At 48.6% G+C, this 144,179-nt stretch overlaps 2 pseudogenes; both read left to right on the top strand.

Moving 5' to 3' along the window:
* Window positions 1-20,587: 20,587 nt before the first annotated feature.
* LOC137344314 (large ribosomal subunit protein eL31-like) lies at window positions 20,588-20,984 on the top strand (annotated as a pseudogene).
* Window positions 20,985-62,601: 41,617 nt separating this feature from the next.
* Window positions 62,602-139,529, top strand: LOC137344661 (cryptochrome-1-like; annotated as a pseudogene).
* The last annotated feature ends 4,650 nt before the right edge of the window (window positions 139,530-144,179 follow it).

The following is a 144,179-nucleotide window of genomic DNA, read 5'->3' as shown; positions in this document are numbered from 1 at the left end:
AAGTGTAGATTGATTAGGGAAAGCCAGTGCAGATTTGTTAAAGGCAAATCATGTTTAACTAACTTGACAGAGTTTTTTGTTGAGGTAACAGAGAGGGTAGATGAGAGTAATGCGGTTGATGTGGTGTATATGGACTTTCAAAAGGCGTTTGATAAAGTGCCGCACGGTAGGCTTGTCATCAAGATTGAAGCCCATGGAATAAAGGGGGCAGTAGCAGCATAGATACAAAATTGGCTGAGTAACAGGAAACAGAGTAGTGGTGAACGGTTGTTTTTCGGACTGGAGGGAGGTGAACAGTGGTGTTCCCCAGGGGTCAGTGCTGGGACCGCTGCTTTTTTTGATATACATTAATGACTTGGACTTGGGTGTACAGGGCACAATTTCAAAATTTGCAGATGACACAAAACTTGGAAGTGTAGTGAACAGTGAGGAGGATAGTGATAGAGGATATAGACAGGCTGGTGAAATGGGCGGACATGTAGCAGATGAAATTTAACGCAGAAAAATGCGAAGTGATACATTTCGGCAGGAAGAACGAGGAGAGGCAATATAAACTAGAGGGCACAATTCTAAAAGGTGTACAGGAACAAAGAGATCTGGGGTTATATGTGCACAAATCATTGAAGATGTCAGGGCAGGTTGAGAAAGCAGTTAAAAAAGCATAAGCGATCCTGGGCTGTATAAATAGAGGCAGAGAGTACAAAAGTATGGAAGTCATGATGAACCTTCATAAAACATTGGTTCGACCAAAACTGGAGTATTTTGTCCAGTTCTGGGCACCGCACTTTAGGAAAGATGTGAAGGCCTTAGAGAGGGTGCAGAGGAGATATACTAGAATGATTCCAGGGATGAGGGACTTTAGCTACATGGATAGCCTGGAGAAGCTGGGGTTGTTCTCCTTGGAACAGAAAAGGTTGAGAAGAGATTTAATAGAGATGTTCAAAATCATGAAGGGTCTAGACAGAGTAGATAGAGAGAAACTGTTCTCATTGGTGGAAGGATCAAGAACCAGAGGACATAGATTTAAGGTGATTGGCAAAAGAACCAAAGGTGACATGAGGAAAAACATTTTTACACAGCGAGTGGTTAGGATCGGGAATGCACTGCCAGGTGGGATGGTGGAGGTAGATTCAATCGTGGCTTTCAAAAGGGAACTGGATAAGTTATTGAAAGGAAAAATTTGCAGGGCTACGGATATAGGGCAGGGGAGTGGGACTAGCTGGATTGCTCTTGCATTGAGCTGGCACAGATTCGATGGGCTGAAGGGCCTCCTTCCGTGCTGTAACCTTTCAATGATTCTATTCATAGAAGAGTTAACAGTTTTTAAGCAAGTACAGAGCCAGGGAAAGGTGGAGGAGGGGAGGAAAGAACAAAAGGGAAGGTCTGTGATAGGGTACAGGGCAAAAGTGATTAAATGACAAAAGCGATGATGGTGCAAGGCACAGAGGGTGGTACTGGGACAGGTTAAGAAACAACAGATGGATCTGTAAATGGCAACAGCAGAACCATTACCAGCATTGGTTCTGATCTGAAGTTATTGAAATCGGTGTTGAGTCTGGAAGGTTGTAAAGTGCCTAATTGAAAGATGAGGTGTTGTTCCTTGAGCTTACATTGAGCTTTTTTTTTATTCGTTCATGGGATGTGGGCGTCGCTGGCAAGGCCAGCATTTATTGCCCATCCCTAATTGCCCTTGAGAAGGTGGTGGCAAGCCGCCTTCTTGAACCGCTGCAGTCCGTGTGGTGAAGGTTCTCCCACAGTACTGTTAGGAAGGGAGTTCCAGGATTTTGACGCAGCGACGATGAAGGACGGCGATATATTTCCAAGTCGGGATGGTGTGTGACTTGGAGGGGAACGTGCAGGTGGTGTTGTTCCCATGTACCTGCTGCTCTTGTCCTTCTAGGTGGTAGAGGTCGCGGGTTTGGGAGGTGTTGTCGAAGAAGCCTTGGCGAGTTGCTGCAGTGCATCCTGTGAATGGTACACACTGCAGCCACTGTGCGCCGGTGGTGAAGGTAGTGAATGTTTAGGGTGGTGGATGGGGTGCCAATCAAACGGGCTGCTTTGTCCTGGATGGTGTTGAGCTTCTTGAGTGTTGTTGGAGCTGCACTCATCCAGGCAAGTGGAGAGTATTCCATCACACTCCTGACTTGTGCCTTGTAGACGGTGGAAAGGCTTTGGGGAGTCAGGAGATGAGTCACTTGCCGCAGAATACCCAGCCTCTGACCTGCTCTTGTAGCCACAGTATTTATATGGCTGGTCCAGTTAAGTTTCTGGTCAATGGTGACCCCCAGGATGTTGATGGTGGGGGATTCGGCGATGGTAACGCCACTGAATGTCAAGGGGAGGTGGTTAGACTCTCTCTTGTTGGAGATGGTCATTGCCTGGCACTTGTCTGGCGCGAATGTTACTTGCCACTTATCAGCCCAAACCTGGATGTTGTCCAGGTCTTGCTGCACGCGAGCTCGGACTGCTTCATTATTTGAGGGGTTGCGAATGGAACTGAACATCCCCATTTCTGACCTTATGATGGAGGGAAGGTCATTGATGAAGCAGCTGAAGATGGTTGGGCCTAGGACACTGCCCTGAGGAACTCCTGCAGCAATGTCCTGGGGCTGATTGTATCAGTGTAAGAGGCCGAGGACAGAGAGGTCAGAGTGAGAGTGAGATGGGGAATTAAAATGGCAAGCGACCGGCAGGTAAGGGTCACGCTTGCGGACTGAATAGAAGTGTTGAGCAAAGCGATCACCCAGTCTGCGTTTGGTTTCCCCAATGTCGAGGAGACCACATTGTGAGCAGTGAATACAGTATACTAAATTGAAAGAAGTACAAGTAAATCGCTGTTTCACCTGATTTTCTGGACTAGTTTTGATTGCCTAAGGGGGTTGGAGAGAAATTTTGCAAATTTTTTTCACCCCTAATTGGAATGGGTTTTTTAATCTTTTTTTTGCATCTCCCAGGACATCACATTACATGGTTCAGGGTGGGGAGTGTCTGTATTGTGATGCATAAGGCCCCACAACTGTATGGAACAGGCTGGATGGTCCAGTGGGTCTTCACCTGTCCATCATTTTCGTGTTTTTCGCAAACAAGAGAGCAACAGTTTGGAGAAGTAGAGAGGGCAAGAAGTAAAGGAGGAGCAGAGAGGAACAACGACATTTTACTACTTAAAAAGCGCACTATAAATGCAAGATGTTGTTGTTGTTTTCCACGCCCCCCCATGTCACGTAATAATGGGGAATCGCCCCTTCAATCCCACGAGACGCGCAGAAGTGCAAACTTTGGGGAAATCGCGCAAGTTGTCAGGTCTTGCCAGTTTTGTGGGTGAAAATTAGCTCAAGAGCTCCCCCGGTGATTCAGTTGTTTAATGCCCACCAGCCATACAGGCCAGGGAGGGCCCAGGGTTGATCGCTTGGTCTTTGCTGAGTTGGCTGAGCACCAGTAGGAGCTGCTGCTGGGCTGGGCTGACACGAATGGCTAAGGAGGGAAAGAGTGGGTCAGCCAGGATTTCTCATTCCTGCTCCTGATCCGGGAACCTCTGCTGGAAAGTACGAGGGCACCAACAACAGGACTGGGCTCAGCTGTGATGCTTCCAGGCTCAAAATACCTGCCGACCCTCACCGTGTGGGCTTACAATAGGCGCTTGCTGCAGTACCAGAGGGCTGGCAGTGCCCAAAGTTCCGCACCCCAATAGAAGGGGCATGGAGAAAAATGAGGCAATAAGGAAAAGAAAAGACTTACATAGGAACAGGAGGAGGCCATTCAGTCCCTCGAGCCTGTTCCACATTCAATTAGATCATGGCTGATCTGTATCTTAACTCTATTTACCCACCTTAGTTCCGTTATCCTTAATACCCTTACCAACAAAAATCGATCAATCTCAGTTTTGAAATTTTCAATTGACCCCCAGCCTCACAGCTTTTTGGGGAAGAGAGTTCCGGATTTCCGCTACCCTTTGTGTGAAGAAGTGCATTCTGACATCACCCCTGAACGGGTGAGCTCTAATTTTAAGGTTATGCCCCCTTGTTCTAGACTCCCCCACCTGAGGAAAGAGTTTCTCTCTGTCTATCCTATCAAATCCTTTAATCATCTTAAACATCTCAATTAGATCACCCCTTAATCTTCTATACTCAAGGGAATGCAAGCCTAGTTGCAAGCCTATGCAACCTGTTCTCATAATTTAACCCTTTTAGCCCTGGTATCATTCTGGTGAATCTGTGCTGCACCACCTCCAAGGCCAATATATCCTTCCTGAGGTGCGGTGCACAGAACTGACTGCAGTCTCCAGATGGGGGTCTAACCAGAGTTCTGTACAGCTGGAATATAACTTCCACCCCTTTATATTCCAGCCCTCTCAAGATAAAGGCCAACATTCCATTAGCCTTTTTAATTATTTTTTGTACCTGTCCACTAGCTTTAGTGATTTCTGTACTTGGACCCCTAAATCTCTCTGCTCGTCCACAGTTCCGAGCTTCTCACCTTTTAGAAAATACTCTGATCTATCTTTATTAGGTCCAAAGTAGATGACCTCACCCTTCCCCACATTGAACTCTATCTGCTACAGTTTTGCCCACTCACTTAATCCATCAATGTCCCTTTGGAACTTTCTGTTCCCAGCTTCACTATTTACTGTGCCACCTAACTTAGTATCATCAGCAATCTTAGATATATGTCTCTCTGTTCTTTCATCCAAGTCATTTGTAAATATAAATTAGATCCCCCCCTGGGGGACCCCACTAGTCACATCCTGCCAATTTGAGTACATACCCATTATCCCTACTCTCTGTCTCTTACTTTCTAACCAATTCCCTATCCAAGCCAATAGGTTGCCTCCAATTCCACATGCTCTCATTTTTGTTAACAGTCTCTTATGTGGAATCTTGTTGAAAGCCTTCTGGAAGTCCATATAAATAACATCCATAGACACTCCCTTATCTACCACGTTAGTTACCTCCTCAAAATATTCAACTAGGTTCGATAGGCATGAATTACCCTTCACAAATCCATGCTGGCTCTCTCTGATCAGCTCATATTTGTCCAAATGCTCAGTCACTCTGTCCCTAATAACAGATTCTAGTAACTTCCCCACAACTAACATTAGACTAATAGGCCTGTAATTTCCTAATTTATCTCTCTTACCCTTCTTAAATAGTGCCAATTTTCCAACCCAATGGGACAATTCCTGAATCAAGAGTTTTGGAAGCTTAAGACGAGAGCATCTACAATTTCCTCACCTACTTCTTTTAAAACCCTGGGGTAGAAACAATTTGGTCCTGGAGGTTTGTCTATCTTTAGTTTCATTATTTTCTCGATTACCATTTTTTAAACTTGTATTGAAACTAGTTAGTTCCTCCCCCTGATTTTATTTTTCGTTTTCCTTATATCTCTGGTATTTCATCCTCATCCTCTACTGTGAAGATCGATGCAAAGTAGCTAGTTCATGAGTCTGTCATTTCCTGATTTCCAATTACAATATCACCTGCGTCTGTCATGAAGGGGCCCACATTATTCTAAGCCATCCTCTTTCTCATAATATATTTGTAAAAACCTTTAGTGTTGTCCTTGATATTCCTTGCAAGCTTTTTCTCGAATTCCACTTTCTTTGTATCCCTTAGCTGTTCTTTATATCTCTCCCAGTCTGTGGGATCTCTACTGTTCTTTGCCTTTGTGTGAGCCCTTCCTTTTAGTTTTATACTGTCTCTCACTTCACTTGTTGACCAAGGTTGTTTAATTAGAGCTCTTGTCCTTTAGGGGTATGTTCAGGACTTGTATTCTACCAAATACTTTTTTGAACACCTCCCACTGCTCATCTGTAGTTTTATCCGTTAATAGATCTGCCCAGTCTCTTGTGGTCAATCCCTGCCTCATCCCTCCATAGTCAGCCTCACCTAAATTTAAAACCTTAGTCAATGACTCACCTTCTCAAACTAATATCGAATTCGATCATATTATGCCCACTGTTTGCTCGGTGTTCCCTTACCGTTAGATTGTTGACTACTTCAGGCTCATTACTCATTACTAAATCTAAGATGGCCTGTTCTCTTGTTGGTTCAAGAATATATTGTTCCAGAAAACTGTTCCAAATACACAAGAAATTCACTGCCTTTAGGGATCCAGCTGTTCTGCTTCTCCCAGTCTGTGTGAGAATTTAGGTCTCCCATTAGAACTACTCTAATTTTACAACAAGCTTCTCTGATCTCCGCATTTATGTATCCCGCTACTTTATCACTGATATGACTTGCATTTATATAGCGCCTTTCAAGATCTCAGAACATCCCAAACTGTCTTGCAGCCAGTGAAGTACTTTTGAAATGTAGTCACTGTTGTAATGTAGGAAACGCAGCAGCCAATTTATGCACAGCAAGATCCCACAAACAGCAATGAAATAAATGATGTTGTGATGTTGGTTGAGGGATAAATATTGGCCAGGACACAGGACAGAATTCCCCAGCTCTTCTTCAAATGGAGTCATGGGCTCTTATACGTCCTCCTGAGACGGAAGATGGGGCCTCAGTTTAACGTCTCATCCAAAAGACAACACCTCCAACAGTGCAGCATTGGAGTATGGGCTCAAGTCCCTGAAGTGGGATTTGAACCTGCAATCATCTAACTCAAAGGCAAGAGAGCTACCACTGAGCCACAAATGACACACAAGGAAAAGCCATACAAATCGTCTGGGAATCATTTTAAAATGAAGGGCTCAGGGAAAATAAAAAAAACTGAAGGGGAAGAGCCTCATTCTATGGAACAGCATGTAATAAACAAAAATAGAAAACTTAATTAAAAAAAACTTCACACTTGACAGGATTAGTCACCTCCACTCACTGGTCACATGACCATGAGACCAGAAAGTGTGGTCATTAAATTCAATTATGTTACCAGTTGCGGATTGAGGCAGACACATTCTTTGCATTTCGGCATAAAGTGCTTCTGAGTTGTGTTCGCACGAAAGGAATGGGCTGGACCCGCCGTGCTTGAGCTGTGGGCCTGCCTCAGACTGTTCTCACCATTCTGATGTCTGAATCTAGCTTGGAGGTATTTGGTTTCTCTTTCTTTCTGCACCTGGCTATCCAGTACAGTGGGCAATTCAGAACACAGGAACATAGGAACATGGGAACAGGAGAAGGCCATTCAGCCCCTCGTGCCTGTTCCATCATTCAGTTAGATCATGGCTGATCTGTATTTTAACTCCATCTACCCACCTTGGCTCTGTAACCCATAATAACCTTGCTTAACAAAATCTATCAATCTCAGTTTAGAAATTGTCCCTCAGCCTCAACAGCTTTTTGGGGGGAAGAGTGTTCCAGATTTCCACTCCCCTTTGTGTGAAGAAGTGTTTCCTGACATCACCGCTGAACGGCCTAGCTCTAATTTTAATGTTATGCCCCCTTGTTCTGGAAGATTCCCGACCCGCTCAATGCCCCCACGATCACTGCCTCCTGAAGAAATGCATGGCTCAGGTCACGACTGTACTCAACCAGGAGTGCGCAAAGTGGGAGGGGAGGGGGAGAACTGGTTTAGCTATGGTTTTACCTTGCACCAGAGGCTGTCATGGAAATTGGACTGGGTTCTAGGAGTCGTAGCAGCCTGATAGCCTGGGCAGTTTTCAGAGCAACACCTAGCCCAGGCTGGGTCCCTGAAAAGGCTTCATTCTATCGGTGCTCTCAGTTACAGTCTCTTTTCATCTCACATCTCTGCCCACTTTAGATTCTCTCATTTATTTTCTTTTTACTTTATCTTTGTTTGGAATGCTGGTGTTTTGTTTTTGTGCTGATCAAGGTGGAAGATGCCAGTGCCAAGGAGTGCAACAATTTTCATTAGTTGTCAGTGTCTCCATCGAGCATGGCCAATTGGAAAGTCAATGGAGACGAAAATCAGGGGAAGTTTTACACTATCGGCCAGTCAAAATTACCCCCCCCGGGGTGTGATGTTTTGGGTGTGTGCCCTTCATCATGGTGAAGACTTAGAGAAGGTATCGCTCAGGTTAGATGCAGAATGAAGCTCCCTCTGCTGTGCCCCCAACAAGTTTGCTTAAACACCAACCTCAGTTGCAATTGCTCTGCTCATCAGCTAAGCTGGGTACAGTAGTCATGATGTGGAGATGCCGGTGATGGACTGGGGTGGACAAATGTAAGGAGTCGTACAACACCAGGTTATAGTCCAACAGTTTTAAATAAAGCTGTTGGACTATAACCGGGTACAGTAATGTGGAGGCTGTGTTACTGGGCCAGTAATCCGGAGAACGTGGGAATTGTCAAACTTTGGTAGTTGAGAATTTGAAAAAAATCTGGAAACAAAAAGCTGGGATCATTAAAAGTGACCATGAAGTAATGGAACGATTTTCATAAAAAAACAACTGGTTCACTAATATCCTTTAGGGAAGGAAACCTGCCGTCCTTACCCGGTCTGGCCTATATGTGACTTCAGTCCCACATTAATGTCCTTAACTGCCCTCTACGGTGGTCAAGCAAGCCACTCACTTGGCGAAAAGGCTGCATCATGAGAGAATGGATTCCTTACAGGAAGCGGGGTGGGAAGAAGTATCATCCAGATTGTTATGAGAGTCTGTGAGTTTATAACAGATGACGTTGGAAAGCCCGTCCCCAAAGATTGAGAGAAATCTATTAAGGTAAAGTGTAAGAGATGGGCCATGTAAAAGTAAGGGATGGGTGGAAATTTTAAGCATAATTATGAAATTGACTAGATCAGGGCGAGAGCAGGAAGCAGCATTGACACAGACAACAATGTAAAGGAAAAAGAGATCAGGGAGGGGACCTGAGTAAGACTGGAACAAAGAGTGTGCAACATACCTATTAAAAAACAGACATAGCTAGAACCTACATGGGTTCCCATAGCAACACCTTTTACCTGGAGGAAGTGAGTGCAGTTAAAGGAGAAGTTGTGCTGGGTGAGAACAAGTTCGGCCAGGTGTAGAATGGGAGTTGGTTGAGCTGCTGTTCAAAGAAGAAGCAGAGGGCCCTGGTGAGAGATGAAGGTGCAGAAGGATGTATGGTCGAAAGACTTCTACCGTAGCAAGGCTGAACCCCAACTGGCTGCTAACTCCTCCTAACTCCCCTGGACCAAGCCAACATTTCCAAAACATACCCTTGGCCCCTCTGACATTGCAAACTACCACCTCATCTCCAACCTCCCTTTCCTCTCCGAAGACCTTGAACGTGTTGTCACCTCCCAAATCCGTGCCCATCTTTCCCACAACTCCATGTTTGAACCTCTCCAATCAGGTTTCCGCCCCTGCCACAGCACTGTAACAGCCCTTATCAAAGTTACAAATGACATTATCTTTGACTGTGATCATGCTGCATTCTCCCTCCGCATTTTTCTCAACCTGTCTGCAGCCTTTGACATGGCCGACCATACCATCTTCCTCCAACGCCTCTCATTTGTGCAGCTGAGTGGTACTGCCCTCGCCTGTTTCCATTCTTATCTATCCAGTTGTATCCAGAGAATTTCCTGTAATGGCTTCTCTTCCCACCCCTGCACCATTACCTCTGGAGTCCCTCAAGGATCTATTGATGACCGCTCCTATTTCCCATCTACATGCTGCCCCTCAGTGACATCATCCGAAGACATGATTCCACGTGTACGCTGACGACATCCGGCTCTACATCGCCACCACCTCCCTCGACCCCTCCACTGTCTCTGTGTTGTCATGCTGCTTGTCCGATCCAATCCTGGATGAGCAGAAATTTCCTCCAATTAAACGTTGGGAAGACCAAAGCCATTGTCTTCAGCCCCCATCAAAAACTCCATTCCCTAGCCATCGACTCCACCCCTCTCCTCAACTACTGTCTCAAGCTGAACCAGACTGCTCGCAATCTCGATTTGACCCTGAATTAAGCTGACGACCCCATATCCTCTGCATCACAAAGACCGCCTACTTCCACCTACTTCCGCCTACTTCTTCGCCCCTGCCTCAGCCTAACTGCTGCTGAAAGCCTCATCTATGCTTTTGTTACCTTAGACTCAACTATTCCAAAGCTCTCCTGGCCGACCTCCCAATTTTCACACTCCATGAACACATCCAAAACTCTGCTGCCCGTATCCTAACCCGGACCAAGTCCCACTCACCCATCACCCTTGTGCTCGCTGACCTACACTGACTCCTGGTCCACCAACGTCTCAAATTTAAAATTCTTATCCTTGTGTTCAAATCCCTCCATGGCCACACCCCTCTCTATCTCTGTAATTTCCACCAGCCCGACAATCATAGAATGTTAGAAAGGTTACAGCACAGAAGGAGGCCATTCAGCCCATCAAGTCTGCGCCAGATCTGTGCAAGAGCAATCCAGCTAGTCCCACTCCCCTGCCCTATCCCTGTAGCCCTGCAAATTTTTTCCTTTCAAGTACTTATCCAGTTCTCTTTTGAAGGCCATGATTGAATCTGCCTCCACCACCCCCTTGGGCAGTGCATTCCAGATCCTAACCACTCGCTGTGTAAAAAAGTTTTTCCTCATGTCACCTTTGGTTCTTTTGCCAATCACCTTAAATCTATAGCCTCTGGTTCTTGACCCTTCTGCCAACCAGAACAGTTTCTCTCTATCTACTCTGCTTAGACCCTTCATGATTTTGAATACCTCTATCAAATCTCCTCGCAACCATCTCTGTTCCAAGGAGAACAACCCCAACTTCTCCAGTCTATCCAAGTAAATACAGTCCTTCATCCCTGGAATCATTCCAGTAAATCTCTTCTGCACCCCGTCTAAGGCCTTCACATCTTTCCTAAGGTGCGGTGCCCAGAACTGGACACAGTACTCCAGTTGTGGCCGAACCAGTGTTTTATAAAGGTTCATCGTGACTTGCATATTTTTGTACTCTGTGCCTCTATTTATAAAGCCCAGGATCCCGTATGCTTTTTTAACTGCTTTCTCAACCTGCCGTGCCACCTTCAACGATTTGTGCACATATACCCCAGATCTGTTCCTGTACCCTTTTTAGAGTTGTGCCCTCTAGTTTATGTTGTCTCTCCTCGTTGTTCCTACTGAAATGTATCACTTCGCATTTTTCTGCGTTAAATTTCAAATGCCGCATGTCCACCAATGCCACCAGCCTGTCTATATTCTCTTGAAGTCCATCACTATCCTCCCCACTGTTCACTGCACTTCCAAGTTTTGTGTCATCTGCAAATTTTGAAATTGTGCCCTGTACACCCAAGTCCAAGTCATTAATATAAATGAAGAAAAGCAGTGGTCCCAGCACCGACCCCTGGATGAAGATGCTGCCAGAGTTTCAGTAAAGGAAGATACAGTTAAGGTACTGGATGGGCGAAAAATTGATAAAGAGGAGGTACTAGAAAGACTGGCTGTACTTAAAGTAGATAAATCACCCGGTCCGGATGGGATGCATCTTAGGTTGCTGAGGGAAGTAAGGGTGGAAATTGCAGAGGTACTGGCCATAATCTTCCAAACATCTGTGGATACGGGGGTGGTACCAGAGGAGTGGAGAATTGCAAATATTACACCCTTGTTCAAAAAAGGGTGTAAGGATAAACCCAGCAACTACAGGCCAGTCAGTTTAACCTCGGTGGTGCGGAAACTTTTAGAATTGATAATCTGGGACAGAATTAACGGTCACTTGGACGAGGGTGAATTGATTAGGGAAAGCCAGCACGGATTTGTTAAAAGCAAATTGTGTTCAACTAACCTGATCGAGTTTTTTGATAAGAGAGGGTAGATGAGGGCAATGTGTATATGAACTTTCAAAAGGCGTTTGATAAAGTGCCGCATGGTAGGCTTATCATCAAGATTGAGGCCCAAGGAATAAAGGGGGCAGTAGCAACATGGATACTGAATTGGTTAAGTGACAGGAAACAGAGAGTGGTGGTGAACGGTTGTTTTTCGGACTGAAGGGAGGTGTACAGTGGAGTTAAAGGAGAAGTTGCTTCAGGTGAGCACAAGTTCCGCCAGGGGGAAGAGGGTGGGGACTGGTTGGGCCGCTATAAGAGGAAGTAAAGATGATGGTTGGGACGAGAAAACTGGAATTTGTTTAAGTGGCAGCGCGCCAGAAGAGTCACGAACGTACGTAGGTAATGACTGGACAAGTGAACTTAGGGCCTAGACAGCTAAAAGAGGCTGCCAATGGTGGGGCCAGTACCTTAACTGTATCTTCCTTTACTGAAACTCTGGCAGCATCTTCATCCTTGGTAAAGACAGATGCAAAGTACTCATTTAGTACCTCGGCTATCCCCTTTGCCTCCATGAGTAGATCTCCTTTATGGTCCCTAATCGTCCCCACCCCTCCTCTTAGAATCCTCCAAGAACTTTGCGTTCCTTCAACTCCGACCTCTTGCACAACCTCCAGTTCCTTGGCCCCACCATTGGCAGCCTCTTTTAGCTGTCTAGGCCCTAAGTTCACTTGTCCAGTCATTACCTACGTACGTTCGTGACTCTTCTGATGCGCTGCCACTTAAACAAATTCCAGTTTTCTCGTTCCAACCATCATCTTTACTTCCTCTTATAGCGGCCCAACCAGTCCCCATCTGCCACCACCCTCTTCCCCCTGGCGGAACTTGTTCTCACCTGAAGCAACTTCTCCTTTAACTCCACTCACTTCCTGCAGAGAAAAGGGGACACAGAGGGAACCTGATAATATCATCGGTCAGTTAACCATCTCCTGTTTTTCATTCAAGCTCTTTACAGTCATTCTATTCCTTCTTGTGTCAACTGTGGCTCAATGGTAGCACTCTCACCTCTGGGTCAGAAGGTTGTGGCTTCAAGTCCCACCCCAGAGACTTGAGCCCATAATCTCGGCTGATGTTCCAGTGCAGTACTGAGGAAGTGCTGCACTGTCGGAAGTGTCACCTTTTGGTTGAGATGTTAAACCGAGGCCCTGTCTGCCCTCTCGGGTGGATGTAAAAGATCCCATGGCACTATTTCGAAGAAGAGCTGGGGAGTTCTCCCTGATGTCTTCCTGGTCAATATTTATCCCTCAACCAACATCACGAAAAACAGATCATCGGGTCACTTTTTTTTTTTATTCGTTCACGGGATGTGGGCGTCGCTGGCGAGGCCAGCATTTATTGCCCATCCCTAATTGCCCTCGAGAAGGTGGTGGTGAGCCGTCTTCTTGAACCGCTGCAGTCCGTGTGGTGACGGTTCTCCCACAGTGCTGTTAGGAAGGGAGTTCCTGGATTTTGACCCAGCGACAATGAAGGAACGGCGATATATTTCCAAGTCGGGATGGTGTGTGACTTGGAGGGGAACGTGCAGGTGGTGTTGTTCCCATGCGCCTGCTGCTCTCGTCCTTCTAGGTGGTAGAGGTCGCGGGTTTGGGAGGTGCTGTCGAAGAAGCCTTGGCGAGTTGCTGCAGTGCATCCTGTGGATGGTGCACACTGCAGCCACAGTGCGCCGGTGGTGAAGGGAGTGAATGTTTAGGGTGGTGGATGGGGTGCCAATCAAGCGGGCTGCTTTATCTTGGATGGTGTCGAGCTTCTTGAGTGTTGTTGGAGCTGCACTCATCCAGGCAAGTGGAGAGTATTCCATCACACTCCTGACTTGTGCCTTGTAGATGGTGGAAAGGCTTTGGGGAGTCAGGAGGTGAGTCACTCGCCGCAGAATACCCAGCCTCTGACCTGCTCTCGTAGCCACAGTATTTATATGGCTGGTCCAGTTAAGTTTCTGGTCAATGGTGACCCCCAGGATGTTGATGGTGGGGGATTCGGCGATGGTAATGCCGTTGAATGTCAAGGGGAGGTGGTTAGACTCTCTCTTGTTGGAGATGGTCATTGCCTGGCACTTATCTGGCGCGAATGTTACTTGCCACTTATGAGCCCAAGCCTGGATGTTGTCCAGGTCTTGCTGCATGCAGGCTCGGACTGCTTCATTATGTGAGGGGTTGCGAATGGAACTGAACACTGTGCAGTCATCAGCGAACATCCCCATTTCTGACCTTATGATGGAGGGAAGGTCATTGATGAAGCAGCTGAAGATGGTTGGGCCGAGGACACTGTCCTGAGGAACTCCTGCAGCAATGCCCTGGGGCTGAGATGATTGGCCTCCAACAACCACTACCATCTTCCTTTGTGCTAGGTATGACTCCAGCCACTGGAGAGTTTTCCCCCTGATTCCCATTGACTTCAATTTTACTGGGGCTCCTTGGTGCCACACTCGGTCAAATGCTGCCTTGATGTCAAGGGCAGTCACTCTCACCTCACCTCTGGAATTCAGCTCTTTTGTCCATGTTTGGACCAAGGCTGTAATGAGGTCTGGAGCCGAGTGGTCCTGGCGGAACCCAAACTGAGCATCGGTGAGCAGGTTATTGGTGAGTAAGTGCCGCTTGATAGCACTGTCGACGACACCTTCCATCACTTTGCTGATGATTGAGAGTAGACTGATGGGGCGGTAATTGGCCGGATTGGATTTGTCCTGCTTTTTGTGGACAGGACATACCTGGGCAATTTTCCACATTGTCGGGTAGATGCCAGTGTTGTCGCTGTACTGGAACAGCTTGGCTAGAGGCGCAGCTAGTTCTGGAGCACAAGTCTTCAGCACTACAGCTGGGATGTTGTCGGGGCCCATAGCCTTTGCTGTATCCAGTGCACTCAGCCATTTCTTGATATCACGTGGAGTGAATCGAATTGGCCGAGGACTGGCTTCCGTGATGGTGGAGATATCGGGATGAGGCTGAGATGGATCATCCACTCGGCACTTCTGGCTGAAGATGGTTGCAAACGCTTCAGCCTTGTCTTTTGCACTCACGTGCTGGACTCCGCCATCATTGAGAATGGGGATGTTTGCAGAGCCTCCTCCTCCCGTTAGTTGTTTAATCGTCCACCACCATTCACGACTGTATGTGGCAGGACTGCAGAGCTTTGATCTGATTCGTTGGTTGTGGAATCGCTTAGCTCTGTCTATAGCATGTTGCTTCCGCTGTTTAGCATGCATGTAGTCCTGAGTTGTCGCTTCACCAGGTTGGCATCTCATTTTTAGGTACGCCTGGTGCTGCTCCTGGCATGCTCTTCGACACTCCTCATTGAACCAGGGTTGATCCCCTGGCTTGTTGGTAATGGTAGAGTGAGGAATATGCCGGGCCATGAGGTTACAGATTGTGCTGGAATACAATTCTGCTGCTGCTGATGGCCCACAGCGCCTCATGGATGCCCAGTTTTGAGCTGCTAGATCCATTCTGAATCTATCCCATTTAGCACGGTGATAGTGCCACACAACACGTTGGTTGGTGTCCTCAGTGCGAAGACGGGACTTCATCTCCACGAGGACTGTGCGGTGGTCACTCCTACCAATACTGTCATGGACAGATGCATTTGCGACAGGTAGATTGGTGAGGACGAGGTCAAGTAAGTTTTTCCCTCGTGTTGGTTCGCTCAACACCTGTCGCAGGCCCAGTCTGGCAGCTATGTCCTTCAGGACTCGGCCAGCTCGGTCAGTACTGGTGCTACCGAGCCACTCTTGGTGATGGACATTGAAGTCCCCCACCCAGAGTACATTTTGTGCCCTTGCTACCCTCAGTGCTTCCTCCAAGTGGTGTTCAACATGGAGGAGGACTGATTCATCAGCTGAGGGAGGACGGTAGGTGGTAATCAGCAGGAGGTTTCCTTGCCCATGTTTGACCTGATGCCATGAGATTGCATGGGGTCCAGAGTCAATGTTGAGGACTCCCAGGGCCACTCCCTCCTGACTGTATATCACTGTACCGCCACCTCTGGTGGGTCTGTCCTGCCGGTGGGACAGGACATACCCAGGGATGGTGATGGAAGAGTCTGGGAAGTTGGCTGAAAGATATGATTCTGTAAGTATGGCTATGTCAGGCTGTTGCTTGACTAGTCTGTGGGACAGCTCTCCCAATTTTGGCACAAGTCCCCAGATGTTAGTAAGGAGGACCTTGCAGGGTTGACTGGGCTTGGTGTTTTGCCGTTGTCGTGTCCGGTGCCTAGTGGTCCGATGCCGGGTGGTCCGTCCGGTTTTATTCTTATTATGACTTTTCGTAGCGAGATTTTACAACTGAGTGGCTTGCTAGGCCATTTCAGAGGGTAATTAAGAATCAACCACATTGCTGTGGGTCTGGAGTCACATATAGGCCAGACCGGGTAAGGACGGCAGTTTGTGGAAGCTTGCTGTGTGCAAATTGGTTGCCGCGTTTCCCTGCATTACAACAGTAAATATATTTCAAAAGTATTTAATTGGCTGTAAAGCACTTTGAGACGTCCTGAAGTCGTGAAAGACGCTCTGGACGATCTCGCGTGTGTGTGTTTTTTCCCCATGCCCCTCACTTTGTTCTGTTCCTTTATAAATGCTGTTCATCTGTAATAATCTCCCGTTCTGATGAAGGTCCACAGCTATAAGGTTAACTCCTCTGTTCCCTGCCAGTCCTGCTGAGCGTTCTCAGCGTTGTCTGGTTTTGTTCCTATTCCCATAGTGCCCTCTGCAGGCAGCTAGATGTCATGGGGTGATTAGGTATCTGACTTTCCAGTGTGAATGGACATTCTGCGTCAGGTTTCTACGTTTGTTCCTTCCTCTACAGCCTCTCTCAGGAGGGGTCAGGGGGTGAGGCAACTATCACAGTGTACCCAGCCTCTATCCCGCTCTTGCAGTCGATTGCTTGTGGATATGGATGTTCTCGTGAAGTTTCTGGTCAAAGGGTCGCCCCAAGATGATGGTGCCTTTGAAGGTCAGGGGCCCTCCCCAAGTGGCAAAGGTATGCAAATGACAGATTAATGATCTGTCAACAATTACATCATTTAAGCCAGCACGGTAGATGACTTAACTGTATGAAAGCAGACATGAGTTACCTGCATAACTTGCAGGGGATGGATGATTTCACAGCCTCTGACTGCCCTTGAACTTTGTCTGATAACTCAGCTTTGACTGGAGCAATCAGATACATTGGGGTAGAGATTGGCATGCGTTGCGCCTGTTGTTTGGGCGTAAAATTGGGGCAAACCATACCAAGTTAGCGGTGGGGTAGCTGACGCCCAATTTGCTAAATTCGTGGGGCCTTTTTTTAGGCGAATGCATAAAACAGGCTTTAGGCCCTTTACATATTAGGGGCCTAATGACTGTTGAAGGACCCTGTCCAGAAATGAGTCAGGATTCTTTAGTGGCCCCAGCGGCAAGTTCATTCTTTTCTCTTCTTAAACAAACCGTTTTTGTGGAGTCAGGAGTAGAAGTGCTCCCCCCACCACCCCCGCCATCCCCCACCTCCGTAGTCCACTCCATCCCCCCCCCTCCAGAACTTACCCGAGGGCCGCTGTTGGTGAGGCAGGTGATCCGACATTGATAGGATTGATCGGGCAAGCTGTCTGTAGAGGCTCGACCAGCGCCAGCAGCTCGCACCAAATAAGCTAATGAGGTCCAAGGACCGATTCCCTTTGATCCTCGGGCCTCTCGGTTTCGGGCCCGTGCTGCGTCTGGGCTTTAATGGGCCCAAACTAAAATCTACCCCATTTTCTTAGTGCTATCCTGCTAAAAAGAATTCTGCTAATCAGCAGTTTCAGTCAGGGATATCTTTATTTTCCCTAACCTTCTGTCATGGCACTCTTACCTTGTGCATTTATTATGGGCTTATAATGTAGGCACAACAGCAGCGGGAGAAAGAGGGAATGAGGGAGGCACGCAGAATAAGACTGCACGAAAGGAAAAGACCAACCAGGAGGTACCTTCCACCAGAGTCTACAGGTAACACAGCTCCCTCGACAAATGCATCAGAAGATCTCTGCTTCAGGAGGCAATGGTTCAGTGAAGGGCATTGCAGAGGACCCAATTCGCATATCTAAGCCGCATCCTGTCCAAAACAAGCTGGCTTGCTGCTCGCCCATTTACAGATCCACCTGGAAATCGAATCAGATAGCTCCTGGCCCACAAGGAAATAAAAAAAGAATTAAACTTACCTTCTGGGGCCTCTTCTGGCCCCAATCCAATCCCTCACGAGGTTGGCCTGGGGAGGAACTCAATGCTGCTTCCCACTGAGAACTCCTGGTAAGGATTGCAGCTGGGTCCCAATGATGTAATCAGGACCTGATGTGCGTATACTAAAGAGGAATCCTCAGATTTGGATGGGTATTCTTGCCACCTGGTTAGCACATCGACTTAAAATGGTGGCAGGTCAGCTCCCGGTGGCTTCAGGGCGGGCAAGAGATCTGGACGATTTTAACTGCCCACCTGGCCGTTTCCATTGGGCGGTTAGGGTTAAAATCAGTTCCCATCTTCTTAATTACACACCAGATTAAAGGATGAGCAAGCTGCTGTGACAGACCCGTCAAGATTGGGTTGTTCTCCTTACAGCAGAGAAGGTTAATGGGAGATTTAGCAGAGATGTTCAAAATTATGAAGGGTTTTGATAGAGTAAATGAGGAGGGTCGGTAACCAGAGGACACAGATTTAAGATAATTGGTCAAAGAACCAGAGGGGAATTGAGGAGAATTTTTTTTAACGCAGTGAGTTGTTATGATCTGGAATGCACGGCCTGAAAGGGCGGTGGAAGCAGATTCAGAGTAACTTTCAAAAAGGAATTGGATAAATACTTGTAAAGGAGAAATTTGCACGGCTATGGGGAAAGAGCAGGTGAGTGGCACTAATCGGATTGCTCTTTCAAAGAGCCAGCACAGGTACATTGGACCGAATGGCCTCCTTCTGTGCTGTAAGATTCTATGAAGACAATCTCCCATTTCAAAATTGAGACCAGGATCCATTTTAACTGGTTACAAAAGTGTAACGGGTCCAAAAATTCTCCTTTCATCACTGATATATTACGGCGATAAATAAATGCATGATCCACAACTCACATAAAACAACAATGAGGGGGCAACATGCTGTGTTATATTGTTACCCTGCAACACACAGAACTGTGTATAGTGTGGGACGGATGTAACGGGCTAGCAGCTAAATAAAGCCTATGAAACATATTGTAAGAAACATGAGTCAGAAAGGCGAGGCATGCCACTGACACTTCTTGGTTTGACGTACTGAGGCATCAGCTCAACTGGCTAGCTCCAAATACATCACACACTGCAGGAAACAGCATCTTACACAGCATCTTACACAACGTCAACAAGCTAAATTTACAAGCAGTGTGACAGCTAAACTGGTTGTCTGGGATTAATTGATTCTGACCGAAGACAATCGGCAAACTGTTTGAAGAAGAACGGTCAGCAAGGTCAGTTAATGCTGAGCTTGTTCAGAGCTCCCCCTTCAACTGGCTCTGATCCCGAGAGATCCTTGCACTCCCTGTTGGGTAACAGTATGCAACTCTCGGGGGGGGGGGGGAATCTAGGTGCTGCAATCACACCGTCCTTTCACCATTGGTTTCAAGTCCAGCCCAGACCAATAGGATGCAGATATCCATTCTGTGCCAGCTGGAACGTGCTCTTACATTAGAGGAATACAGACATCGCTAGTCACCAGGTCCTCTGCCCTCCATTAGCCTGCACAAGTGTCAGCCATGGCTCAGTGGTATCACTCTTGCCTCGGAGTCAGAAGGTCGTGGGTTCAAGTTCCACTCCAGAGACTTGAGCCCATAATCTAGGCTAACACTCCAGTGCAGTACTGAAGGAATGCTGCACTGTCAGAGGTGCCGTCTTTCGGATGAGATGTTAAATTGAGCCCCTGTCTGCTCTCTCAGGTGGACCCACAACATCCCATGGTACTATTTGAAGAAGAGCAGGGGAATTCTCCTGGTATCCTGTTCAATATTTATCCCTCAACCAACATCACTAAAAAAACAGATTATCTGATCATTTATCTCATTGCTGACCTTGCTGTGCAAATTGGTTGCTGCATTTCCTACATTACAACAGTGACTGTACTTCATTGGCTGTGACATGTTTTGGGACATCCTGAGTTCTTGAAAGGTGCTATATAAATGCCAGCCTTTCTTTATGATAAGACAGCTGCTGGTACTACAACAACAACTACTTGCATTTATATAGCACCTTTAACGTAGTAAAACATCCCAAGGAGCTTCACAGGAGTGTTTGCAAACAAAATTTGACATCGAACCAAAAAAGGTATTAGGACAGGTGGGTCAAAGAGGTAGGTTTTAAGAAGTGTCTTAAAGGAGGAGAGAGAGACAGAGAGGTTTAGGGAGGGAATTCCAAAGCTTAGGGCCTTGGGAGCTGAAGGCATGGCCACCATCGTTGGAGCAATTAAAATCGGGGATGCACAAGAGGCAAGAATTGGAGGAGCGCAGAGATCTAGGAGGGTTGTAGAGCTGGAAGAGGTTACAGAGATAGGGAGGGGTGAGGCCATGGAGGTATTTGAAAACAAGGATGAGAATTTTAAAATCGAGGTGTTCCCGGACCAGGAACCAATGTAGGTCAGCGAGCACAAGGGTGGTGGGAGAATGGGACTTGGTGCGAGTTAGGTTATGGGCAGCAGGGTTTTGGATGAACTCAAGTTTATGGAGGTACAGTAGTTAATTAAAATGGCTGGGCAATTAAGAGGACGTTTTATGAGCTCTGAAGTGTTTTCTAGTTCGTTACCAGCTGAACTTAATAATAAACGCTACTTGTTCCAACTATTTGAAAACAGGACATGAAATCACTACGTATGTAAACTTTCGCCGTGGTCTGATTGATGCGATTATATACTGATTAGCAGTTTATGGGTGAGATTTTCCCTGCAGGATGTCTCCTGTTAAGAAGGGTGGAGAGTAATAGAAGGGCCTTTTCTGCCATCAACGAGGAGGTTTCGAGGGAATATACTATAAATGTGCATAAGCGTACCCCTGGTTTGGCTTTGGAGAGATGTGCTCCTTGGGCTCTTGAGGAGATGCATAAATTTGCAGTGAAGGAGACGGGTACTCCTGATGTCCACATTGATACTCGGCTGAACAAGGCTATTTGGGCTAAAGGTGTAAGGAGTGTCCCATATCCCATTCATGTGCGTTAATCCAGAAAACGCAATGAGGATGAGGACTCTCCTCACAAGCTCTACACTTTGGTAACCCATGTTCCTGCCACATCCTACAGAGGTCTGCAGACAGTCAATGTTGATGAAAGCGGAAATGTTTTGTTAAAATAAACTTCAAAAATCAAAAAAAAATGAACAGAGCATTGAATCGCACCTGACTGTTGAAATCACCAGGATAGACAGACAAAGGCAGAGGTGGAAACAAGAGTGATGATGTAGAAGTTTTTTTCATTTGTTCATGGGATGTGGGCGTCGCTGGCAAGGCCAGCATTTATTGCCCATCCCTAATTGCCCTTGAGAAGGTGGTGGTGAGCCGCCTTCTTGAACCGCTGCGGTCCGTGTGGTGAAGGTTCTCCCACAGTGCTGTTAGGAAGGGAGTTCCAGGATTTTGACCCAGCGACGATGAAGGAATGGCGATATATTTCCAAGTTGGGATGATGTGTGACTTGGAGGGGAATCTGCAGGTGGTGTTGTTCCCATGTGCTCAGTAGAATCAGATATTGCGGCACTAATACCACCTGCCTTGGTATATGCTGGGACTTGTGCTCGCTCACATACACAATTGCCTGCACTGCAAGATCCAAACCTCACCCATGCCTACGAGAAATACCTTCCAGGAAGAAAGAGAGTTAAAACTGTAGGGCTTTCTATCCTCTGTCAGTCTCAAGCACCTTCTGGCATTAGGTTGAATAGAACTTTTTTTTAAATTGAGAAACCGTGAACAGTCAAGATTCAATGCAGATACCACTAAGGTTGAGAAGTATTAGTCAGATCATGAGGTAAATTAAGGAGTAGAAATTAGGTGATGGGTAAGTGTGAGTTTTAAAAGCTTGTAGATTGTAAAAGGAAAGGAAGACTGAGGGAAGCAAGGAGTTGCACAGTTCTGAAGCCCTGCACTACAACTTCCAATCTCAGCCGTAATATTAAGGTACTGAAATAAAATAAAGCACTGGTAAAGCAACACACCAGCTCAGCCCTCTGCCCGCAGAGAGGCAATTTCTTTGCAGTTCTACCAACAACCACTTGGTGGCACAGCAGCATCTGGATGTGTGTTTCTGTCACTGCCCACCATCATCGCTGGTACTGTAGTACATTATTTCCAACAGTAATATTACATCTTTACCTCGCCTATTTTGCAGCCTCCTGTCCTAAATGCATCAACACTTCCCAGCAGCTTGCTCGAGTGGCTATTCTTCATTTATGAGCTTAGACAGTAAGGGCGTAATTTTAACCTAAACAATGGGTGGGTTGGGGGCGGGTGGGAGGTTAAAATGACACCTTTTTGGAGCGGGACCGCATCTCGGCTCCAACTCGCCCACTCCTGGGTTTAACGCAGGCAGGCTTGTCTGCGCGTGGACAGCTGACACCAGGAAATCCCACCCCCACTTAAAGCCGCAATGTACCTCATTGAAATACTTGAGGGACTTAAATTCTTTGTGTATTGGAAAACTTAAATGAATTTAGCCTTATCTGTTCTGGTTTCCCTTCGCTTCTGATTCAAGTCAGTGAAAGCAGGCGGGAAGGGCTGGATCCATGAGGTGAGTGTTTTTATTGCACTGCTTGTGGGCCGGAGAAGCAGGAGTACCTCATCCAGGCCCAACAAACTCATCTGGCCGACAGAACCCCCACGATCGGCTGCCCAACCCCCACCCCCAGAATGGGGGACCCCACCTACCTCTGACTCTTCAGCCTACCTCTAGCATCCTCTGATCTCCTCCCCAGCCCATCTGATGATCTCCCTGGCCCATCCGATCTCCTCCCTGGCCCACGATCGCTCTGTCCCTCCCTCCAATCCCTGGCTGCGGCCTGCTACTTGTCAATCAGGCTGGCTGCCGGGTGCGAAGCCCGGAAGTAAAATTTGTTGACCTCATTAAGGCCGCAATCGACCCAACGTACCTTCTGGGTTTCGCATCTGAAAATCATCCCCCTCGCTCCCTTCCCAGCTTGAGGTCAAAATCATGCCCTAAATGTAGGTAAGTTACTTGATCACAGGCAAACTCACTGCCTTCACTCAACATCTACCACACACATTCCCAGAAGTTACTGCATGGCGATCAGGGGCGGAAGCTCTGGATGATTCTCCATTCCCTAACCTAAGCACAGTACCGGTACTGCCATAGATGTAGCTGCCAACAAGATGATGGTAGGGACACTGCAGGCCCTCTCACATGCATGCCTTCATAGGAACATAGGTATAAGAGTAGGCCATTTAGCCCCTCAAGCCTGTTAAATCAAGGCCTCTTCAAACCAGTTGTAATCCTTGCAATAAATTTCACCAGATGTATATGATTCAGTGGTTCTCAAACTTCAGGGGCTTCAGTGGAACAGTTCTTCAGGAGGAGCATGAGGAGCAGGGGTTCAGGAGGAGCAAGGCTTCTGGAGGAGCAGGGCTTAGTAAAGGGCGGGGGGGGCAGGATTTCAGAAAGAGCAGGGGGACCAGGGCTTCCTAAGAGCAGGGCTTCAGAAAGAACAGGGGTCGTGAGGCTTAATATAGCTGATGAAACACCCTTCCTGCAGGTCAGCCACCCCTATGCCCTATTGCCAGACCTGTGCCAGGGCTACCTGCTGAGGGGGCAAAATCCTCACTGCCAATAAGGACCGATTTGGTGCAGTAAACTGTTGCAGCATTTTATTTCCCCCTGACAAGGCTCAAGTTTTCTGTGACCAAGAATGACACCAGTCCTGTCACAAAGCACTCTCCCCTAAATACAGTAACTGTGTAGCTATGTAATTATCTAACTGTGTGTGACCCTCACCGCATTTAGCTGCAACTATTGTGAAATCTGTACCGTAGTATTTACTCTGTATAAAATCATCCCTCCCGAGAGTGTGGAAACTTCTTAAATCATATTAAAAAAAAGAGATAGGGGAGCAGGGATTTGAAGAGAGAATGGGGAGGGTGAAATTGGCAAGTTAAATATTTGTTGGGACTCCCAACTGACATAGATGGCAATTGTATCAGTGACTATTGCTACCACCTGGTAAGATTAGCTAACTCAAAATCTGAGACTCTCGGTCTGTGCAGCTCAGCTATTCACAGTCTTAACCTGGTGAATCTTCAGGGTAGCCCAATACTGCTGCTTTAAGCATAATTACCAGTGGAGCACATCTTTGGCACAGAATTAAACGTAGCAGTAAAGGATTATTGCACGCGAACTAAAAATAACCAATGATCAGATGGAGGAACTCAATTCTATTAGGTCAGCTGGCTTTCTGCAGCTTTCAAACCTCTAATCCACGTATCTTGTTAAATCCAATCTGGAGTAGGTTTAAATTTAACTTCTAAGATGAATCAATGCAGTTTTTAAAGCTTTAGCACCAGTCTCTCATATTAATGGTGTGTTAGATGGCAAAAGGTGGGAAGTGCTGTTCCACAAGGATCGTTGCTGGGACCATTATTGTTCACCATTTACATAAACCATCTGGACTCAGGAATCGGAAGTACAATTTCAAAATTTGTGGACAACACCAATTTGGGGGGTATACCGAGGAGGACTACGACAAAATACAGGAAGGCATTAATAAACTTGCAGAATGGGCGTGTAATTGGTAAATGAATTTCAATATAGATAATTGTGAGGTATTACATTTTGGTAGGAAGAATAAGGGGGCCACATACTGCTTGGATAATAAGAGTCTAAATGGGGTAGAGGAGCAGAGGGATCTGGGGTTATAGATACACAAATCACTAAAAGTAGCAATGCAGGTTATTAAGGCCATAAAAAAGACAAACCTAGCACTGGGGTTCATTTCTAGAGGGATAGAATTGAAAAGCAGAGAAGTTATGTTAAACTTGAATGGAACCTTGGTTAGACCACACTTGGGGCTCGATTTTTAAAAGTAAAAAACGGGTGGGTTGGGGGTGGGGAGGTGGCATTGAAAATTGTCATCATTTCAAACCCGCCTCCAACCCGCCCATTTCCGGTTTTCACCAGGGCGAGATGAGGGGCGGGCAGCCAATCCACTTCCCGGAGGCGGTTGGGCCTCAAAACCTTTCAAGGAGGGTTCAGGCCTCCATTTTTAACTAATTCCCAATTTCAACCCCGGGAGGCAGGGATTCCCGGGCCTTGTGAAAGGAGGCAAGAAAGCCCGAGCCTGCAGGTAAGTGCCTAGAAAGGCACAGCTTGTTGGCCCGGAGGAACAGGAGTGCTTTCCTCAGGCCCAACAAACCTACCTGCACCGACACCCCCTCCACCCCGATCGCGGACCCCAACCCCCGATCGCAGATCACTCCCCCGATCACTGACCCCGATCCTCCCCCTCTGACCCTGATCCTCCGACCCGATCCTCCGACTCTGAACCCGATCCTCTAACCCCGACCCCGATCCTCCACTCCAAATCCCCCGACCCGACCCCCCGCCCCCAATCCCCCAACCCCGATCCTCTAACCCCGACCCCGATCCTCCACTCCAAATCCCCCGACCCGACCCCCCGCCCCCAATCCCCCGACCCCGATCCTCTAACCCCGACCCCGATCCTCCACTCCAAATCCCCCGACCCGACCCCCCGCCCCCAATCCCCCAACCCCGATCCTCTAACCCCGACCCCGATCCTCCACTCCAAATCCCCCGACCCGACCCCCCGCCCCCAATCCCCCGACCCCGATCCTCTAACCCCGACCCCGATCCTCCACTCCAAATCCCCCGACCCGACCCCCCGCCACCAATCCCCCGACCCCGATCCTCTAACCCCGACCCCGATCCTCCACTCCAAATCCCCCGACCCGACCCCCCGCCACCAATCCCCCGACCCCGATCCTCTAACCCCGACCCCGATCCTCCACTCCAAATCCCCCGACCCGACCCCCCGCCACCAATCCCCCGACCCCGATCCTCTAACCCCGACCCCGATCCTCCACTCCAAATCCCCCGACCGCGACCCCCCGCCCCCAATCCCCCAACCCCGATCCTCTGACCCCGATTCTCCGACCCTCCCTCTCAATGATCGCGGACCCCCGCAATGAACCCCGATCCCACCCACCCCGTGACTGACCCCTGTTCCCATCCCCCATGACTCGTGACCCCGGTGCCCACCTATGCCCACCTGTGCCCCCTAGCCCACCCCCCCTCCCGGCAAACAAAGTCTTACTTGCAGACTTACCTGCAGACCTCCTCCCTCTGGCTGCTCTCCCGTCTGACAGGCTGGTCTCAGTCGATCAGCCGGTCAGTCAAATAGGAAACTGACAAAAAAATAAAAGACATCCTTACGTCAAAATCGTAAGGATGTCCGGGAAACCCGTACGAATGGGTTTCCCGATCTCAAATTGACCCCCTCGCACCCTTCCCGGTTCCGTTTCAAAATTGTGCACTTTTCTGGTCTCCATACTGTAGAAAGATATAGGTCTCTATTTTAGCACCCGCAATCGGGTGCGTTCCTGGCGGGGGGGGGCTCCGAAAATCGGGAAATCTCGGAGCGGGTCGGGAGCCCGGCTCCAACCCGCCCACTTCCAGGTTTCCCACATGTGGTACGCCCGCAGGCAATTAAAGCCACTTAAGAGTATTTGCCTTGCTATTTCAGGTCATTATCAGACCCGATTAAGGGAATATTTCAGGAGGGGTGGGATTTTAGAAACAACTGGGACTGTTTCCCATACTGGGGGAAACACTCCCAGTTGAAATGGATGTGTTGCAGCTATCAGCATGTGGCAGCTGCAAAGGTCCATTTGACAGGTGAGGTGGGGGAGACCCTCACTCATTGCAGGAGGCCACACTGTCACTTGGGACAAAGTTTGGCCTCCACCACCCTCCTCCTGACAATCAAATTCACCAACTTGCACACTTACCCCGGTGTCCAGACACATGTACCTACCTTGCGGACCCCCTCAGATGTACATCTTCCGGATGGGGGCCGCCGTAGCTGCAGTCATGACCTCCTCGGAGGGCGAACAGCATCACAGCCTCGCCGTCCACCTCTGACACGTGGAGCTCCACAACACAGTGCTGTGACACATCCACCTGCACGGCAGGAAGGAGGGCAACTGCAGAGAGAGATGCGTCGCAGGGGGCACTACCCTCGCCACAGGGTCCACAGACCGAGGCTCAGCTTCCTGGACCTCTCTGAGCAGCAGTGCACACGGAGGCTCAGAGTCACTCAACATGCAGTCGTGGACATCTGCAGCTTCCTTCATGCCGAGCTGCTCCCGGCTGGCCCGAGCACCATCTTCTTACCTGTCACTGTCAAAGTCACCACTGCCCTCAACAACTTCTCCTCCGCATCCTTCCAGGGTGCCACCGGGGACATCGCCGACGTTTCTCAGTCATCTGCACACACAAAAGAGCCCTGCAAATACATCTACACCCACTCTGCAGTGACACAATGGGTGGCATCAGGTGTGGGTCTTCATTGTGATCCTCAGGAAAGGGCATTATTGCACAAACCAGACAAGATTCGCAAAGACGTGGCAGTAGTGGTGACAATATAATATGTGATGTGAGTTGGTCAGAAATTAAATATAAGTAAAAAACATGACAAACCCTCAAACACCCTTGTGCATCCCCTTCATGCGCACAACACGTTTGCCTTACGCTGCCTACTCCACATATGTGATGCATGCCCTGTGGCTGCAGCACAGGTAGTGGAAGGTTGAGTGGCTGACCGTGAAAGAGATGCATGAGAGGGTGAGTATGAGATAGAGCCATGAGATTGTATGAGGATTGGGTTGAGTGGTAGTGGCGGGATGAGTACTGGCGAGGTGAGTAAGTGCAGGTCAGATGAGGATGAGGTTTGAGTGGGTGTGAGGGGTGATGTGACAGAGTAGTGTTGGCAGTGCAGAAGGAGATGTGGGGTGGGGGCGGTGATGTGGCAGACGGAGTGCAGGGGAATGAGTAAGTGTACTCACTTTGGCTGACCTACCTAGGGCATTGCAGCGCCTCCTGCATTGTATGCAGGTGGGCGATATGTTGGTGGTGCAGGTGACCTCCTCTGCCACCTCGAGCCAGGCCTTCCTGATGGCAGAGGCAGGCCGCTTCCTCCCGCCCGCCGGGGGGAAGATCTCTGTCCTCCCCCTCCTCCTCACCCCATCCAATGATATCTGGAGTGAGGCAACATTAAACTGGGAGCAGCCTTCCCCCTGGGCTGCTCCATGCTGTAATTTTTCCTATTTCTTGCAGCATCAGTCAGTGGAGGACTGCCCCTTTAAATAGAGCTCCTCCAGCTGACAGACCTTACTGCGCATGCGCAGCCCGCCCGACGCGCAGATCAGCAGTGGGGAACCCGGAAGACCAGGTAAGTGGATCCAATTAGGCTGCGATCGCGCGCGGGGCAGACTGATTTCACCGGGCGCATTACCCACGCGCCCAATAGCCCCCCCGCCGTGAACCCGCAGCCCTGGCAATATTGAGCCCATAGAGGCATTGGTGAAAGTGCAAAAAAGATTTACTGGGATTATAGCAGAACTGAAAGGTTATACCTATCAGGACAGATTGAACAGGCTGGGACCCATTAGAGGTCTTTAAGATTATGAAAGGGTTTGATAGGGTAGACATGTGGGGGACTAGGGGCCATAAATATGATAGTCACTAACAAATGCAATAGGGAATTCAGGAGAAATTCTTTATCCAGAGAGTGGTTGGAATGTGGAACTTGCTATCACAAGGAGTAGTTGAGGTGAATAGTATAGATGCATTTAAGGGGAAGTTAGATAAACACAGGAGGGAGAAAGGAATAGAAGGATATGCTGATAGGGTTAGATGAAGTAGGGAGGGAGGAGGCTCAAGTGGAGCATAAATAGCAGCATCGACCAGTTGGGCTGAATGGCCTGTTTCTGAGCTGTACATTGTATGTAATTCTATCTAAGTACATGCCAGGTCAACACAGGAGAATCAGTTAGAGAGTCTTGACATGTGTTTGTGCTCAGTTCCCACTCCCCAGATTCCAAGCTGTCGATCTTAGTACACTCAGGGCAAACACGAGGTCTAGCCGATGGGAAAAAGCGAGCAGGAAATCCACTTCAGCACACATACTGACCACAAAGTGGAATTAGTGCAGACTGTAAAACTATCCACGTTATTTCTTTCAGCTGGAGCATAGGCTTGGCAGCCCAGGAAACTATGAAAGGAAGAAAATAATACAAGATGCATGAAGTAAAGTGCATGAACTAAGACTGTTCTGTGCTCAGACTTGTATGTAAATTTCTGTCCTGTTAATTTAATTCAGGAGACTATGAAGATTAGAAAATAGAGTAAGATGTAGAAAAGTAAAGCACATTAACAAAACTGTTCCAAGTCCACGCACGTTAAAAAAATCAATTACAGCAAAAAGAGGCATTCCATGTGCCTGGTAAAATATGCTGCTGTTGGCACAAAATGATCTCAGGGTAACAAAAACAATCATCTTCTATAAGAACAGGAAGAAAGTTGAAGAATTACAGGGTGCTTTTTTACCTTTTTTACTCCAATATTTTGGCTTTCACGTTCAGATCTTTCTCACAGGCGACCTCGCTCCCTATGTCTCAGAAAGTGATTTCACCTTCCCTGATAGGAACATAAGAAACAGAGCAGGAGCAGGCCATACGGCCCCTCGAGCCTGCTCCTCCTTCAATAAGATAATGGCTGATCTTCTACCTCAACTCCACTTTCCCGCCCGATCACCATATCCTTAGTGATTCCCTTAGTGTCCAAAAATCTATTGATCTCAGCCTTGAATATACTCAACGAGTGAGCATCCACAGCCCTCTGGGGTTGAGAATTCCAAAGATTCACAACCCTCTGAGTGAAGAAATTTTTCCTCGACTGTCCTAAATGGCCGACCCCTTATCTTGAGACTATGACCTCTAGTTCTAGACTCTCCAGCCAGGGAAAACACCCTATCAGCATCTACCCTGTTAAGCCCTCTAATAATTTTATACGTTTCAATGAAATCACCTCTAATTCTTCTAAACTCCAGACAGTATAGGCCCATTCTAATCAATCTCTCCTCATAGGACAACCCTCATCCCAGGAATCAATCTAGTGAACCTTTGTTGCACCAACTCTAAGGCAAGTAGCCTTAGGTGAGGAGACCAAAACTCCACACAGTACTCCAGGTGTGGTCTCACCTAAGCCCTGTACAATTGCAGCAAGACTTCCTTACTTTAGTACTCCAACCCCCTTGCAATAAAGGCCAACATGCCATTGGCTTCCTAATTGTTTGCTGTATCTGCATGTTAACTTTCTGTGATTCTTGTACAAGAACACCCAAATCCCTCTGAACACCAACAATTCTTAGTCTCTCACCTTTTAAAAAATATTCTGCTTTTCTGTTCTTCCTACCAAAGTGGAACCTTACATTTCCCCACATTATACTCCATCTGCCACCTTCTTGCCCACTCACTTAACCTGTCTATATCCCTTTGCAGCCTCTTTGCATCCTCCTCACAGCTTACTTTCCCACCTAGCTTTGTATTGTCAGCAAACTTGGATACTTTATGCTTGGTCCTCTTCATCTAAGTCATTGATATATAATGTAAACAGCTGAGGCCCAAGCACTGATCCCTGCAGCACCTCACTAGCTACCACCTGCCATCCTGAAAATGGCCCGTTTATTCCTACTCTCTGTTTTCTGTCTGTTAAACAATCCTCTATCCATGCTAATATATTACCCCCAATCCCATGAGCCCTAATTTTGTATAACAACCTCTTGTGTGGCACCTTATCGAATGCCTTTTGAAAATCCAAATATACAACATCCATTGGTTCTCCCTTATTTACCCTACTAGTTACACCCTCAAAAAACTCTAATAGATTTGTCAAACACGGTTTCCCATTCATAAAACCATGTTGATTCTGCCTAATCATATTATGATTTTCTAAGTGCCCTGTTACTACGTCCTTAATAATAGATTCTAGCATTTTCCCTACTGCTGATGTCAGGCTAACTGGTCTGTAGTTCCCCAATTTTTCTCTCCCTCCTTTCTTGAATAGCGGGGTCACATTTGCTACCTTCCAATCCACGGAGACTATTCTAGGGAATGCTGGAAGATCAAAACCAATACATCCACTATATCTGCAGCCACCACTTTTGGAACCCTAAGATGTAGGCCATCAGGTCCAGGGGATTTGTCGGCTTTTAGTCCCATTAATTTCTCCAGTACTTCTTCTTTACTAATCTTAGTTACTCTAAGTTCATCACTCTCATTAGACCCTTGGTTCCCCACTATGTCCGGTATGTATTTTACTTCTATTGTGAAGACAGAAACATAGGAAGTGATTTTAGGAGGCAATTGAGGGTGGGGGGGGAGGCTCTAAAAATCGCAGAAATCTCATTCGGGTTCGGAAGCTGGCTCAAACCCGCCGACTTCCGATTTTCTCAGGGACCCACCAGTGTGCGCGCGAGCGACCCAAAAATGTAAGTCCCGCCGGCAATTAAAGCTGGCAGGATGACAGTTAAAGAGCCAAATGTACCTCACTGAGGTACTTAAGGCACTTTACCTGCGACAGGGTAAGTGATTAGAAAGATTTTTAACTTACCTGGGCGGCTTGCCCACCGCTTCTGATTCACGCCTGGAGAAACCTGACGTGGAGGGCTGGATCAGGGAACAAGAAACCAAATAAATTAAATAAAAAAACATGCAAGGAAGTGAAAACACTAAATACCTTTTGAAACCTGCTCCGATGTCCACCCGATCTTCCCCTCTCTACCCCCCCCCCCCCGATCCTCCCCTCTCTCTCTCCATCCCCCCGTTCTTCCCCTCTCTCTCTCCCCCCAATCTTCCCCTCTCTCCCCACCCGACCTTCTCTCCTCCCTCGGTGGCCTTCTGTTCAAGCGCCGGATGATGTCTCGCTCTCTCTCTTTCTCTCCCCCCCACCTCGCGTTGCAGCTCCTGACGGCAGCCAGCCTGTCAATCAGGCCAGCTGCCGGGCGCGAAACCCGGAGAGGACGTTAACCACTAACAATCAACGTGCAATTGCGTCCAAAACGGTAAGTTTGGTTCATGCGGGTTTGCCACGCGTCCAATCGTCCCCACGCAGCCATCCTGCCTCCCCGCTAATATCGAGGCCATAATATTTGTTTAACGTCTCTGCCATTTCCATATTTACATTATAATTTCTCCTGTCCCTCTAAGGGAACCACATTTACTTTTGCTAATCTCTTCCTTTTTGCATACTTGTAGAAGCTCTTACAATCCGTTTTTATATTTTTTGCTCGTTTACTCTCATATTCAATTTTCTCCCTCTTTATCAATTTCTTGGTCATCCTTTGCTGATTTCTAAATCCCTCCTATTTCTCAGGCTTACTACTCTTTTTGGCAACATTATAATCCTTAGCTTCTCTAGTTAGCCACGGTTGGATCACTTTTCCCATGGAGATTTTACTCCTCAAGGCAATGTATATTTATTGAGAATTATGAATTATTTCTTTAAATGTTCGCCAATACTGATATCCAGCTAAAATTCATAATAATGTGCCTGAATAATGAACGGAGAACCCTTTTCAGATTATTACTGAGACATTCTAAAGTCGTCAAAGGCACTATATAAATGCAAGTTCTTTCTTTTCTTTATTTAAACTACTGGTTCTCTCCTTCACAGGATCCTCCCTGTCTTTCGAAGGCAGCAGAATAACACAACATTAAACTTTGTTTTAGGCTTTAACTGCCAAACAAATTTATTAAACAGTAATAAAACAACTCTGGCAGTAGCACAACATATACTTTTACAGTAGTTACTCTGCTAATTCCTTATATTATAGCAAATAATAAATAGCTCACAACTGCTGTGCTAATATAGGATAGCAACCCCAACTGCCCTATTCTCCTATCTTGCCGACCTTCCCACTCAGCCTTGGGACTAATCTTGCCAACCTCCTTCCCGTCCCACTCACCCCTCCCACAGCTGACCCCGTGGACTCTGTCAGTGGATCAACAAGCCCTGCCATCCATGACTTTATTGTGCATGATTGCATTGACATCGTGGCCTTGACAGAAACTTGGCTCATGGGTGACAGCACCTTGTCCCTTACCAAAGTCTCCATGCCTGGCTATACCTTCCACTACCTGTCCCACCCAAACTGGTGTGGTGTAGTGTGGCCCTTATCACTAAATCTCACCTTAGTCTCCCCTACTCCTCTGGCACCTCACCTTGTTCCACCCCTCTCACCTCTCCTTTAAAGTTTCCGTTCCCTACTGCCCACCCAAGCCCCAGCCGAAGTTCTCACCGATATCCTCACTCCTTTCCACTCTCAGACTCTGCACTGAACGACTCCTCATTCTCAGTGACTTCAACCTCCATCTTAACTCACTTTGTCTTCTCCCCTAAGTTCCCCGCCCACCGTTAACCTCTCCCTCCATATAAACTCTCCTGCCCATATTCACGGCCACTCCCTCGACCTTGCCATCACACATGGCCTCTCTATTCCAGTCATTTCAATCACAGACAAAGCAATCTCTGATCACTTCCTTGTATCCCTCTCCACTTACATCACCCTTCCCTCTTCCAACCCCTTCCGCATCCTATCTTCCCTCATGTCCTCCCTGAGCTCATCTTGCCCATAAGACCCACCTCCTCCTCTCTCGACCCTATTCCCACTAAACTGCTGACCACCCAACTTCCGTTCCTGGTCCCCATGCTAGTTGATATTGTAAATGCTTCGCTCTCCTCAGGTACTGTCCCCCTCCCTTTCAAATCTGCCGTCATCACCCACCTCCTCAATAAACCCACCCTTGATCCCTCTGAACTTGCAAACTACCTATTAAATTCAAAAAGGCTGTCAATCAAACACATATTTGAACAAATCATACAGAAAGTTCTTATTTGAATTGTGTAGCATGACCTCTTCTGGAACCAACCAAACACCAACCAAATAAATGCCGTAACAATGTACCAAGTTTGGCTCAGATATGATTTCTGTGAGTGTTGCTGGTTTTTAACCCTTTATGCACCATGACAGAATTAAAGAAGCCATTATCAAACTAAATCTTGGATAATATTGTCCCTAATTGGTGTGGGAAAAGGAATAAATGTTACACTGATGCAGTAGAAGGTACTCAGGTTTGGGGCTGAGGCACTTGTTGAGCAGAGAAGACAGCTTTATTTTTAACCTGGCTGCACTATACCTGACCCGGGAGCACTTGGTGATGATACTGGCTGTCGGGAATGGGAGGAGATCCATTCCCCAGCAGTAGTTTCCCTCCCCTTGTAGAGCACAATTTTTTAAAACATGTTCATCTTCTAAGAGAAGGAATGACCATTGGCCTCCATAATCTTTGAGCAAAGACAAGGTGATTTACGAATTATCCAGTAATGAGAAAGATATTATGGTTCAGTTTTTTATAAAAGTGATTTTTCTCATGCAAATGGCTTGATGACAGTTGCCATAAGCAGACCAAATCTACCATGAAGTGAAACTTGTATCTCCACCCTCTAATGCACTGAATTAGTGTAGTCTGGGTTTAACAATTAACTTTGGTAAATTTCTTACTGGAGAATATGTTCAGTGCCCACTGTCTCCAGCCAATTCAGACAATGCAAAATATCACACCCATTAAATCATCAAGTTACATCGAAAATACAGCACAGAAGCACACCATTTGGCCCAACTGGTCTATGCCGGCCTTTGTGCTCCACACGAGCCTCCTCCCTCCTTACTTCATCTAACCCTATAAGGATACCCTTCTATTCCTTTCTCCCTCATGTGCTTATCTAGCTTCCCCTTAAATGCACCTATACTATTTGCCTCACCTACTCCTTGTGGTAGCGTGTTCCACATCCTTACTTTGGGTAAAGTGGTTTCTCCTGAATTCCCTATTGGATTTATTAGCAACTATTTTAAATTTATGACCACTGGTTTTGGACTGCCCTCACAAGTGGAAACATTTTCTCTAAGTCGACCCTATCATAGAAAGAAAGAAAATGAAAGACTTGCATTTATATAGCGCCTTTCACGACCTCAGGACATCCCAAAGTGTTTTACAACCAATGAAGTACTTTTTTGAAGTATAGTCACTGTTGTAATGTAGGAAACATAGAAGCCAATTTGCGCACAGCAAGGTCACACAAACAACAACATGATTAATGACCAGATGATCAGTTTTAGTGATGTTGGATGAGGGATAAATATTGGCCAAGACACCAGAGAGAACTCCCCTGCTCTTCTTTGAAATAGTGTCATGGGATCTTTTACGTCCACCTGAGAGAGCAGACGGGGCCTCAGTTTTAACGTCTCACCTGAAATTCGGCACCTCCAAAATTGCAGCAATCCCTCAGTACTGCACTGGTGTATCAGCCTGGATTTTGTGCTCAAGTTCCTGGAGTGGGACTATGAACCCATGGCCTTCTGACTCAAAGGTGAGAGTGCTACCCATTGAGCCACAGCTGATAGACACTGTGATTACTTTTAGTGATTTGTGTATCAAAACCCCTAGCCCATTTAGACTCGCCCTCCAGCCCATTTAGACTCTTAATATCCAAGCAGTATGTGGCCTCCTTATTCTTCCTACCAACATGCTCCACATCACACTTATCTATATTGAAATTCATTTGCCAATCATTATCTTAAAAACCTCTATTAGGTCACCCCTCCTCAACCTCCCCTTATCTAGAGAAAACAGCCCCAGCCTGTTCAGCCTTTCCTGATAAGGATATCCTCTCTGGGATCATCCTTGTGAATCTTTTTTGCTGCCTCTCAAGTCTAAAACTAGAGTCTCAAACTTAAATAAAGCTAATTACATAGGTATGAGGGACGAGTTAGCTAAGGTAGATTGGGAAATTAGATTAAAAGGTATGACAGTAGATAAGCAATGGCAAACATTTAAATAAATATTTCATAATTCTCAACAAACATACATTCCATTGAGAAATAAAAATGCCAGGGGAAAAGTGATCCATCTGTGGCTAACTAAAGAAGTTAAGGATAGTATTAGATTAAAAGAAAAGGCTTACAATGTTGCCAAGAAGAGGAGTAAGCCTGAGGATTAGGAGGGTTTTAGAAACCAGCAAAGGATGACCAAGAAATTGATAAAGGGGGAGAAAATAGAATATGAAAGTAAACTAGCAAGAAATATAAAAACAGATTGTAAGAGCTTCTCCAACTATGTAAAATAGAAGAGAGTAGTGAAAGTAAACAAGGATCCCTTAGAGGCTGTGACAGGAGAAATTATAATGGGAAATAAGGAAATGGCAGAGATGTTAAACCAATATTTTGTATCTGTCTTCACAGTAGAAAAAACAAAAAACATACCAGAAATAGTGGGGAACCAAGGGTCTAATGAGAGTGAGGAACTTAAAGTAATTAAGATTAGTAAAGAAAATGTACTGGAGAAATTAATGGGTCTAAAAGCCGACCAGTCCCCTGGACCTGATGGCCTATATCCTAGGGTTCCAAAAGAGGTGGCTGCAGAGATAGTGAATGCATTGGTTGTGATTTTCCAAAATTCCTTGATTCTAGAATGGTCCCAATGTATTGGAAGGCAGCAAATGTAACCCTGCTATCCAAGAAAGGAGGGAGAGAAAACAGGGAACTACAGGCCAGCTAGCCTGACATCAGTAGTCAGGAAAATGCTGGAATCCATTATTAAGGAAGTGGTAATAGGGCACTTAGAGCACTTAGAGAATCAAAATATGAACAGGCAGAGTCAACATGGTTTCATGAAAGGGAAATTGTGTTTGACAAATTTATTAGAGTTTTCTGAGGATGCAACTAGCAGAGTAGATAAAGGGGAACCAGTGGATCTAGTATATTTGGATTTTCAAAAGACATTCGATAAGGAGCAACACAAAAGGTTGTTACACAAGATAAGGGCTCATGGGATTGGGGGTAATATATTAGCATGGATAGAGGATTGGTTAACGGACAGAAAACAGAGAGTAGGAATAAACGGATCATTCTCAGGTTGGCAGGCTGTAACTAGTGGGGTGCCACAAGGATCAGTGCTTGGGCCTCAGCTATTTACAATCTATATTAATGACTTAGACGAAGGGATCGAACATAACGGGCTCGATTTTACCGTCGGGTTTCCAGTGGGTTTCCAGCGGGGGGGCCCCGAAAATCCCGATATCCAGACACGTGACGGGAACCCGCCACGATCCCGCCCACTTCCGGGTTCCCCGATGACGTGCGGGGGTGCGTGCGTGGCCCCCGCTGGTGGGAATCCCGCAGGCAATTAAAGCCAGCGGGATGCCACTTGAGGTTATTTATTTCGCTTGTTCAGGTCATTAACTGACCTGATTAAGGGACTGTGTGTGATTTTGGGGAAACATGGGACTGTTTCACACACTGGGGGAAACAGTCCTCGTTGAACTGGACGTGTTGCAGCCGTCAGCCTGTGGCAGCTGCAAAGTTCCATTTGACAGGTTGGGGGGGAGACCCTCACCCATTGCAGGAGGCCGCTCTGTCACTTGGGACAAAGTGTGGCCTCCACCACCCCCCTCCGGACGGTCGAAGTCACCAACCTGCACACTCACCCCGGGGTCCGGAGACATGTGCCTACCTTGCGGACCCCCTCAGATGTACATATTGCGGATGGGGGCCGCCGTAGCTGCAGTCATGACCCCCTCGGAGGGCGAACAGCATCACCAGCCTCGCCATCCACGCCGTCCACCTCGGACACGTGGAGCTCCACAACAGGGTGCTGTGACACATCCACCTGTATAGCAGGAGGGAGGGCTACCGCAGATAGAGACGTGTCGCAGAGGGCACTACCCTCGCCACAGGGTCCACAGACCGAGGCGCAGCTCCCCGGACCTCTCCGAGCAGCAGTGCACACGGAGGCGCAGATTCACTCGACATGTTGTCGTGGAGATCTGCAGGCTCTTTCATGCCAAGCTGCTCCTGGCTGGCCCCAGCACCATCTGCTTACCTGTCGCTGCCAAAGTCACCACTGCCCTCCACAACTTCGCCTCCGCATCCTTCCAGGGTGCAGCCGGGTACACCGCCGATGTCTCTCAGTCGTCTGCGCGGAAGAGCCCTGCAAATACACCTGTACCTACTCTGCAGTAACACATTGGGTGGCATCAGTGGTGGGTCCTCATAGTGATACCCAGGAGCGGGCATTATTGGACACAACAGACAGGATTCGCGGAGACATGGCAGTGGTGGTGCCAATATAATGTGTGATGTTTGTTGCTCTGAAATTCAATATAGGTAACACCCATGGCAAACCCTCAGACACCCTTGTGCATCCCCTTCATGCTCACGACACGTTTGCCTTACGCTGCCTACTGCACATATGTGATGCATACCCTGTGGCTGCAGCACAGGTGGTGGCAAGTTGAGTGAGGCAGGCCGTGAGAGAGATGCACGAGAGGGTGAGTATGGGATAGAGCCATGAGATTGTATGAGGATTGGGTTGCGTGTTAGTGGCGGGTGAGTACTGGCGAGGTGAGTATGTGCAGGTAAGATGAGGGTGGGGTTTGAGTGGGTATGAGGGTTGATGTGACAGAGTAGTGTTGGCGGTGCCGAAGGAGATGTGGGGTGGGGGCAGTGTTGTGGCAGGTGGAGTGTAGGGGAAAGACTACGTGTTCTCATTGTGGCTGACCTACTGAGGTCATTGGAGCGCCTCCTGCACTGTATGCAGGTGGGCGATATGTTGGTGGTGCAGGTGACCCCCTCTGCCATCTCAAGCCAGGCCTTCTTGGTGGCAGAGGCAGGCCGCTTCCTCCCGCCCGCCGGGTGGAAGATCTCTGTCCTCCCCCTCCTCCTCACCCCATCTGATGATACCTGGGGTGAGGCATCATTAAACTGGGAGCAGCCTTCCCCCTGGGCTGCTCCATGCTGTAATTTGTTCCATTGGTTGCAGCATCTGTCAGTGGAGGACTGCCCCTTTAACTAGAGAGCCTCCAGCTGACAGATCGTACTGCGCATGCGCAGCCCGCCCGACGCGCAGACTAGCAGCGCGGACCCCGGAAGAGCAGGTAAGTGATTCCAATTAGTGGATTGCCTGCTAGGATCGCGCGGGCAACCCACTAATTTCACCGGGCGCGGAGGCCACGCACCCGAAACCCAACCCGCCGGAAACCCGCAGGCCTGGTAAAATCAGGCCCAACGTATCCAAGTTTGCTGACGATACAAAGCTAGGTGGGAAAGTAAGCTGTGAGGAGGACACAAAGGGGTCGATTTTAGGATGGCCAAGCGGGTGCGTTGGGGGCGGGGAGGCTCCGAAAATCAGGGAATCCCGGAGCGGGTCCGGAGCCCGGCGGGACTCCCACCAGCAATTAAAGCCGGCGGGATGACAATTTACATACTTATTTAGATGATTGAGGTCCTTGACAGACCTCATTGACAGGAGATTTTGGCAGGGGTGGAATTTTCAAGCATTGTCAGCGTGTTTCCCGTGCTGTGGGTAACACTCCCTGTTGAAGCAGACGTGTTTCAGTCTGCAACCAGTGGGAGATACAAAGGTTTATTTGACAGGTGGGGGGAATACCTCATTTATTGCAGCAGGGCACTCTGTCACTTCGGACAAAGTTTTGGCTGCAACACCTTTGTCTTTTCACTCAAAATTATTAATTGATACCCTAAACCTACTTTGCAGACCCCCTCAAACTCACACCGTCAGGATGGGGGGCGCCATAACTGCATTCATCACTTCATCTGAGGACGAGCAACATCACCAGCCTTGCCAGGCATGGCATCCACCTCCGCCACGTGGAGCTCCACAACACAGTGCTGCGCCACACGCATCTGCACAACAGCAGAGAGGGCAACAACAGAGAACGGCATCGCAGGGGGCACTACCCTCGCCACAGGGTCTACAGACCGAGGCTCAGCTTCCTGGACCTCTCTGAGGAGCAGTGCATACGGAGGCTCAGACTCAGTCGCCAGATAGTCGTGGACATCTGCAGCCTCCTTCATGCCGAGCTGCTCTCGGCTGGCCTGAGCAGCATCTTCTTACCTGTCGCTGTCAAAGTCACCATTGCCCTCAACTTCTTCACCTCCGGATCCTTCCAGGGTACCACCGGGGACATCGCCGGGGTCTCTCAGTCGTCTGCACACAAGTGCGTAAGGCAGGTCACCGACAGCTTGTTTTGCAGGGCCTTGCACTATATCAACTTCCCCATTGACGACCTCAACCAGACGGAGAGGGCAGTTGGATTCCACGCTGTGGCTGGCTTCCCATGGGTGCAGGGTGTAATCGATTGCACCCATGTAGCAATACGAGCACCTCCACAGGAGCCAGGACTGTTCATCAACAGGAAGAGCTATCCCTCCATCAACACTCGGCTCATCTGTGACCACAGCAAGAGATTCCTTCATGCCAGATACCCTGGCAGCTGCCACGATTCCTTCATCCTCCGTGAGTCCAACATCCCACCCCTCTTCCACGCACCCAACACCCGCAAGGGCTGGCTCCTTGGGGACAAGGGATACCCCTGCACACGTGACTCATGACACCTCTGAGGAACCCCACCAACGAGCAACATCGTCGCTATAACGACAGCCACATCGCTACCAGGTTTACAATTGAGCATGCTATAGGGCTGCTCAAGATGCGCTGCAGGTGCCTCGATCGTTCTGGGGGAGCGCTTCAATACGCGCCAGACAGAGTGGGACGCAGTATAGTCGTGTGTTGTGCCCTGCACAACATGGCAGAACAGAGAGGGGTGCCGCTGGAAGAGGTCACGTCCACATCTGCCACCCATATTGAGGAGCATGAGGAGGAGGAGGAGGAGGAAGAGGAGGAGGAGGCCGAGGAGGAGGAGCAACCCATGGGCAGAACAGCGGCTCACCTGGCTGCTCTTGAGGCCAGGGAGTCACTGATATGTGAACGGTTCTCCTAACATCAGACAGTGTGAAGTGTCCAGTCCTCACCACCTGGACAGAGTAGCGGCCACACCAGCCCCCACCCCCGCGCCCTGCACAAAATAGTCGTGCAACTACACATACACCCACTGAGTGACCCAATGGGTGGCATCAAGTGTGGGTGTTCAAAGTGAACCTTATGATAGGGAGTTATTGCACAAGCCAGTCAAGAATGGGCAAGACGTGGCAGTAGTGGTGATAATAATAAGATTTATTGTGAGTGGAAAACAAAACAAATATAAATAAAAAACATGACAACCCTTGTGCATCCCCTTTGTGCTCACAAAACCTTTGCCTTACACTTCCTACTATTCCTATGTGGTGCTTCCCCTGTGGCTGCAGCAGAGGTAGTGGCAGGTTACTCTTGTTCATGCCCTGACCGATTAGATGCTTTGGGCCGACGTCCTCTGGGTTTCGGTGCACGTGAAGGTCCCTCCAAAGACTGCTCCACCTGCACCTGTGCAGGGACAGACTCGACCACCTGGAGAAGAGGCAGCATTGCGGGTACTGGTTGAGAGGGGGGCAACGGGTGAGACGTGGGGGTGTTTGAGTAGCGTGCCCACTTCCATGTCCCTTTTCGCCATCATCGCTCTCCTGGGCCAGACCTACATCACTCCTACCACTCTGCTGGACAACAGTTTGGAGGACATGTGTGAAGCCTTTTAAGGCCAGCGCTAGAATATCTGCCTGCCTGTTTAAGGCGGCAGAAAGTTGCTCACCCTGAGTCCGAACGGCCGTTCTCAGGGCCTCAATGGCCTCATTGTTGAGCCGTGCTTGAAGCTTGATGGAGGTTAGCCTTCCCTCCATTGCAGACATTCCTGCACTTACCCGCGACACTATCTCAGAGATGCCTTCACGTCCCTGTGACAGTATTCCACTCATGCAGGAGTTGGACTCCTCCATCCTCTGCGCGATTGTGCAGAGCGCGCGTGGCACCTGTTCCAGCATCTCGCACATGTGCTGCTGCCCCTCGATCATTCTCCTTTTCATGGATGGCCCCCAGGTTTCAGCATCTGTGTCCAGTTGAGCAGAGCCTGGAGAAGAATGCTCCCAACGACGCAGACTCTCCACAGCTGCTACTGCCACCAGTGTCTGCTCGTGCTCACGTGTGTGGTGACTCACCATGTGCAACCCCAACTAAGTGAAAATGGGGACCCACCGAGGTGTGTGTATCTGCGCTGATGGATGGCTCGCTCAGATGTGACGGTGCCCTCTCAGAGGCCGGCAGGTCCTCTGAGGAATCGCCCTCCACCAACATGGCAGTCGCTGAAGGCCCTGTAAGAGAACAGAAGGCAATATTAAGCATGATGACAGATCTTGAGGTGCTGAAGATGGCAAGACATATTAACATCATTTGCTATTGTGAGTGCTGAATGTTAAAGTTCTGTCACCAGCCGTTTGTCGGGTGGCAGTCTCAGCGTCCCCCACGGACAGGCACTTGAGGGTGCGGCTCAATTTGAGAGCCTTCTGCTCCGCGTCCATGAGGACCACCAGATGTTGCGGCCCCCTCCAGACTTTGCCCTCTCCCATGCATTCTGGGCTCTCTTCTCCTATAAGGGGAGAAAGTGGAGAGGTGTGAGTGAGGGATGGTGACATGGCCAACCGCTGAATGCATTGGTTTGGGTGAGGGTGACCGTGAAAGAGATGCATCAGAGGGTGAGTATGAGACACAGCCCCCATGAGATTGCATGAGGATTGGGTTGAGTGGTAGTGGTGGGATGAGTACTGGGGAGGTGAGTAAGTGCGAGTAAGTTGAGGATGAGGTTTGAGTGGGTGTGAGGAGTGATGTGATAGAGTAGTGTTGGCAGTGCCGAAGGAGTTGTGGGGTGGGGGCGGTGATGTGGAAGACGGAGTGTAGAAGAATGAGTAAGGCTGACTTTGGCTGACCTAGTTAGGACATTGAAGTGCTTCCTGCACTGGATCCAGGTGAAAGAGATGTTGTTGCTGCTGCTGCTGCTGCTGCTGCTGCTGCTGACCTCCTCTGCCACCTCAAGCCACTCTTTCTTGGTGGCAGAGGGAGGCCACTTCCTCCCGTTGGCCGGGTAGAATATGTCCCTCCTCCTCCTCACCCCATCCAGTAACACCTGGAGTGAGGCATCACTAAACCTGGGAGCAGCCTTTCCCCTGGTCTGCTCCATGCTGCTGTTTTGGTTGTTTGCTGCAGGAACAGCATTGGAGGACTGCCCCTTTAAATAGGGCTCCTCCACCTGACAGCCTGTGATGCAGGTGCGCAGTCCGCCTGCTGCGCAGGTTTCCGACGGGAAACCCGGAAGCCACGGTAAGTGGCTTCAATTTACCCGCGATCGCATGGGGAAAGGAACGATTTTACTGGGCGGGTTACTCACGCGCCCAGTCGGCCCCCAGCTGCCAACCCCCCTTCCTGGTAATATCGGGGCCAAAGAGTCTGCAGAGGGATATAGACAGGTTAAGTGAGTGGGCAAGAAGGTGGCAGATGGAGTATAATGTGGGGAAATATGAGGTTATTCACTTTGATAGGAAGAATAGAAGAACAGAATATTTTTTAAATGGTGAAAAACTATTAAATGTTGGTGTTCAGACATTTGAGTGTCTTTGTACATGAAACACAGAAAGTTTACATGCAGGTACAGCAAGCAATAGAATCATAGAAAGGTTACAGCACAGAAGGAGGCCATTCGGCCCATCGAGTCCGCGCCGGCTCTATGCAAGAGCAATCCAGCTAGTCCCACGTAGCCCTGCAAATTTTGTTACCTTCACATACTTATCTAGTTCCCTTTTGAAGGCCATGATTGAATCTGCCTCCATCAGCCCCTCGGGCACTGCATTCCAGATCCTAACCACTCACTGTGTAAAAAAGTTTTTCCTCATGCCACCTTTGGTTCTTTTGCCAATAACCTTAAATCTACATCCTCCGGTTCTTGACACTTCCATCAATGAAAATAGTTTCTTTCTATCTACTCTGTCTACCCTTCATGATTTTGAATACCTCTATCAAATCTCCTCACTACTGTCTCGGTTCCAAGGAGAACAACCCCAGCTTCTCCAGTCTATCCATGTAACTAAAGTCCCTCATCCCTGGAATCATTCTAGTAAATCTCTTCTGCACCCTCTCTAAGGATTTCACATCTTTCCTGAAGTGCGGTGCCCAGAACCAGTCACAATGGGCTCGATATTAGCACCCGCTATCGGGTGTGTTCCTGGCGGGGGGGGCTCCGAAAATCGGGGAATCCCGGCACGGGTCAGGAGCCCGGCTCCAACCCGCCCACTTCCAGGTTCCCCACAGACGCGCTGACGTGTGCGCGCAGCCCCCGCATGTGGGACTCCCGCAGGCAATTAAAGCCGGTGGGGTGCCACTTAACAGTATTTATTCTGGTATTTCAGGTCGTTAACAGACCTGATTAAGGAGATATTTCAGGAGGGGTGGGATTTTACAAACAACTGGGACTGTTTCCCATACTGGGGGAAACACTCCCAGTTCAAATGGACGTGTTGCAGCCATCAGCCTGTGGTAGCTGCAAAGGTCCATTTGACAGGTGAGGTGGGGGAGACCCTCACTCATTGCAGGAGGCCACTCTGTCACTTTGGACAAAGTTTGGCCTCCACCACCCTCCTCCTAACAATCAAATTCACCAACTTGCAAACTTACCCCGGGGTCCAGAGACAGGTACCTACCTTGCGGACCCCCTCAGATGTACATCTTCTGGATGGGGGCCACCGTAGCTGCAGTCATGACCTCCTCGGAGGGCGAACAGCATCACCAGCCTCGCCGGCCACCTCTGACACGTGGAGCTCCACAACACAGTGCTGTGACACATCCACCTGCACAGCAGGAGGGAGGGCAACCGCAGAGAGAGAGGCGTCGCAGAGGGCACTACCCTCGCCACAGGGTCCACAGACCGGGGCTCAGCTTCCTGGACCTCTCTGAGCAGCAGTGCACACGGAGACTCAGAGTCACTCGACATAGTCGTGGACATCTGCAGCTTCCTTCATGCCGAGCTGCTCCCGGCTGGCCCGAGCACCATCTTCTTACCTGTTGCTGTCAAAGTCACCACTGCCCTCAACAACTTCTCCTCCGCATCCTTCCAGGGTGCCACCGGGGACATCGCCGACGTCTCTCAGTCGTCTGCACAAAAGAACCCTGCAAATACACCTGCACCCACTCTGCAGTGACACAATGGGTGGCATCAGGTGTGGGTCTTCATTGTGATCCTCAGGAAAGGGCATTATTGCACAAACCAGACAAGAATTGCAAAGACGTGGCAGTAGTGGTGCCAATATAATATGTGATGTGAGTTGGTCAGAAATTAAATATAAGTAAAAACTATGACAAACCCTCAAACACCCTTGTGCATCCCCTTCATGCTCACAACACGTTTGCCTTACGCTGCCTACTCCACATATGTGATGCATGCCCTGTGGCTGCAGCACAGGTAGTGGCAGGTTGAGTGAGGTTGACCGTGAAAGAGATGCATGAGAGGGTGAGTATGAGATAGAGCCATGAGATTGTATGAGGATTGGGTTGAGTGGTAGTGGCGGGATGAGTACTGGCGAGGTGAGTAGGTGCAGGTAAGATGAGGATGAGCTTTGAGTGGGTGTGAGGGGTGATGTGACAGAGTAGTGTTGGCAGTGCAGAAGGAGATGTGAGGTGGGGGCGGTGATGTGGCAGACGGAGTGCAGGGGAAAGAGTAAGTGTACTCACTTTGGCTGACCTACTTAGGTCATTGCAGCGCCTCCTGCACTGTATGCAGGTGGGCGATATGTTGGTGGTGCAGGTGACCTCCTCTGCCACCTCGAGCCAGGCCTTCTCGGTGCCAGAGGCAGGCCGCTTCCTCCTGCCAGCCAGGGGGAAGATCTCTGTCCTCCCCCTCCTCCTCACCCCATCCAATGATACCTGGAGTGAGGCATCATTAAACCTGGGAGCAGCCTTCCCCCTGGGCTGCTTCATGCTGTAATTTTTCCTATTTCTTGCAGCATCAGTCGGTGGAGGACTGCCCCTTTAAATAGAGCTCCTCCAGCTGACAGACCTTACTGCGCATGCGCAGTCCGCCCGCCGCGCAGCTCAGCAGCGGGGAACCCGGAAGACCAGGTAAGTGGATCGAATCAGCCTGCGATCGCGCGGGGGGCAGACTGATTTCACCGGGCGTGTTACCCACGCGCCCAATAGACCCCCCGCCGTGAACCCGCCGCCCTCCTAATACCGAGCCCAATATTTCAGTTGTGGCCAAACCAGTGTTTTATAAAGGTTTATCATGACTTCCATACTTTTGTACTCTATGTCTCTATTTATAAAGCCCAGGATCCCGTATGCTTTATTAACCGCTTACTCAACCTGCCCTGCCACCTTCAACAATTTATGCACATATACCCCCAGATCTCTCTGTTCCTGTACCCCTTTTAGAATTGTGCCCTCTAGTTTATATTGCCTCTCCTCGTTCTTCCAACCGAAATGAATCACTTTGCATTTTTCTGCGTTAAATTTCATCTGCCACATGTCCGCCCATGCCATCAGCCTGTCTATATCCTCTATCACTATCCTCCTCACTGTTCACTACACTTCCAAGTTTTGTGTCATCTGCAAATTTTGAAATTGTGCCCTGTACACCCAAGTCCAAGTCATTAATATATCTCAAGAAAAGCAGTGGTCCCAGTACTGACCCCTGGAGAACACCACTGTACACCTCCCTCCAGTCCGAAAAACAACTGTTCACCACTACACTCTGCTTCCTGTCCCTTCGCCAATTCTGTATCCATGTTACTACTGCCCCCTTTATTCCAGGGGCTTCAATCTTGATGATAAGCCTATTATCAAACGCCTTTTGAAAGTCCATTTACACATCAACTGCACTGCCCTCATCGACCCTCTCTGTTACCTCAACAAAAAACTCTATCAGGTTAGTTCAATATGATTTGCCTTTAACAAATCGGTGCTGGCTTTCCCTAATCAATCCACACTCGCCCAAGTGACTGTTAATTCTGTCCCGGATTATCATTTCTAAAAGTTTCCCTACCAGCGCGGTTAAACTGATTGGCCTATAGTTGCTGGGTTTATCCTTACACCCTTTTTTGAACAAGGGTGTAACATTTGCAATTCTCCAGTCCTCAGGCACCACCCCCGTATCCACGGATGTTTGGAAGATTATGGCCAGTACCTCCGCAATTTCCACCCTTACTTCCCTCAGCAACCTAGGATGCATCCCATCCGGACCGGATGACGTATCTACTTTAAGTGCAGCTAGCCTTTCAAGTACCTCTTTATCAATTTTTAGCCCATCCAGTATCTCAACTATATCTTCCTTTACTGAGACTCTGGCAGCATCTTCTTCCGTGGTAAAGACATATGCAAAGTACTCATTTAGTACCTCAGCCATCCCTTCTGCCTTCATGAGTAGATCTCCTTTATGGTCACTAATCGGACCCACCCCCCTCCCTACCACCCGTTTACTGTTTACATGCCTGTAGAAGACTATTATGAAGGCAAATAGTATGTTGGCCTTTATTGCAAGGGGGTTGGAATACAAGAGTACAATTGTACAGGGCTTTGGTCTCCTGACCTAAGGAAAGATGTACTTGGCTTGGAGGCAGTGCAACGAAGGTTCACTAGATTGATTCCTGGGATGAGAGGATTGTTCAATGAGGAGAGATTGAGTAAAATGGGCCTATATTCTCTGGAGTTGAGAAGAATGAGAGGGGATCTCACTGAAAAGTATAAAATTCTTAGAGGGCTTGACAGGGTAGATGCTGAGAGGCTGTTTCCCCTGTCTGGAAAGTCTAGAACTAGGGGGCATAGTCTACCATTAAGGGTTGGCCATTTAGGAATGAGGTGAGGGTGGTGAATCTTTGGAATCTTTTGCTAATGATTGCACAGTGTTCAGTTCCATTCGCAACCCCTCAGATAATGAAGCAGTCCGAGCCCGCATGCAGCAAGACCTGGACAACATCCAGGCTTGGGCTCATAAGTGGCAAGTAACATTCGCGCCAGACAAGTGCCAGGCAATGACCATCTCCAACAAGAGAGGGTCTAACCACCTCCCCTTGACATTCAACGGCATTACCATCGCCGAGTCCCCCACCATCAACATCCTGGGGGTCACCATTGGCCAGAAACTTAACTGGACCAGCCTTATAAATACTCTGGCTACAAGAGCAGGTCAGAGGCTGGGTATTCTGCGGCGAGTGACTCACCTCCTGACTCCCCAAAGCCTTTCCACCATCTACAAGGCATAAGTCAGGAGTGTGATGGAATACTCTCCACTTCCCTGGATGAGTGCAGCTCCAACAACACTCAAGAAGCTCGATACCATCCAGGACAAAGTAGCCCGCTTGATTGGCACCCCATCCGCTGCCCTAAACATTCACTCCCTTCACCACCGGCGCACTGTGGCTGCAGTGTGTACCATCCACAGGATGCACTGCAGCAACTCGCCAAAGCTTCTTCGACAGCACCTCCCAAACCCGCGACCTCTACCACCTAGAAGGACAAGAGCAGCAGGTACATGGCATCAACACCACCTGCACGTTCCCCTCCAAGTCACACACCATCCCGACTTGGAAATATATCGCCGTTCCTTCATTGTCGCTGGGTCAAAATCCTGGAACTCCCTTCCTAACAGCACTGTGGGAGAACCTTCACCAGCAGACTGCAGCGGTTCAAGAAGGCGGCTCACCACCACCTTCTCAAGGGCAATTAGGGATGGGCAATAAATGCCGGCCTCACCAGCGACGCCCACATCCCATGAACAAATTTTTTAAAAAATTCTATACCCCAGAGTGCTGTGGATGCTCAGTCATTGAGTATATTCAAGGCTGAGATCGCTAGATTTTTGGACTCTAAGGGAATCAAGGGATACGGGGATCGGGCAGGAAAGTGGAGTTGACGTCAAATATCAGCCATGATCTTATTGTATGGGGGAGCAGGCTCGAGAGGCCATATGGCCTATTCCTGCTCCTATGTCTTATATTTCTTATGTTTCTCTCAAATGCTTCTATATCCTTTCCATAATATGGTGACCAGAACTGTGCACAGTACTCCAAGTGTGGTCTAACCAAGGTTCTATACAAGTTTAACATAGCTTCTTTGCTTTTCAATTCCATCCCTCTAGAAATGAACCCGAGTACTTGATTTGCCTTTATATGGCCTTATTAACCTGCATTGCTACCTTTAGTGATTTGTGTATCTGTACCCCTAGGTCCTTCTGCTCCTCGATTCCGTTGGACTCTTAGGGCGCTAAATTATGCCGTGTAGCACCCATTGTTTCGGCGCTACATGGCCTCTCCGACATCCAAGATGGCGACTTGGATGTGCATGCACGTTCCCTGCGTGACATGCGCCAGACGCATCTTGGTATAGGAGTTTGTGCAGGCGCAGATAAGAAACACTGGAATCATGTAAAGTAGGGAGAAAATGGCTTCAATCAGTGTGCAGTGCTGATTTAAAGTGACAGACACCATTTTGGTATTTAACGCTCAACTCAACGCACAGTCTTAACCCCAACCATCTGAACGTGCCTTAGAGTGCCTGGAGGACCCCCCACCGATGCTATTTAAAGGGACCATGCAGGATTTACAGGTTAGTGGCTGGATTATTGCCTCTGGCTGCCGAGACATTTGTAACCGTTTTTGGAGGTCTCCTAGACTTCAATACTAGGAAGCGGGGACATAGCCTAACGTTTAGAGCCAGGACGTGCAGGAGTGAAGTTAGGAAATGCAAAGGGTGGGAAATGTTTGGAACGCTCTTCTACAGAATGCAGTTGATGCTAGCTCACTTGTGAATGTTAAATCTGAGATTGATAGATTTCTGTGAACCAAGGGTATTAAGGCATTTGGGGCTAAGGCAGGTATATGGAGTTAGGTCACAGGTCCACCATGATCTCACTGAATGGCGGAACAGGCTCGAGGGGCTAAATGCCACGGGCACTTGCTGCCTCTTGATATGCACCACCTTCTCCTGCAAGAAAACGAGACGTGTGTCTGGGTGATGTGCCTGTCATGGTTGAATAGCTGCCAGTATGTCTGGCCTGTGAGTTGTGGGTGGGCGGCTTGAAACAGTGGTCATGTGTAAGGGCGGGAGGAAGTATTTGATTGGAAGAGTTGAGTACTGATGGAAAGAGTTTGTTGGTATGTGGGTGATGGGGGGTGTAGTGCATGGTGCAGTTGGTAGGAGACACCACTTGACAGTTGACCTCACTCACTTTGACCACTCATGTCAAAGCATTGAACTTCTTCCTGCACTGCATCCATGTTCATGATGCTGTGCACCTGGCATTGACTTCGTCCCCCACTGCCTCCCACTGTCTTTTGAGTATCTGTCTGGAGGGCCTCTTGCACCCGCCCCCCCCCCCCCCCCCCACAATGCGGATATAGGATGTCTCTCCTTCTGTCCACCTCTTGCACCCAAGGTCTCTAGTGCATCAGCAGAGAACCTTGGTGCATGCGCTCTCAGGTCGGCAGATTGGTGAGGTCTGGTGTGCAGATTGGAGGATGTGGGATTTAGTAATGCGCAACCTTTATTCAATGTTTTAACATAACTCATCAATGTATAAATAGGGATGGGATCTCCATCTGTGTTTTATGTGTGCAATTATCTGATCTCTGTTCAAACTCCATGCAGACAGCAGACTGTTATTTTCAGCAAATAACAGGTACAAGCTACCTTTAAGAGACTTCGAAGAAACATCTTCCCTTTAAGAGATGGAGCTCCCTCTAGTGGTGGAAATGATGATGTGGAGATGCCGGTGATGGACTGGGGTTGACAATTGTAAACAATTTTACAACACCAAGTTATAGTCCAGCAATTTTATTTTAAATTCACAAGCTTTCGGAGACTTCCTCCTTCCTCATTTACCTGAGGAAGGAGGAAGTCTCCGAAAGCTTGTGAATTTAAAATAAAATTGCTGGACTATAACTTGGTGTTGTAAAATTGTTTACAATAGTAGTGGAAAGTACACATTGCATTGATTCCATGTGCAAGGCCTGGAAAGGAACGCTGATTGCAGGTAAGTGCTCTGGTGGGTCCAAACTTGCGTCCTGCCTGCGCAGGGTACATTGGGCGCGGGGTACTTGTGCATCGCGCTGCCCACGTCCAAAAACGGTCCCTATCAAATTTTTCCCCCTTAATATCCAAGCAGTATGTGGCCTCCTTATTTTTCCTACCAACATGCACCACCTCACACTTATCTATATTGAAATTCATTTGCCAATTTCACGCCCATTCTGCAGGTTTATTAATGTCCTCTTGCATTTTGACGCATTCTTCCTTTGTATTAACTACACCCCCCAATTTGGTGTCGTCTGCAAATTTTGAAATTGTACTCCCAATTCCAAATCCAAATTGATGTAAATTGTGAACATCAGTGGTCCCAGCACCGATTCCTGTGGAACACCACTTCCCACCTTTTGCCAGTCTGAGTAGCTACCCTTAACCTCTATTCTCTCTTTTCCGTTTTGTAGCTAACTTGCTATCCATTCTGCTACCTGTCCCCTGACTCCACATGCTCTGACCTTAGCCATGAGTCTACAATGCGGTACCTTATCGAAGGCCTTTTGGAAATCCAAAATATATTACATCTATATTACCCATGTCTACTCTTTCTGTTACTTCTTCAAAGAATTCAACAAGGTCGGTCAAGCATGACTTTCCCTTCTGAAATCCGTGCTGACTATCTTTATTATATTTTTGTTCTCTAGATGTTTTTCTATTACATCTTTGAATAAAGATTCATTATCTTTCCTACCACTAACTGGTCAACAGTTCCCTGGACTTGTTCTATCTCCCTTTTTAAATATAGGAATAACATTAGCTGTCCGCCAGTCCTCTGGCACTATTCCCCGTTCTAGTCATTTTTTATATATATGTAATAGTGCCTCTGTTATCTCCTTCCTAATTTCAATTAATATTCGCGGATGCAATCCATCCGGGCCAGGGGTCTTTTCCTCCCTAAGTTTTATTAGTTTATCAATTATCTCCCCCTTTCTATCTTAAATGTTTTAATATCTTTTTCGATCTCTTCTTCTAATGTCCTGCCCACCTTGTTAGTCTCCCAGGTAAATAAGGAGGCAAAGTAACTATTCAATATTTCTGACATTTTACTTTCATTACCTGTGAGTTTATCCTGTGCATCCCTTAGTGGCCCTGTCCCTATTCTGACTTTCCTTTTGTTATTTATGTGTCAGTAGAATACTTTACTATTTCTTTTTATATTCCTTGACAGTTTAATTTCATAGTTCCTCTTTGCTTTCCTAATTGTTTTTTTCCTTCTTCCCTAACCTCTTTGTATTCCCTTTTGCCATCCTCTCCTTTATTATTTATGTGCTTAGAGTATGCCTTTTTCTTTAGTTCCAATTTTACCCTTATCTCTTTATTCATCCATGTGTTTCATTGGCTAGTTTGTTCTTGCTTTTTAGAGGACATTATTTTTCCTGAACTCTATTGATCACCGTTTTAAATATGACCCACTGCTGTTCTATTTCTTTGCCTGTCAATTTTTTTCCCAGTCTACCTGCCTTAGTTCCATTCTCATCCCCTCAAAATTAGCTTTTTTTCCAATCTATTACTTTGGTCTTTGTATTACTTAGGTCTTTCTCAATCATTATTTTAAACTTTATATTATGATCGCTATTGCCTAGATGTTCCTCTACGCTTACTTCTCTTATCCATTGTGGTTCATTTCCCATTACTAAATCTAGCAGTGATTCCTCTCTTGTTGGGCTTCTCACATACGGGGTAAGAAAGGAGCCCTGTACACAATGTAAAAACTCCATTCTCCTTTCCCCTTTCCCTACCTCTTCTTGCAGTTTATTTGAGGGTAGTTGAAATCTCCCATGATTATTATTCGATGTTTTTTTACTAATTTTATAGATTTGTCTACATATTTCATCCTCCACATCCCTTCCACTATTAGGTGGTCTGTAGAATATACTTATTAGCGTGATCTTTCCCTTCTCATCCTTTGTCTCAATCAATATGGATTCTGTTTCTATCTTAATCTTACTTATGTCCCTTTTTTCTGTTGCCATTACGTTGTCTCTAATTAGTACAGCTACACCACCCCCTTCTTCCTTCCCTGTCCTTTCTAAATACATGATATCCTGCAATATTTAACTGCCAATCCTGATCCTTATGTAGCCATGTTTCAGTTATCCCGACCACATCTGGCTCATCGCTATGAATTATTGCCTCCAGATCCCCCTTTTTGTTTCGGATGCTGTGCACGTTGCTTTACAGGAAACTTAAGTTGTTTTTAGTAATTGTTCCCCTCCCTTTGTTTTTAACAGTCATTTTGTACTTATGTTCGAGAACTGTATTTGTTCCCTGACTATTTATGTTACTCTTATTCCTTAACTTGGTCTGATCTTTACTCTATTTCCTATTTCTTTTTTCTTCAGACTTCTGTTGTCTTCCCCAGATCCCTCCCCCCATCTTACTAGTTTAAAGTCCCAGTGACAGACCTATTTATCCTTTCCGCAAGGACACTGGTCCCATTCCGGTTCAGGTGGAGCCTGTGCCAATGGTACAGCTCCTCCTGTCCCAGTACTGGTACCAGTGTCCCATGAAATGTAACCCCTCCTTCTCACACCAGCCTTTCAGCCACATGTTCACCTTCCTGATCTGTTTATCCCTATGCCAATTAGCACGTGGCTCGGGTGGTAATCCCGAGATTACCATCCATGAGGTCCTGCTTTTTAATTTAGTTCCTAACTTCTGATATTCTCTTAGCAGGATCTCCTCCCTTTTCTTCCCTATATCATTGCTCTGTACAAGCTAAATGGTGGGCAAATTAATTCACAAAACAACAATGATTCAATGGAGCCAAGATATAAAGCAAAAAAATAATCAGGACAATACTTGTATGCTGCCTTAGCGTTTCTTAATTTCTTGGAATTCAAGTTTCTTTATAGAATCATAGATATTTAAGCAGAGCGGGAGGCCATTTTGGTCCGTCATACTTGTGCTCCTGCTCACTCCAGGTCACAGCGATCGACTCCAGTCCCATTTTCCACTAGTGCTGTTGGGGAGGGTTTAAACTAATGTGGCAGGGGGATGGGAACCGATGCAGGAAGTCAGTGGGAAATAAAGTGGTGACAGAAACAAAAGGCAGTAAGGGAGAGTGTACAGAACATGACCGGACAGATGGTCTGAGAAAGCAGGGCAAAGACCAAGGGAAGTCGAGATTAAACTGCATTTATTTCAATGCAAGAAGTCTGATGGGCAAGGCAGATGAACTCAGGGCATGGATGGGTACATGGGACTGGGATGTTATAGCTATTACTGAAACATGGCTAAGGGAGGGGCAGGACTGGCAGCTCAATGTTCCAGGGTACAGATGCTATAGGAAAGATAGAGCAGGAGGTAAGAGAGGAGGGGGAGTTGCGTTCTTGATTAGGGAGAACATCACGGCAGTAGTGAGAGGGGATATATCCGAGGGTTCGCCCACTGAGTCTATATGGGTAGAACTGAAAAATAAGAAGGGAGAGATCACTTTGATAGGATTGTACTACAGACCCCCAAATAGTCAATGGGAAATTGAGGAGCAAATATGTAAGGAGATTACAGACAGCTGCAAGAAAAATAGGGTGGTAATAGTAGGGGACTTTAACTTTCCCAACATTGACTGGGACAGCCATAGCATTAGGGGCTTGGATGGAGAGAAATTTGTTGAGTGTATTCAGGAGGAATTTCTCATTCAGTATGTGGATGGCCCGACTAGAGAGGGGGCAAAACTTGACCTCCTCTTGGGAAATAAGGAAGGGCAGGTGACAGAAGTGTGAGTGAGGGATCACTTTGGGACCAGTGATCATAATTCCATTAGTTTTAAGATAGCTATGGAGAATGATAGGTCTGGCCCAAAAGTTAAAATTCTAAATTGGGGAAAGGCCAATTTTGATGGTATTAGACAGGAACTTTCAGAAGTTGATTGGGAGAGTCTGTTGGCAGGCAAAGGGACGTCTGGTAAGTGGGAGGCTTTCAAAAGTGTGTTAACCAGGGTTCAGGGTAAGCACATTCCTTATAAAGTGAAGGGCAAGGCTGGTAGAAGTAGGGAACCTTGGATGACTCGGGAGATTGAGGCCCCAGTCAAAAAGAAGAAGGAGGCATATGACATGCATAGGCAGCTGGGATCAAGTGGATCCCTTGAAGAGTATAGAGATTGCCGGAGTAGAGTTAAGAGAGAAACCAGGAGGGCAAAAAGGGGACATGAGATTGCTTTGGCAGATAAGGCAAAGGAGAATCCAAAGAGCTTCTACAAATACATAAAGGGCAAAAGAGTAACTAGGGAGAGAGTAGGGCCTCTTAAGGATCAACAAGGTCATCTATGTGCGGAACCACAAGAGATGGGTGAGATCCTGAATGAATATTTCACATCGGTATTTACGGTTGAGAAAGGCATGGATGTTAGGGAACTTGGGGAAATAAATAGTGATGTCTTGAGGAGTGTACGTATTACAGAGAGGGAGGTGCTGGAAGTCTTAACGCGCATCAAGGTAGATAAATCTCTGGGACCTGATGAAATGTATCCCAGGACGTTATGGGAGGTTAGGGAGGAAATTGCGGGTCCCCTAGCAGAGATATTTGAATCATCCACCGCTACAGGTGAGGTGCCTGAAGATTGGAGGGTAGCAAATGTTGTGCCTTTGTTTAAGAAGGGCGGCAGGGAAAAGCCTGGGAACTACAGACCGGTGAGCCTGACATCTGTAGTGGGTAAGTTGTTAGAGGGTATTCTGAGGGACAGGATCTACAGGCATTTGGAGAGGCAGGGACTAATTAGGAACAGTCAGCATGGTTTTGTGAGAGGAAAATCATGTCTCACGAATTTGATTGAGTTTTTTGAAGGGGTAACCAAGAAGATAGATGAGGGCTGTGCAGTAGACGTGGTCTACATGGACTTCAGCAAAGCCTTTGACAAGGTACCGCATGGTAGGTTGTTACATAAGGTTAAATCTCATGGGATCCAAGGTGAGGTAGCCAATTGGATACAAAATTGGCTTGACGACAGAAGACAGAGGGTGGTTGTAGAGGGTTGTTTTTCAAACTGGATGCCTGTGTCCAGCGGTGTGCCTCAGGGATCGGTGCTGGGTCCGCTGTTATTTGTTATTTATATTAATGATTTGGATGAGAATTTAGGAGGCATGGTTAGTAAGTTTGCAGATGACACCAAGATTGGTGGCATTGTGGACAGTGAAGAAGGTTATCTAGGATTGCAATGGGATCTTGATAAATTGGGCCAGTGAGCCGATGAATGGCAGATGGAGTTTAATTTAGATAAATGTGAGGTGATGCATTTTGGTAGATCGAATCGGGCCAGGACCTACTCCGTTAATGGTAGGGCGTTGGGGAGAGTTATAGAACAAAGAGATCAAGGAGTACAGGTTCATAGCTCCTTGAAAGTGGAGTCACAGGTGGATAGGGTGGTGAAGAAGGCATTCGGCATGCTTGGTTTCATTGGTCAGAACATTGAATGCAGGAGTTGGGATGTCTTGTTGAAGTTGTACAGGGCATTGGTGAGGCCACACTTGGAGTACTGTGTCCAGTTCTGGTCACCCTATTATAGAAAGGATATTATTAAACTAGAAAGAGTGCAGAAAAGATTTACTCGGATGCTACCGGGACTTGATGGTTTGACTTATAGGGAGAGGTTAGATAGACTGGGACTTTTTTCCCTGGAGAGTAGGAGGTTAAGGGGTGATCTTATAGAAGTCTATAAAATAATGAGGGGCATAGATAAGGTAGATAGTCAAAATCTTTTCCCAAAGGTAGGGGAGTCTATAACGAGGGGGCATAGATTTAAGGTGAGAGGGGAGAGATACAAAAGGGTCCAGAGGGGCAATTTTTTCACTCAAAGGGTGGTGAGTGTCTGGAACGAGCTGCCAGAGGCAGTAGTAGAGGCGGGTACAATTTTGTCTTTTAAAAAGCATTTGGACAGTTACATGGGTAAGATGGGTATGGAGGGATATGGGCCAAGTGCAGGAAATTGGGACTAGCTTAGTGGTATAAACTGGGCGACATGGACATGTTGGGCCGAAAGGCCTGTTTCCATGTTGTAACTTCTATGATTCTATGATACAAAGGGTTATCTAACTCCCTCTTAAACACTCTAATTGATTTGGCTTCAATAGCTACTTGAGCTAACGTATTCCATATTTTAACAAACCTTTGTGCGAAAACATTTCTTCAAACCTCCTTCACCATTCTAGTGGTAATCCTAAATGTATGCTGTCGTTATTCATTCACTGATCACTGGAAATAATCTTTCACAAGCATCGGTGCTGGGACCACTATTGCTCACCATTTACATAAACAATTTGGACTCGGGAATCGGAAGTACAATTTCAAAATTAAGGGACAACACCAAATTGGGGGGGTATAGTTAATACGGATGAAGACTGCGACAAAATAAGACCATAAGAGATAGGAGCATGGGTAGGCCATTCGGCCCCTCGAGCCTGCTCCGCCATTTAATGAGATCATGGCTGATCTGATTTTTACCTCAACTCCACTTTCCCGCCTTTTCCCCATATCCTTTGGCTCCTTTGCTGATCAAAAATTTGTCTAACTCAGCCTTGAATGTATTCAATGACTCAGCCTCCACAGCTTTTTGGGGTAAAGAATTCCAAAGATTCACGACCCTCTGGGAGAAGAAATTCCTCCTAATTTCCGTCTTAAACGGGCGACTCCTTATTCTGAGACTATGCCCCCTAGTTTTAGATTCCCCCATGAGAGGTAACATCCTCTCAGCATCTACCCTATCGAGTCCCCTCAGAATCTTGTATGTTTCAATAAGATCTCCTCTCATTCTTCTAAACTCCAATGAGTATAGACCCAACCTGTTCAATCTTTCCTCATAAGACAACCCTTCCATACCCGGAATCTACCTAGTGAACCTTCTCTGAACTGCCTCCAATGCAAGTATGTCCTTCCTTAAATAAGGGCACCAGAACTGTATGCAGTACTCTAGGTGTGGTCTCACCAGCACCCTGTACAGTTGTAGCATGACTTCCCTGCTTTTATACTCCATCCCCCTAGAAATAAAGGCCAATATTCCGTTTGCCTTCCGGATTACCTGCTGCACCTGTATGTTGACTTTTTATGTTTCATGTACGAGGACACCCAGATCCCTCTGTACCACAGCATTTTGTAGTATTTCTCCATTCAAATAATGTTTTGCTTTTTTATTTTTCCTCCCAAAGTGGATGACTTCACATTTTCCCACATTATATTCCATCTGCCAAATTTTTGCCCATTCGCTTAACCTGTCAATATCCCTTTGCAGACACTTTGTGTCCTCATCGCAACTTGCTTTTCCAGGAAGAATACTGGAAGACATTCATAAACTTGCAGAATGGGCTTGTAATTGGCAAATTAATTTCAATATAGATAAGTGTGAGGTATTACATTTTGGTAGGAAGAATAAGGGGGCCACATACTGCTTGGATAATAAGAGTCTAAATGGGGTAGAGGAGCAGAGGGATCTGGGGATACAGATATATAAATCAACAAAAGTAGCTTTGCAGGTTAATAAGGCCATAAAAAAGCAAACAAAACACTGGGGTTCATTTCTAGAGGGATAGAATTGAAAAGCAGAGAAGTTATGTTAAACTTGTATAAAACCTTGGTTAGACCACACACTGAGTACTGTGAACAGTTCTGGTCTTCACATTATAAAAAACATATACAGGCACTGGAGAAGGTGCAAAAAAGATTTATTAGGATGATATCGATCAGGAAAGGTTATATCTATCAGGAAAGATTGAACAGGCTGGGGTTCTTCGCTTTAGAAAAGAGAAGACTGAGGGGTGACCTGATCGAGGTCTTCAAGATTATGAAAAGGTTTGATAGGGTAGACGTAGAGAAAATGTTTTCACTTGTAGGGGTATCCAAAACTAGAGGTCATAAATATAAGATAGTCATTAACAAATCCAATAGGGAATTCAGGAGAAATTTCATTACCCAAAGAATAGTAAGAATGTGGAACACGCTACCACAAGGAGTAGTTGAGGCAAATAGAATAGATGCATTTAAGGGGAAGCTGGATAAACAAATGTGGGAGAAAGGAAAACAAAGATATGTTGATGGGTTAGATGGAGAGGTGGGAGGTGGAGCATAAACGCTGGCATAGACAAATTGGGCGTGATGGCCTGTTTCTCTGCTGTTGACTCTATGGGCTCAATTTTGAAATGGTGGCGGGTTGGCAGCGGGGTCGGGGGGGGGTGGGTGGGGGTGAAGATGCACATTGCAAACCTGCATAAACGAAACTTACCGTTTCCGATGCGATCGCATGGTCATTGCTGATGATTAACGTGCTCTCTGGGTTTCGTGCCCAGCAGCCAGCCTGATTGACAGGCTGCCGTCAGGAACTGCAACGCAAGTGGGGGGGGGGGGGGGGGAGGCGGGAAAGAGAGCGAGACGTCATCCGGCGCTAGAACAGAAGATCAGAGGGGGGAGAGTGGAAGATCGGGGGAGGGGAGAGAGTGGAAGATCGGGGGAGGGGGAGAGTGGAAGATCGAGGGGGGAGAGGAAAAGATCGAGGGGGGAGAGGGGAAGATCGGGGGTGAGGGGAAGATCGAGGGGGGGGGAGAGAGGGGAAGATCGGGGGGGGGACATCAGGAGGACATCGGGGGGTGAAGAGGGGGACATCAGGAGGGTGAAGAGGGGGAGATTGGAGAGGGAGGCATTGGACATCGGAGCAGGGTGGAAAGGTAGGTTGATTTTGTGTTTTAACTTCCTTCTATGGTTTTTGATGTACTTTATTTCGTTTCTTTTTCCCTGATCCGGCCCTTCACGCCAGGTTTCACCAGGCGTAAATCAGAAGCAGTGGGCAAACTGCCCAGTTAAGTTAAAAAAAATTATATTCACATAATCTGTCACAAGTAAAGTGCGTTAAGTACCTCAATGAGATACATTTCGCTCTTTAACTGTCATTCCGCCGGCTTTAATTGCTGGCGGGACTTCCGGTTTCCGGTTGCCCACGGTCACACAGGTGCGTCCTTGGGAAACTCGGAAGTCAGCGAGTTGGAGCTGGCTTCCGAACCCGAACGGGATTTCCGCGATTTTTGGAGATCCCCACCCCCAACACACCCGCAATTTCCCCGTAAAATTGGGCCCTGTGTAATTCTATGTCACCTTGAAAATTGAACATGTTGTGACAAAGCTGAATGGAAACATAAGAAATAGAAGCAGGAGTAGGCCATACGGCCCCTCGAGCCTGCTCCGCCATTCAATCAGATCATGGCTGATCTTCGACCTCAACTCTTTCCCGCCCGATCCCCATATCCCTTGATCCCCCTAGAGTTCAAATATCTATCGCTCTCAGCCTTGAATATATTCAATGACTCAGCATCCACAGCCCTCTAGGGTAGAGAATTCCAAAGATTCACAACCCTCTGTATGAAGAAATTCTTCCTCATCTCAGTCTTGAATGTCCAACCCCTTATCCTGTGACTGTGCCCCCTTGTTCTAGACTCTCCAGCCAGGGGAAACTACCTCTCAGCATCTACCCTGTCAGGCCCCCTCATAATCTTACATGTTTCAATGAGATCAACTCTCATTCTTCTAAACTCCAAAGGGTATAGGCCCATTCTATTCAACCTCTCTTCATAGGACAACTCTCCGATCCCAGGAATTAATCTAGTGAACCTTCATTGCACCGCCTCTAAGGCAAGTATATCCTTCCTTTGATAAGGAGAGCAAAACTGTACGCAGTACTCCAGATTGGGACTCTACTCATTGGAGCTCAGAAGAATGAGAGGCGATCTTATTGAAACATATAAGATTGTGAAGGGGCTTGATCGGGTGGATGCGGTAAGGATGTTCCCAAGGATGGGTGAAACTAGAACGAGGGGGCATAATCTTAGAAGGGGCTGCTCTTTCAAAACTGAGATGAGGAGAAACTTCTTCACTCAGAGGGTAGTAGGTCTGTGGAATTTGCTGCCCCAGGAAGCTGTGGAAGCTACATCATTAAATAAATTTAAAACAGAAATAGAGAGTTTCCTAGAAGTAAAGGGAATTAGGGGTTACGGGGAGCGGGCAGGAAATTGGACATGAATTTAGATTTGAGGTTAGGATCAGGTCAGCCAAGATCTTATTGAATGGCGGAGCAGGCTCGAGGGGCCGATTGGCCTACTCCTGCTCCTATTTCTTATGTTCTTATGTGGTCTCACTAAAGCCCTATACAACTGTAGCAAGACTTCCTTACTCTTGTAATAACCCCCTTGCAATAAAAGCCAACATGCCATTTGCTTTCCTAATTGCCTGCTGAACCTGCATGCTAACTTTTTGTATTTCTTGTACGAGGACCCCAAGTCTCTCTGAACACCAACATTTAATAGTTTCTCACCATTTTAAAAAATATTCTGTTTTTCTATTCTTCCTACCAAAGTGAATAACCTCACATTTTACCCACATTATACTCCATCTGCCACCTTCTTGCCCACTCACTCAAAAATGGAAGGTGGCATCATTGAAGTTGATTATGGCTAGCTAATCCCTGGAACACACTGTCCACATGACTCAAGTCAGCATTACCATTTTTAACTTTTCCTTCTTGAGGAAACTGTTCATTGTTCTGAAATCCAGAACGAAACAGATCTTCCTAATTGGTTGGAAAATGCATAATATCATGATTAAAACCCATCCTTTTCTTGATCTGGATGAACTTACTCAATTCCCACAGATAGAAAACTATGGATATTTATCAGCAGTATATCCATCATCAAGGGTCCCTCGGGTGATCCAACTGGACCACATAATAAAATCAGAGGGGTGAAGACTGAAAATGCAGATCTTCACCCAGTTGGGTGCAAGATGCTTTGATTGGCCTCTTACCTAGAGACCCAGTGGCCACGAGAAGTAAAGAGTCATTGGGATGTGGGTAGAGCCAGATCGGCAAAAGGATCTGCGGCGAGAGCCTGGGCCAGGTCCTGGTGAGAGCAATCATCTGAATGTTGGGCCTCCACCTGGTAACCAACATGGTACATGCAGTCCAGTGTCATCTTATATAGAGTGTCATACTGGCTCAGAGGTAGGCTCTTGCCTGAGCCAAAAGTCACAGGACTTGAGCACATAATCCACACGTGAGTGCAGTGCTGAGGCAAAATTAACGAGAAACACTCTATTGTTAGGTAGTGCCATTTACACAGCATAGGATGGGGTTGGGGTGTGGGTAGGTACCATTTAGGTTGAATGCCATGGAATGTTGCAAACTACAAAATGAAATGGGCATGGCTATTGACAATGCACTGGCAATAGTAGTTTCTTACTCTAACCTCAACTCCTAAACCTAACCACAACCTCTAACCCGAACACCCTATCCCTAATTTCTAACCCTAAACGTGGTGTCAGCTGTGCGATGCAGGGCCGGCTGCAGTGTCAATAGTAATTGTAACGCCAGCGATGATGCAGTTCAGTGGTTCAACCCTAAACCGCGCGGTGTCAATAGTTATAGTACAGTCACTCCAAAATGAAATACATCAGGTGGGGCCATCGCCCAGCAGTTGATTATTCTGCTGTATTCCAGCACTGTGTCGTGGAATCGTACCATTACCAAGAATGAGGAAGGCCCTTCCTTGTGTGGGCGTTGGACAGGGGAGCGCCCAGGTCTGGGCATGGATACCATCAGTGTAGGGAGCGTCTTTAAATGGCGCAGGTCGTGTGGACATACGATCATTTTGGGGATGACACATGCTCCCGTTATCAAGACGCTACATGGATGATGTTATAATGTGGAAGTGGGAATTGTCCGCTTGTTCTCTAATTGCGACAGAAACTCACCGAGCCTCTGATGCTGGAGTCGGGGCCGTTCACACTGCCGGACCTGGGTTGGGTTTGAACCGGGGCAGCGCGAGGGGCAATTGTCAACAGGCAGGGCTCGAGCTGCCCAGCCCCCGCGAGGCACTGAATTAAACCTCAACCGCCGGCGCACGCGCGCCAGAGAGTCAGCGCGCACGCGCGCGCGGGGAGCTCGAGCGCCAGAGAGGCGGGAAGGAGCGGGAACATGGTGTTAGTGATGCTGGTGCCACCTCCTCGGAACAGCAGTGCTCGCCGGCCGAGATGGCGACCCAATCCATCCATTGGTTCCGTAAGGGACTCCGGCTCCACAACAACCCGGCGCTGAGGGCGGCTGTGCGGGGAGCCTGCGCCTTCTGCTGCGTCTACATCCTCGACCCCTGGGTTCGCCGGCTCGTCCAACGTCGGTGTCAACCGATGCAGGTAAAGGGGGACCGTATCCATATTACACTGCAAATGAACTGGTTACCGAGGGGGGAGTGTGGATTGGCGTCGGTTAACGCGCAATAAATGGGATTTCTGCACTGGCTAGTAATTGTGCAAAGATCAGCAGCATAATCTGCCCGGAATGGGGATGGTTATCTAATTTCTTGTCAAATGTAAGGAATCTTACAACACCAGGTTATAGTCCAAGTGTCACCAGGTTATAGTCCAACTATAACCTGGTGTTGTTAGATTCCTTACATTTGTCAACCCCAGTCCATCACCGGCATCTCCACATCATAATTTCTTGTCAGCAGGTCAGCTTTGCACGTAGACAGCGACTTGACTCTGCAAAGCAATTCATTCAAGCGGCACATCCCAACATTAACTGGTGGGTTTCTTCCAAAAAATGGAAAGGAAATGCATTAGATTTTTGGGAAGTAAAACAAAAGCCCTTTTGCAATCCACAAAGGATCTGCTATAGCAATGTTTTTTTACTAAAGAATAGCTGTTAAAAAAAAAGTTTGTGCAACGGGTACAAAATACAGGCGACTGATTTAAATGTAATCTTGGACAGCGCTGTGTGCATTCATTGTGCAATGATGGTTCATGATTTGTGCCTCCAAAGAAAACCTTGCTCTCATGAAATATTATAAATAAATGCAAATTATACATAAGAACATAAGAAATAGGAGCAGGATTAGGCTATTCGGCTCTTTGAGCCTGCTCTGCCATTCAGCAAGATCATGACTGATCTTTGACCTCAACTCTTGCCCGCCCAATCCCCATATCCCTTGATTCCCTTAGAGCCCAAAAATCTATTGATGTGTCTTCAATATATTCAATGACTCAGCATCCACAGCCCTCTGGAGTAGAGAATTCCAAAGATTCACAACCCTCTGAATGAAGAATTTCCTCCTCATCTCAGTCCTAAATATTCAACCCCTTATCCTGAGACTATGTCCTCTAGTTTTAGACTCTCCATCAAGGGGGAATAGCCTCTCAGCATCTATCCTGTCAAGCACCCTCAGAATCTTAAATGTTTCAGTGAGATCACCTCGCATTCTTCTAAACTTGAGAATATAAGCCCATTCTAATCAATCTCTCCTCACAGGACAACCCTCTCATCCCAGGAATTAATCTAATGAACCTTTGTTGCATTGCCTGTAAGGCAAGTATATCCTTCCTTAGGTAAGAAGACCAAAATTGTACGCAGTACTCCAGGTGTGTTCTCAGCAAAGCCCTGTACAATTGCAGCAAGACTTCCTTACTTCCTTCCTTCCTTGCAATAAAGGCCAACATACCATTTGCCTTCCTAATTGCTTGCTGTACCTGCATGTTAACTTTCTGTGATTTGTGTACAAGGACAACCAAATCCCTCTGAGAACCAATAATTAATAGTTTCTCACTATTATTTTTCCTTCCAAAGTGAATAATGTCACATTTCCCCACATTATACTCCATCTGCCACCTTCTTGCCCACTCACTTAACCTGTCTATATCCCTTTGCAGACCCTTTGCACCCTCCTCACAGCTAACTTTCCCACCTAGCTTTGTATCGTCAGCAAACTTGGATATGTTACACTTGGTCCCTTCATTTAAGTCATTAATATAGATTGTAAATAGCTTTTTTAAAATTCATGCATGGGATGTGGGCGTCGCTGGCGAGGCCGGCATTTATTGCCCATCCCTAATTGCCCTTGAGAAGGCGGTGGTGAGCCGCTGCCTTGAACCGCTGCAGTCCGTGTGGTGAAGATTCTCCCACAGTGCTGTTAGGAAGGGAGTTCCAGGATTTTGACCCAGCAACGATGAAGGAAGGGCGATATATTTCCAAGTCGGGATGGTGTGTGACTTGGAGGGGAACGTGCAGGTGGTGCTGTTCCCATGTACCTGCTGCTCTTGTCCTTCTAGGTGGTAGAGGTCGCGGGTTTGGGAGGTGCTGTTGAAGAAGCCTTGGTGAGTTGCTGCAGTGCATCCTGTGGATGGTACACCAGCCACTGTGCGCCGGTGGTGAAGGGAGTGAATGTTTAGGGTGGTGGATGGGGTAACAATCAAGCGGGCTGCTTTGTCCTGGATGGTGTTGAGCTTCTTGAGTGTTGTTGGAGCTGCACTCATCCAGGCAAGTGGAGAGTATTCCATCACACTCCTGACTTGTGCCTTGTAGATGGTGGAAAGGCTTTGGGGAGTCAGGAGGTGAGTCACTCGCCACAGAATACCCAGCCTCTGACCTGTTCTTGTAGCCAGAGTATTTATATGGCTGGTCCAGTTAAGTTTCTGGCCAGTGGTGACCCCCAGGATGTTGATGGTGGGGGATTCGGCGATGGAAATGGCGTTGAATGTCAAGGAGAGGTGGTTAGACCCTCTCTTGTTGGAGATGGTCATTGCCTGGCACTTGTCTGGCGCGAATGTTACTTGCCACTTATTAGCCCAAGCTTGGATGTTGTCCGGGTCTTGCTGCATGCCGGCTCGGACTGCTTCATTATCTGAGGGGTTGCGAATGGAACTGAACACTGTGCAATCATCAGCAAACATCCCCATTTCTGACCTTATGATGGAGGGAAGGTCATTGATGAAGCAGCTGAAGATGGTTGGGCCTCGGACACTGCCCTGAGGAACTCCTGCAGCAATGCCCTGGGGCTGAGATGATTGGCCTCCAACAACCACTCCCATCTTCCTTTGTGCTAGGTATGACTCCAGCCACTGGAGAGTTTTCCCCCTGATCCCCATTGACTTCAATTTTACTAGGACTCCTTGGTGTCACACTCGGTCAAATGCTGCCTTGATGTCAAGGGCAGTCACTCTCACCTCACCTCTGGAATTCAGCTCTTTTGTGCATGTTTGGACCAAGGCTATAATGAGGTCTGGAGCCGAGTGGTCCTGGCGGGACCCAAACTGAGCATCGGTGAGCAGGTTATTGGTGAGTAAGTGCCACTTGATAGCACTGTCGATGACACCTTCCATCACTTTGCTGATGATTGAGAATAAACTGATGGGGCGGTAATTGGCCGGATTGGATTTGTCCTGCTTTTTGTGGATAGGACATACCTGGGCAATTTTCCGCATTGTCGGGTAGATGCCAGTGTTGTAGCTGTACTGGAACAGCTTGGCTAGAGGCGCAGCTAGTTCTGGAACACTAGTCTTCAGCACTACAGCCGGGATGTTGTCGGGGCCCATAGCCTTTGCTGTATCCAGTGCACTCAGCCGTTTCTTGATGTCACGTGGAGTGAATCAAATTGGCTGAAGATTGGCTTCTGTGATGGTGGGGATATTGGGAGGAGGCCGAGATGGATCATCCACTCGGCACTTCTGGCTGAAAATGGTTGCAAACGCTTCAGCCTTGTCTTTTGCACTCACGTGCTGGACTCCGCCATCATTGAGGATGAGGATGTTTGCAGAGCCTTCTCCTCCCGTTAGTTGTTTAATTGTCCACCATCATTCACGACTGTATGTGGCAGGACTGCAGAGCTTTGATCTGATCCGTTGGTTGTGGAATCGCTTAGCTCTGTCTATAGCTGAAGCCTAAGCACTGACCCCTGTGGCACCCCTCTTGTTATAACCTGCCAACCCGAAAATGACCCGTTTATTCCTACTCTCTGTTTTCTGTCCGTTAACCAATCCTCAATCCATGCTAAAATAGTAGCCCTAATCTTGTGTAACAACCTCTTATGTAGCATCTTATCGAATGCCTTTTGAAAATCCAAATATACTATATCCATTGATTTCCCCCTTATCTACCCTGCTAGTTACACCCTCAAAAAACTCTAATGGATTTGTCAGATACGATTTCCCTTTCATAAAACCGTGTTAACTCTGCCTAATCATATTATGATTTTCTAAGTGCCTTGTTACTACGTTCTTAATAATAGATTCTAGCATTTTCCCTACTGATGTCAGGCTAACTGGTCTGCAGTTCCACCAAGCACCAATTGCATTTTTAAGTAGGCAGTTGATTGCTACTGTGGACAGTTGGTGTGGAATAAATCTACACAGTTGGATTACACAGGGGAGAATGCAGGGAGGATGAATCATTGGTTTGTTGTACGTGTGTTTGAACTAGAGTGGTAAATACCGAGAGTAACGGCCGGGTAAGTAGTAATTTCTAAAAGGGGTCAATGACTCGAGCTAAGAGGGTAAAGTTCCAGCAGTTTTATAAATGTCTGCACCCTGAGGTGAAATTACTGTACAGAAATCGCTTCTGGGTATCTATCCCTTAATTCATCAATCAGTGCTCCATTGCACATTATGTCCATTGAATGCATGCTTTTCAGTGTATTTTTAAAATAGCTTAGTTTTGCTTAATACTTTTTAATAAAGCTTCTCTTGCTATACAAACTTGTACTCTTTTATTACAATTACAGAAACCTTCAGTGCCTTTATATAAAGATTCTATCATATAGATAGCAACACATTGGGCCACATTTAGTTTTTTAAAAACACTTCCATTACATTATGTTGGAGAAAGTCAGTCCAAATGATTTTTGTAACTAAAACAATCTCATCTTGACCTGATAACCAGGTGCTTTGGGAGTCTGAAACCTCATTTTCCAGGAAAGAAAATCTTGTATTCTTAAAGAAAGAACTTGCCTTTATAGCTCAGGACGTCCCACAGCCAATGAGATACTTTTGAAATGTAGTCACTGTTGAAATGTTGGGAAACGTGGCAGCCAATTTGCAGTGATGGGGTGGAAACCAGGAAGGTGATATTAACTAAATAAGGGGTGGTGGTCAACCAGGTGGGTGTGGGGAAGGGATTCATTGGGGAATGGGTTATTTGGCTGGGTTAGTCAGTGGTATGTTGGGTGAGCAGGGGGAAGGTTTAGTTGGAGGAGTTAGTGGGCAGGGGTTAGTTGGATGGTTTGGGGGAGGAGTTCGCTAGGAAGATGTTAGCTGGGTAGAAGTTAGTTAGATGGTATGGGGGAATGGATTAATTGTATAGGGGAGGAGTTAGTTGGAGCCGGGTTAATTGGATGGGTGATGGGGAGAAGGCGTTAGCTGGAGAGAAGTTGCATGATGTGGATGAGGAGCTAGCTGGACATTATAGGGAAGACCTTCGGAAGGGGGGCTAATCAGGTGGTTACAGGAGAGGGGCTGTGCTCTATGTTTAGTAGTGTGAGTACAGGGGAGTGGCTGGTCTCATGTTGACTCGCCATGAACTAAGCCACAAGAGATTTAATAGTGAATATTAAAAGTCTTGTGCATATAGTGTGCACCTCCTCTGAGTGTCAAACTCAACTTCCTGCAACACTTCCCATTGCACTTTGCTGACAACACCCCTGATTTTATAAAACAGAATATCCTCCAACTCGCTATGAATGATATCACAGGAGACCTGTTTTGTTGACATAGCCATGCACATCCTAATCTTCACACTTCAGATGTCTTTGCAAACTGTCAAATGCAAATTTCTGTGTCCAGCTTTTTTTTGATAATGCATTAAAAAAAACTAAGGCAGCTATTTGCATGCACACAGGAGCACTCCACAAACAATACAAGGAATACAAGAACCCAGTGCTTGCCACTTATTAATTGACCTTTCCGCAAAAATAGCCAGTGTTCCGATCAGCAGCCTCAATAGCAATTAACTCTTGAATAAACTCACTCAATGTTTATTAATATGTATGTATATAAAAACAGACTTTGTAGTGCAAATGAGATCCAGACCTTCATTTAGCAGAAGAATAATACATTGTGTTTCACAAGGTAGGTTCCTGTGGTGCTGCCTCTCATGGTAAATCGGAGGATGCATCCTCCGATTTACCATGAGAGGCAGCACCACAGGGGATTTGTGTCTAGAATAAAATTGGTATATGTACATGCATTTCCTGCCCATCCCACTTCTCGGCCTTGTTTAATTATAAACTAATCTAAGCAAACTTATTCTAATCTAATTTCTTGCAGCTGATTGTTTCATATGCAGATTTTGTCCAAGAATCTTTATATTTAAAAAAAATGCCAGTCATTTGGAATGTATCTGGAGCAGCTATCCACCAACACAAAATACTTAACACAGGATTTATAATATCCAGCCTATTTCCAATCCTGACTAAATAAACTCTGAATGAGCTTTGAGCCTCTGTTTACTTAATATTTAGTCTTTTTGACCTTAAAGGGAATCCACTTTAGCAGAAATATATACAGTATTCTCCATTACATTGTATTAAACTCCAGTGATTTTAAAATTACTGATCATCTGACTTACTGTGAGCAATAACACAGGAGACCTGCTAGTACGTGTTGAGATACACATGCAGATTTTCACGTCATGCACCCCTTTGGGCAAAGATTCAAAATACTAGATGCTTTACAGTGTAAAGCTGGGGGAGGGAGAGGAAACGAGAATGGGGTGGCGTTCTGAGATTGTAAACTGTGCTTGCAATGCCTTTAATTCAGTTGGTTATGTCGAGTGCTTTGTGGGTCAGGAGGAGTCAGTCTTGAAAATAATTCAGTTTAGGTGATGTAGCCCACCTAAGTGTCTGAAGTGAAGCTGGGACACAAATCCGTCTAAATGATGACCTGTGGTACTGGTTGCGTCAGTCGCACAGTGGTGAATAATATTGTACGATGTAATTCATTTGTACATTTTCGCTCGAAAGAAGCATTTGGCAGATAATTTAGCTATTTCCCTGAACGGTCTCTTCAAAAAAAAAAATTACAATCTTGCGGAATCGCCACAAAAGTTCAATATACCATAACTTTCAGATACTTCATTTAATTTTTTTTAAAATCAGTGTTCATTCACTTAAGCTGCAAAAATATTTTAAGTTAATAACTATACATGGCCATAGTAGAACCATTTTAGACGTACTGGCCAAGAAGTTCGGGTACACCAATCTTTGGACGTAGGGATCCATTGGTGGGCCTCATTCCATTGAGTGGGTGAGCTGCGGAGAGCAACACTGCAGCTCGCCGGCGAAGCAGGATTGGGGATCGGGCCACTGCTGACGTCGCAGTGACCCTCCAGTAAAAGAGGGGATGGGGGTGAGGGGGGCCCGGAGGGTGGGGTATTAATGCTCTTGGTGGATGCACTTGAGCTGTGCTTTGCTTTGAATCTGCTTTTATCTCTCCACACAGCAAGCTGCACACCAAAGATACAGAAGTCACCAAGGCAGCCTCCTGCATGCCTATGTTCCCACCTCACTTAAATCTGCCCACTTAAATCCCATCCTATACTAAGTCTTGAACACCTATCACCCCTCCACACTGACTCCCTCTGCCTCCCTGGCCTCCAGCTTGTCCATTTTCAAATTGTTCTATAATTTTCTTCACTCCATCTGTACCATGATGTGCTTCCCACTCTTCAGACTTCAGTCTTTTCCTCCTCTCCCCCCCCCCCCTCCCTCACTTACCTCCATAGTCATCTGAACTTTTAGCCACTGTGCCCCTGCCCTCAAGAACTCTCTTCCTAAATAACTTTGCCTGGCTCCCTTCAAAAGTCTCCTCAGTCACCTCCCTTAATTTTTCTCCCACTTCCTGCTTTGTTTCCTCCGATTCCCTTGTAACATGCCTTGTTAGCATGTCTTGTTACGTGAAAGCACAGTATAAGCACAAATTGTTTTTTTTTAGCTAAAACACTCGACAAATCTAACTGACCGCCATCGCTGACCACGTGTTCGACTGGCCATCGCTGACCACGTGTTCGACTGGCCATCGCTGACCACGTGTTCGACTGGCCATCGCTGACCACGTGGAATCAGTTCATGTTAAACTGGGACTATTGCATAATAAATCTGTTTGGAAAATTTGATTGTTTAGCTTACTCAGGATTAGAGGAGGAATTATACAAACATACAAAAATGATGGACAGGAAGAGACTTGCTGGTCCATCCAGCCTGACCCATTATCCTTATCTGTATGTTGTAACATCATCAAAAGTATTGCAACATCATCCATTAATTTGTAGAACAGCTCACAATTAATTTCGTAGTGATTAACAATGAGGGACCCTTAACCATCAGTATATATCTATCAAAGCATGAACGTGCATTTATTTGTTCTCGGAATGTGGACCGCATTCAATGTTCATCCCTAGTTCCCTTGAGGAGATGCTGCTTTTCAGATGGCATAAAGAGTCAACTGCGTGGTGTGACTGGAGTCACTTGTAGGTCAGACTAGTTAAAGACGCTGTTCCCTCCCCTTAAAAACATTAGTGAACCATTTGTGCGCTTACATCAGTCTTGCAGCTTTTATGGTCACTTTTCTGGTGCCAGCCCACGAATTACTGGATTTATTGAATTCAATTTCATAACTTCATAACCGCCGGATTGCTAGTCCAGAACTCAAACCACTACACCAGTGTACACATTTCCTACTTTTGGGGAAACTTTGACAGGAAAAAGAAACAAAGAGCTTGTATTTTTATGATGACTTTCACCTCCTCAGGATGTCCCAAAGCGCTTCACAGACAATTAAGTACTTTTTGAAGTGCAGTCACTGTTGCACTCTGAAGGTTCCCACAAACGGCATTGATGTTAATGACTAGATAATCTATTTCTAATAGTGTTCGTCGTGGGATAAATGTTGGTCAGGGTACTGGGAGAACTCCTCTGCTCTTTTTAAATGGTGCCATGGGATCCTTTATATCCACCTGAAAGGACAGATGAGGCTTTGGTTTAATGTTTCATCTGACACTGCAGCACTCCCTCAGTACTGTACTGAAATGTCAGCCCACATTATGTGCTAAAGTCCTAGAGTGGGGCTTGAACCCTCAGCCATCTGACACTGAGGTGAGTGTGCTGCTACTGAGTTGCCAGATATCAAGAAACTGACTCTGCTCCAACCCTACCCATGTCCTACTCTAATCCTGCTCGAACTCCCACTTTGCCCAACTTATCCACTATTTAACCCCGAATTGCATGCTCCACCCAACTGCTCTACCTCTCAGTGCAAGTCCCAGACTACTTGTGGGAAATGCTGCAGGAAATCTATTTAGTTTATATTTTTGGGAACGTTCGTAATCCTCAATACAAATTACGTTACCTCCGCACTTCCTTGAATTGTATTAAGTGTGCAGATTACTGCTATAATCCTGTCAGTGCATATAAATGCGGATAGCTGTTTCAGAATATATTTTCATCAAAAATCCATCTGGCCAAAATTTCAAGGCGTTGAAATGGCAAAACATTTGGCAGCACTAAATTGTATCTTAATATAAAAAGAGCAGTGCAAACACCACTGTTGTTTGAAAAATTCATTAAAATTTGAAAAGATGATCAGGACCTCCAAATTCAGGAGTTAGAATGAAAACTGAGATATTGATAGTACTGAAATATCATTGAGGAAATGAAATGGTTTTACTGTTTGTCCGAAGTTGCTGCTGTCACGTCCACTCAGAGTTACCTAACGATTTGAAAGTAGGGCAGTGAGTCAGCGTAAGGAGATTATATAAGGTGTACCTCTGTAATCATGATGACAATGTATTTTCCGTCATACCGCACTCCTAATTTAAGTGATCAGAAATGTATTTCACCAAAATAATGCCAGTCTCAATCTGGAATGGTTAAAGTGCTAAATGTAAATATCACTGCAGAATGGCTTAAAATCCTTCAGTGCCACATACTTCAGCACCAAGAGCGGGTCAAAAAAGGGCTCAGAACAGTAAGTTTATTTAATATTTTTTTGGTTTCCCTTGTGGACTGGGATGAGCAGCAACCCTTGAGATTTCTTTCCCTGACCACGATGCCCCCATGACCACGATCCTACCTTCCAGGAACCGTTCCGTCGGGCCAACTGGCGCTTCCCGCTGGGTTTCGACTGGAGACTGGCATGAGCAGTGCAGGTTATTAAATTCTCCCAGGGCTTACGCTGCTGAGGGCTGGACAGTTTCCCACCCTCCTCTGTGCCCATCCGCACGACTCCCGCCAGGAGTTAAAATTGGGGCTGGTCCCTTTAAGTCATTATAATGTCAAGTGTTGGGCTATCAACTCGGATTTCACCCTTCCAGAAACATGCTATTAACTGAGGGCGCTCTCAGCAAAGATTGTACGGACTTCTTGCTTGACTATTTTAATGGGTTGGAGTGTGATTCTAAATATGTTCTGTGGAATAAGTTTTATATAATGAATGTAAAACAAATCTAATTTAATAAATCCAGCATCTGACCGGTAAAACACTTTTTTGCAAATAAAAAGAGACAGTTGTCTGTATGAATGTTCAAAGTACTTAAAGCAATGAAGACAAAAAAGGAATTCTTAGAAAATGGGGGTAGTGCAGGTAATCCATTCACATGGCTAATTTTAGTCTGAATTATCAAGTCACGTTTAATGTAGGGCATGCTGCTTATATAAGTACCGTAGTATACCTGGGGCTTTTCAAAACATGACTAAGCAAGCAGCATAATAGTCCTGTCCTCACAGACAACTGATGTATATGTATAGATAGTCCTTTTAAGCTGAAGGGACTCACTGATGCCTTCCTTAGAAATATAACCCCAAGTGGGAGGAGCCAAATTTTATTGACTTGAGATCAGTTTAACCTCTTTAAGCCTGCTCTCTGTTCCCTCATCCTCACGAAATAGGAGAGAATTATATTCTAATTCATTCTAAAAACTAAACTGGCTGCTTAAAATGTTTGCCAGATGTCACTTGAACTAGTGTTCTTTAATGGAGGAAAATGTACGTTGTCTGTGCTTTCAACCTGACCGGTTTGCAGTCTATAAATATGATATTGCCTGAATATATTTTTTATTGTCCCCAAGTATGTGCATCTCCATTTAAAGGCTCCGGTGCAAACATCTACTGGCAACTATAGGATGTCTAGTGAAACACTCCCAAGTATCGTCAGCATTTATCTCTTTCTCCTCCCATGTTTCACAATCTTTCCATTTCTTATTACAGATCTTGGAGCTCTGGATGCCAGCCGATTGCTCTAGACCTCTAATTGCTGAACTGAGAATGGGGTAGGGAGTTGATATCTTGTCACGTTTGCATGAAGAAACTGTGAGCCAGTGAGTGAGAAAGTGGACAATTGGGCTGGAGATCACATAGAGTGGGGTGGGGGGGGGTGGTGGGTCACACAAGCCTTGGGTTTTTATGTGAGAGAGACTGATGAGAGGGCTGTGAGAGAGTAGGTGGTCTGGAACCTGGGAGCATTCAGGGGGAGAAGGCCTAAGAGCATTTGGGAAGTGGATTATAAGGCTTTGGGATACTTAGGAATGTAGTCTGGGAATTAACTGGACAGGTGGCAGAGGAATGGGCTGGGGCGCCAAGCTTAGTTCGCACTGAGATATCAATCCCATTTGTGATTAGTACAGCCCATAATAGGACGGGAATCTAAATGAAAGAGAAAACTTGCATTTATATAGCGCCTTTCACGAACTCAGGACTTCCCAAACACTTCACAGCCAATGAAGTACTACTGAAGCGTAGTCACTGTTGTAATGTAGGAAATGTGGCAGCCAATTTGTGAACAGCAAGATCCCACACTCAGTAATGAAATAAATGACCAGATAATCTTTTTTTTTTAGTGATGTTATGAGGGATGAATATTGGCCACAGCTCAAGGAGAAGTTCCTGCTCTTCTTTGAATAGTGCCATGGGATCTTTTAGATCCACCTGAGAGGGCAGACAGGTTCTCAGTTTAATATCTCATCTGAAAGAATGGGACTTCTGGCAGTACAATGCTCCCTCAGTACTGAGGTACTATGTACTGCACTTAAGCGCATAATCTAGGCTGACATTCCAATACTATATTGAAGTGTCAGCCTAGATTATGTGCTAAAGTTACTGGAGTGGGACTTGAACTCATGACCTTCAGACTCAGGTGAGAGTGCTACCATTCAACCAAGGCTGACACATTGAAGGTGCAACTGTACTGAACAGCAAATATGTGACTGGCATTTGCATTGATACTGTAGAGAAAGTCAGTACCACTGTTGCTGATTTCTCCAGGGTCCAGTCCAGACTAATAAAAAAGCATGATCCTGTCCCTTGCTATGTACCACCTAAACTATTTCATACAAGCATATGATTGATAGCCCAGCATCACTTCAGCAACTAGGCACTTCAAAAGTACATTAAGGTCCTATTGCTAAGTTTTGACACACTGTGGTTGCAGTTGCTAGGGTAACACCTAAATATATCTTTGAAACACTGAACTGATATTAGACTGCTAAAAGTCTGATGGGAGGAAGCTCTATGTATCTACATTTTTCATCCTCATACACAATGTGCTAGAAGCTTTTTTGTGCTGGGGAAGAGGAGCTCAGCTCAGATGAATTTACTTTTAGTATGATTCGAGCAACCCAAAGCTTCCCCAGCTCAGGGCCACCATTCAGGTTAGCTCACTGGGGGCTCCTGTAAAGCATCAACCATGAGTTTTCAGGGGATGCGAGTGATGTTGTACATACCGTTATGCACTGTGTGGTAAACTGGCCTGCTTTCTTGGCAGATAAATTTTACACGTCCATGAAAAGAGTTGGGACAAACGACTCTACTCTCTTCAGAGTTATCGTCACTCTCGGTGAGATTGACCGTATCCAAATTAAGCAAGCATTTTGGAAGAAGTATCAGAAAATCTTATGCACAGTAGTGGAGAGTGATACCAGCAGGGACTGCATGTGCTTACTGTTAATTTTTGGAAATTAAATTTGACAAACAACCTCTGGGTGACTTAATTTCTTTCTCAGTGCTGTCATCAATCTCTCATTCATTTACGGATGTTTAAAAAGACAATATTTCCTTCTCTGGTCTCCACATAAAATTTAAAATCAGTCCTACACAAAGTGGCATCTTTTTTGCTATTCATGTTACTAAAAATACAGTCTTTTTCTTAAGACAAATTTATATTGTTTTTAAATTCACCCTTTGAAATAAGTTCCCAAGATACTGTGTGGAACTTTTTTAAACTCCCATTCTGCTCAAAGCTTTATGTTAAGGCTCCCTCTGACTGTTAGCCCAAACTAGGTATTCAAATAACAAATGCTTAGTAAATGTCCATTGCCCTCCTCATCTGGCTTTGAAGAAAGAAAGGCGGGACTGCTGCCATCTGTGGGCGTAAATGACCACTTCAACCTGCAGGTGTTTATGCTCCACACGAGTCTCCTCCCCCTCTGTTTATGTCATCTCACCCTATTGACATACCCATCTATTCCTTTCTCCCCCATGTACTCATGTAGCTTCCCCTTAAAGGCAGCTATGCTAATCGTCTAAACCACTCCACATTCTCACCACTCAGAGTAAAGAAGTTTCTCCTGAATTCCTTATTGGATTTATTAGTGACTATCTTATATTTATGGCCCCTAGTTTTGGATTCCCCCACAAGTGGAAACATCTTCTCTACACCTACCTTATCGAACTCCTTCATAATTTTAAAAACCTCTATCAGGTCACCTCTCAGTCTTTTTTCTAGAGAAAAGAGCCCCAACCTTTCCTGATAGTTGTACCCCCTTAGTTTTGGTATCATCTTGGTATGGTGAAACCTGTACAAACGGGCACCCCCAAAAAACGGACCTCTAACAAAATAAAAGGACACTTATTGACAGTCCCAAATAACTTAATAGATACAAGCGGCACCTTGAAATAACAGACACACAGACAAGTGCAGGGATTGCGGGGAGGACGAGCAAACTGACCACAGCACCGTGGTACAGGAAGCTGTTCAAGTGGGGGGAGTAAAAAGGAAGGTTGTTGTAGTAGGCGAATACAGCTAGCGGGATAGACACTGTTCTCTGCACCCAGGAGCACGAGTCCCGAAGGCTATGTTGCCTACCCGGTGCCAGGGTTAAGGACATCTCCGAGCTGGAGAAGAACTTGGAGGGGGAGGGTCCAGTTGTCGTGATCCATGTACCAACGACATAGTTAGGACTAAGAAACCGATTCTGATGAGAGAGTTTGAGCAGCTAGGGACTACATTAAAAAGCAGAACCACAAAGGTGATAATCTCTGGATTATTACCTGAGCTACGAGCAAATTGGCACAGGATAAATAGGATCAGGGAGATGAATGTGTGGCTCAAAGATTGGAGTGGGAGAAGTGGGTTTCGATTCGTGGGGCACTGGCACCAGTACAGGGGAAAGAGAGAGCTGTTCTGTTGGGACGGACCATACCTGAACCATGCTGGGACCAGAGTTCTAGTGAATTGAATAACTCGGGAGGTAGATAGGGCTTTAAGCTAAATAAGGTGGGGGAGGGCCCCGGTGGAGAGAAATCCAGAATGCTAAAGAGAAAAGACAAGGAAGCAGTGCAGGAAAGTGATTGGGGTAAGAATAACCAGATTGTGTCAGGAAGGGACAGAGCGTACAAACAAAAGGGTGCACTAACAAATAGCGTCCAGGTAAGAAAAAATGGTAATAAGACAAATAGGCCCATAGTACAAAAAAATGTGAAGATGTCTAAAAATGTGAAAAAGACAAATTTAAAGGCACTGTATCTGAATGCACGAAGCATTCGTAACAAGGTAGACGAATTAACAACGCAAATAGATGTAAACGGATACAATATATTTGCAATTACAGAGACATGGCTGCAGGGTGACCAAGACTGGGAGCTGAATATCCAAGGGTATTCGATATTTGGGAAGGACAGGCAAAAAGGAAAAGGAAGTGGGTTGGTGTTGTTAGTAAAGGATGAAATCAGAGCAAGAGTGAGAAAGGATATTGGCTCAGAAAATCAAGATGTAGAATCAGTTTGGGTGGAGTTAAGAAGCACCAAGGGGCAGAAAACACTGGTGGGAGTTGTCTATAGGCCTTCAAACAGTAGTGGTAATGTAGGGGATGGCATCAAACAGGAAATTAGAGATTCGTGTAACAAGGGTACTACAGTAATCATGGGTGACTTTAATCTACATATAGACTGGCCAAACCAAATTAGCAATAATACTGTGGGGGATGAATTCCTGGAGTGTGTACGAGATGGTTTTTTAGACCAGTCCGTTGAGCCAACTAGGGAACAGGCTATCCTAGATTTGGTATTGTGCAATGAGAAGGGGTTAATTAATAATCTTGTTGAGTGGGGTCCTTTAGGGAAGAGTGACCATAACATGATAGAATTCTTCATTAAGATGAAAAGTGAAGTAGTCCAATTCAAAACTAGGGTCCTAAATCTAAACAAAGGAAACTACGAAGGTATGAGGAGTGAGTTGGCTATGATAGATTGGGGTGCTTCATTAAAAGGCATGACGGTGGATAGGCAATGGCTAACATTTAAGGAACGAATGCATGAATTGCAGCAATTATACATTCCTTTCTGGCGCAAAAACACAAAAGGAAAAGCAGCCCAACCATGGCGAACAAAAGAAATTAAGGATAGTATTAGATCCAAAGAGGAGTCATATAAAGTTGCAGAAAAAGTAGCAAGCCTGAGGATTGGGAGCAGTTTAGAATTCAGCAAAAACAGACCAAGAGATTGATTAAGAGGGGAAAAATAGAGTATGAGAGTAAACTTGCAAGGAACATAAAAGTGGACTGTAAAAGCTTCTACAAGTATGTAAAAAGAAAAAGATTAGTGAAGACAAATGTAGATCCCTTGCAGTCAAAAGGGGGAGAATTTTTAATGGGGAACAGGGAAATGACAGTGCAATTAAACAAATACTTTGATTTTGTCTTCAAAGAAGAGGACACAAATAACTACCCAGAAATGCGAGGGAACCAAGTGGGGAAAAAAATTCGATAGGGGCCGTTTTTGGGCGTAGGTAGCGTGATGTGCTATTACCCCGCGCCCAATAGCCCCTGCGCAGGCAGGACACAAGTTTCGACCCACCATTCCAGGCCTTGCACGTGGAATCAATGCAATTCGCTCTTTCCACGACCAAAAGGAGCTCAATCTCTTAAAGGGAGGATGTTTCTTAGAAATCTCTTAAAGGTAGCTGGTAGCTGTTATTTGCTGAAAATAACAGTCCACTGTCTGCACGGAGTCTGAAAGGAAATCAGACATCGCACACGTAACACACAGATGCAGGTCCCATCCCTATGTTTACACACTGATGAGTTAAAACATTGAATAAAGGTTGCGCACTACTAAATCCCACATCTTCCAATTTGCATGCCAGACCTCACCAATCTGCCGATCTGAGTTGGTACCAGGCCTGCGATAGTGCATGCACCAAGGTTCCCTGCTGATGCACTAGAGACCTTGGTGCAAGAGGTGGACAGAAGGAGGGACATCCTATATCCGCAGGAGGGTTGGGGGAATGGCAAGAGGTCATCCATACAAAAGGCAGTGGGAGGCAGCGGGGGACGAAGTCAATGCCAGGCGCACAGCATCATGAACATGGATGCAGTGCAGGAAGAAGTTCAATGCTTTGACATGAGTGGTAAAGCTGAGTGAGGTCAACTGTCAAGTGGTGTCTCCGACCAACTGCACCATGCACTACACCCCCCATCACCCACATACCAACAAACTCTTTCCATCAGTACTCAACTCTTCCAATCAGATGCTTCCTCTTGCCTTTACACATGACCACTGTTTCAAGCCGCGCACCCACAACTCACAGGCCACACACACTGACAGCTATTCAACCATGACAGGCACATCACCCAGACACACGTCCCGCTTTCTTGCAGGAGAAGGTGGTGTATATCAAGAGGCAGCAAGTGGCAGTGGCATTTAGCCCTTGAGCCTGTTCCGCCATTCAATGAGATCATGGTGGACCTGTGACCTAACTCCATATACCCATCTGAGCCTCATATCCCTTAATACCTTTGGTTCACAGAAATCTACCAATCTCAGATTTAACTTTCACAATTGAGCTAGCATCAACTGCCGTCTGCAGAAGAGCGTTCCAAATGTCTCCCACCCTTTGCGTGCAGAAGCATTTTCTAACTTCACTCCTGCACGTCCTGGCTCTAAATGTTAGGCCATGTCCCCGCATCCTAGTATTCAAGTGTAGGAGCCCTCCAAAAATAGTTACAAATGCTCAGCAGCCAGAAGCAATAATCCAGCCACTAACCTGTAAATCCTGCATGGTCCCTTTAAATAGCGCTGGTGGGGGGTCCTTCAGGCTCTCGAAGACACGTTCAGATGGTCGGGGTTAAGACTGTGCATTGAGTTGAGTGTTAAGTCCCAAAATGGTGTCTGTCACTTTAAATCAGCGTTGCACACTGATTGAAGCCATTTTCTCCCTACTTTACATGATTCCAGCGTTCGTTATCTGCGCCTGCGCTAACCCCTATACCAAGATGGCGTCTGGCGCACGTCACGCTGGAAACGTGGGTGCGCATTCATGACACCATCTTGGATGTTGCAGAGGCCGCGGAGCGCCGAAACAACGGGCGCGACACAGCCCCATTTAGTGCCCCAAGGGTCTAGTGAGAAGGAGGAATTAAAGGAAATTAGTAATAAAAGGTGCTGGAGAAATTAATGGGCCTGAAAGCTGATAAATCCCCAGGGCCTGATAATCTGCATCCCAGAGTACTAAAAGAGGTAGCCATGGAAATAGTGGATGCATTAGTTGTCATCTTCCAAAATTCTATAGATTATGGAACTGTTCCTGCAGATTGGAGGGTGGCAAATGTAACCTCACTAATTAAAAAAGGAGGGAGAGGAAACGGAACTACAGACCGGTTAGCCTAACATCAGTAGTAGGGAAAATGCTAGAGCCTATTATAAAGGATGTGATAACAGGACACTTAGAAAATATCAACGGAATTAGACAAAGTCAACATGGATTAATGAAAGGGAAATCGTTTGACAAATCTACTGGAGTCTTTTGAGGATGTAACTGGTAGAATAGATAAGGGAGAACCAGTGGATGTGGTGTATTTGGATTTTCAGAAGGCCTTTGATAAAGTCTCCCATTAGAGGTTAGTGTGCAAAATTAAAGCACGTGGATTGGGGGTAATATACTGGCATGGATTGAAAATTGGTTAACAGTCAGGAAACAGAGAGTAGGAATAAATGGGTCTTTTTTGGGGTGGCAGGCGGTGACTAGTGGGGTACCGCAGTGATCAGTGCTTGGGCCCCAGCTATTCACAATATATATCAATGATTTGGACGAGGGAACCAAATGTAGTATTTCCAAGTTTGCTAACAACACAAAACTAGGTGGGATTGTGAGTTGTGAGGAGGACACAAAGAGGCTTCAAGGCGAATTAGACAAGTTGTGTGAGTGGGCAAATACATGGCAGATGCAGTATAATGTGGATAAACAAAGGCAGAGTATTATTTAAATAGTGATAGATTGGGAAATGATGATGTACAAAGGGATCTGGGTGTCCTTGTACACCAGTCACTGAAAGCAAACATGCAGGTGCAGCAAGCAGTCAGGAAGGCAAATGGGATGTTGGCCTTCATTGCAAGAGGATTTGAGGACAGGAGCAAGGATGTCTTACTGCAGTTATTTAGGGCTTTGATGAGACTATAGAAAGGATAGAGAAAGGATATACTTGCCATAGAGGGAGTGCATCAAAGGTTCACCAAACTGATTCCTGGGATGACAGGACTGTCGTATGAGGAGAGATTGGGTCAACTCGGCCTGTATTCACTTGAGTTTAGAAGAATGAGAGTGGATCTCATTGAAACATATAAAATTCAGACAGGGCTAGACAGACTGGATGCAGGGAGGAAGTTTCCCCTGGCTGGGGGGTCTAGAACGAGGGGTCACAGTCTCAGGATATGGGGTAGGACATTTAGGACTGAGATGAGGAGAAATTTCTTCACTCAGAGGGTGGTGAACCTGTGGAATTCTCTACCACAGAAGGCTGTGGAGGCCAAGTCACTGAATATATTTAAGAAGGAGATGGATAGATTTCTAGACACAAAAGGCATCAAGGGGTATGGGGAGAGAGCGGGAATATGGTATTGAGATAGGGGATCAGCTATGATCATATTGAATGGCGGAGCAGGCTCGAATGACCTACTCCTGCTCCTATGTTTCTAAATTACGAACTCCAGACAGACTTCAATGCACCAAGTCCGTTTACAACTTAAAACATAGGACATGCAGGTAAGTGCGAGGCGGCAGCGGGTGAAAGAAACGGCTTTTGTGGAGTGGAGATCTCTACCCAACATACACAGCGGCAGAGAAATTGCTCGATCCCAGGGATTGAATGCTTGCACGACTCAATCCCAGGGATTGAATGCTTGCACGACTCAATCCCATGGATAGAGCGATTTCTCTGCTGCTATGGATGCTGGGAAAAAAGATCTCCATTCCACTAAAGCCGGAAACTGCCAGTCAGTGGCCCTGAAATCATGGAGGGGGGTGGTTAGGATAAGAAGTCCTGATATTGCGGGGAGCTCAAAAGTTGTGGGAGAGATAGAGACTGGCGAATGGGGGCTCGGGGGAAGAGATAGAGACTGAGGATTGGGGGCTCGGGGGTGGGGGGGGAGATACAGACGGGAAGGGGGATTGGAGGGAGAGATAAAGACTCTGGAATGGAGGCTCAGGGGGAGAGATTGTGACTCCGGAATGGGTGCTCGGGGAGAGATGGAGACTGGGAATGGGGGCTCGGGGGGGGGAGAGATACAGATGGGAATGGGGGTTCGGGGGGAGAGGTAGAGACTGGGGTATGGGGGCTCGGGGACGAGAGATAGGGACTGGGGGCTCGGAAGGGAGAGCTGGGGGCTCGGAAGGGAGAGCTGGGGGCTCGGAAGGGAGAGCTGGGGGCTCGGAAGGGAGAGCTGGGGGCTCGGAAGGGAGAGCTGGGGGCTCGGAAGGGAGAGCTGGGGGCTCGGAGAGAGGGGGAATGGGGATTCGGGGGGAGAGAGAGATGGGAATGGTGGTTGGGGGGAACGGGAGAGAGACTGGGGAATGTGGGCTGGCAGGGAGGGAGGCTGCAAGGGAGGAAGAGTGATTGGGGAATGCGGGCTGGGGGGGAAGAGGGAAAGTGACTGGGGAATGAGGGCTGGGGGGGGAAGAGGGAGAGTGACTGGGGAATGAGGGCTGGGGGGGGGGAAGAGGGAGAGTGACTGGGGAATGAGGGCTGGGGGGGAAGAGGGAGAGTGACTGGGGAATGAGGGCTGGGGGGGGGAAGAGGGAGAGTGACTGGGGAATGAGGGCTGGGGGGGAAGAGGGAGAGTGACTGGGGAATGGGGGCTGCGGGGGGAGGGAGAGTGACTGGGGAATGGGGGCTGCGGGGGGAGGGAGAGAGACTGGGGAATGGGGGCTGCGGGGGGGCGGGAGAGAGACTGGGGAATGGGGGCTGCGGGGGGGCGGGAGAGAGACTGGGGAATGGGGGCTGCGGGGGGCGGGAGAGAGACTGGGGAATGGGGGCTGCGGGGGGGCGGGAGAGAGACTGGGGAATGGGGGCTGCGGGGGGGGCGGGAGAGAGACTGGGGAATGGGGGCTGCGGGAGGAAGGGAGAGAGACTGAGGGCTGGGGGGGTAAGAGAGAGAGAGACTGGAGAATGGGGCTGGGGGGGCGAGAGACTGGGGAACGGGGGCTGGTGGGGGGAGGGAGGGAGAGAGAGAGACTGGGGAACGGGGGCTGGTGGAGGGAGGGAGGGAGAGAGCAAGAGACTGGGGAACGGGGGGGGAGGGCGAGAGACTGGGGAACCGGGGGGGAGGGCGAGAGACTGGGGAACGGGGGGGGAGGGCGAGAGACTGGGGAACGGGGGGGGAGGGCGAGAGACTGGGGAACGGGGGGGGAGGGCGAGAGACTGGGGAACGGGGGGGGAGGGCGAGAGACTGGGGAACGGGGGGGGAGGGCGAGAGACTGGGGAACGGGGGGGGAGGGCGAGAGACTGGGGAACGGGGGGGAGGGCGAGAGACTGGGGAACGGGGGGGAGTGCGAGCGACTGGGGAACGGGGGGGAGGGCGAGCGACTGGGGAACGGGGGGGAGGGCGAGAGACTGGGGAACGGGGGATGGTGGGGGGAGGGAGGGAGAGAGAGACTGGGGAACGGGGGCTGGTGGGGGGAGGGAGAGAGAGAGACTGGGGAACGGGGGCTGGTGGGGGGAGGGAGAGACTGGGCAACGGGGGCTGGTGGAGGGAGGGTGGGAGAGAGAGAGAGAGACTGCTGAACGGGGGCTGAGGGAGGGAGGGAGGGAGGGAGACTGAGGGCTGGGGGGGTAAGAGGGAGAGAGACTGGAGAATGCGGCTGGGGGGGAGAGAGACTGGAGAATGGGGCTGGGGGGGGGAGAGAGACCGGGGAACTGGGGGGAGGGCGAGAGACCGGGGAACTGGGGGGAGGGCGAGAGACCGGGGAACGGGGGGGAGGGCGAGAGACCGGGGAACGGGGGGGAGGGCGAGAGACCGGGGAACGGGGGGGAGGGCGAGAGACCGGGGAACGGGGGGGAGGGCGAGAGACCGGGGAACGGGGGGGAGGGCGAGGGACCGGGGGAACGGGGGGGGAGGGCGAGAGACCGGGGAACGGGGGATGGTGGGGGGAGGGAGGGAGAGAGAGACTGGGGAACGGGGGATGGTGGGGGGAGGGAGGGAGGGAGGGAGTGAGAGAGAGAGAGAGAGAGACTGGGGACCGGGGGCTGGTGGGGGGAGGGAGAGAGAGAGACTGGGGAACGGGGGCTGGTGGGGGGAGGGAGAGAGAGACTGGGCAACGGGGGCTGGTGGAGGGAGGGTGGGAGAGAGAGAGAGAGACTGCTGAACGGGGGCTGAGGGAGGGAGGGAGACTGAGGGCTGGGGGGGTAAGAGGGAGAGAGACTGGAGAATGGGGCTGGGGGGGAGAGAGACTGGAGAATGGGGCTGGGGGGGAGAGAGACTGGAGAATGGGGCTGGGGGGGAGAGAGACTGGAGAATGGGGCTGGGGGGGGAGAGAGACCGGGGAACTGGGGGGAGGGCGAGAGACCGGGGAACGGGGGGGAGGGCGAGAGACCGGGGAACGGGGGGGAGGGCGAGAGACCGGGGAACGGGGAGGAGGGCGAGAGACCGGGGGAACGGGGGGGAGGGCGAGAGACCGGGGGAACGGGGGGGAGGGCGAGAGACCGGGGAACGGGGGGGAGGGCGAGAGACCGGGGAACGGGGGGGAGGGCGAGAGACCGGGGAACAGGGGGGAGGCAGCGAGACTGGGGAACGGGGGCTGGTGGGGGGAGGGAGAGAGACTGGGGAACGGGGGCTGGTGGGGACAGGGAGAGAGAGACAGAGAGACTGGGCTGGTGGAGGGAGGGTGGGAGACTGACGGCTGGGGGCGTAAGATGGTGAGAGACTGGAGAATGGGGCTGGGGGGGGGAGAGAGACTGGGGAAGAGTGGGGAGGGAGAGAGACTGGGGAACGGGGGGGAGGGAGAGAGACCGGGGGGGGGGGGGAGAGTGACCGGGGAACGGGGTGGAGGGAGAGTGACCGGGGAACGGTGGGGAGGGAGTGTGACCGGGGAACAGGGGGGAGGGCGAGGGACCGGTGAACGGGGGGGAGGGCGAGGGACCGGGGAACGGGGGGGAGGGCGAGAGACCGGGGAACGGGTGGGAGGGCGAGAGACCGGGGAACGGTGGGGAGGGGCGAGAGACCGGGGAACGGGGGGTGGGCGAGAGACCGGGGAACGGGGGATGGGGGGGGAGAGGGAGAGAGACTGGGGGACGGGGGGAAGGGGAGTGGGACTGGGGAACGTGGGCTGGTGGGGGGAGGGAGGGAGAGAGAGAGAGAGAGACTGAGAGAGAGAGAGAGAGAGACTGGGGAACGGGGGCTGGTGGAGGGAGGGTGGGAGACTGACGGCTGTGGGGGTAAGATGGAGAGAGACTGGAGAATGGGGCTGGGGGGGAGAGAGACTGGGGAACAGGGGGGAGGGAGAGAGACCGGGGAACGGGGGGGAGGGAGAGAGACCGGGGAACGGGGGGGAGGGAGAGAGACCGGGGAACGGGGGGGAGGGAGAGAGACCGGGGAACGGGGGGGAGGGAGAGAGACCGGGGAACGGGGGGGAGGGAGAGAGACCGGGGAACGGGGGGGAGGGAGAGAGACCGGGGAACGGGGGGGAGGGAGAGAGACCGGGGAACCGGGGGGAGGGAGAGTGACCGGGGAACGGGGGGGAGGGAGAGTGACCGGGGAACGGGGGGGAGGGAGAGTGACCGGGGAACGGGGCGGAGGGAGAGAGACCGGGGAACGGAGGGGAGGGAGAGAGACCGGGGAACGGGGGGGAGGGAGAGAGACCGGGGAGCGGCGGGGAGGGAGAGAGACCGGGGATCGGGGTGGTGGGAAAGAGACCGGGGAACGGGGGGGGAGGGAAAGAGACCGGGGAACGGGGGGGAGGGAGAGAGACCGGGGAACGGGGGGGAGGGAGAGAGACCGGGGAACCGGGGGGAGGGAGAGTGACCGGGGAACGGGGGGGAGGGAGAGAGACCGGGGAACCGGGGGGAGGGAGAGAGACCGGGGAACGGGGGGGAGGGAGAGAGACCGGGGAACCGGGGGGAGGGAGAGTGACCGGGGAACGGGGGGGAGGGAGAGTGACCGGGGAACGGGGGGGAGGGAGAGTGACCGGGGAACGGGGGGGAGGGAGAGTGACCGGGGAACGGGGGGGAGGGAGAGAGACCGGGGAGCGGCGGGGAGGGAGAGAGACCGGGGAGCGGCGGGGTGGGAAAGAGACCGGGGAACGGGGGGGAGGGAGAGAGACCGGGGAACGGGGGGGAGGGATAGAGACCGGGGAACGGGGGCTGGTGGGGGGAGGGAGGGAGAGAGAGAGAGACTGGGGAACGCGGGCTGGTGGGAGAGAGACCGGGGAACGGAGGGGAGGGAGAGTGACCGGGGAACGGGGGGGAGGGAGTGTGACCGGGGAACGGGGGGGAGGGCGAGGGACCGGTGAACGGGGGGGAGGGCGAGGGACCGGGGAACGGGGGGGAGGGCGAGAGACCGGGGAACGGGTGGGAGGGCGAGAGACCGGGGAACGGTGGGGAGGGGCGAGAGACCGGGGAACGGGGGGTGGGCGAGAGACCGGGGAACGGGGGATGGGGGGGGAGGGGGAGAGAGACTGGGGGACGGGGGGAAGGGGAGTGGGACTGGGGAACGTGGGCTGGTGGGGGGAGGGAGGGAGAGAGAGAGAGAGAGACTGAGAGACTGAGAGAGAGAGAGAGAGAGACTGGGGAACGGGGGCTGGTGGAGGGAGGGTGGGAGACTGACGGCTGTGGGGGTAAGATGGAGAGAGACTGGAGAATGGGGCTGGGGGGGAGAGAGACCGGGGAACGGGGGGGAGGGAGAGAGACCGGGGAACGGGGGGGAGGGAGAGAGACCGGGGAACGGGGGGGAGGGAGAGAGACCGGGGAACGGAGGGGAGGGAGAGAGACCGGGGAACGGGGGGGAGGGAGAGAGACCGGGGAACGGGGGGGAGGGAGAGAGACCGGGAAACGGGGGGGAGGGAGAGAGACCGGGGAACGGGGGGGAGGGAGAGAGACCGGGGAACCGGGGGGAGGGAGAGTGACCGGGGAACGGGGGGGAGGGAGAGTGACCGGGGAACGGGGGGGAGGGAGAGTGACTGGGGAACGGGGCGGAGGGAGAGAGACCGGGGAACGGAGGGGAGGGAGAGAGACCGGGGAACGGGGGGGAGGGAGAGAGACCGGGGAGCGGCGGGGAGGGAGAGAGACCGGGGAGCGGCGGGGTGGGAGAGAGACCGGGGATCGGGGGGGTGGGAAAGAGACCGGGGAACGGGGGGGGAGGGAAAGAGACCGGGGAACGGGGGGGAGGGAGAGAGACCGGGGAACGGGGGGGAGGGAGAGAGACCGGGGAACCGGGGGGAGGGAGAGTGACCGGGGAACGGGGGGGAGGGAGAGTGACCGGGGAACGGGGGGGAGGGAGAGTGACCGGGGAACGGGGGGGAGGGAGAGTGACCGGGGAACGGGGCGGAGGGAGAGAGACCGGGGAACGGAGGGGAGGGAGAGAGACCGGGGAACGGGGGGGAGGGAGAGAGACCGGGGAGCGGCGGGGAGGGAGAGAGACCGGGGAGCGGCGGGGTGGGAGAGAGACCGGGGACCGGGGGGGTGGGAAAGAGACCGGGGAACGGGGGGGAGGGATAGAGACCGGGGAACGGGGGCTGGTGGGGGGAGGGAGGGAGAGAGAGAGAGACTGGGGAACGCGGGCTGGTGGGGGGAGGGAGGGAGAGAGAGAGAGACTGGGGAACGGGGGCAGGTGGGGGGAGGGAGGGAGAGAGAGAGAGAGAGAGAGAGACTGGGGAACGTGGGCTGGTGGGGGGAGGGAGGGAGAGAGACTGGGGAACGGGGGCTGGTGCGGGGATGCAGGGAGAGAAAGAGAGCGAGACTGGGGAACGGGGGCTGGTGGAGGGAGGGAGGGAAGAGAGAGAGAGAGAGAGACTGGGGAATGGGGGCTGGTGGTGGGAGGGAGGGAGAGAGCAAGAGACTGGGGGTGACGGCGAGAGACTGGGGAACGAGGGGGAGGGCGAGAGACTGAGGAACGGGGGCAGGGCGAGAGACTGGGGAAAGGGGGGGAGGGCGAGAGACTGGGGAACGGGGGGGAGGGCGAGAGACTGGGGAACGGGGGGGTGGCGAGAGACTGGGGAACGGGGGGGAGGGCGAGAGACTGGGGAACGGGGGGGAGGGCGAGAGACTGGGGAACGGGGGGGAGGGCGAGAGACTGGGGAACGGGGGTGAGGGCGAGAGACTGGGGAACGGGGGGGAGGGCGAGAGACTGGGGAACGGGGGGGAGGGCGAGAGACTGGGGAACGGGGGGGAGGGCGAGAGACAGGGGAACGGGGGGGAGGGCGAGAGACTGGGGAACGGGGGGGAGGGCGAGAGACTGGGGAACGGGGGGGAGGGCGAGAGACTGGGGAACGGGGGGGAGGGCGAGAGACTGGGGAACGGCGGGGAGGGCGAGAGACTGGGGAACGGGGGGGGAGGGCGAGAGAGAGCCTGGGGAACGGGGGATGGTGGGGGGAGGGAGAGAGAGAGAGAGAGACTCGGGAACGGGGGCTGGTGGGTGGAGGGAGGGAGTGCGAGAGAGACTGGGGAACGGGGGCTGGTGGGGGGATGGAGGCAGAGAGAGAGAGAGAGAGACTGGGGAACGGGGGCTGGTGGAGGGAGGGAGAGAGAGACTGGGGAACAGGGGCTGGTGGGGGGAGGGAGAGAGAGAGAGACTGGGGAACGGGGGCTGGTGGGGGGAGGGAGAGAGAGAGAGACTGGGGAACGGGGACTGGTCGGAGGGAGGGAGAGAGAGAGACTGGGCAACAGGGGCTGGTGGCGGGAGGGAGGGAGAGAGAGAGACTGCGAAACGGGGGCTGAGGGAGGGAGAGAGAGAGACTGCGAAACGGGGGCTGAGGGAGGGTGAGAGACCTGGGAACGGGGGGGAGGGCGAGAGACGGGGGGAGGGCGAGAGACCGGGGAACGGGGTGGAGGGAGAGTGACTGGGGAACGGGGGGGAGGGCGAGGGACCGGTGAACGGCGGGGAGGGCGAGGGACCGGTGAACGGCGGGGAGGGCGAGGGACCGGTGAACGGGTGGGAGGGCGAGAGACCGGGGAACGGGTGGGAGGGCGAGAGACCGGGGAACGGTTGGGAGGGCGAGAGACCGGGGAATGGGGGGTGGGCGAGAGACCGGGGAACGGGGGATGGGGGGGGAGAGGGAGAGAGACTGGGGGACGGGGGGAAGGGGAGAGGGACTGGGGAACGTGGGCTGGTGGGGGGAGGGAGGGAGAGAGAGAGAGAGACTGGGAGAGAGAGAGAGAGAGAGACTGGGGAACGGGGGCTGGTGGAGGGAGGGTGGGAGACTGACGGCTGTGGGGGTAAGATGGAGAGAGACTGGAGAACGGGGCTGGGGGGGAGAGAGACTGGGAAACAGGGGGGAGGGAAAGAGACCGGGGAACGGGGGGGAGGGAGAGAGACCGGGGAACGGGGGGGAGGGAGAGAGACCGGGGAACGGGGGGGAGGGAGAGAGACCGGGGAACGGGGGGGAGGGAGAGAGACCGGGGAACGGGGGGGAGGGAGAGTGACCGGGGAACGGGGGGGAGGGAGAGTGACCTGGGAACGGGGGGGGAGGGAGAGTGACCGGGGAACGGGGGGGAGGGAGAGTGACCGGGGAACGGGGCGGAGGGAGAGAGACCGGGGAACGGGGGGGGAGGGAGAGAGACCGGGGAACGGGGGGGAGGGAGAGAGACCGGGGAACGGGGGGGAGGGAGAGAGACCGGGGAACGGGGGGGAGGGAGAGAGACCGGGGAACGGGGGGGAGGGAGAGAGACCGGGCAGCGGCGGGGAGGGAGAGAGACCGGGGAACGGGGGGGAGGGAAAGAGACCGGGGAACGGGGGGGAGGGAAAGAGACCGGGGAACGGGGGGGAGGGAAAGAGACCGGGGAACGGGGGGGAGGGAGAGAGACCGGGGAACGGGGGGGAGGGATAGAGACCGGGGAACGGGGGCTGGTGGGGGGAGGGAGAGAGAGGGAGAATGGGGAACGCGGGCTGGTGGGGGGAGGGAGAGAGAGAGAGACTGGGGAACGCGGGCTGGTGGGTGGAGGGAGGGAGAGAGAGAGAGACTGGGGAACGCGGGCTGGTGGGGGGAGGGAGGGAGAGAGAGAGAAAGAGACTGGGGAACGTGGGCAGGTGGGGGGAGGGAGGGAGAGAGAGAGAGACTGGGGAACGGGGGCTGGTGGAGGGAGGGAGAGAGAGAGACTGGGGAATGGGGGCTGGTGGTGGGAGGGAGGGAGAGAGCAAGAGACTGGGGGTGAGGGCGAGAGACTGGGGAACGAGGGGGAGGGCGAGAGACTGAGGAACGGGGGCAGGGCGAGAGACTGGGGAACGGGGGGGAAGGCGAGAGACTGGAGAACGGGGGGGAGGGCGAGAGACTGGGGAACGGGGGGGAGGGCGAGAGACTGGGGAACGGGGGGGAGGGCGAGAGACTTGGGAACGGGGGGGAGGGCGAGAGACTTGGGAACGGGGGGGAGGGCGAGAGACTGGGGAACGGTGGGGAGGGCGAGAGACTGGGGAACGGTGGGGAGGGCGAGAGACTGGGGAACGGGCGGGGAGGGCGAGAGACTGGGGAACGGGGGGGGGAGGGCGAGAGAGAGACTGGGGAACGGGGGATGGTGGGGGGAGGGAGGGAGAGAGAGACTCGGGAACGGGGGCTGGTGGGTGGAGGGGGGGTGTGGGAGACAGACTGGGGAACGGGGGCTGGTGGGGGGAGGGAGAGAGAGAGAGACTGGGGAACGGGGACTGGTCGGAGGGAGGGAGAGAGAGAGTGGGGAACGGGGGCTGGTCGGGGGAGGGAGGGAGAGAGAGACTGGGGAACGGGGGATGGTGGGGGGAGGGAGGGAGAGAGAGAGACTGGGAAATGGGGGATGGTGGGGGGAGGGAGGGTGAGAGAGGGAGTCTGGGGAACGGGGGCTGGTGGGGGGAGGGAGAGAGAGAGAGACTGGGGAACGGGGACTGGTCGGAGGGAGGGAGAGAGAGAGACTGGGGAACGGGGGCTGGTCGGGGGAGGGAGGGAGAGAGAGACTGGGGAACGGGGGATGGTGGGGGGAGGGAGGGAGAGAGAGAGACTGGGAAATGGGGGATGGTGGGGGGAGGGAGGGAGAGAGAGACTGGGGAACAGGGGCTGGTGGGGGGAGGGAGAGAGAGAGAGACTGGGGAACGGGGGCTGGTGGGGGGAGGGAGAGAGAGAGAGACTGGGGAATGGGGACTGGTCGGAGGGAGGGAGAGAGAGAGAGACTGGGCAACGGGGGCTGGTGGCGGGAGGGAGGGAGAGAGTGAGACTGCGAAACGGGGGCTGAGGGAGGGAGAGAGAGAGACTGCGGAACGGGGGCTGCGGGAGGAAGGGAGTGAGACTGAGGGCTTTGGGGGGTAAGAGGGAGAGAGACTGGAGAATGGGGCTGGGGGGAGAGAGACCGGGGAACGGGGGGGAGGGAGAGAGACCGGGGAACGGGGGGGAGGGTGAGAGACCGGGGAACGGGGGGGAGGGAGAGAGACCGGGGAACCGGGGGGAGGGCGAGAGACCGGGGAACCGGGGGGAGGGCGAGAGACCGGGGAACCGGGGGGAGGGCGAGAGACCGGGGAACGGGGGGGAGGGCGAGAGACCGGGGAACGGGGGGGAGGGCGAGAGACCGGGGAACGGGGGGGAGGGCGAGAGACCGGGGAACGGGGGGGAGGGCGAGAGACCGGGGAACGGGGGGGAGGGCGAGAGACCGGGGAACGGGGGGGAGGGCGAGAGACCGGGGAACGGGGGGGAGGGCGAGAGACCGGGGAACGGGGGGGAGGGCGAGAGACCGGGGAACGGGGGGGAGGGCGAGAGACCGGGGAACGGGGGGGAGGGCGAGAGACCGGGGAACGGGGGGGAGGGCGAGAGACCGGGGAACGGGGGGGAGGGCGAGAGACCGGGGAACGGGGGGGAGGGCGAGAGACCGGGGAACGGTGGGGAGGGAGCGAGACTGGGGAACGGGGGCTGGTGGGGGGAGGGAGAGAGACTGGGGAACGGGGGCTGGTGGGGCCAGGGAGAGAGAGACAGAGAGACTGGGCTGGTGGAGGGAGGGTGGGAGACTGACGGCTGGGGGCGTAAGGTGGTGAGAGACTGGAGAATGGGGCTGGGGGGTGAGAGAGACTGGGGAACAGGGGGGAGGGCGAGAGACCGGGGAACAGTGGGGAGGGAGAGAGACCGGGGAACGGGGGGGAGGGAGAGAGACCGGGGAACGGGGGGGAGGGAGAGAGACCGGGGAACGGGGGGGAGGGCGAGAGACCGGGGAACGGTGGGGAGGGCGAGAGACCGGGGAACGGGGGGTGGGCGAGAGAGCGGGGAACGGGGGATGGGGGGGGAGAGGGAGAGAGACTGGGGGACGGGGGGAAGGGGAGAGGGACTGGGGAACGTGGGCTGGAGGGGGGAGGGAGGGAGAGAGAGAGAGAGAGACTGGGAGAGAGAGAGAGAGAGAGAGAGACTGGGGAACGGGGGCTGGTGTAGGGAGGGTGGGAGACTGACGGCTGTGGGGGTAAGATGGAGAGAGACTGGAGAATGGGGCTGCGGGGGAGAGAGACTGGGGAACAGGGGGGAGGGAGAGAGACCGGGGAACGGGGGGGAGGGAGAGAGACCGGGGAACGGGGGGGAGGGAGAGAGACCGGGGAACGGGGGGGAGGGAGAGTGACCGGGGAACGGGGGGGAGGGAGAGAGACCGGGGAACGGGGGGGAGGGAGAGAGACCGGGGAACGGGGGGGAGGGAGAGAGACCGGGGAACGGGGGGGAGGGAGAGTGACCGGGGAACGGGGGGGAGGGAGAGTGACCGGGGAACGGGGGGGAGGGAGAGTGACCGGGGAACGGGGGGGAGGGAGAGTGACCGGGGAACCGGGGGGAGGGAGAGTGACCGGGGAACGGGGGGGGAGGGAGAGAGACCGGGGAACGGGGGGGAGGGAGAGAGACCGGGGAACGGGGGGGAGGGAGAGAGACCGGGGAGCGGCGGGGAGGGAGAGAGACCGGGGAACGGGGGGGAGGGAAAGAGACCGGGGAGCGGTGGGGAGGGCGAGCGACCGGGGAGCGGTGGGGAGGGCGAGCGACCGGGGAGCGGTGGGGAGGGCGAGAGACCGGGGAACGGGGGGGAGGGAGAGAGACCGGGGAGCGGCGGGGAGGGAGAGAGACCGGGGAACGGGGGGGAGGGAAAGAGACCGGGGAACGGGGGGGAGGGAGAAGACCGGGGAACGGGGGGGAGGGAGAGAGACCGGGGAACGGGGGCTGGTGGGGGGAGGGAGAGAGAGGGAGACTGGGGAACGGGGACTGGTCGGAGGGAGGGAGAGAGAGAGACTGGGGAACGGGGGCTGGTCGGGGGAGGGAGGGAGAGAGAGACTGGGGAACGGGGGATGGTGGGGGGAGGGAGGGAGAGAGAGAGACTGGGAAATGGGGGATGGTGGGGGGAGGGAGGGAGAGAGAGACTGGGGAACAGGGGCTGGTGGGGGGAGGGAGAGAGAGAGAGACTGGGGAACGGGGGCTGGTGGGGGGAGGGAGAGAGAGAGAGACTGGGGAACGGGGACTGGTCGGAGGGAGGGAGAGAGAGAGAGACTGGGCAACGGGGGCTGGTGGCGGGAGGGAGGGAGAGAGTGAGACTGCGAAACGGGGGCTGAGGGAGGGAGAGAGAGAGACTGCGGAACGGGGGCTGCGGGAGGAAGGGAGTGAGACTGAGGGCTTTGGGGGGTAAGAGGGAGAGAGACTGGAGAATGGGGCTGGGGGGAGAGAGACCGGGGAACGGGGGGGAGGGCGAGAGACCGGGGAACGGGGGGGAGGGCGAGAGACCGGGGAACGGGGGGGAGGGCGAGAGACCGGGGAACGGGGGGGAGGGCGAGAGACCGGGGAACGGGGGGGAGGGCGAGGGACCGGGGAACGGGGGGGAGGGCGAGAGACCGGGGAACGGGGGGGAGGGCGAGAGACCGGGGAACGGGGGGGAGGGCGAGAGACCGGGGAATGGGGGGGAGGGCGAGAGACCGGGGAACGGGGGGGAGGGCGAGAGACCGGGGAACGGGGGGGAGGGCGAGAGACCGGGGAACGGGGGGGAGGGCGAGAGACCGGGGAACGGGGGGGAGGGAGAGAGACCGGGGAACGGGGGCTGGTGGGGGGAGGGAGAGAGAGGGAGACTGGGGAACGGGGACTGGTCGGAGGGAGGGAGAGAGAGAGACTGGGGAACGGGGGCTGGTCGGGGGAGGGAGGGAGAGAGAGACTGGGGAACGGGGGATGGTGGGGGGAGGGAGGGAGAGAGAGAGACTGGGAAATGGGGGATGGTGGGGGGAGGGAGGGAGAGAGAGACTGGGGAACAGGGGCTGGTGGGGGGAGGGAGAGAGAGAGAGACTGGGGAACGGGGGCTGGTGGGGGGAGGGAGAGAGAGAGAGACTGGGGAACGGGGACTGGTCGGAGGGAGGGAGAGAGAGAGAGACTGGGCAACGGGGGCTGGTGGCGGGAGGGAGGGAGAGAGTGAGACTGCGAAACGGGGGCTGAGGGAGGGAGAGAGAGAGACTGCGGAACGGGGGCTGCGGGAGGAAGGGAGTGAGACTGAGGGCTTTGGGGGGTAAGAGGGAGAGAGACTGGAGAATGGGGCTGGGGGGAGAGAGACCGGGGAACGGGGGGGAGGGCGAGAGACCGGGGAACGGGGGGGAGGGCGAGAGACCGGGGAACGGGGGGGAGGGCGAGAGACCGGGGAACGGGGGGGAGGGCGAGAGACCGGGGAACGGGGGGGAGGGCGAGGGACCGGGGAACGGGGGGGAGGGCGAGAGACCGGGGAACGGGGGGGAGGGCGAGAGACCGGGGAACGGGGGGGAGGGCGAGAGACCGGGGAATGGGGGGGAGGGCGAGAGACCGGGGAACGGGGGGGAGGGCGAGAGACCGGGGAACGGGGGGGAGGGCGAGAGACCGGGGAACGGGGGGGAGGGCGAGAGACCGGGGAACGGGGGGGAGGGCGAGAGACCGGGGAACGGGGGGGTGGGCGAGAGACCGGGGAACGGGGGGGAGGGCGAGAGACCGGGGAACGGGGGGGAGGGCGAGAGACCGGGGAACGGGGGGGAGGGCGAGAGACCGGGGAACGGGGGGGAGGGCGAGAGACCGGGGAACGGGGGGGAGGGCGAGAGACCGGGGAACGGGGGGGAGGGCGAGAGACCGGGGAACGGGGGGGAGGGCGAGAGACCGGGGAACGGGGGGGAGGGCGAGAGACCGGGGAACGGGGGGGAGGGCGAGAGACCGGGGAACGGGGGGGAGGGCGAGAGACCGGGGAGCGGTGGGGAGGGCGAGCGACCGGGGAGCGGTGGGGAGGGCGAGAGACCGGGGAACGGGGGGGAGGGAGAGAGACCGGGGAGCGGCGGGGAGGGAGAGAGACCGGGGAACGGGGGGGAGGGAAAGAGACCGGGGAACGGGGGGGAGGGAGAAGACCGGGGAACGGGGGGGAGGGAGAGAGACCGGGGAACGGGGGCTGGTGGGGGGAGGGAGAGAGAGGGAGACTGGGGAACGCGGGCTGGTGGGGGGAGGGAGAGAGAGAGAGACTGGGGAACGGGGACTGGTCGGAGGGAGGGAGAGAGAGAGACTGGGGAACGGGGGCTGGTCGGGGGAGGGAGGGAGAGAGAGACTGGGGAACGGGGGATGGTGGGGGGAGGGAGGGAGAGAGAGAGACTGGGAAATGGGGGATGGTGGGGGGAGGGAGGGAGAGAGAGACTGGGGAACAGGGGCTGGTGGGGGGAGGGAGAGAGAGAGAGACTGGGGAACGGGGGCTGGTGGGGGGAGGGAGAGAGAGAGAGACTGGGGAACGGGGACTGGTCGGAGGGAGGGAGAGAGAGAGAGACTGGGCAACGGGGGCTGGTGGCGGGAGGGAGGGAGAGAGTGAGACTGCGAAACGGGGGCTGAGGGAGGGAGAGAGAGAGACTGCGGAACGGGGGCTGCGGGAGGAAGGGAGTGAGACTGAGGGCTTTGGGGGGTAAGAGGGAGAGAGACTGGAGAAAGGGGCTGGGGGGAGAGAGACCGGGGAACGGGGGGGAGGGCGAGAGACCGGGGAACGGGGGGGAGGGCGAGAGACCGGGGAACGGGGGGGAGGGCGAGAGACCGGGGAACGGGGGGGAGGGCGAGAGACCGGGGAACGGGGGGGAGGGCGAGAGACCGGGGAACGGGGGGGAGGGCGAGAGACCGGGGAACGGGGGGGAGGGCGAGAGACCGGGGAACGGGGGGGAGGGCGAGAGACCGGGGAACGGGGGGGAGGGCGAGAGACCGGGGAACGGGGGGGAGGGCGAGAGACCGGGGAACGGGGGGGAGGGCGAGAGACCGGGGAACGGGGGGGAGGGCGAGAGACCGGGGAACGGGGGGGAGGGCGAGAGACCGGGGAACGGGGGGGAGGGCGAGAGACCGGGGAACGGGGGGGAGGGCGAGAGACCGGGGAACGGGGGGGAGGGCGAGAGACCGGGGAACGGGGGGGAGGGCGAGAGACCGGGGAACGGGGGGGAGGGCGAGAGACCGGGGAACGGGGGGGAGGGCGAGAGACCGGGGAACGGGGGGGAGGGCGAGAGACCGGGGAACGGGGGGGAGGGCGAGAGACCGGGGAACGGGGGGGAGGGCGAGAGACCGGGGAACGGGGGGGAGGGCGAGAGACCGGGGAACGGGGGGGAGGGCGAGAGACCGGGGAACGGGGGGGAGGGCGAGAGACCGGGGAACGGGGGGGAGGGCGAGAGACCGGGGAACGGGGGGGAGGGCGAGAGACCGGGGAACGGGGGGGAGGGCGAGAGACCGGGGAACGGGGGGGAGGGCGAGAGACCGGGGAACGGGGCGGAGGGCGAGAGACCGGGGAACGGGGCGGAGGGCGAGAGACCGGGGAACGGGGGGGTGGTCGAGAGACCGGGGAACGGGGGGGAGTGCGAGAGACCGGGGAACGGGGGGGAGGGCGAGAGACCGGGGAACGGGGGGGAGGGCGAGAGACCGGGGAACGGTGGGGAGGGAGCGAGACTGGGGAACGGGGGCTGGTGGGGGGAGGGAGAGAGACTGGGGAACGGGGGCTGGTGGGGACAGGGAGAGAGAGACAGAGAGACTGGGCTGGTGGAGGGAGGGTGGGAGACTGACGGCTGGGGGCGTAAGGTGGTGAGAGACTGGAGAATGGGGCTGGGGGGTGAGAGAGACTGGGGAACGGGGGGGAGGGCGAGAGACCGGGGAACGATGGGGAGGGCGAGAGACCGGGGAACGGGGGGTGGGCGAGAGACCGGGGAACGGGGGATGGGGGGGGAGAGGGAGAGAGACTGGGGGACGGGGGGAAGGGGAGAGGGACTGGGGAACGTGGGCTGGTGGGGGGAGGGAGGGAGAGAGAGAGAGAGACTGGGAGAGAGAGAGAGACTGGGGAACGGGGGCTGGTGGAGGGAGGGTGGGAGACTGACGGCTGTGGGGGTAAGATGGAGAGAGACTGGAGAATGGGGCTGCGGGGGAGAGAGACTGGGGAACAGGGGGGAGGGAGAGAGACCGGGGAACGGGGGGGAGGGAGAGAGACCGGGGAACGGGGGGGAGGGAGAGAGACCGGGGAACGGGGGGGAGGGAGAGTGACCGGGGAACGGGGGGGAGGGAGAGTGACCGGGGAACGGGGGGGAGGGAGAGTGACCGGGGAACGGCGGGGAGGGAGATTGACCGGGGAACGGGGGGGAGGGAGAGTGACCGGGGAACCGGGGGGAGGGAGAGTGACCGGGGAACGGGGTGGGAGGGAGAGAGACCGGGGAACGGGGAGGAGGGAGAGAGACCGGGGAACGGGGGGGAGGGAGAGAGACCGGGGAACGGGGGGGAGGGAGAGAGACCGGGGAACGGGGGGGAGGGAGAGAGACCGGGGAACGGGGGGGAGGGAGAGAGACCGGGGAGCGGCGGGGAGGGAGAGAGACCGGGGAACGGGGGGGAGGGAAAGAGACCGGGGAACGGGGGGGAGGGAGAAGACCGGGGAACGGGGGGGAGGGAGAGAGACCGGGGAACGGGGCCTGGTGGGGGGAGGGAGAGAGAGGGAGACTGGGGAACGCGGGCTGGTGGGGGGAGGGAGAGAGAGAGAGACTGGGGAACGCGGGCTGGTGGGGGGAGGGAGGGAGAGAGAGAGAGACTGGGGAACGCGGGCTGGTGGGGGGAGGGAGGGAGAGAGAGAGAGACTGGTGAACGGGGGCAGGTGGGGGGAGGGAGAGAGAGAGAGACTTGGGAACGTGGGCTGGTGGAGGGAGGGAGGGAGAGAGACTGGGGAACGGGGGCTGGTGCGGGGATGGAGGGAGAGAGAGAGAGCGAGACTGGGGAACGGGGGCTGGTGGGGGGAGGGAGGGAGAGAGACTGGGGAACGGGGGCTGGTGAAGGGAGGGAGGGAGAGAGCAAGAGACTGGGGGTGAGGGCGAGAGACTGGGGAACGAGGGGGAGGGCGAGAGACTGAGGAACGGGGGGGAGGGCGAGAGACTGGGGAACGGGGGGGAGGGCGAGAGACTGGGGAACGGGGGGGAGGGCGAGAGACTGGGGAACGGGGGGGAGGGCGAGAGACTGGGGAACGGGGGGGAGGGCGAGAGAATGGGAAACAGGGGGAGGGCGAGAGACTGGGGTACGGGCGGGGAGGGCGAGAGACTGGGGAATGGGGGGGGAGGGCGAGAGAGAGACTGGGGAACGGGGGATGGTGGGGGGAGGGAGGGAGAGAGAGAGCCTGGGGAACGGGGGCTGGTGGGAGGAGGGAGAGAGAGAGAGGGAGAGACTCGGGAACGGGGGCTGGTGGGTGGAGGGAGGGAGTGGGAGAGAGACTGGGGAACGGGGGCTGGTGGGGGGAGGGAGGGAGAGAGAGAGAGAGAGACTGGGGAACGGGGGCTGGGGGGCAGAGGGAGAGAGACTGGGGAACGGGGGCTGGGGGTTGGAGGGAGAGAGACTGGGGAACGGGGGCTGGTGGGGGGAGGGAGAGAGACTGGGGAACTGGTGCTGCGGGGGAGAGGGAGAGAGACTGGGGAACGGGGGCTGGGGGGGAGAGGGAGAGAGACTGGGGAACCGGGGGGAGGGGAGAGAGACTGGGGAACGGGGGGAGAGGGGAGAGAGTGGGGAACGGGGGGAGAGGGGAGAGAGTGGGGAACGGGGGCTGGGGGGGAGAGGGAGAGAGACTGGGGAACGGGGGCTGGGGGGGAGAGGGAGAGAGACTGGGGAACGGGGGCTGGGGGGGAGAGGGAGAGAGACTGGGGAACGGGGGCTGGGGGGGGAGAGGGAGAGAGACTGGGGAACGGGGGGGAGGGCGAGAGAGTGGGGAACGGGGGCTGGGGGGGAGAGGGAGAGAGACTGGGGAACGGGGGCTGGGGGGGAGAGGGAGAGAGACTGGGGAACGGGGGCTGGGGGGGAGAGGGAGAGAGACTGGGGAACGGGGGCTGGGGGGGAGAGGGAGAGAGACTGGGGAACGGGGGCTGGGGGGGAGAGGGAGAGAGACTGGGGAACGGGGGCTGGGGGGGAGAGGGAGAGAGACTGGGGAACGGGGGGTGAGGGGAGAGAGACTGGGGAACGGGGGCTGGGGGGGGGAGGGTGAGAGACTGGGGAACGGGGGCTGGGGGGGGAGAGGGAGAGAGACTGGGGAACGGGGGCTGGGGGGGAGAGGGTGAGAGACTGGGGAACGGGGGCTGGGGGGGAGAGGGAGAGAGACTGGGGAACGGGGGCTGGGGGGGAGAGGGAGCGAGACTGGGGAACGTGGACTGGGGGGGAGAGGGAGAGAGACTGGGGAATGGGGCCGGGGCGGGGGGAGAGGGAGAGAGACTGTGGGGGAAAGGGAGAGAGACTGGGGAATGGGGTTGCGGGGGGTAGAGGGAGAGAGACTGGGGAGAAAAGGGAGAGAGACTGGGCAATGTGGGCTGGGGGGAAGAAGGACTGTGTCATGGGGGCTGAGGGTTTCACTGTAAATCTTCTTTGCACTTTCTCTCGTGCTTCTATATCCTTTTTGTAATATGGTGACCAGAACTCTGCAAGTGAAAATGATAACAGGGTTCGATTGACAATAATGAAGCAGATTATCACCAAATCTGATGATATGAAAACATGAATTGTGCCACCCTAGCAAAATTACTTTTACATTTTTCAATAAAATGAAGTTGCAGTATATTTGGTTATATATGGCCCAGTGAGGTCCACATTCTGTTTATCCTACAAAACTGGAGACAGTCAATGAAGTGCATTGTTGGTCTCTAGGATTTGTTTTGAGATGATGGGACAAATCGCCTTTTTTTGTGCTGTCAGCTTCAGTGTCCTACATATTATTGTCAAGTTATCTCGCTTAACTTTTCCTGGTCAGAATTCTAATTCTGACTGGCTTTGGGCTCAGGATGAGTGAGTTTCCTCATCTCCAATAATCATGTGACAATGTAATCTAGATTAAGGCACCACAGTTTGATGCAAATAACTCGAATTTAATGTGAAAGTGTGCTTGAACAGTTTTGCACCAATTGAGCAGTGATCTGCTCTGAGTATGCCAGCATACGAATATCCCTCACCATAGTGTTAATTATTCCTTTTCTGCATCTGTCTTCTCCCCCCTCCCCCCCAACCTAGTCCAGGGGATCCCTCCGGCCTTGGTAAGATTCATGGGAACAGAAGTGAAAAAGGATTTTTGTCTTTACCAACTGGATGTTAAGCACAGAAAGGAAAGTGTGGAGGATTGCACACTAATAACAGAACCGCCGGATTTCCTTCAACTAACTTCAGTGGAAGGAAAATCAGGTGGGTTCTGTTACTGGCATGTGATCCTCCCCACCATATTGCTCTGCCCAGGCTGTGCTTAATGCCTAGGCTAAAGATTTGCTTTGTTTCAGTTTCCAATGTAAAAGAAATGCATCAAACACTCTCTATCTATCAGATTCCTGCTGCAGTGCCTCAAAGATCTCGATGCCAGCCTTTGGAAGCTGAACTCCCGGTTGTTTGTTTTACGTGGGCAACCTTTTGATGTCTTTCCCAGGCTTTTCAAGGAAAGTTCTTGTTACAGTCATGGGCGAAACTTGCATATAATAATAATTTAGATTCTCTATATCTTGATAGTCCCTATCAATAAATTTATTTGAAGTTCTAGTTTGTATCATCCATACATGTGTGCTTTCTTGTTATTACGACTTTAAATTTTCTGATCCAAAAGTGGTGATGTGAGAATTTGTAAACTGTGGTTCATTCAGTTAGCACACCTAACATGTCTTCATAGCTTTACTGGTCTCTGCAGATTTGGTTTTGCCTGTTAGATCAATACTTTGGAAGCTTTTCTGTGAATTTTTGCTTATTTTGGAAGTTTAGGACTTTTCCAAGTCATCATTGCTAACTTCTGGTCTCAAATATCATTGGTATTTGACCAAACTGAAGGTCAGTCAACTTAATGTCACCTCCCAGTTTCAATATCTGTCTATCTTGCCCTGGATTATTTTCAGTGGCCAACACCCTCCGATACTTTGTCTTGTCCAGTGATTACTGCCAATATATAAAGGTGCACAGGCTGTTCCATCAGTTCCCAGACCATCTGGCATTAAGAGGCTAGAGTGTCTGCGCCAATGCAGCTTCCAACTTGGGAACATCAACCCATATGTTGCATGTCTGCACTGAAGATCAACATTCACAGCTGTAATACAGGGATTGACAATCAGTGCAATACTAATTGGCACAGCACCAGCCAGTATCCTGGCATTGGCTGAACCAGGAATGGAATTTTTGAATGTTTTCCTTTCTTGCTGTCTGGAGCCATTGACCCCTCTCAATACCTTACCCATAAATGCTGGGACAAGTGACTGAAGGGCACCCTTCCTTCTGTAAGGGTGCCAAAGAAGCCCAAGTGTGATGTATGACAAAACTAACCACCATGACATCAGTATCACCTGGAGTACTCATAATAGCCAATCATGCCTAGTATATTCACTCTCTGCTTGAAACAACCTGCTGTTACTAATTCGACCTGAACTGGATATTGTGTTTTTCACGTGCACTTTTCCAATTATTCCAAAGGTGGACTGAAACACTTTAATGAGACGAGGCCAGATACGAATTGTTAAACTACTTTATTTTACAGTCAGTAGCGGACAGTTGTGATCATATCTAATCTTGGTTCAACTAACTACAGAACAAGAAAAATAATAAAGAAAATACCCCAAATAATTTTTATTAGAGGGCTAGCTTAACTTTTCCTGACGGACTTCTAATTCTGACTGGCTCTGGACTTAAGTGAGTTTCCTCTTGCTAGGCTAGGTTTCCACTACAGGCCTAGCTGGCTGGCAGACTCTCTTGCCTTTGTCCCTTTCCTCTTTTATCTCTGTGTTCACAGCAAGTGGCAGGGCTGTCCCTCTGACTTCTTCCCCATTCAGTGATTTGCCAGTCGGCTAGTCAATAAAACTGATTACTGCTCTTCCTTCCTTGGACTGTATGTCTTGCTATCTAGCTTTAGGTGAGTTTATTCAATGACTGAAAGACTTAACGCACACAAGCAGAGTTTCACTTATTCAATGTTTAATCCTTCAAGTAAGGTAAAGTACTTGCAACTATGATATAAAGATAGCTTAGCTGGAGAAATGATGTATATAGAGCATACAGCTCTCTAGTTCAAACTTCCCAGGTCGAATCCGAAGTCCTGTTACAATTTGCTACCTATTTATACCTTTAAACTACAAATTACTAATCTAAGTTACCTTATGAGGCATGCAACTGCCTCTCTAAACTACAAAATGTCTATATATATATCATCCATGTCAATCAATGGTATAACTTTACCAATTGTGTGTGTGTGTATGTATGTGTGTATATATATATATATATAATATATCCAATTGGTGTAAAGTTATACTATTGATTGAAATGGATGATTTGGCAACCACCAACATCACCACCTTTGGTAGATTTGTCTCGTCTGCCCCAGTCTCTCTTCACCCTGTGCCCTTACTATAGCTTTCTTCCTCCTAGTCCTAAATACGGCTGCATATTGTGACACCACTATTCCCAGCCAGAATGGAGATGATCGGGTAATTCCCCCATCAATCGCACCTGGAGCCCGCACTGCTGTAAGTGACGGACTGATTTTACGCACTTAATTTGCAAGTAACTATCCGCCATTCACTGCATTTTGCTGGAGAAATAGCCCTGCTTTTATGGGGAGACTTTGCTGTAGTTTTGGTCGTGAGTTCTGCTGAGTAAATAGACTGTTTGCTGTAATGCGCTGTTTATATAGACTCTGATGTTTGCTGGGTAAGTAGACTGCTGTAAGTCCTGCCCCGCCTCAAACTCATTGGCTAACACAGTGGTGTCAATAGACACTTCGCCTAAAATACTCTGGGCTAATCTCCAGTGGGGCATGGAGAATCCTGAATGATGATGGGAGAGATTATCTACTTTGTAGGATGTTCATCATTCTCTGAATTATGCATGGTCCATCTCCTGGGCCTACAGAGATAGAAATGTCGATGATTTATGTTAGTGATTTAGTTTAGGCTGTAATACAAGACCAGACTATTATACAGTGTAATATCAGGAGTACTGCATGGTTCAGTATGGCCCAAAGTTGAAAAAGAGTTACTTGGCACATTGTCCACCATATGGTTTCTCCAGAGCATGATCCAGATGTAGCTTAACTCCAGCAGTTTGTGGAGGATGCATCGTTTGCAGAACAGGAAAGATTCTAAAAGGTAAGTAGTTTTTTTTACTTTTCTGAAGAGAAATGTATGGCCTGTGCTCAGCACATCTTTTCAGTTTAGATAACAAACTCAGCATTTAATAGTTCATGGCTGTGAACCTGGTTCTTGCCAGTCTGTGCTGGTGCAAATACTTTTTTGGGGGGAGGGCGTGGAAGAGAGGAAGAGAAAGATAGTTATAGCACAACCTCAAGTGCTGCAGTAACATTTATTAACCGATTCATTCTTCCTCCCTTGTTCTTACTGGTCACCAGGCCAGGAATTCTGGTCGACAAATCTTCCAACTGAACAGTGTGATCTCACTACAAAAAATTAAGTCTAAGGGAGAGGTATTAAACTTCTAAAATAATGGGGTATTCAGGAAGACAATAGTTTTAACAAAGTGCTGAAAATATTTTTCAAATTATTCCAGTTTTGTTCTGATTTTACTGTTCAATATAGTGTTGTAATAGAAAGGCTCATTATGTTTAATAATTATATAATTTAACAGGAATGGAATATTAACCGTTTGACATTGGAGTACAATTCTGAGCCATTTGGTAAGGAGTAAGATGCAGCCTTCGGGAAGCTGGCTAGCGAAACTGGAGTGGAGGTCATTGTCAAGATTTCATACACATACACACATTGTATGATCTAGATAAGTATGTATTTGGTTAAATATTTAAACTGTTTGAGAGGTAGAGAATTGTATGATACTGTAAAGTTAAGGCTATCCAAAATATTCAGTGTCACGGAAACAGGATGCAAGCAAGGTTCCTGCTGGGATTTTAAAACCCTTTAACTAACATCTCAACTCCAAAACTTGAGTACCGTGTCAAAATATTTTCCGGTAATATAATTAGGAGGGCTCAGTGTAATACGATGATTCATCAAATAACTATTTTCCCCAGGTATTTGTCCAATATTCATTTACCAGTCATCCAGTGGGGAAAATCACAGGGACCTTGGTCCTTTTTAATACTTTTGACACTGGTAGTCCAGGGCTCCCTCAACTCGAGTAATTCTTTTCTCTTTTCCAACCCCCTCCCTCTCAGTTCCTGTAGCACATAGGCTGGGCAACAGGGCATAACCCCAGTTGTGTCTTCCTGTCTGCCAAGTCTTGTCTCTTTGCTGCACAACATTTGTTTGTAGATATAAAAAAGAAGCATCTGGAAATCTGAAATAAAAATATTGAAATATTTACCTTTTCTATGACTAAACCAGAAATACTTTTATTACTGTATAATTCTGTTATGTCCTTAAACAAATCCAAATCCCTTTTGCAGGATTTCTGTTGCTATACCAGCTGGTTAAATACTGGCAATACTCGTGAAACGCAATGGAGATCACAAATCCTTAGCTTTTGCCACCTTACAGGGAGAGTGCATTGACTCCGTGTCAGGCAAACAGAACCTGTACCTATGTATATCTCTTAGTATCTTGGTTTGGCAGTGCTTAGGCATGAGTCTTCACACTTCAAACATCTATCTTAATTTTTCAAGAAGGTAGTGGCAAAGAAAACAGTTGAAGTAGTAGTCCAAGGGATGCAGACTTGAACGTTTACGGCAGACAACTGGTTTAGCCATTCATCACCAGATCTGTCTGGACCACATAAAGCACTATCGGGTCCTGCTCTCCTCTGCCAAAATTTCTCACTATTCCTGGATCATCCTGGAATTCAAAGGTAATTCCTGGCTTCTCTTCACTACAAATCGTCTTCTTAAACCCCTCTCCCCTGCCCCCTCCACTCTCACCTCCAACGAAAAATGCGAGGAGCTCATGGAATTCTTTGTCACTAAGATTGAGACCATCCGTTCAGCTGCCTGTGCCACTTCCCTCCCTTCCCCTAGCCCACCAAGCCAAATTTCCCCTAAGGTTTTACCCTTACCAGCCCTGAATTTACATCTTTCTCTAGTTTCTCTTCTATCTCTGCTCATGCCCTCTTCGAGCTCATCTGACCATGAGACCCACCTCCTGCTCCCTCGATCCTATTCCCACTAAACTGCTGACCACCCAACTTCCCTTCCTGGCCCCCATGTCAGCTGATGTTGTTAACAGTTCCCTCTCTTCACATCCCCCTCCCCTTCAAATCTGCCGTCATCACCCCTCTCTTCAAAAAACCTACCCTTGACCCCTCTGTCCTTGCAAACTACCGCCCCATCTCCAACCTCCCTTCCCTCCCAAAAGTCCTTGAACATGATGTCGCCTCCCAAATCTGTGCCCATCTTTCCTGCAACTCCATGTTTGAATCCCTCCAATCAGGTTTCTGCCTCTGTCAAAGTACTGAAACGGCCCTTATCAATGTCACAATTGACATCCTCTGTGACTGTGACCGTGGTGAACTATCCCTCCTCATCCTTCTCCACCTGAATGCAACCTTTGAACGGTTGACCACACCATCCTCCAACGTCTCCTCTGTCATCCAGCTGGGTGGGACTGCGCTCGCCTGGTTCCATTCTTATCTATCCAGTCGTAGCCAGCGAATTACCTGCAGTGGCTTCTCTTCCCACTCCTGCACTGTTACCTCTGGAGTCCCCCAAGGGAGTCCTTGGCCCCCTCCTATTTCTCGTCTACATGCTGCCCCTCAGCGACATCATCTGAAAACATGTCAGATTCCACATGTACGTTGATGACACCCAGCTCTACCTCACAACCACCTCCCTCGACCCCGCCACTGTCTTTCATTTGTCACATTGCTTGTCCGACATCCAGTACTGAATGAACAAAAATTTCCTCCAAAGAAATATTGCGAAGACCGAAGCCATTGTCTTTGGTCCCCGCTGCAAACTCTGTTCTCTAGCCACCGACTCCATCCCTCTCCCTGGCCACTGTCTGAGGATGAACCAAACCGTTCGCAGCCTTAGAGAGGCCATTCAGCCCATTGAGCCTGTGCCGGCTCTCTGCAAGAGCAATCCAGTTAATCCCACTCCCCCACCCTTTCCCCGTAGCCCTGCAGAGTTTTCTCCTTCAAGTACTTATCCAATTTCCTTTTGAAAGCCACGATTGAATCTGCCTCTACCACCCTTTCAGATTCCAGATCATAACCACTTGCAGCATAAAAAAGTTTTTCCTCATGTCGCCTTTGGTTCTTTTGCCAATCACCTTAAATCTGTTTCCTCTGGTTCTCGACCCTTCTGCCAATGGGAACAGTTTCTCTCTATCTACTCTGTCTAGACCCCTCATGATTTTGTACATCGCTATCAAACCTCCTCTCAACCTTCTCTGCTCTAAGGAGAACAACCCCAGCTTCTCCTGTCTATCCACGTAACTGAAGTCCTTCACCTCTGGAACCATTCTGTAAATCTTTTCTGCACCCTCCCCAAGGTATTCACATCCTTCCTAAAATGAGGTACCCAGAATTGGATACAAAAGTGAATAAAGGGATAGGAGAACAGATCAGGCACATGGGATTAGGGCTATTGCTCATATGGAGGATAACCACCAAGAAAGACTAGTTGGCCAAACAGCCTATTTCCCTATTGTTATAATTTCTATATGATTCTATAAAATGCTGAAAATACAGACTGATCAGTACCTGAAAGTGAAAGACACAAGTTTTTGAATGTAACTCTTCATCATAACATATTATCTATGATTGAAAATAAATTTATACCTAGGAGTTATTTTTTTCAAAAAATAACCCAAGGAGAAAAAAAAAAGGATGAAAGCAGCTACATAATTATTGCATTCAAGGCAGAGTTTGAGGAATATTTTAACCTGCTAAAGAATCCTGCCAACCCTCAATACCTAGCAGAAATCAAACACTAAGCTACTACAACATGGTTTCTTTTCACTTAGAAATCCCAGAGTTAATTCTATATTTATGAAGTTAACTTCACATTCTCTTTCTCACACACACACACACACACACACACCACCCATAATCAGGCATGTCACATGCACCAAGATTCACAAACTTATATACTGCGTGAACTGGTGATGAATGGGATCTGTACAACATGGTCTATTTTTCCCTGCTTATATAGGACCTAAGTAGAGATTGTAAGTATCAAAAATAGGCAGTCTAATATAATTCTTCTATATTCTAAATGAAATAATGCCAGCTTTAACAACCCAATACATTTAAATACCCATACGACTATACTGACTGTAAAAGCATAATATAAGTGCATCCAAACATATATGGACAGTAACTTCAACTCATCCAAGTGATTTACATAGTGTAAAGTGGCTTATAATTAATAGGTAGACAAAGTGCAATGGGCAAAAAGCTTCTTCCGAGTAGCATGAAACTGTAGACCTTCTATACAGTTGTTGCATCAAATTGAAATTTCCGTAAAGCACACTCAAAAATTGAGTTTCAGGAATTAGATTTGTGTATTTGGAGAGATATTTTCATGAACGCTGCAGTGTTAAAAAAAAAAATGCTCTAGGTAAACAATGCTGTGACTTAAAATGTAGGTACCGAAAATTATCATCTTAGTGTTCCCTGATGCTTGACCCCTCTGCCACTGAAGAATTTTCCTGAACCAACTTTATCAATCTTGACTGGGTGACTTTCCTTTTTTAAAGAAAACAAGCCGAACTTCATTAATCCAGGATAATTTTATTGCTCATCTCTGTACCTTACTAAAGGCAGTGACATCCTCACTATGATTAAGTCACAAAAACTGTACACTGTACCCCAGGTTTACTTGTATTCAATAAGAGTAAATGCTAGTAAGTCAACAAATACAGAAAAGTGATGGAATACAGAATTGCGGAAACACTGTGCTTGGAGCATCCAAGACACCCAGATAGAAATATGATCTGATACCCTAGAGTTTCACAGTCTCTCCCAAGTTTTTTTCTTATCTTACTCGCTTCTCACTATTGATTTATTTTTCTGTTATTCCTCTGTATCCCCCTCAGTTCTTTGTTGTACGGTGTAACGATCTGACTTTTCACCACATTCTGTCCCTCTTACTGTGCCTTTGTTTTTCTGTCACTCTGCTTTTACTGTCCATGCCTCATGCTCTCTCCATTTTTTGCCTGTCTCTCAGATCCTTTTCATTGCTCTCTCTCTTTCCTCCTCCATTGTTGAAGCATGACAGGTCTCATTTTACGAGGAGACACCATGCAGATATTACTCTTGCGCAGGTGAAAACGGAAGACATTTTTACATCTTCAGCACTTCTCTCGAAACCTGACATTTTTACATCTTCCAAAGGCTTACTGAGGCCTGGCACCCAAGGCCTGCCCTAACCTCTGCATTTCCTTTTCTGGTCAGGCAGGGCTTGAGCTCCCAAAGCAAATCTTGAATCCAGAGAGAAATGCTGTCCTCTGTAAAACATGCCAAGTGTAGAAGTGTCTTTTAGTAGGGCCAACATTTTTCGGGTTCTCTGATGACTGCTTTAGACTTGAAATGTTAACTTTGAACAGATATCATGGCCTTACTGGAAGCCCCATGGTCCCTTCACTGACCTTAGTTTGAAACCCAAGCCCTAAAACATGGTAGTTATGGGCAAAAAGCTTGCCATGGCCTCCAAGCTGTGAAGAGTGTCAAACATAGTTAAGAGATTGCCACAAACATGAAGTCAGGCACTAAATGCGTAGGCTGCATTGGCAACAACTTAAACAGGACTTTACTGTTTTTTTTCTCTAAATTAGGGCATTGGTTTAAACTAAGAGCTGAGAAACTAAGCAGCTTTTATAGCAGGTAGTGTTTTTTTTAGTGAACCTAGGTCCCTAGTATAGTTAACATTTTCTAATTTCAACGTAATTTAAAAGGGGTAACTAAGCTAAGGCAAGTCATGGCAGCAGACCTCGCACCCGTGATATGCCCTTCCTGCAAGATGTGGGAAGTTATGGACACTACCAGTGTCCCTGCCAACCATTTGTGCAGGAAGTGTGTCCACCTGCAACTGCTGACCGATCGTATCTCGGAGCTGGAGCTGCGGGTGGATTCACTGTGGAGCATCCGTGATGCAGAGAAACTCGTGGATAGCATGTTGGTCACACCGCAGGTAAAGGGAGTACAGGCAGGAAGTGAATGGGTGACCACCAGGCAGAGTAAGAGGAGCAGGCAGGTAGTGCAGGGGTCCCCTGTGGCCATCCCCCTCTCAAACAGGTATACCGTTTTGGATACTGTTGTGGGAGATGGCACACCAGGGGAAGGTGGCAGCGGCCAGGTTCATGGCACCGTGGCTGGCTCTGCTGCACAGGAGGGCAGGAAAAAGAGTGGCAGAGCTATAGTGATAGGGGACTCGATTGTAAGGGGAATAGACAGGCGTTTCTGCAGACGCAACCGAGACTCCAGGATGGTATGTTGCCTCCCTGGTGCAAGGGTCAGGGATGTCTCGGAGCGGCTGCAGGGCATTCTGGAGGGGGAGGGTGAACAGCCAGTTGTCGTAGTGCATATAGGTATCAACGATATAGGTAAAAAACGGGATGAGGTCCTACAAGCTGAATTTAGGGAGTTAGGAGTTAAACTAAAAAGTAGGACCTCAAAGGTAGTAATCTCAGGATTGCTACCAGTGCCACGGGCTAGTCAGAGTAGGAATGACAGGATAGCTAGGATGGATACGTGGCTTGAGAGATGGTGCAAGAGGGAGGGATTCAAATTCCTAGGACATTGGAACCGGTTCTGGGGGAGGTGGGACCAGTACAAATTGGACGGTCTGCATCTGGGCAGGACTGGAACCAATGTCCAAGGGGGAGTGTTTGCTAGTGCTGTTGGGGAGGGTTTAAACTAAAGTGGCAGAGGGATGGGAACCGATGCAGGAAGTCAGTGGGAAGTAAAGTGGTGACAGAAACAAAAGGCAGTAAGGGAGAGTGTACAAAACATGACCGGACAGATGGTCTGAGAAAGCAGGGCAAAGACCAAGGGAAGTCCAGATTAAACTGCATTTATTTCAATGCAAGAAGTCTGATGGGCAAGGCAGATTAACTCAGGGCATGGATGGGTACATGGGACTGGGATGTTATAGCTATTACTGAAACATGGCTAAGGGAGGGGCAGGACTGGCAGCTCAATGTTCCAGGGTACAGATGCTATAGGAAAGATAGAGCAGGAGGTAAGAGAGGAGGGGGAGTTGCGTTCTTGATTAGGGAGAACATCACGGCAGTAGTGAGAGAGGATATATCCGAGGGTTCGCCCACGGAGTCTATATGGGTAGAACTGAAAAATAAGAAGGGAGAGATCACTTTGATAGGATTGTACTAAGACCCCCAAATAGTCAACGGGAAATTGAGGAGCAAATATGTAAGGAGATTACAGACAGCTGCAAGAAAAATAGGGTGGTAATAGTAGGGGACTTTAACTTTCCCAACAATGACTGGGACAGCCATAGCATTAGGGGCTTGGATGGAGAGAAATTTGTTGAGTGTATTCAGGAGGAATTTCTCATTCAGTATGTGGATGGCCCGACTAGAGAGGGGGCAAAACTTGACCTCCTCTTAGGAAATAAGGAAGGGCAGGTGACAGAAGTGTTAGTGAGGGATCACTTTGGGACCAGTGATCATAATTCCATTAGTTTTAAGATAGCTATGGAGAATGATAGGTCTGGCCCAAAAGTTAAAATTCTAAATTGGGGAAAGGCCAATTTTGGTGGTATTAGACAGGAACTTTCAGAAGTTGATTGGGAGAGTCTGTTGGCAGGCAAAGGGACGTCTGGTAAGTGGGAGGCCTTCAAAAGTGTGTTAACCAGGGTTCAGGGTAAGCACATTCCTTATAAAGTGAAGGGCAAGGCTGGTAGAAGTAGGGAACCTTGGATGACTCGGGAGATTGAGGCCCTAGTCAGAAAGAAGAAGGAGGCATATGACATGCAGAGGCAGCTGGGATCAAGTGGATCCCTTGAAGAGTATAGTGATCGCCGTTGCAGAGTTAAGAGAGACATCAGGAGGGCAAAAAGGGACATGAGATTGCTTTGGCAGATAAGGCAAAGGAGAATCCAAAGAGCTTCTACAAATACATAAAGGGCAAAAGAGTAACTAGGGAGAGAGTAGGGCCTCTTAAGGATCAACAAGGTCATCTATGTGCGGAACCACAAGAGATGGGTGAGATCCTAAATGAATATTTCGCATTGGTATTTACGGTTGAGAAAGGCATGGATGTTAGGGAACTTGGGGAAATAAATAGTGATGTCTTGAGGAGTGTACATATTACAGAGAGGAAGGTGCTGGAAGTCTTAACGCGCATCAAGGTAGATAAATCTCCGGGACCTGATGAAATGTATCCCAGGGCGTTATGGGAGGTTCGGGAGGAAATTGCGGGTCCCCTAGCAGAGATATTTGAATCATCGACAGCTACAGGTGAGGTGCCTGAAGATTGGAGGGTAGCAAATGTTGTGCCTTTGTTTAAGAAGGACGGCAGGGAAAAGCCTGGGAACTACAGACCGGTGAGCCTGACATCTGTAGTGGGTAAGTTGTTAGAGGGTATTCTGAGAGACAGGATATACGGGCATTTGGAGAGGCAGGGACTGATTAGGAACAGTCAGCATGGTTTTGTGAGAGGAAAATCATGTCTCACGAATTTGATTGAGTTTTTTGAAGGGGTAACCAAGAAGATAGATGAGGGCTGTGCAGTAAACGTGGTCTACATGGACTTTAGCAAAGCCTTTGACAAGGTACCGCATGGTAGGTTGTTACATAAGGTTAAATCTCATGGGATCCAAGGTGAGGTAGCCAATTGGATACAAAATTGGATTGATGGCAGAAGACAGAGGGTGGTTGTAGAGGGTTGTTTTTCAAATTGGAGGCCTGTGACCAGCGGTGTGCCTCAGGGATCGATGCTGGGTCCGCTGTTATTTGTTATTTATATTAATGATTTGGATGGGAATTTAGGAGGCGTGGTTAGTAAGTTTGCAGATGACACCAAGATTGGTGGCATTGTGGACAGTGAAGAAGGTTATCTAGGATTGCAACGGGATCTTGATAAATTGGGCCAGTGGGCCGATGAATGGCAGATGGAGTTTAATTTAGATAAATGTGAGGTGATGCATTTTGGTAGATCGAATCGGGCCAGGACCTACTCCGTTAATGGTAGGGCGTTGGGGAGAGTTATAGAACAAAGAGATCAAGGAGTACAGGTTCATAGCTGCTTGGTTTCATTGGTCAGAACATTGAATACAGGAGTTGGGATGTCTTGTTGAAGTTGTACAAGACATTAGTAAGGCCACACTTGGAATACTGTGTACAGTTCTGGTCACCCTATTATAGAAAGGATATTATTAAACTAGAAAGAGTGCAGAAAAGATTTACTCGGATGCTACCGGGACTTGATGGTTTGACTTATAGGGAGAGGTTGGATAGACTGAGACTTTTTTCCCTGGAGAGTAGGAGGTTAAGGGGTGATCTTATAGAAGTCTATAAAATAATGAGGGGCATAGATAAGGTAGATAGTCAAAATCTTTTCCCAAAGATAGGGGAGTCTATAACGAGGGGGCATAGATTTCAGGTGAGAGGGGAGAGATACAAAAGGGTCCAGAGGGGCAATTTTTTCACTCAAAGGGTGGTGAGTGTCTGGAACGAGCTGCCAGAGGCAGTAGTAGAGGCGGGTACAATTTTGTCTTTTAAAAAGCATTTGGACATTTGCTGTGTTATTTACTTAATTTGTACTACTACATAATTGGAATTTTTAGTACAAAAAAGTGACTTCGAATTATCAATTGTTGACAATCCTCATTTTAGGTAATACCTATGCTTTCACCAGTCTTTGGCACTAGAAGTTTAATTTTGTATCCTACTCCCAGTATGTGCATTTGATACTTGTACTTCACATATTTTTGGACAATGTAAACAAAGCAAGCTTTAGAATTTTTTTTCCCCTGGTTTTATAGTGACTTCTGGCTACTTCAATCATCGCTTGTGCTATTCTTCAGTTTACATACACATCTACACAAAGTCCACCTAAAGTCAGCAAGAAAGCAAAAGATTAAAGTTTCAAAACTCAACACTTATTGCATAAGATGCCTTTCAGATGAGACTTTAAACCTGCCTGTTTGTGTGCACGCAAGTTCCCATGGCACTATTTGAACAGTAGAGTTCTCCTAGGGTCCCGGACAACATTCTTCCCTTCATCAAAAACAAATTATCTGATCATTCGTCCCGTTTACAGTTTGTGGGACGTTGCTGTACAAAAAAATGGTTGCTGTGTTTGCCTAAACAACAAGTGACTACACTTCAAAAGCAATTAATTAGCTGTTAGGTCATTGGATCTTTTATCCTAGATTATATGAGCACTCACATTCCAGATCCACTCTTACAGCTAAGTCCCGACTCTCAAACCTTCAAGAGTATCTATCCTTGCATGGAAAACTAGAAAGATTTTGTTAATGTGCCCAAGCAAAAAGCAAACTTGGTTTGGCAATTACTGTTAAGATGGCACAAAATAGTGCAGTGCCTAAGATTTCTCTTCAGTCCTTGAAAGTGACTAGAGTACCACAATAGGCTTGACTTAAAGTTTAAGATATGAAGCAAGCTTATTAAATAAACGAACAAGCAATAGTCTAAGAATATTGATAGTAGACAGTCTTAGCTGTCTTCTCAAAATTATAAAACATGAAGATTACAACTCTGAATTAATCTAATCTTTTGTAGCTGATTTTTAAATGTACTTAGTATTTTTCTTTCAGGAATATCAACCTTATTGCTTCTTTTCCAACTGCCTGCCAGCTGTTTTTCCCCAGTTTTCAAATAGACTTAGTGTTCAACAGACCTCTTCCTTCGAGAGAATTTTCAATTGTGTTTCGAGAGAATGCCCAACTGACCTGTAATTCAAGTTGAATCTTGCGTTTAAGAATATACCAGTGCACGCTATATTTTGGCTACTTGGATAAAGGAGATTTCAGTCAAATGCAAACTGTGCCACTCCTGGAATCTCTATATAATTGAAAATTGTGCGCATAAAGCCCGTTGCTGGGGAAACTAGAACACACTTTGCCCCACTGTATCAGGTGGACTTTCCCAGGATGCTGAACATCCTTTGCACAATGACTGAGTTTTACGCTGACATGTTTTTTTAAAAATAAAGAACAGTCACTTGTGCTTTCTCATATTTAGCGCATGTAAAATTACTGAAGAAATGTCTGGTTCCTTTTAATTGTTCAAGTTGAGCGGAGAGTTCATCCATTATGACTGTAAAGGTCTCATCATCGGCTATCCAAAAAAAATCTCCATTTTGCTCTTTTATTGGAACCCTGCCAAAAACCTGTGTAATCAGATTAAATGGAAACTGCAACAAGTAGCAGTGTGGAACAAGTTTTCAACTTATGCTACAAAAACACTCTGTAAACGAAGAGCAAAGACCAGCAGCAATTAACGGTAACGGGGTGTCCTAGACAGCTACTAGTCACCAAACACATTTCTACCTGAAGATCATATAGGTCCTTAGACTGCCCAGATTGGTACATTACATACAGTACCAGATTTATTACTACCCATATTATGCAATAAACCCAGGAATAGATTGCTGCAAAAGCTGCCTTCCCATAATGATAATCAGCTAGTGTCTGCACCATTTTAAAACTCCTTTTTTGTGGTACAGTATCGCTATTTAAGGCTATTGAAGGATTTATTCTGTGTCTCAGCCACCAAGTAGTAATTGAAACAAATCTGTTAGTTTAATGTAAAAAAAAATTAAAAATCCAATTCTACAGGTAAGCAAAACACATTTTCAATTTAGCTCTGAAATCCAACAAACCAGTTCTCACCCACAGAATGCCCAAAAGTAACTTATCCAGTTTTAACTCAAGCATTGATCCAAAATTGCATGGGAAAAAATATTAATGTTGAATGGAAATGTAAATTAAACACCTTGATTACTACTATAGAGATCGCTCACAAAGAGCCTGCGGGCAACCATATAAACAGAGGAATCTGGGCTTTCAAATTCACTTTGCCCTCTGACCAAACTGAGGTTTTCCTTTCCTATCACAAGATGCAATGTTACATAAACTAATTCTTTCTTTAGTCTAAACGATACTTCAGGAAAGCAATTTCCTGTTCTGAGCAAACCATTCACAACACAGGAAAACACTTGCTCAATTAAAACTATCTTCTGATCCACAAAATCAAATCACATACAGTAAATTCTAATCTTAACCCCCGCCCTGTCCCAATTCATGCAGCTACTGACTCCAACAGAGTGTGTGCTTTAAGAAAATAGTTGTTGATTGACATGTCTGTACAGCAGACAAGGATGCAAGGTGTGCTTTCCTTGTACCAAGCTCCAAACGCAAAAAAAAATCTACTCTGTCTAATTTCAAACCTTCATTTGAAAACATATTAAAAGATTTAATTCTTTTCCTCACTGCCTTTTTTTTAAAAAAAATCCTTTTCAAACTTGAATAATGATAGTCGTTCCAGAATTTGTTTACGTTGTTTTGCTGCTTGAGAATTCTGAAATGAATATATATAAATGAAATACAGCTAGTACAAATTTTTAGGTACATTACAAAACAAAGATTAAACAGTGCCACATTTCCAAGTGCAAAGTTTCATTTGTCACACGTAACATACTGTATTTGCGAAGTAAACCCCTTCAATGCATTAATGTGCATTTTTTTCCAGCTGTTACCTTTAGAAAAAGTTGAAATTCATGTTCTACCTTGTTTTGATGTTTATCCTGCAGAATTTTCATCCTCAGTAATTTTATGGACTCAAGGCCAAAGACTCAGGTGCTGACAGGAGCCAAAGAGGGTGACCTCAGTTTTGCTGATATTCCACTGGAGAAAGTTTTATCTCATCCAAGTCTTGATATCAGGCAGTTGAGGTTAATGAAACAGGCAGTGGTTGTCATTAGCATACATTTGTAAACTGCCGCTGTGCTTTCAGATAATGGCACCATACTGTAGCATGTAGATGAAGAGGTTGTAACGGATTGGGAACTGGCAGAAGTTATGAAGTTAGGCCTTGCAGGGTGCAGAGGATAGAGAAAGAAAAGACTTGATGCATTTCTAACAGGGGTTGGGTAACTTTATAATAAGTTTAGAATATTGCTTGCAAATTTTTCACATTTTTGTTAGGTTATAAATTATATTGTTTACCTAGATGAGGGAGAAAAACAACAAGCAAAAACATTTTCAGAAAGTGCTCCAAGTGAGTTAGTTAGTCCGGTTCTTTTGTAAAACATCTGCATATAATTAAAATAAAGTTTAATTAATTACTTCATCTGCATATCAGCCAATCAGGAAGAAATTTGAACTGAAACAAAATATGTACAAGTCTGACATAGTATAGATGGGAAATCCAGAATGTAACTTCCAAATGTGACAGGCAGGAAGTACATGGTTCACAAACCATTTTTATGACCTAGATGGAGGGAATCTGGTACTTACAGATACCAGCTCCCTAGACCCCCTTTACCCTGATAAAGGGGAACCTGATGAAGGTAGATAAAGGGGAACCAGTGGATGTAGTATATTTGGATTTTCAAAAGGCATTCGAAAAGGTACCACACAAAAGGTTGTTACACAAGATACGGGCTCTTGGGATTGGGGGTAATATATTAACATGGATAGAGGATTGGTTAACAGACAGAAAACAGAGAGTAGGAATAAACGGGTCATTTTCAGGTTGGCAAACTGTAACTAGTGGGGAGTCGCAAGGATCGGTGCTTGGGCCTCAGCTGTTTACAATCTGTATTAATTACTTCGGTGAAGTGACCTAACGTAATGTATCCAAGTTTGCTGACGATACAAAGCTAGTTGGGGAAAGTAAGTTGTGAGGAGGACACGGAGTCTGCAAAGGGATATGGACAGGTTAAGTGAGTGGGCAAGAAGATGACAGATGGAGTGTCTTGTGGGGAAATGTGAGGTTAGTCACTTTGGTAGGAAGAATAGAAAAACAGAATATTTTTTAAATGGTGAGAAACTGTTAGATGTTGGTGTTCAGAGGGATTTAGTTGTCCTTGTACACGAAACACAGAAAGTTAACATGCAGGTACATCAAGCAATTAGGAAGGCAAATGGTATGTTGGCTTTTATTGCAAGGGGGTTAGAGTACAAGAGTAAGGGAGTCTTACTGCAATTGTAAAGGACTTTGGTGAGACCATACCTGGAATACTGTGTACAGTTTTGGTCTTCTTACCTAAGGAAGGATATACTTGCCTTAGAGGCAGGCAAGGTTCACTAGATTGATTCCTGGGATAAGAGGGTTGACCCATGAGGAGAGATTGAGTAGAATGGGCCTATACTCTCTGGAGTTTAGACGAGTGGTGATCTCATTGAAACATAAAGGATTCTGAGAGGGCTTGACAAGGTAGATGCTGTGAAGCTGTCTACCCTGGCTGGAGAGACTAGAACTAGAGGGTATAGTCTCAGGATAAGGGGTCGGCCATTTAGGATTGAGATAAGGAGAAATTTCTTTACTCTGAGGGTTGTGAATCTTTGGAATTCTCAAAGGGCTGTGGATGCTCAGTTGTTGACTATTTTCAAGGCTGAGATAGATGGATTTTTGGTCTCTAAGGGAATCAAGGGATCGGGCGGGAAAGTGGAGTTGAGGTCGAAGATCAGCCATGATCTTACTGAATGGCTGAGCAGGCTCGATTGGCCATATGGCCTACTCCTGCTCCTATTTCTTATGTTCTGATGTTCTCTCCAATGCTTATATCTTCTTTGTGATCAGTATCCAGAACTGAACACGATACATGGTTTGCTCAGTGCGTTAGAAAACCTTAGCATAATTTCTACAGATTTGTATTCGCTATTCCTAGCGTCCTATTAGAATTTTTTCTCTATCATTTAGACTTTGAAAGTGATGAGCCTATTACTCCCAGAATTCTAAGATGTCCTGTTCTAATTCAATGCCCATCTACAAACCATACTTGTGACCAATGTGCATGCTTTACATCTATCAATGTTAAATTCAATTTGCCACCTGTCTACCCAATTGCATACCAATTCAATTTTTTCTGTAAATCTTTAGCTGCATTCTTGTTCTCTACTGCTCTCTCATTTTAGTGTCAGCAGAAAATCTGACAAGTTTACAATTGGTTTTGGTTATCTAGGTAGATTAGAAACAGCAACATATTATGAACCTCATCCAGCTTTTCATTACACCTCAAGTACTCAATTTCCTATTTTCAGCCAATTTCTTACTCAGTTTCATCTTATACCCAGGACTCCTATGGCATTTACATTAAGTAAATGTGTCTCAGTGGAACTTAACCAGAAACTTTCTAAAATAAATTATATTACAGGGAGCTCCACAATCAACTTTGTAACATCCTCAAAAAAGTCAAAGATGTATGTAAACAGAATTTTCCTCTTCCTAGAATACATTGGCTGTTTCTTATTAAATTACTGCCATACTGTTACCCTTCCAGTCTATGTTATTACAATACAGGCACTCATTAGCCAATTTGATGTTGAAATAGCAGATCTGGTGTGGCCTGGATCAGATCTGTCATTATTTTTGAAAATATTTAGCACATTTGTTACTTAAAGTCCTGTGTAACCTCACCTGTGCCCAGTGGTTTCTCCTTAATAGCAAGTGCCCCACAAATTTTGTTTCTAGTCTCCTTCAGCACTGAAGGGTGTATGTCATCTGACTCAGTGGATTGGTTAGTGTTTTGTCATTGTAACTTAGGTACCCCTGCAATACTGACTTCAAAATTCTCTAGTGAATGTTAAACAGAAAATGTCCATTTAATATTTCAATCATTTTATCTTGAAGCTCACAGCCACTTCACCCTATGTTGGAACATCCTTTCCAAATTCTAATGTTATCTCCAACTCCTCTTGTTATATTAGGAGAATGTTTTCATATTGTGCTCGACGCCTTTTAGCTACACTCATCTCCAGGGTCCATTATCTTGTAGTACTAATTGCAAACTTCTATGCTCCTCCCAGTGCTCTTCCTCCTTTTTCCTTGTAGATATTTTCCATTATTCTCACTTTAAATGACTTATTCACCCATTTTAGGGAGTGCTATTATTTTGCTTAGAAAAAAAAAATTGAAGAGTATATCATCATCAGCAAAGGGTTATTAAAACCATCAGCAGCTTAAAAGGAACTAATTTTAATCCTTAGCACTCATCATTCACATAAGTCTAACCAAAAAGACCCTTCTACTTATAATCCATTTGATGAGGCTCTCCAACTGGAGATGCCAACCTCTCAACATAAGAGCCATCAACATAAAACATACAATTCACAGCACAATTTAGAGACTGTTCAGCCTCCTTTTGTAATACATAGCATTCATTTAGAAGAATTGGGAGACCCCTAACCAAGGCAAATGATTAATTTTAGATTTGAGAGTAGTTTTTTTTAACCAACACTATGAAAGGTACAAAAAACAAATACAAGTGTATTTAACTGTAAAATATTACTACTATTCCTCCCACACAGGACATGAGAAAAAAAGTTAATCCACACAGGCATTGAAACTAGCTTTCAGAACGTGACCTTGAACAAATTTAAACAAGCTTTCTGCTCACTTCAAAACACATACATTCTATACATGATTCAAGATTTGATATGCTGAAAACCATAGCATGGAAGGGATTTTTTTTGATTCATGATTTCTTAACTACAAGACTTGAGCACACTATACACAACATACCTCAGTTCTTTTCTGAAATAGTGCACTTCTACCTAGACTTCCTTCTCCACCAAAGTTAAATACTCCAAAGTCTGAATGCTTGCGGTGCACATTTTATTTCTAGTTTTATTGTACAATAGTCAGACGAAGTATTGTCTTCTACTTCATTTCTCAACACCACCAGATTTTATTAGTAAACCTTAAAATTGTGTTTACATTTGTTAATTTTTGTGATCAAGGCAGGTGATATCAGTACTTTGGAATAAACAAATTTCAATTTTGACAATGTAAAACAGCAAGCACTTTCTGGATCAGATAGAGCATCTTTGACGCTTCCCCAATATTCAGCATCAACCCCAACTGCACCAAATGAATGTTATCCATTTTCCATGTCAGCCTGAGTGAGATTGCCAAATTAATCTCAAGTTTGCTGCCCAAAGGAGTGTCCTCGCATGTAGGACTTCATGTTTCTCAATTTAGAGGAAAGGTAGGGGTGTGTGGATGGAACGTACATTCTTTGGAGAACACAAATTATTGCTTTTCTTCAAACCGGGCTATCAACACATCCACACATCAACACATTCAGGTTATGTTCACCCATAACCTGAAAAAAATCATCACTGCATTCAAGTGAAGGGCTGTTTACATGCTGCAATGTGAACAGCATTGCTTTAAGTAAAAAGTCTAACCAAGCAAGCTACGGCCGAATGCCTGAAGACACAGTGGTACTAGAGAAGAATGAAAGCAACTTACACAAAGGCAAAATATTTCCACTGATAGGCACCTGACTAAACAGAGCCACCAGTGGAAACCATTGGTGAGGGAAGACTTGTAAAATGCACAATATTGGTATTAGATGATCACAGTGAGAAATATGGGGGTCGATTTTAGCACCCGTGATCGGGTGCGTTCCTGGCGGGAGGGCAACGAAAATCGGGGATTCCCGGGGCGGGGCGGGAGCCCGGCTCCAACCGGCCCCATTTCCAGGTTCCCCACTGACGCGCTGACATGCGCACGCAGCCTCCGCATGTGGGACTCCCGCCGGCAATTAAGGTATTTATTTTGGTATTTCAGGTTGTTGGCAGACCTGATTAACGAGATATTTTAGGAGGGTTGGGATTTTACAAACAACTGGGACTGTTTCCCGTACTGGGGGAAACACTCCCAGTTCAAATGGACGTGTTGCAGCCCTCAGCCTGTGGCAGCTGCAAAGGTCCATTTGACAGGTGGGGGGGCGGGGAGACCCTCACTCATTGCAGGAGGCCACTCTGTCACTTGGACAAAGTTTGGCCTCCACCACCCTCCTCTTAACAATCAAATTCACCAACTTGCACACTTACCCCAGGGTCCAGACACATGTATCTACCTTGCGGACCCCCTCAGATGTACATCTTCTGGATGGGGGCCGCCGTAGCTGCAGTCATGACCTCCTCTGAGGGCGAACAGCATCGCCAGCCTCGCTGGCTATGCCGTCCACCTCTGACACATGGAGTTCCACAACACAGTGCTGTGACACATCCACCTGCACAGCAGGAGGGAGGGCAACCGCAGAGAGAGTGGCGTCGCAGAGGGCACTACCCCCCCCCGCCCCACAGGGTCCACAGACCGAGGCTCAGCTTCCTGGACCTCTCTGAGCAGCAGTGCACAAGGAAGCTCAGAGTCACTCGACATGTAGTCGTGGACATCTGCAGCCTCCTTCATGCCGAGCTGCTCCCGGCTGGCCCGAGCACCATCTTCTTACCTGTCGCTGTCAAAGTCACCACTGCCCTCAACAACTTCTCCTCCGCATCCTTCCAGGGTGCCACCGGGGACATCGCCGACGTCTCTCAGTCGTCTGCACAAAAGAGCCCTGCAAATACACCTGCACCCACTCTGCAGTGACACAATGGGTGGCATTAGGTGTGGGTCTTCATTGTGATCCTCAGGAAAGGGCATTATTGCACAAACCAGACAAGATTTGCAAAGACGTGGCAGTAGTGGTGACAATATAACATGTAATGTAAGTTGATCAGAAATTAAATATAAGTAAAAACCATGACAAACCCTCAAACACCCTTGGTCATCCCCTTCATGCTCACCACACGTTTGCCTTACGCTGCCTACTGCACATATGTGATGCATGCCCTGCGGCTGCAGCACAGGTAGTGGCAGGTTGAGTGAGGCTGACCGTGAAAGAGGTGCATGAGAAGGTGAGTATGAGATAGAGCCATGAGATTGTATGAGGATTGGGTTGAGTGGTAGTGGCGGGATGAGTACTGGCGAGGTGAGTAAGTGCAGGTAAGATGAGGATGAGCTTTGGGTGTGAGGGGTGATGTGACAGAGTAGTGTTGGCAGTGCAGAAGGCGATGTGGGGTGGGGGCGGTGATGTGGCAGACGGAGTGCAGGGGAATGAGTAAGTGTACTCACTTTGGCTGACCTACTTAGGTCATTGCAGCGCCTCCTGCACTGTATGCAGGTGGGCGATATGTTGGTGGTGCAGGTGACCTCCTCTGCCACCTCGAGCCAGGCCTTCTCGGTGCCAGAGGCAGGCCGCTTCCTCCCGCCCGCCGGGGGGAAGATCTCTGTCCTCCCCCTCCTCCTCACCCCATCCAATGATACCTGGGCTTCCCCTTGGGCTGCTTCATGCTGTAATTTTTCGTATTTCTTACAGCATCAGTCGGTGGAGGACTGCCCCTTTAAATAGACCTCCTCCAGCTGACAGACCTTACTGCGCATGCGCAGTCCTCCCGCCGCGCAGCTTAGCAGCGGGGAATCCTGAACAAGAGGTAAGTGGATCCAATCAGCCTGCGATTGCGCGCGGGGCAGACTGATTTCACCGGGCGCGTTACCCACGTGCCCAATCGCCCCCCCCTGCCGCCATGGTAATATCGAGCCCAGGGAGTCCCATCGCTGGAGGAGCTTGGTATGCATAACAAATTTAGCTGCACTATTTAGTTGAGATAGGACCTATGTTTTTTTTTGGTTTCTCTCAACTCCCTCCAAAGAAGCATGGAAAAACTAGAGACAGTATTGCAAATGTTCTTTGATATCTACAATGGCCAAGAGATTTATTTGTTGCTGGGATAGGGGGTATCTTCAGTGGTAAGTAAAATCAGGCAGGGTGTTAAACGGGCGGCCAATCGAATCCTTTCTGTTTCCCGCAACGTGGGTTAGGTCCCCAAGAGTCAGCAGACTACTTGACTGCAAACCTAATTGGATATTCTTACTGAACATCCGCACATGTGCTTTCTAGCAGGTGTCACTCATTAGCAATCAGAAGGAATCCTAGTTGAGATTTTTACGCTTCAGTTGGGGCTTGGAGACTAATTGTAGTTTTCCACTGCCATGCTAGCTGAGATCAACCTACTCAGTAGAGATCAGGATCAAATCATGGCCCATCCCAGATGTTTTATTTCCCTTCTGCCCCGGTGCCAGGCCCACATACCTCAACTCATGACTTAATCCTGAACCTGCCCCTGTCTATCACTGGCCTTTGCAATTATCCCAGGAGGGGATCCTTGGCTGTGTCTTGAAAGTAGATGAATTGTTTGGTCTTTGGGCTCTCCGTGGTTTATTCTTGTGGCCTGTTTTGAGTGGTTGAACCCTAATACGATTGACCGCTTTATTTAACTGTGAAGGATACATTTTAGACTTTCCTTTATCTGTTTGTGTGGGCTTCAAAACCAGACAATCAACCACTTTTTCCAGCGTGAATAAAGTTGTCGTTGTCCATGTCAGCACCAATGACATAAGGAAGAACAAGGAGGAGGTCCTGCTAAGGGAGTATCAGAAGTTAGGAACTACATTTTTTTAAAAAGGACCTTACGGGAGGTAATCTCAGGATTACAACCCAAACTATGTGCTTTATTGGCGTAGGGATAGGCAGATCAGAAAGGTGAATGCGTGGCTGAAAGAGTGTTGTGGGAAGGAGGGGTTCCATTTCATGGGACACAGGCTGGGACAGGAAGGAGCTGTACCACTGGGACGGGCTCCACCTGAATCAGAATGAGACCAGAGTCCAAGAGGAAAGGATAAATGGGGCGGTGCATAAGGCTTTAAACTAGCAAGATAGGGGGAGGGATTTGGTAGCAATAACAAAAGCCTAAAGATGAAAGAAACAGGAGATGACTATAAAGATCAGACCAGGGTAAGGAATAATGATAACAGAAACGGTCAAGAAACAAATACAGTAATAAAACAGAAGTATAAAAGGACTGTTAAAAATAAAGTAAAAGGAACAACTAGTAAAGACAAATTAAACTGCCTGTACAGCATTGTCATTGAAGCACCTCCTGCACTACATGCAGGTGCGTGATATATTGGTAGTGACCTCCTCTGCCACCTCGAGCCAGACCTTCGTGGTGGTAGAGGCAGGCCACTTCCTCCCGTCCGCTGGGGAGAAGATGTCTGTCCTCCCCCTCCTCCTCACCCCATCCATTAGGACCTGGAGTGAGGTATCATTAAACCTCGGAGCAGCCTTCCCCCTGGGCTGCTCCATGCTGTAATTTTGGCTCCTTTCTGCAGCATTAGTTAGTGGAGGACTGCCCCTTTAAATAGGGCTCCTCCAGCTGAAAGCCTATGATGCGGGTGCGCAGTCCGCCCGCTCCGCAGCTTTCCAGCACGAAACCCGGGAGCCAAGGTAAGTGGCTTCAATTTACTTACGATCGCGTGGGGAACCCACCAATTTTACTGGGCGGGTTACCCAGGCGCCCAGTCGACCCCCGGCTGGCCACCCACCCCCCTCCTAATATCGGGCCCGATGAATCTTTACTCGAAGATGTAATAGAGAAACATCTAGAAACTGAAAATATAATAAAGAGCAGTCAATATGGATTTCAAAATGGAAGGTCATGCTTAACCAACGTTATTGAATTCTGTGAAGAAGTAACAGAAAGGGTAATACAGTAGATGTAATATATTTGGATTTTCAAAAGGCCTTCAATATGGTACCATATAGTAGACTCATGACTACGTTCAGAGCATGTGGAGTCATGTGACAAGTAGAATGAGTGACAAGTAGAATGAATAACAAGCTGGCTACGAAACAGAAAACAGAGTAGGGGTTAAAGATAGTTACTCAGACTGGCAAAAGGTGGGAAGTAATGTTCCACAAAGATCAGTGCTGGGACCACGGTTGTTCACCATTTACATAAACTATTTGGACTCTGGAATCGGAAGTACAATTTCAAAATTTGCGGGCGACACCAAATTGGGGGGAATAGTTAATATTGAGGAAGACATTAATAAGCTTGCAGAATGGGCATGTAATTGGCAAATGAATTTCAATATAGATAAGTCTGAGGTGGTACATTTTGGGGAAGAATAAGGAGGCTACATACTCCTTGGAAAATAAGAGTCTAAATGGGGTAGAGGAGCAGAGGAATCTGGAGGTACAGATAACACATCACTAAAAGTAGTGACGTAGGTTAATAAGGCCATAAAAAAAAAGCAAAAAAGCACTGGGGCTCATTTCTAGAGGGATAGAATTGAAAAGCAGAGAAGTTATGTTAAACTTGTATAGAACCTTGGTTAGACCACACTTGGAGTACTGTGCACAGTCCTGGTCCCCATATCATAAAAAGGATATAGAGGCACTGGAGAACGTGCAAAAAAGATTTCCTAGGATGATACCAGAACTGAGAGGTTATACCTATCAGAAAGGAGTGAACAGGCTGGGGCTCGTCTCTCTAGAAAAGAGAGAACTGAGGGGTGACCTGATAGAGGTCTTTAAGATTATGAAAGGGTTTGATAAGGTAGATGTAGAGAAGATGTTTCCACTTGTTGGGGAGACCAGAACTAGGGGCTATACATATGAGATAGTCACTAATAAATCCAATTGGGAATTCAGGAGAAACTTCTTTACCCAGAGAATGGTTAGAATGTGGAACTCGCTACCACAAGGAATAGTTGAGGTGACTAGAATAGATGTATTTAAGGGGAAGATAAACATATGAGGGAGAAAGGACGAGAAGGTTATGCTGCTAGGGTTAGATGAAGAAGGGTGGGTGGAAGCTCGTGTGGAGCATAAACACCAGCATGGACCAGTTGGGCCGAATGGCTTGTCTCTGTGCTGCACATTCTTTGTATTTCTATGTGAAGGTTGGGAAAACCATGTGAAAAGCAGATGGTTGGCAATTATGGGTATCGGTGCAGCTTAAATCTGGACAAGTTAATTTCCCACTGCATTCCCATTGTAACTGCTTTTTGTATATTATACCTAAAGCCTGTCGGTTTCAATTTTCACAGAAAAACAAACTGGAATGTGATCCCAAATCTCTAATAAACGTGGAAATCCAACATAATAAAAAGAATTTAGCTCATCAGTCACATTGAAGTGGTGGCCTTGACCTTTATATAGGGCTGTTCTTCAGTTCTCAGTTGTTGGTTTTTTAGCTCATTCACTTTTGCTAGTTTGGTGGCTGGGCATGTATGTTCCTGTGTTTTGCAGTGATACTGGAATACAGCATTACACTGGTAGGGTTATTAGGGCAGTTGGTGCTGCCTGTGATACTCTAACTTTGCAGCATTTTATTATGAACTTTCTGTCTCTCTTAGCTTTGCTAATCTGAAATAGTAACAAATATTGCAGGATGGAAGTGGCAGTGTGCGGCAAGCAGAGTTTTTGAATTTCTAGTAACTGTTTAGATCAGCCAAAAATTGAATCCTGATCTTCTCTAATCACATCAAATGATCTCTGACTATTTCTCTAATCACATCAATTGACCTCTGACTATTTGTCTAATCACAGCAATTGACCTTTGACTATTTGTCTAATCACATCAATTGACCTCTGACTATTTGTCTAATCACCTCAATTGACCCCTGACTATTTCTCTAATCACCTCAATTGACCCCTGACTATTTGTCTAATCACATCAATTGACCCCTGACTATTTGTCTAATCACCTCAATTGGCCCCTGACTATTTGTCTAACCAGGTTTGATACTGGAGTTCTGCATTCAGCTGTGTGGCCAGGTGGAGAAACAGAGACTCTAACTCGACTTGAGAGATACCTGGAGAGAAAGGTAAGTGAAAACTTTTCGAGATCTTTGCATTCAATTTTCCAACCTCAGGAAAACTACTTCGGTTTGCTGTGTAGTTTTAGAACAGTCCCAGCCAAATTCTTGCTGGAATAGTTCAACATGATGCACCAAGAATGGATATCTAGTATTACCCCACAAAACAAGAAAGATTATAAAATTAATCGTTCGATTAAATTGTTCTCTTTTAATTAGGCATTTTTATCTGCTTCATATGTCCTTGACTTTTCAAGAGAAACACTGGAGCGTAGTCAATATTCCCCAGGCTGTTAAAGGAGGCCCCGAAATGTATAAAGTATTTTTGAGGGGCATTGGTCCAAGATGAATAGTTTGCATACAAGTTCCCAGCAGTGTTTGGAAAGGAGATTGAGGCTCATTTAAAAAAAAAACACTTCATCATCTGTAATATCGTTATTTTTTATCACTCTATTTCTCCTGCAGGCATGGGCAGCAAGCTTTGAAAGGCCCAGAATGAATGCATTCTCATTGCTGGAAAGTCCCACGGGCCTCAATCCCTACCTTCGATTTGGCTGTCTGTCCTGCCGGCTCATCTATTTCAATATAACGGATTTATATAAAAAGGTGAGTTAAATTTGTGTCTTGAGCATTGAAATTATTTGCTATAGGGAGCTGATCAGGACTTATCTACAAACAATATACAGTCCCATCAATTTGAGGTTCTTTCTAAAGCGGTTATCTTCAAGTATAATCCTTTATGAACTCTCTAGGAACCTGCTAGCAGATTTTCTTTCCGTTACTGTCGCAACAAAAGGGGTGTTAATCCTTCAACAATAACTTCTGCATGATTTGGGCACGAGTGGTTATTAAACAACAAGCTTTAATATATTGACTCACACCAGTATTATACAACTGTCTTTAGATCACATTAAATGACAAGCAATCATTACAACCTGGTCCCCGGACTCCAGATTGATCAGATCTGGCCTCCGTAGGCTGCCTGTGGCTATGGACTTCCGACTGTCCTTTCGAGAGCTCTAACTTTTGGAAGGGAGCATGCCCTATCTTTGTACTATTCAGCTGCTTTGTTCTGCACGTAAGCATCTCTGTCCTTATTTCCTGGTTGTAAATCATCCTGCCCCCAAGCTGACTGTGTTAAACAACCAGAGATGAGCTGTACCATGTTAGTGTGTCTGCCTTATCTCTGCTGTGTAAACAGTTTGTTCCTTTCATGCATAGGACCCCTTTATCTGAGTGTATACCCACTCATAGTCTTGCACTTTGTGTTTCAATGTTATCAGGTCTTGGGTATGTGGCCTCTTAGCAGCTACCTCGTACAGTATCTGGTACAGACCATCTCCTAATTTTGGTTGTTCTCATCATTCTAATGCCTCCACATTCTTTCAATGACTTATTGGTTGATCTGTAAATTGTCCTTCTCAGAGAGACAAAACTGCGCCCCCACCAACATTGCCCTCTTTCGAAATGGCTGGGGCGCAATGCGAGATGGGATACTTGACCATGCTTGTTTTAAACCATATTCTTACAGAACCATACTAAAAACTTGTTTGGAGAGAGGCGAGAAATGCTTCCGTGTGGATACTCATATTTTGCTGTTAGTAGCAAATACTGAGACTCTATTATAAAGCACATTACCAAAAAGTAACACATACCATAAAAATGACTATATTAATGCTTCATATGTTTTTTTATTCGTTCATGGGGTGTGGGTGTCGCTGGCAAAGCCAGCATTTATTGCCCATCGCTAATTGTCCTTGAGAAGGTGGTGGTGAGCTGCCTTCTTGAGCCTCTGCAGTCCGTGTGGTGAAGATTCTCCCACAATGCTGTTAGGAAGGGAGTTCCAGGATTTTGACCCAGCGATGATGAAGGAACGGCGATATATTTCCAAGTCGAGATGGTGTGTGACTTGGAGGGGAATGTGCTGTGGTATAGTTCCCGTGTGCCTGCTGCCCTTGTCCTTCTAGGTGGTAGAGGTCGCGGTTTGGGAGGTGCTGTCGAAGAAACCTTGGTGAGTTGCTGCAGTGCGTCCTGTGGATGGTACACACTGCAGCCACTGTGCGCCGGTGGTGAAGGGAGTGAATATTTAGAGTGGTGGATGGGGTGCCAATCAAGCAGGCTGCTTTGTCCTGGATGGTGTCGAGCTTCTTGAGTGTTGTTGGAGCTGCACTCATCCAGGCAAGTGGAGAGTATTCCATCACACTCCTGACTTGTGCCTTGTAGATGGTGGAAAGGCTTTGGGGAGTCAGGAGGTGAGTCACTCGCCGCAGAATACCCAGCCTCTGACCTGCTCTCGTAGCCACAGTATTTATATGGCTGGTCCAGTTAAGTTTCTGGTCAATGGTGACCCCCAGGATGTTGATGGTGGGGGATTCGATGATGGTAATGCTGCTGAATGTCAAAGGGAGGTGGTTAAACTCTCCCTTGTTGGAGATGGTCATTGCCTGGCACTTGTCTGGCACGAATGTTACTTGCCACTTATGAGCCCAAGCCTGGATGTTGTCCAGTTCTTGCTGCATGCGGGCTCGGACTGCTTCATTATTTGAGGGGTTGCGAATGGAACTGAACACTGTGCAATCATCAGCGAACATCCCCATTTCTGACCTTATGATGGAGGGAAGGTCATTGATGAAGCAGCTGAAGATGGTTGGGCCTTGGACACTGCCCTGAGGAACTCCTGCAGTAATGTCCTGGGGCTGAGATGATTGGCCTCCAACAACCACTACCATCTTCCTTTGTGCTCGGTATGATTCCAGCCACTGGAGAGTTTTCCCTCTGTTTCCCATTGATTTCAATTTTACTAGGGCTCCTTGGTACCACACTCAGTCAAATGCTGCCTTGAAGTCAAGGGCAGTCACTCTCACCTCACCTCTGGAATTCAGCTCTTTTGTCCATGTTTGGACCAAGGCTGTAATAAGGTCTGGGGCCGAGTGGTCCTGGCGGAACCCAAACTGAGCATCAGTGAGCAGGTTATTGGTGAGTAAGTGCTGCTTGATAGCACTGTCAACGACACCTTCCATCACTTTGCTGATGATCGAGAATAAACTGATGGGGCGGTAATTGGTCGGATTGGATTTGTCCTGCTTTTTGTGGACAGGACATACCTGGGCAATTTTCCACATTGTCGGGTAGATGCCAGTGTTGTAGCTGTACTAGAACAGCTTGGCTAGAGGCGCAGCTAGTTCTGGAACACTACAGGCGGGATGTTGTTGGGGCCCATAGCCTTTGCTGTATCCCGTGCACTGAGCCATTTCTTGATATCACGTGGAGTGAATCGAATTGGCTGAAGACTGGCTTCTGTGATGGTGGGGATATCGGAAGGAGGCCGAGATGGATCATCCACTTGGCACTTCTGGCTGAAGATGGTTGCAAACCTTCAGCCTTGTCTTTTGCACTCACGTGCTGGACTCCACCATCATTGAGGATGGGGATGTTTACAGAGACTCCTCCTCCCGTTAGTTGTTTAATTGTCCACCACCATTCACGACTGGATGTGGCAGGACTGCAGAGCTTTGATCTGATCCGTTGATTGTGGAATCGCTTAGCTCTGTAAATAGCATGTTGCTTCCGCTGTTTAGCATGCATGTAGTCCTGAGATGTCGCTTCACCAGGTTGGCACCTCGTTTTTCGGTACGCCTGGTGCTGCTCCTGGCATGCTCTTCGACACTCCTCATTGAACCAGGGTTGATCCCCTGGCTTGTTGGTAATGCTAGAGTGAGGAATATGCCAGGCCGTGAGATTACAGATTGTGCTGGAATACGATTCTGCTGCTGCTGATGGCCCACAGCGCCTCATGGATGTCCAGTTTTGAGCTGCTAGATCTGTTCTGAATCTATCCCATTGGCACGGTGATAGTGCCACACAACACGTTGGATGGTGTCCTCAGTGCGAAGACGGGACTTCGTCTCCACGAGGACTGTGCGGTGGTCACTCCTACCAATACTGTCATGGATAGATGCATTTGCGACAGGTAGATTGGTGAGGATGAGGTCAAGTAAGTTTTTCCCTCGTGTTGGTTCGCTCACCACCTGCCGCAGGCCCAGTCTGGCAGCTATGTCCTTCAGTACTCGGCCAGCTCAGCCAGTAGTGGTGCTACCGAGCCACTCTTGGTGATGGACATTGAAGTCCCCCACCCAGAGTACATTCTGCGTCCTTGCTACCCTCAGTGCTTCCTCCAAGTGCTGCTCAACATGGAGGAGGACTGATTCATCAGCTGAGGGAGGGCGGTAGGTGGTGATCAGCAGGAGGTTTCCTTGCCCATGTTTGACCTGATGCCATGAGATTTCATGGGGTCCAGAATCAATGTTGAGGACTCCCAGGGCCACTCCCTCCTGACTGTATATCACTGTACCGCCACCTCTGGTGGGTCTGTCCTGCCGGTGGGACAGGACATACTCAGGGATGGTGATGAAAGAGTCTGGGACGTTGGCTGAAAGGTGTGATTCTGTGAGTACGGCTATGTCAGGCTGTTGCTTGAGTAGTTTGTGGGACAGCTCTCCCAATTTTGGTGCAAGTCCCCAGATGTTAGTGGGGTAAAGTTGTCGCCCAATCCAAGCACTATCTGTTGTTCAATTTGCTTACTGGTTATTAGTTATGTAAATTAAATGTGAGTAGTATAAACTGGAAAAAGTCTCTTTTTATGCATTGGATTTTTGTGCCTGCATCAAACACATCTGGGTCAAGTGCAAAAAAAAGTCAAACCATCCTCTTTTGTATCAAGTATTACATCCTTAAGTTTTTGGATTAAGTTTGAGATTGAGACTTTTTAAACTAACTATATTTGCGTTTTTCTCCCTTTCCCCTTATTGGTACTCTCTGCATGTCATGCACGCAGAGAAGGCAGAGGCACAATCTGCCTCTAAACATTTACCAATGATGCTCTAACTCTGAAACTAATAGGTACGTAAGAATGGCCAGGAGGTCAACTTTTGATTGCCTCTGCATGTTACCTGCCCAGTGCAGCATGGCTGAGATTATCAAATGAGTTTTTTTAAGGGAGCATTGCAATTTCAAGTTCATTGTCCATAACTCTGGTGTAACTTCTTGGTAGTCTTAACATGCAGTGCCACTCCTACTTTTCACAATTTTGACCTTTAACTGATAATGTTGTCAGGCACTAAATTGAAATGGTTTGTTTTGGGTTTTTATCTTTTAGGTAAAGAAGAATTCACCACCACCACTTTTTCTCCAAGGCCAGCTTCTGTGGCATGAGTTTTTCTACACAGCAGCAACTAATAACCCACTTTGACAATACGGAGAGAAACCCAATCTGTGTGCACGTGCCTTGGGACAGGAATTCTGTCTCACTAGCTGAGTGGGCAGATGGGGAAAACTGGCTATCCGCGGCTATGACCCAGCTGCGTCGGCAAGGTTGGATCCATTATCTGGCCCGACATGCTGTGGCACACTTCCTTCACACGAGGGGACCTCTGGATCAGTTGGGAGGAGGGAGTGAAGGTAATCCACGAAAAGTATTACTGTTAGGGAATGGACGTTGTGGAAAAATTTATAAACTTATAAATAACAAGATAATAGGGTTCAAAAGCATTTATTGGCTTTCATAGGAAATAATCATACAATGATAACTATTATTACCAATAATTACTCATATACAATGATAACCATAGTTATCATTGTATATGTTTATTAATAATAATTTCACACATACTTAAGGTCACACTTATGATAAAAGCCTGGAGAATTCACAACATCACAGGTTTAACAGCTGATCAAGTCATGTCGAATTCTGAAGTATCTATTCTAACACCCACCTTTTAAACCTTTCTTTCACTCTGCCTATGTGAAAATCTTCATGTTCCCACGTTACCTCATCCGATTAGCTGCAAAAACTTCAGTTTTAACAAGAATCACTCCCCAAGCCTTCACCTTGACTGAATTGTCAATCAAGTCATTCAACTGGAGATATTTACAGGGACCCAAGACTCTCCTATAGGCAAGTTATCACCTGCCTTACATAGATGTGTTCTTGGAGGAGTTAATCCCTAGGAGGACAGCTGAGATATCTATGGGACTAGAGTCATAGAGTTATACAGCACGGATAGAGGCCCTTCGGCCCATCGTGTCCGCGCCGGCCATCAGCCCTGTCTACTCTCATCCCATATTCCAGCATTTGGCTTATCAGCCAAAGTCTCTGCTAACTTTTAATTCCCACTGAACATTGAAACTCGCTTAACAGGCAAAAGCTAAAAGTTAATATAAAGAATTAACTGTTTTCTTGCGGTACAACAACAACTTACATTTATTCCCAACAGATGGAGTTATAGAGGAGAGAGCTCAGTAAGGAGCTGCCAGCCCAGGAGTCATTTTGCGATACTAGGAATAGATCCATTATTCTGAGTCACTGAATGAGAGTATCACACTATGTATTGGCTAAGCAATTTTAAAGCCAGGTGGCACAGGGAAATTAGTTGGAGTAAATAATTTATACAAACTGTATTGGGAAATGCCTGGCAAATTTAGGTACACTGAGTACTAGCTATGGAAAGTCTGACCGACTCTTCCCAGCAGTGATTCTGTTGTGATCGTTGGCTTTGTTTTTCCCATGTTGCCTTTATCTAAGAATATAGGTTTGGTGACAGATTTCATAACCTCTGATGAAAGGTACAGAAAAGCAGATTGTAACCCAGTATATTCATGTGAGGAAAGTTGTTGAAATCATGGAGAAAATTGAACATTTGCTGTAAAATTGATATTTATGGAAGATGTCCTAATTGATGATTCATAAATGGTCTATAATACTTGCCCTCACGCATTTCAAGAGTACTGTCAGTTTCTAAACAAGATGGCTCTGCAGTACTTGATGGGGGTTAAATTGGGCCTGTTTTTCAGGCGCTACGCAGCTTCCTAAGGCCCCAAAATGGCGAGCAAGAAGCATACGCATTCTTCTGACCGGAATTGCACAGCCCGCCATATTGGGGAAGGACACACGAGAGAGGTCCTTCACCCATGCCTGAAGCAGGCATTAGGCTTCAAATAAGGGGTTTAACATCTGCTTCAGGTCCCTGCTGCAGCATTGGTTTGCCCCGAGGCAGCCAATGCTGGCTAAACATTGCGACCCGACATCCAGGTCCGCTGATCTCCCTCCTGACCACACGATCGCTTCCTTGATGCCCCAATCCTCCCCCCCCCCCCCCACCCCAGTCCCCGATCCTGAGCAGAAGTACCTACCTGCACAGCGCAGCAGCCCAAACTTCAAGTACTTACCTCCGCCCCCAGCGCAGTCTTCATTATAGTGAGGCCGGAGGCCCAATATCCCAGGCTCCACAGACCTCACCAGTCGTGTGCAGGGGGATGCTCCCGAATTTAATCCCCAATGCCTTTTAAAGTTAAAAGTCCATTTGGATTTTCATTTAATTTACATGAGCTTATTGAAAAGGCTTCATGCAGAATTCAAAATGTTTCTACCAGTTTGAAGTATTGGGGTGCTAAATTGGGCCGTGTAGCGCCCGTTTCTTCGACATCCAAGATGGCGTCTTCGATGAGCACGCACGTTTCCAGCTTAACGTTGCGCCAGACGCCATTTTGGTATAGGAGTTGGCGCAGATAACAAACGCTGGAATCATGAAAAGTAGGGAGAAAATGGATCAAAATCAGTGTGCAACACTGATTTAAAGTGATAAGTCCCAAAATGGTGTCTAATGCTCAACTCAACGCACAGTATTAACCCCGACCATCTGAACGTGTCTGAGTGCCTGGAGGACCCCCCCCCACCGGCGCTATTTAATGGGACCATGCAGGATTTACAGGTTGGTGGCTGGATTATTGCTTCTGGCTGCCCAGACTTTTGTAACTGTTTTTGGAGGTCTACTACACTTGAATACCAGGACACGGGGACATAGCCTAACATTTAGAGCCAGGACGTGAAGTTCGGAGATGCTTCCAAGCGCAAAGAGTGGGAGAAGTTTGGAACGCTCTTCTGAAAACGGCAGTTGATGCTAGCTCACTTGAGAATTCTAAATCTGAGATTGATAGATTTCTGTGAACCGAGGATGTTAAGGGATATGGGGCTAAGGTGGGTATATGGAATTAGGTCACAGGTCCACCCTGATCTGATCGAAAGGTGGAACAGGCTCGATGGGCAAAATGCCACCGCCACTTGCTACCTCCTGATATGTGCCAGCTTCCCCTGCAAGAAAGCGGGATGTGTGTCTGGGTGATGTGCCTCTCATGGTTGAATAACTGCCGGTGTGTGTGGCCTGTGAGTTGTGGGTGGGCGGCTTGCATCGGTGGTAATGCGTAAGGGTGAGAGGGTTGAGTACTGATGGAAAGGGTTTGTTGGTATGTGGGTGATGGGGGGTGTAGTGCATGGAGCAATGGATGCGGCTGGAGGTGTAGTTTGTAGGAGACGCCACTTGACAGTTGACCTCACTCACCTTGACCACTCATGTCAAAGCATTGAATTTCTTCCTGTTCTGCATCCATGTTCATGATGCTGTGCGCCTGGCATTTACTTCGTGCCCTACTGCTTCCCACGACCTTTTGGATGTATGTCTGGAGGGCCTCTTGCTCTCCCCCCCTCCCCCCCCCCCCCCCCCCACCCCACTGCGGATATAGGATGTCCCTCCTTCTGTCCACCACTTGCACCAAGGTCTCTAGTGCATCAGCAGAGAACCTTGGTGCACGGACTCTTAGATCGGCAAATTGGTGAGTTCTGGCATGCAGATTGGAGGATGTGGGATTTAGTGTTGCGCAACCTTTATTCAATGTTTTAACATAACTCATCAGTGTGTAAACATAGGGATGGGACCTGTATCTGTGCTTTACGTGTGCGATGTCTGATCTCCGTTCAGACTCTGTGCAGACAGCAGGCTGTTAGATTCAGCAAATAACAGGTACCAGCTGCCTTTTAAGAGATTTCTAACAGACCTTTAAGAGATTGGAGCTTCCTCCTGCTGGTGGAAAGTGCAAATTGCATGGAATCCTTGTTCAACGCTGGTTTCCAACGCAGATTGCAGGTGAGTCCTCAGGCCTGACGAAAATCTCGTCCTGCCTGCGCAGGGACCATTGGGTGTGGGGTAATAGCGGATCGTGCTACCCCCGCCCAAAAACAGGCCCTATCCAATTTTTCCTCCTTAATCTTTATCACAAATTGTCAAATTTGTGGTATTTTATTTAAAATCTTTGTTTAAAGTGTCTTTTTCCAAATAGTTTTTAAAAAGATGACTGTTCTTTCCTTTCTTCAAAGAAGGCTGCTTGGCTTTGTTCCGCTTGTGAAATTAGATCAGATAACTAATTTTAAAGGGTTCAATGAATTGTTCATTCGTGGGGCACTTCATTTAATTCAGCTACTTGATGGCAGTACATGAGTGGAACTGTGGTTTCTGTAACACTGAACCATTGTTCAGTAATTTGTTTACCAGCAGCTGTGTGGTTTACTGTTTGAGAATCAGGTAGTTTCCAATTGTGGGTGAAGTGGCTGGCTGCCACGCATGATAGTCATTTGTATCGGGTTCTGTTTTCCTAAAACATGTCTCCATTCTATCATTGATACATGATATTGTTCTACTAGATATTGTTCTACAATGTCTAGGATTCTCCATCATTGAAGTTGTTTTCTTCAAAAGAGCTAAGGGGAATAAAAGTCAGATCCCTTCTGTGATTCCTTAGTTCTTCCTGGATTTCTGAAGGATGTTTAGACCAAAGAGCTCTGAGCATTTGGCTTGCATATATCATATAAATCCCCTTTACTGGAGGGACACAAGAGGCTGCTTTAGTCTGACAGGCTGCAAGAAGGGACAGAGAGTAATTGTCTCTAAGTGAACGTTCTACAGCTATGTGTTTAAAAGATACCGGGGGAAAAATTCAATAGGGGCCGTTTTACGGCGCAGGTAGCGTGATATTATCCCGCGCCCAATGGCCCCTGCGCAGGCAGGTAGCAAGTTTCGACCCACCCGAGGACTTGCCTGCAATCAGCGTTCCATTCCAGGCCTTGCACGTGGAATCAATGCAATTTGCACTTTCCATCACCAGAGGGAGCGCAATCTCTTAAAGGGAGGATGTTTCTTAGAAATCTCTTAAAGGTAGCTGGTACCTGTTATTTGCTGAAAATAACAGTCTACCATCTGAACGGAGATCGGACATCGCACACGTAAAACACCGATGCAAATCCCATCCCTATGTTTACACATTGATGAGTTATGTTAAAACATTGAATAAAGGTTGCGCATTACTAAATCCCACATCCTCCAATCTGCACGCCAGACCTCACCAATCTGCTGATCTGAGTTGGTACCAGGCCTGCGAGAGTGCATGCACCAAGGTTCTCTGCTGATGCACTAGAGACTTTGGGTGCAAGAGGTGGACAGAAGGAGGGTCATCCTATATCTGCAGAGTGGGGGTGGGGGGGTGCAAGAGGCCCTCCAGACATATACTGAAAAGGCAGTAGGGGACAAAGTCAATGCCAGGCGCACAGCATCATGAATATGGATGCAGTGCAGGAAGAAGTTCAATGCTCTGACATGAGTGGTCAAGGTGAGTGAGGTCAACTGTCAAGTACTCAACTCTTCCAATCAAATGCTTCCTCTCACCTTACCACATTACCACATTACCACTGTTTCAAGCTGCCCACCCACAACTCACAGGCCACACACACTGACAGCTATTCAACCATGACAGGCACATCACCCAGACACACGTCCCGCTTACTTGCAGGAGAAGGTGGAGCATATCAAGAGACAGCAAGTGGCAGTGGCATTTAGCCCTTTGAGCCTGTTCCGCCATTCAGTGAGATTATGGTGGACCTGTGACCTAACTCCATATACCTGCCTCATATTCCTTAATACCCTTGGTTCATAGAAATCTATCAATCTCAGATTTAACTTTCACAATTGAGCTAGAATCAACTGCCATCTGCAGAAGAGCATTCCAAACGTCTCCCACCCTTTGCGTGTAGAGGCATTTCCTAACTTCACTCCTGCACTCTAAATGTTAGGCTATGTCCCCTGCGTCCTAGCATTCAAGTGTGGGAGACATCCAAAAACAGTTACAAATGTCTCAGCAGCCAGAAGCAATAATCCAGCCACCAGCCTGTAAATCCTGCATGGTCCCTGTAAATAGCGCTGGTGAGGGGCTCCTCCAGGCTCTCTGGGACATGTTCAGATGGTCGGGGTTAAGACTGTGCGTTGAGTTGAGCGTTAAGTCCCAAAATGGTGCCTATCACTTTAAATCAGCGTTGCACACTGATTGAAGCCATTTTCTCCCTCCTTTGCATGATTCCAGCATTCGTTATCTGCGCCTTCACTAACTCCTACACCAAGATAGCGTTTGGCGCACGTCATGCAGGAAACGTGCGTGCACATTCAAGAGGCCATCTTGGATGTCGGAGAGGCCGTGTAGCGCCGAAACAATGGGCGCTACACGGCCCAATTTAGCGCCCACTGCCTTGTACTTTCTGGTATTTGCTGAATGTCTTTTTGTATATTAAACTAAATAGATTTGATAAGTCAGTTTACTCTGTACAAATCTGGTTTAACTTGTGATATTTTCTGCCATCTGATGAAACTAAAGACGTAGTGGGAGTCCTGCATAACTTACGTAGTGAACAACTTACCACAATCAGGATTAATTGCTACGCCTGGCTCTCATTATCTGCGCAAAGGTAGAAAGCAAAAGAGGCAGATTTCAGCTCAAAGGAGGTATTAACCATTTACAGACTATTTAACTGTTTTTCAAAACCCAAATTGTTACAATCTTGAATTACTGCAGGGGTTTGTCAACAAGGGAGGCACTATCTACATTATAAATTAAAAATGTTAGGTCGATATAATATCCTGTCAACTTTTCCAATACAAGTTACCACTGAGCCAAGGTTGACACTATGGTAGTTATTACCAAAAGGCTTTCACTGCATATACACTTTTTTTATTTTTTCTTCAAGTTTTTTAATTCAGATACAAAGTAGAATTCAAATATTCAGAACTACTTCCCAATCCATTGTTTACTCCAACATTATTTCTAACACTTCCCTGCAGGTATTTGAGGAGCTGCTTTTGGATGCTGACTGGAGTGTAAATGCCAGCTGGATGTGACTATCTTGTAGTTCCTTCTTCCAGCAGTTCTTTTACTGTTATCGCCCCATTGGCTTTGGGCACAGAACAGACCCCAATGGAAACTATGTAAGGTAAGTGCCTGGCTAATTTTGATCCTCTTTTGATAAATAATTAAGAATTGTAGGGCTTTTATTTGCTCACTTTTAAACAGTTTGGGAACCTGTGGGTAATATCGAGGGAATCCAAAATCTGTGGGTGCAGGTTTTTTCTTGGATACTGGGTTTTTGAAGCTACATATTTTTGAGGATTGTTTTAAACCCATAAAATATTGGACATTTTACAGCTGAGATACCAAACTGAAATTTATTTTTATGTTCTTGCAACTTCAGAAAAATTCACCACGCAATTCCAAGGCACCACAGACAGCTGCAACTGTTAACTTAAAGGAGGAGAGTCTCAAAAAACATGTGCAGAATAGTTCACAAAAGTTAACACTCCAGATGCGAAGTGTGAATAAAATGATTCTGACATTCCTTTGTTAGTTGGGTTTGTCATATGTCTTTAATTATTTCAAAACTTTTTTTCCCCCCTGTATATTGGGTAATATCAGCTCAGTGTATGGTACCCGCTGATTCGCTCACAAAGCTGTGTAGTGGTGAGATGGTGTACTGAGTTGCGTCTCACTAGATGGTCGGGAAGTACAAAGTAACTCAGTGGGCATTGTGAGTGGCTAAGGAGCGTCTTCAAATGGACTGTGTTCAGGTTTAAATGCTGGTGCTGATGGTGCTACAGACAGTGCTGGTCATGCTTTGCCCCCATGGTCCATGGAAAGTAGAAGGGACTGAGGGACTATTGTTATGAGGGAATGGAGGGAGGGGGAGAAAGTTTGTACAGCTGATTAGTTTTGATTTATTTCACATATCTCTTTATAAAGTCAACCCATATTTTAACTCTGAGTGAATTTATGTCTGTGGTCAGGTTTGGGAGAGTTCTTGTGTTTTTTTTAAGTTTGCTTCAGAGCTAAAGCCAACAAAAGAAAACAAAATTGGTGTTTGCACAGGCTGTCTGATTCCATGCACAGAACAGGTCCAAAATCATAAGCAAAATCCAAAATCAAAATCCAATAATTGAGTCATAAATTTCTGCAGCAAAACTGTATGTTTCACTTGACCTCCCAGCATCTCTAACTCCAAGGATGCCCACAGTGTAGGGGCAAAATCTGAAGGATTTTGTCTGTAGTTTCAGTGGATTTCTGATGGCTCTGGTAATAGCGCTATTATATTACAAGTAAAATGGCATCTGGGGTGACCTTTTGTACTTTGAATTGGACATGTTCATCAAGGTCTAGAAGGAACTTGCCATATGTAAATACTGCATCTTCCAGAAGCACTAATATAAAGCAATAATAATTGGCCATGGCATCATTTGTTTTAAAAAGAAATGGAAATTTGTATTACTTTGATGCTTCAAATTTCTATTGAAGTTGATGGACCTAGTATATCCTGCATAAGTTCATTGCAAACTTGAGTTATTTCTGGAGACCTACTGTGCATTTTGCCTAAATGTTATTTTAGCTCAAGACAATAATCTGCAGCAGGTGAGAATAGCTACAGGTAGAGTCCAAAATCTGCTAAATATGCAGGATACCACACTGGTGAAGATTTATGCTATTGCTGTTCTTTTGTGAGTGTAAAAGCCTCGCAACTTAGCGGTTTGATTACAGCCATGGATGTACAGGTTGCACATGAGGATGTACACTTTGTTTTTGGAGTAGCTGATAGTGCAAATACAGGGCTTGAAGTTGGTGGGAAGGTTACATTTTATTGCCTTGAGAACTATAATCCAATAATCAGATGTCTAGTAGAAAAATTCTGCAATTGTTTTACTGCTAGTTTGGGCAGTTTGATAACAAAACTTACTTTGCATTCTCAGTTTAGAACATGCGGCAGCTGGAGGCTTAAGTCATGTTCAGGAACTTTTAAAACTAATCATTTAGGATTCTTTATTCAGGAGGGGGCTAGGCACTTGCTTTTCACCTCTGGGATCAGTATTCAAATCCAGCTCTGATGTAAGGGATAAAAGATTTCTCTGTTTGTTGGCTGTAAGAGATCCTATGTGAAATGAGTTTGGGTCATACCAATCCCGTTCCTAAAGCAAAATGATCCCAATTTCACTCAAATGATCGAATGCCTGATGTGTGAACTGGAAAAATATCTCACTGGGTGCAGTGGAGTACTCTGCTGAGGTTGGTACTGAGGTGCCTTTTTTGAGGCAGAGAAGAGAGCTACACCTGGCCTGGGAGTGCTTGATGATGAAAATGGGTGCCTGAGTTAAGAAGCATGCAAAATGTCACCTGGGGTGACTTTATGTACTTCGAGTAGGACCTGTTCATCAAGAGATCCAGAAGGAAGTTGGCTTACCTTGACGAGCACAAAAAGAAATTCTTTATTGAAAGTCCGTGCTTGGAAGATGCCATGATTGCACTTCTGTTTACAGCTTTCAAAACTTCAGACAGCAAACTGTAACCTCTTTATTTGTGTGTTTAGTCAGTCTGTCATCTGAAGTTAAAGGCACTGACATTCAGTTGAGGCTCCCAAGCATGGAATGTGAAAAACTATCTAAACCTCTGGAAGTACTCCTATCAAAATCCGTTATCGCTTTCACAATGTATCCTTCCACCTACGCCCCACCTCCCGTCCCCAATCTGTCAGTGCAGTCTAAGTCTACCATCGCTCTCTCCTGTCCTCAGTCGCTGCCTGATAAGTGCCTGCTTGGCTTAGTTGGTAGTGCTCATATTAGCAACAGGAGACTGTAGGTTGAAGCATTAGTCCAGGACTTGAGCACATGATCTATGCAGTACTGGCGGAGTGCTGCATCGTCTGCATGCCATCCTTCAGACGAGACTTTAAACTATGGCTCTGTTGGATATTCTAGTGCTTCAGGTGGATAATAAACTTCCTATTCAAAGAAGAGCGAGGCGTTTTGGCCACACTCCCTTCCTCAATCACCAAAAACAGGTTGACTGGTCATTCACTTCATTGTTGCTTGTGAGTTCTTACTGTGTGCAAAATGGCTGCTGTATTTGCCTTCACAAGTCTCTACACTTTACAGTAATTTGTTATATGTGAAGCACTTTACGATGTTTCTAAGATGTGATAATGTGCTATGTAAACAGCAGTCTTTTCATCTCTAGCTCTGTTCTCACTCCCACAAACCTCTAGCAATTAGGGGAACCCCTTGAGAACCAATGGCTTAACCAATGAGTGTTGGAAAGCTGTTTTACCATGGGGGCATCACAGGGAAATCCGTTACTGTCCTCATCTAATCATGCATGTGCTTTTCAGTAGGGTCACTGGGCGGCAGTTGGATGGGAACCCTCACTAATGTTTCATCCCTCTCCACCTCCCCGAGCTCCAGAGATTTGACCATTGTATTATTTCTATTGTTGCCTCAACTGAAATCTGTTAATTCGGCACAAACAAGGCTCAAACCTGGTCTTCCTGAACTATGTGGTTCTGTACCACATGATTGTATATTTACACATTGAGCCATTGGATACGGAAAGCTTTTCTCAAATATTTTTTCTTTGTGACTGTGTGAATTAAGTGTATATTCGCATTGAGAAATATCTGAAATTTTACATTTCTATTCAGAGTGTTACAGGTTTCCAGTAAAACAGTCATTGTATCCAGAGGTGCAGATTTTAAACATGCTCATTATCAAAAGTTTCCATACAAATGTGGGGAGTAAATTGTATTTAGAAGATTGAGAAGTGTGTGACTTTTTTTTCATTTTCACATCCTCCGCTGATTACAGGAGTAAGTTCTGAATAACCACAGAGAAAGTCACGAAGATGTGGCATTTTTGATGAGGACTCGTTGTTTGACTTTCTCTTTCCATGCCTTAAAAGGTACCCATCCTGGACTGATGTATTTATTTTATTGTAAGGGGAAATGACTGACGGTAAGATTGCCATTGGGGTTGAAGTGTGTCGCTAAGAATTTCCTTGCGCGTTCTCTTGATCAGCGGCCATAGTGGAATATTCCTGTGGTCAAGGAAGCTCACTAAAGTTACGTTGGTCGATCAGCAGCACCTCCGAGAAAATTCCCGGCCACCAACTTGTTTTATCTTTTCTTTTTGAAAGAACAATAATTGTTTTCCCTACTGAAATTGCTTGCTACAGTTTGATCTAAATGCATAAATGTGCCCATTTACTTTTCATGTGCTTTCAGAGCTGATCTTTGAAACATAACGTGAATTTGTATTACTTATTCCTGAACTTTCGTGCAGTGCATCTGCCTGATTAGATTTCACTGGGTGGAACTACATCTGATGCAATACTAAGCACAAGACAACTTGGGGGGCGAGTCAAGTTTCATGTTCTCTGGGAACCTGAGAAGTTGAGTCTGCAACCCATACAAGAGAAATCCGATTACGTTTCCTTTATTCTGGCAGAGATGAATCATTACACCCCTGTGGCCCTGGTAGATCAGGTTTAATTTGGTTCCAACTAATGTCCATACTGGTTGGCACTAAAACAGCTCCACCTATTTGGGAAGTGTGCTAAACACTTGTGACCTGGTGCTGGTGAACCCTTTTTTTTAATTTCCCCCCCCCCCCATTTCCCCATCCCTCTGGTTGGGTGATCCCTGTATCAAGCAGCTTTGACAGGGTCTCTGTACCAATTGGTACTAAGGAAAAGTGGTGCCAAATAAAGGTAGAAAAAATTCTATTTGAGATTGTGGTATCTTCTTTAAATCTGCCACTCCTGTGGTTTGGAAATCCATCAAGAAAATCATCTACTCTGCATTGGTGGCAATTTTTAAAGTGCTCCTCAAGTGCCTCAGCTACAATTGGATGGCAGGAATGTGAAACTTTTACCGTTGACCCCATTAGCCAGTCCAACCAGCAGTTAGTCGTACATTGCTGTTCTCATTCCTGTGGTCAAGGAAGCCAATCGAGCGACTCGGAGCTAGGGCCTATAGTTTTCATAATTACCACAGAGTTTTGACTCTCAAGTCTGAGGAGGAGAGAGAAGATCTCCTGCTCCATTTCAGAATGCACCCTCAGATTGTCAATTTCAAGGTTTGCCTTTTTACCAAAC

This window comes from Heptranchias perlo, chromosome 27 (genome assembly GCF_035084215.1).
Source record: "Heptranchias perlo isolate sHepPer1 chromosome 27, sHepPer1.hap1, whole genome shotgun sequence".
NCBI classification, from domain to species: Eukaryota; Metazoa; Chordata; class Chondrichthyes; order Hexanchiformes; family Hexanchidae; genus Heptranchias; species Heptranchias perlo.
Note: the sequence above shows the minus strand (reverse complement) of the source record. Positions and strands in the feature narration are given on the sequence as shown.